The sequence below is a fragment of the Pseudophryne corroboree genome, chromosome 8 (assembly GCF_028390025.1).
Source record: "Pseudophryne corroboree isolate aPseCor3 chromosome 8, aPseCor3.hap2, whole genome shotgun sequence".
NCBI classification, from domain to species: domain Eukaryota; kingdom Metazoa; phylum Chordata; class Amphibia; order Anura; family Myobatrachidae; genus Pseudophryne; species Pseudophryne corroboree.
In genome coordinates this window covers 405911667-406055845 of record NC_086451.1, presented here as the reverse complement: position 1 = coordinate 406055845, position 144179 = coordinate 405911667, and the positions used below count along the sequence as shown (strand labels likewise).

The window sequence follows — 144179 nt, the reverse complement described above, 5'->3', positions numbered from 1 at the left end:
AAGGAGAAAAACACAAATAAATTCAAAGCCTGAAAGATAAGGAATGGGTATATTCTATGGGAGAATGGGATTTGGGCAGAGTAAAAGGAGTAGAACATTAAATAAAATTAACAAATGATACTCCATTCAAAGAGAGATCCCGCCAAATTGCCCCAGCAGATTTTGATGACGTATGAACTCATTTAAAAGGACTAGTAGAAAACCAAGTTATTATTGAGTCTAAGAGCCCCTATGCATCACCAATAGTAATAGCATGAAAGAAAAATGGGAAGCTTCGAATGTGTGTAGATTATCGGACTCTCAATCAACGAACAATACAGGATCAATATGTGGTTCCCAAAATAGGTGAAGCCTTAGACTGCTTACAAGGGAGTTGCTGGTTCTTAGTGCTAGATCTTCGTAATGGATTCTACCAAATACCTATGTGTGCAAAGGATAAACAGCTTTTATTTGTCCTTTAGGATTTTTTGAATTCTTGAGCATGTCCCAGGGGATTAAAGGTGCTCCAGCTACTTTCCAAAGAACAACGGACAAAATCATTGGGGACATGAATTACAGAGAAGTCATTGTATATCTAGATGACATTATAGTGTTTGCTAACAGCTTGGAGGAGCATCAGACAGAGAGGAGGGGGGTGCAAATCCCCACCCCTAAATTCCCTTCCGCACACTGAAAATTACCTGTAACCATCCCTGAACCTATCTGGTAATAAAATTCAGAGAATTAGTCACAAATGTTTGCAAACACATGTTTAGCTGCTGGCCACGTCACGGCTTCTCCGATACAGCAGTCCTAACCTACATAATAGCAGTGCCCACATAGGGCCATGTAATTTGTCACAGTAGGCCTCATGATAAAGGCTATTACTAAAACACTTCCAGACAGAGAGCTAACTTACCCAGGAGCCACCCCCAGGATCTCCCATTGGCACTACAAGGAACAGCATGCCTTCCAAATGCTGCTCCCATTCAATGCCTCTTGCACACAAGCAGACAAACAATTTGGCAGTTGCTCAATCATACCTGGAGATAATTATCTATCAGGTGCTGGAAGGGGGAGGGGTACCAGACAAACAACAGACAGAGAGGAGGGGGGTGCAAATCCCCACCCCTAAATTCCCTTCCGCACACTGAAAATTACCTGTAACCATCCCTGAACCTATCTGGTAATAAAATTCAGAGAATTAGTCACAAATGTTTGCAAACACATGTTTAGCTGCTGGCCACGTCACGGCTTCTCCGATACAGCAGTCCTAACCTACATAATAGCAGTGCCCACATAGGGCCATGTAATTTGTCACAGTAGGCCTCATGATAAAGGCTATTACTAAAACACTTCCAGACAGAGAGCTAACTTACCCAGGAGCCACCCCCAGGATCTCCCATTGGCACTACAAGGAACAGCATGCCTTCCAAATGCTGCTCCCATTCAATGCCTCTTGCACACAAGCAGACAAACAATTTGGCAGTTGCTCAATCATACCTTGAGATAATTATCTATCAGGTGCTGGAAGGGGGAGGGGTCACAGACAAACAACAGACAGAGAGGAGGGGGGTGCAAATCCCCACCCCTAAATTCCCTTCCGCACACTGAAAATTACCTGTAACCATCCCTGAACCTATCTGGTAATAAAATTCAGATAATTAGTCACAAATGTTTGCAAACACATGTTTAGCTGCTGGCCACGTCACGGCTTCTCCGATACAGCAGTCCTAACCTACATAATAGCAGTGCCCACATAGGGCCATGTAATTTGTCACAGTAGGCCTCATGATAAAGGCTATTACTAAAACACTTCCAGACAGAGAGCTAACTTACCCAGGAGCCACCCCCAGGATCTCCCATTGGCACTACAAGGAACAGCATGCCTTCCAAATGCTGCTCCTATTCAATGCCTCTTGCACACAAGCAGACAAACAATTTGGCAGTTGCTCAATCATACCTGGAGATAATTATCTATCAGGTGCTGGAAGGGGGAGGGGTCACAGACAAACAACAGACAGAGAGGAGGGGGGTGCAAATCCCCACCCCTAAATTCCCTTCCGCACACTGGAAATTACCTGTAACCATCCCTGAACCTATCTGGTAATAAAATTCAGAGAATTAGTCACAAATGTTTGCAAACACATGTTTAGCTGCTGGCCACGTCATGGCTTCTCCGATACAGCAGTCCTAACCTACATAATAGCAGTGCCCACATAGGGCCATGTAATTTGTCACAGTAGGCCTCATGATAAAGGCTATTACTAAAACACTTCCAGACAGAGAGCTAACTTACCCAGGAGCCACCCCCAGGATCACCCATTGGCACTACAAGGAACAGCATGCCTTCCAAATGCTGCTACCATTCAATGCCTCTTGCACACAAGCAGACAAACAATTTGGCAGTTGCTCAATCATACCTGGAGATAATTATCTATCAGGTGCTGGAAGGGGGAGGGGTCACAGACAAACAACAGACAGAGAGGAGGGGGGTGCAAATCCCCACCCCTAAATTCCCTTCCACACACTGAAAATTACCTGTAACCATCCCTGAACCTATCTGGTAATAAAATTCAGAGAATTAGTCACAAATGTTTGCAAACACATGTTTAGCTGCTGGCCACGTCACGGCTTCTCCGATACAGCAGTCCTAACCTACATAATAGCAGTGCCCACATAGGGCCATGTAATTTGTCACAGTAGGCCTCATGATAAAGGCTATTACTAAAACACTTCCAGACAGAGAGCTAACTTACCCAGGAGCCACCCCCAGGATCTCCCATTGGCACTACAAGGAACAGCATGCCTTCCAAATGCTGCTCCCATTCAATGCCTCTTGCACACAAGCAGACAAACAATTTGGCAGTTGCTCAATCATACCTGGAGATAATTATCTATCAGGTGCTGGAAGGGGGAGGGGTACCAGACAAACAACAGACAGAGAGGAGGGGGGTGCAAATCCCCACCCCTAAATTCCCTTCCGCACACTGGACAGGAGATTGTTGAAAGAACAGGAGATTGTTGAAAGTGCTAAACAGATTAAAAGAAGGGGGATTGAAATTATCTCTAGACAAATGCAGGATGTGTCAGTCCTCAATTAAATACCTGGGGCATATTGTAAGCAAAGAGGGGGTATCCACAGATCCATCTTAATTTGAGGCAGTGAACAAATGGCCAAGACCCACAAAATTGAGGGAATTAAGGTCATGGTTGGGATTTTGTGTATATTATAGATGGTTCATACCAAATTACTCTAAAATAGCCAAACCTCTTACTGATCTAACTAAGGGATATCCTAGTAAACAAAGTAGGAGGGTGACAGGGGAAGTGGAACGGAAAGTAGAACCTGCTCAGTTTACATTCAAAGTGAATGATTTGTTCGTAGACAGGTGGATGCCTGCATGTGAAGAAACATTTCTGAATTTAAAGCAGTGTTTAAAAAATGCCCCCATATTGGCTTATGCAGATCCCAAATTACTATATGTGGTACATGTGGATGCTTCACTACACGGAATAAGAGGGGTATTGTACCAGAAATGTACTGATGAACTTAAGCCTGTATCATTTGCTAGCAGAGCTTTGTCCAAAAATGAAAGGAGGTATTCAACCCACAAATTGTAGTTTTTGGCCCTTAAGTGGTGTATTGTGGAAAAATTCCACGACTATCTGTATGGAGTAACTTTTGAAGTTCATACAGACAACAATCCCCTTGCTTACATCCACACCACTGCCAGATTAGATGCCACTGGTCACCGGTGGTTAGCGGCTTTGGCAATATATGATTTTAATTTAAAATACCGTCCTGGCATAAACAATGTTGATGTTGATAGTTTATCATGAATCCCAGGCCAAGAAGTAGAAGGTACCCAGGGTGAAGAGTGGGTAGAGGTGCCAGCTGGGGAAATAAAAGGCATTTGTCAAAAACTTGTGTGATACAAAATACAATGCCTAAACATGAAGGATATATATCTATGTTAGGAACTAAACCAAATGTATTGCCTTTATCCTACTGTTGGATAAGTCAAATGGAAATGGAGGGGTTACCCAGGATTAGACAACAGCATATGAGAAGGGAACAATATGAAGACCCCCAAATAGGGTATGTAATTTCTCAATTAACTGGTAAAAGGTGTACAAGACATTTCAATGCGAGTAAGACAGAGATCTGCTATATAGTCAACGTAAAAATGTAATTATGAAAGATGGATTGCTCTATAGACAAAAGCAGAAGTTCGGAAAGCGAGAGGGATACCAGCTGGCACTGCCTAAGAAATTCAGAGAAATGGCGCTGCAAGCTTTACATGACAGACACGGTCACTTGGGTAGCGATAAAACTGCTGGATTAGTGACAGAGATTTTATTGGCCAAGGATTGAGAAAGATGTTGAAAACTATTGCAAAACATGCGGAAACTGTATTGCACGTAAAACTCTTCCAACAAAAGGGGCACCATTAGTTACTGTTCGCAGTAGTGGGCCTATGGACTTAGTCTGTATGGACTACTTGACTTTAGAGGTGAAACCAGAAAAGAAATGTCATATATACAATGGTAACAGACCATTTTACGCATTACGCACAAGCGTATGTAACATCCAATCAGAAAGCTTGGTGGCTAATACCTTGTGGGAGAAATTTTTTATCCACTATGGATAACCCAACAGATTACACTCAGATCAGGGGAGGGAGTTCGAGAGTAAACTCATAGAAGAACTGTGTAACTGTTGTGGAGTTGTAAAGTCTCTAACCACTCCTTAGCACCCACAAGGAAATCCCCAGCCAGAAAGATTTAATAGAACTTTACTTAACATGTTGGGAACATTGAACCCTTTTGACAAATGGCATTGGAAGAGACATATAAATTGGCTAGTCCATGCGTACAATTGTACCAGAAATTAGACAACAGGTCATTCACCTTACTACTTAATGTTCGGAAGAGAAGCAAAACTCCCCATAGCAGCCAGTCAATATTGTTAGCGCCGGTGTCCCAACGTGCCGCATTATAAGGAAAAAGATGCACCCAATAAACTACAGCTCCCAGCAGCCCTAAGGGCCGGAATGCTCCTGCACTAAGGGCTGCTAGAAGCTGTAGTTTATTTAGTGTGTCTACTTCCCTGCAATGAGGTGCATTGGGACACCAGTGTTAACAATAGTGACTGGCTGGCAGAACTGACAATGTAAAAGGTTAGAGTGCTCTGCAGTATCAGTGACACTGTACACCCACTGCACTGCACAGCACTGTCACCTTTTACATTGATTTAGCGTCCAGGCATTACCCCCAGCGATATCACCCACTCTATCCGTTACATTAGCCATCTCAGGGCTTCCAGGCCGGCAGGCCAGGTGCTGTGTTGTGGAGTCAGGGCCTTTGGAGATCTGGACGCAGCTGTGGCGGGGAGGCACTTATGTGACATCACGTGCAGAGGAGGCTGCGGGGCTCAGAGAGTATGCGGCACAGGGACGGCTATGAAAGCCTTCCACTGCACCACTTTCATACACCTGTATGCCGGTGGCCTCAGCAGCTTTTGCTCCACCTGCGCCGCGGCTAGGGAGTGGGGATTGTTGATGCCAGAGGGGGCAGGCGGACTGGCAGTAGGACATAGGATGCTGAAGTAAAAGGATTTCCCCCCCACCCCCTATCTACAATGCAGAGACTTGCTGCAGATGCAGTGGCATACCCTCCAGCTGTACCTTTTTGGCAGGTACAGTACCTTTTTTTTATGGTCTGTACCGATATCTGGCTCTCCAAACTTCCATTGAAAGTATATGAAAGGGAGCGCGGCCACGACACTGTACCCGTGGCCATGCCTCCTTTTCGAATTTGTAGCTATTTTTTATGTGTAAATTGTTGGAGGGTATGTTGCTGCAGATGCAGTGGGCCTATTTTGGGGTGTAGACCTGGAGCTGCAGCTCCATCAGCCCCAATGTTAATCTTGCTCTGGGTACACACAGCAGCCAAAGGTCAGAGCCTTTCATTGGATGTAACCTGTGTGGGATGGCGTTTCTCGCCCAATCAGCTGTGGACTGGGTGTGATAGACTTGCTGCTAACCCAATGAGAGCTCCTAGCCACGCCCAGCGTTATACACACAGGCACAGAGTGACAGATCTGGGCTATTATATAGGAGATTACTTCCAATCATAATTGTGTGAGTAGGTTAAATATTGCATGGATAAAGGGAGTGCGATGGTTAAGGGGTCGTAGCCCCTTGCAACGGCGTGAACAGCGCACGCAGGGCCTGATGAATCACCTAGTAGGTGCTGTGGTTGGGGGGAGTGGCAGGTGCGGGGGAGACGCGGATGGGGGAGTGGGTCCGGGGGTGCCATGGGTGGGGAAGGGGTGGTTGCGGGGGTGGTGCAGTTGGGGTCAGGAGTCACTGCGGGTGTGATAGTGCTGCGGGTGGGGAAGGGGGTGCTGTGGGTCGGGAAGGGGCGAGTGCAGGGGTGCTGAAGGTGGGGGAGGGGGTCTAGAGCCATTGTGGTGGTGGAGGGTGTGTGTGCAGGTGCCGCGGATGGGGCCCGGAGGTACTGTGAGTGGGGGAAGGGCGGGTAATGCTTCTCCTCCTGGAAGCAGCTAGACTGCTGTCCTCCCTTTGGCAGTGGCTCTCCCGGAGACTCGCACAGCAGCCAATCACTATTCTTAGCGCCAGTGTCCCAATGCACCGCATTACAGGGAAGAAGATGCACTCAATAAACTACAGGTCCCAGTAGCCCTTAGTGCCTGAATGCTTAGGTGCGAAGGGCTGCTGGGAGCTGTAGTTTATTTAGTGCATATACTTCCCTGTAATGCGGCGCATTGGGACTCCGGCGCTAACAATAGTGACTGGCTGGCAGAACTGACTGACTCGCTGAATAAATGTAAAAGGTGAGAATGCTGTGCAGTGTCAGTGACACTGCACACCCACTGCACTGCACAGCACTGCCACCTTTTACATTGATTCAGCATCCAGACATTACCCTCCGCGATATCACCCACTCTATCCGTTACATTAGCCATCTCGGGGATTCCAGGCCGGCAGGCCAGGTGCTGTGTTGCGGAGTCAGGGCCTCTGGAGATCTGGGCGCGGCTGTGGCGGGGAGGCAGTTCTGTGACATCACGCGCAGAGGAGGCTCCGGGGCTCAGAGAGTATGCTGCGCAGGGCGGGCTATGAAAGCCTTCCGCTGAGTCGCTTTGATACACATCTATGCCGGTGGCCACAGCAGCTTTTGTTCCATGTGCGCCGTGGCTAGGGAGTGGGGATTGTTGATGCCGGAGGGGGCAGGCGGACTGGCAACAGGACATAAGGGGTCATTCCGACCTGAAATTTAGCACAGCTATGATCACTTACACTAACATGCGGGGGACGCCCAGCACAGGGCTAGTTGGCCCCACATGTCAGGCCAGCCCCCTTCCCCCGCACAAGTACAAAAGCATTGCACAGCGGCGATGCTTTTGTACTTGAAGAGTAACTCCCAGCCAGTGCAGCTCCTGCGGCAGGCCGGGAGTTACTCGTCGCTACCTGAGGTGCCGCCCACCTCATGGTCCTGCCATGCCTGCGTTGGCTGGACTGCGCCCACAAAATGGTGGCCAAACGACAGCGACATTGACTGTCAATCTGGCAGAGGTGATTGCTAGGCAATGACAGCTGTCAGCTGTCAGCCATGTGCCGGCGCACTGAGGCGCCAGCGCATGTTCAGTTCTGACCTGATCCCTGCACTGCGATAAACTGCAGCAAGCGATCAGGTCAGAATGACCCCCATAGGACACCACAGTAAAAGGATTGTTTTTTCCCTATCTACAGCGCAGAGACTTGCTGCAGATGCAGTGGTATACCCTCCAGCTGTACCGTTTTCAGCCTGGTACAGGACCTTTTTTTATGGTCTTTACCGGTTTTTGGCTCACCAAACTTCCATTGAAAGTATATGGATGGGGCGTGGCCACGCCACTGTACCGGTGACCACGCCCCCTTTTCGAATTTGCAACGATTTTTATGTGTAAATTGTTGGAGGGTATGTTGCTGCAGATGCAGTGGGGCCTATTTGGGTTATGTAGCTGGAGCTGCAGCTCCATCAGCCCCATTGTTAATCCTGCTCTGGGAATCACACAGCAGCCAAAGGAAGGAGCCTCCCATTGGATGTAACCTGTGTGGGAGGGCATTTCTCGCCCAATCAGCTGTGGGCTGGGTGTGATAGACCTGCTGCTAACCCAATGAGAGCTCCTAGCCACTCCCAGCGTTATCCACACATTCACAGAGTGACAGATCAGGGCAATTATATAGGAGATTATATAGGAGATTTCAAAGCAACCCACCATCATAGAAAATATACCAATTTTCTGTATTATATATGCAGAAGAGGTTAATGACAGTTGCAGACCCTCCAACATGATCCGCCCCACTAGGTATAAAATGCTCTGTTCCTGGACTTCCCTCTTAATTTATGATTTCCATCACCTGTGTTGAACTAGTTAAATGATAAGAAAGCTGTTTCTTCACAAGTGATGCAATAATAAATTAATAGGGAAGTCCAGAAACAGAGTATTTTGTACCTAGTGGGGCGGGTCATGTTGGAGGGTATGCAGTTTGCTTAATTAATTCCATTGTAGCTCACTGTAAAGAAGCATTGCTCACATACCCAGTATTATATAACACAATTTCCATCCTTAAAGACAGCACCAGGAATATCAATAATACATGATAATGACCCAAAAGACATAGCGTCTGATGGCATACCCTCCAACATGACAGATATATATATCTGTGTGTATGTATATTTCAATTCACAAGTATATTTGCATAATGTACAGGATAACCGACGTTTCGGGGGTTCAAAGCCCTGTTTTCAAGGTAAGGTGTACATGTCATATAAGAACAATACATGCAAAAACAAAACAATAATAACAAAAATAATATGTTCTTATATGACGTGTACACCTTTGAAAACAGGGCTTTGAACCACAAAACGTCAGTTATCCTGTACATGTAATTATGCAAATATACTTGTGATTGAAAAGCTGTGGAGTGCCGCTGATCATTCTTTGGATATACTCACTCAAACAGAGGGCACCCACCCACTGGAAGTGAGTGCCGATCCAATCTGTGTATGTATATATATATATATATATATATATATATATATATATATATATAAGTCCAGCAAAAGAACGGCACTGGAGACAGTAAAATGCAGTGAAAAATGTATTGAACAGGCTACAGCTGTTTCAGGGCTTCTGCCCTTTCCTCAGGCCAAATACATATAGAGACAAAAACTTATAGCTAGTTTGTTATTTATTTAGAATTTATAAGATTAAGTGTGTTTATGACTCAGATGCATATTTCCTGGGAAATAAATAAACCCTAGATAAATAGCCACTTACTGGCTGATAAATATTTAATATTTGTGAATTAACTTAATCTAAATGTGCTGGGGTATCCTTATTATTACTACTAATCAAAACTAAAGTGATACTAATGTGATAGGGAAATGTGACATTTGAGTGATAAATAAATATATTTAACTATTCTTCATACATTATTTAATAAAAATTAATTAATATTTATATTTTTACTGTAAAATAATATTTACTGCCTGAAAAAGTCATTTTCACAAAAATGACACGATGTCTATGCTCTCATTGAGCCCTTTGGGAGAGAGAGTAAAAATCCCAAATAATTCTCTTCTAGATAACATGAGTTCCCTATCTCCCCCCTTTGGTCCCAATTTAACTAATTCAAGAATAGTAAACTTCAAATCTTTGGGATTGGATTTGAGTATCTCTAAAAAATGTCGTAGTAAGCTGTGATTATTGACCTTGTTTTTTATACCTCACAAATGTTCTTGTATTCTAAGTTTGACATTCCTTTTGGTTTTACCAACGTACATTAAATTGCAGCTACATGTAATTCTATAAATTACGAATTCGCTATTACAATTCACTCTTTCTCTTAGAGTATACTTGAAACCATTCTCATGAACCCATGAAAAATAAGTATATATATATTAGTGATGTGCACCGGACATTTTTCGAGTTTTGTGTTTTGGTTTTGGATTTGGTTCCGCGGCCGTGTTTTGGATTCGGACGCGTTTTGGCAAAACCTCACCGAAATTTTTTTGTCAGATTCGGGTGTGTTTTGGATTCGGGTGTTTTTAAAAAAAAAACAACCCTAAAAAACAGCTTAAATCATAGAATTTGGGGGTCATTTTGATCCCATAGTATTATTAACCTCAATAACCATAATTTCCACTCATTTCCAGTCTATTCTGAACACCTCACACCTCACAATATTATTTTTAGTCCTAAAATTTGCACCGAGGTCGCTGGATGGCTAAGCTAAGCGACACAAGTGGCCGACACAAACACCTGGCCCATCTAGGAGTGACACTGCAGTGTCAGGCAGGATGGCACTTCAAAAAAATAGTCCCCAAACAGCACATGATGCAAAGAAAAAAAGAGGCGCACTAAGGTCGCTGTGTGACTAAGCTAAGCGACACAAGGGGCCGACACAAACACCTGGCCCATCTAGGAGTGGCACTGCAGTGGCAGGCAGGATGGCACTTCAAAAAAATTGTCCCCAAACAGCACATGATGCAAAGAACAATGAAAGAAAAAAGAGGTGCAAGATGGAATTGTTCTTGTGCCCTCCCACCCACCCTTATGTTGTATAAACAGGACATGCACACTTTAACAAACCCATCATTTCGGCGACAGGGTCTGCCCCACGACTGTGACTGAAATGACTGGTTGGTTTGGGCCCCCACCAAAAAAAGAAGCAATCAATCTCTCCTTGCACAAACTGGCTCTACAGAGGCAAGATGTCCACCTCATCATCATCCTCCGATTCCTCACCCCTTTCACTGTGTACATCCCCCTCCTCACAGATTATTAATTCATCCCCACTGGAATCCACCATCTCAGGTCCCTGTGTACTTTGTGGAGGCAATTGCTGCTGGTGAATGTCTCCACGGAGGAATTGATTATAATTCATTTTGATGAACATCATCTTCTCCACATTTTCTGGAAGTAACCTCGTACGCCGATTGCTGACAAGGTGAGCGGCTGCACTAAACACTCTTTCGGAGTACACACTGGAGGGAGGGCAACTTAGGTAGAATAAAGCCAGTTTGTGCAAGGGCCTCCAAATTGCCTCTTTTTCCTGCCAGTATACGTACGGACTGTCTGACATGCCTACTTGGATGTGGTCACTCATATAATCCTCCACCATTCTTTCAATGGTGAGAGAATCATATGAAGTGACAGTAGACGACATGTCAGTAATCGTTGGCAGGTCCTTCAGTCCGGACCAGATGTCAGCACTCGCTCCAGACTGCCCTGCATCACCACCAGCGGGTGGGCTCGGAATTCTTAGCCTTTTCCTCGCACCCCCAGTTGCGGGAGAATGTGAAGGAGGAGATGTTGACGGGTCACGTTCCGCTTGACTTGACAATTTTCTCACCAGCAGGTCTTTGAACCTCTGCAGACTTGTGTCTGCCGGAAAGAGAGATCCAACGTAGGTTTTAAATCTAGGATCGAGCACGGTGGCCAAAATGTAGTGCTCTGATTTCAACAGATTGACCACCCGTGAATCCTGGTTAAGCGAATTAAGGGCTCCATCCACAAGTCCCACATGCCTAGCGGAATCGCTCTGTTTTAGCTCCTCCTTCAGTGTCTCCAGCTTCTTCTGCAAAAGCCTGATGAGGGGAATGACCTGACTCAGGCTGGCAGTGTCTGAACTGACTTCACGTGTGGCAAGTTCAAATGGTTGCAGAACCTTGCACAACGTTGAAATCATTCTCCACTGCGCTTGAGTCAGGTGCATTCCCCCTCCTTTGCCTATATCGTGGCCAGATGTATAGGCTTGAATGGCCTTTTGCTGCTCCTCCATCCTCTGAATCATATAGAGGGTTGAATTCCACCTCGTTACCACCTCTTGCTTCAGATGATGGCAGGGCAGGTTCAGGACTGTTTAATGGTGCTCCAGTCTTCTGTACGCGGTGGCTGAATGCCAAAAGTGGCCCGCAATTCTTCGGGCCACCGACAGCATCTCTTGCACGCGTCTGTCGTTTTTTAAATAATTCTGCACCACCAAATTCAATGTATGTGCAAAACATGGGACGTGCTGGAATTTGCCCAGATGTAATGCACGCACAATATTGGTGGCGTTGTCCGATGTCACAAATCCCCAGGAGAGTCCAATTGGGGTAAGCCATTCTGCGATGATCTTCCTCAGTTTCCGTAAGAGGTTGTCAGCGGTGTGCCTCTTCTGGAAAGCGGTGATACAAAGCGTAGCCTGCCTAGGAACGAGTTGGCGTTTGCGAGATGCAGCTACTGGTGCCGCCACTGCTGTTCTTGCTGCGGGAGGCAATACATCTACCCAGTGGGCTGTCACAGTCATATAGTCCTGAGTCTGCCCTGCTCCACTTGTCCACATGTCCGTGGTTAAGTGGACATTGGGTACAACTGCATTTTTTTAGGACCCTGGTGACTCTTTTTCTGAGGTCTGTGTACATTTTCGGTATCGCCTGCCTAGAGAAATGGAACCTAGATGGTATTTGGTACCGGGGACACAGTACCTCAATCAAATCTCTAGTTGCCTCTGAATTAACGGTGGATACCGGAACCACGTTTCTCACCGCCCAGGCTGCCAAGGCCTCAGTTATCTGCTTTGCAGCAGGATGACTGCTGTGATATTTCATCTTCCTCGCAAAGGACTGTTGGACAGTCAATTGCTTACTGGAAGTAGTACAAGTGGTCTTCCGACTTCCCCTCTGGGATGACGATCGACTCCCAGCAGCAACAACAGCAGCGCCAGCAGCAGTAGGCGTTACACTCAAGGATGCATCAGAGGAATCCCAGGCAGGAGAGGACTCGTCAGACTTGTCAGTGACATGGCCTGCAGGACTATTGGCTTTCCTGGGTAAGGAGGAAATTGATACTGAGGGAGTTGGTGGTGATCCTGGTGTACTTCAACAGTGACATCTTCAATTTGACTATCAGGAACTGGACTGCGGGTGCTCCTTCCAGCACTTGCAGGGGGCGTGCAAATGGTGGAAGGCGCAAGCTCTTCCCGTCCAGTGTTGGGAAGGTCAGGCATCGCAACCGACACAATTGGACTCTCCTTGGGGATTTGTGATTACGAAGAACGCACAGTTCTTTGCTGTGCTTTTGCCAGCTTAAGTCTTTTCATTTTTCTAGCGAGAGGATGAGTGCTTCCATCCTCATGTGAATCTGAACCACTAGCCATGAACATAGGCCAGGGCCTCAGCCGTTCCTTGCCACTCCGTGTCGTAAATGGCATCTTGGCAAGTTTACGCTTCTCATCAGATGCTTTCAATTTTGATTTTTGGGTCATTTTACTGAACTTTGGTTTTTTGGATTTTACATGCTCTCTACTATGACATTGGGCATCGGCCTTGGCAGACGACGTTGATGGCATTTCATCGTCTCGTCCATGACTAGTGGCAGCAGCTTCAGCACGAGATGGAAATGGATCTTGATCTTTCCCTATTTTAACCTCCACATTTTTGTTCTCCATTTTTTAATGTGTGGAATTATATGCCAGTATCAGTAGCAATGGCCTACTACTATATATACTGCGCACAACTGAAATGCACCGAAGGTATGGATGGATAGTATACTTGACGACACAGAGGTAGGTAGAGCAGTGGCCTTCCGTACCGTACTTCTATATATACTGGTGGTCACTGTGTCAGCAAACTGCAAAACTAATATGCACCACTGGTATAGAATCTAGATGGATAGTATACTTAATGACAACACAGTGGTAGGTACAGCAGTGGCCTTCCGTACCGTACTGCTATAAATAGTATACTGGTGATCACTGTGTCAGCAAACCTCAAAACTAAAATGCACCACAGGTATAGAATGTAGATGGATAGTATACTTAATGACGACACAGTGGTAGGTACAGCAGTGGCCTTCCGTACCATACTGCTATATATAGTATACTGGTGGTCACTGTGTCATCAAACTGCAAAACTAAAATGCACCACAGGTATAGAATGTAGATGGATAGTATACTTAATGACGACACAGAGGTAGGTACAGGAGTGGCCTTCCGTACCGTACTGCTATATATAGTATACTGGTGGTCACTGTGTCAGCAAACTGCAAAACTAAAATGCACCACAGGTATAGAATGTAGATGGATAGTATACTTAATGACGACACAGAGGTAGGTACAGCAGTGGCCTTCCGTACCGTACTGCTATATATAGTATACTGGTGGTCACTGTGTCAGCAAACTGCAAAACTAAAATGCACCACAGGTATAGAATGTAGATGGATAGTATACTTAATGACGACACAGAGGTAGGTACAGCAGTGGCCTTCCGTACCGTACTGCTATATATAGTATACTGGTGGTCACTGTGTCAGCAAACTGCAAAACTAAATTGCACCACAGGTATAGAATGTAGATGGATAGTATACTTAATGACGGCACAGAGGTAGGTACAGCAGTGGCCTTCCGTACCGTACTGCTATATATAGTATACTGGTGGTCACTGCGTCAGCAAACTGCAAAATTAAAATGCACCACAGGTATAGAATGTAGATGGGTAGTATACTTAATGACGACACAGAGGTAGGTACAGCAGTGGCCTTCCGTACCGTACTGCTATATATAGTATACTGGTGGTCACTGTGTCAGCAAACTGCAAAACTAAAATGCACCACAGGTATAGAATGTAGATAGATAGTATACTTAATGACGACACAGAGGTAGGTACAGCAGTGGTCTTCCGTACTGTACTGCTATATATACTGGTGGTCACTGTGTCAGCAAACTACACAACTGAAATGCACCACAGGTATAGAATGTAGATGGATAGTATACTTAATGACGACACAGAGCTAGGTACAGCAGTGGCCTACTGTACCGTAATGCTATATATTATATACTTTTGGTCACTGGTCAGCAAAACTCTGCACTGTACTCCTCCTATATAATATTATACTGGTGGTCCCCAGTCCCCACAATAAAGCAGCACACTGAGCACAGATATGGAGTGTTTTTCAGGCAGACAACGTATACTGGTGGTCACTGTCACCAAAACTCTGCACTGTACTCCTGCTATATAATACAGCTGCTCCCCAGTCCCCACAATTAAGCAGTGTGAGCACAGATATATGCAGCACACTGAGCACAGATATGGAGCGTTTTTTTCAGGCAGAGAACGGATAACTAGTGGTCACTAATCAGTAAAACTCTGCACTGTACTCCTCCTATATTAATATAAAGCTGCTCCCTAGCCCTCCCCACAATTAAGCAATAATGCACAATCAAGTTCAACAATAACGGACAGGACGCCAGCCACGTCCTCTCCCTAACATTTCCAATGCACGAGTGAAAATGGCGGCGACGCACGGCTGCTTATATAGAATCCGAATCTCGCGAGAATCCGACAGCGGGATGATGACGTTCGGGCACGCTCGGGTTAACCGAGCCATACGGGAGAATTCGAGTATGGCTCGGACCCGTGTAAAAAGGGAGGAGTTCGGGGGGGTTCGGTTTCCGAGAAACCGAACCCGCTCATCACTAATATATATATATATATATATATATATATATGTATATAAACAGTATATATATATATATATATATATATATATATACACACACACACACACACACACACACACACACCGGTATATGCATAGGTACACACAACAGAGGGATGTGCAGGTGGGGGCCGAGGGTGGCAGGGTCAAATTTGGGGGCCCCCAGAGATATGTGCGTACCGGGCCCCAGAATTCCTGTTGGCGGCCCTGTAAACCACTAAATGAAGCAGGCTCAAGCTTGTGCAAAGCTGTTAAACCAGTCCAATGTACATTCATTTCTAAATTACTTTTGATAATCTTATTGTAGGTACAGTATTAATCTGTTTACATGGTATGTAAACATTGCTGCATCTCTGAGGAACGCTCAGAGAGGTAGGAGGACAGCCAGGAAAGGGTAGTATCTAGAGATATGCACCGGAAATTTTTCGGCTTTTGTGTTTTGGTTTTGGATTCGGTTCCGCGGACGTGTTTTGGCAAAACCTCACAGAAAATTTTGTCTGATACGGGTGTGTTTTGGATTCGGGTGTTTTTTTTTTTTTTCAAAACCCCCTCAAAATCAGCTTAAATCATAGAATTTGGGGGTAATTTTGATATTATAGTATTATTAACCTCAATAACCATAATTTCCACTCATTTCAAGTCTATTCTGAACACCTCACACCTCACAATATTATTTTTAGTCCTAAAATTTGCACCGAGGTCGCTGGATGACTAAGCTAAGTGACCCAAGTGGGCGGCACAAACACCTGGCCCATCTAGGAGGGGCACTGCAGTGTCAGACAGGATGGCACTTAAAAAACTGGCCCCAAACATGATGCAAAGATAAATAATAAAAAAAGGTGCAAGATGGAATTGTCCTTGAGCCCTCCCACCCACCCATATGTTGTATAAACAGGACATGCACACTTTAACAAACCCATCATTTCAGCCACAGCACATGACTGTTGCTGAAATGACTGGTTGGTTTCGGCCCCCACCAAAAAAAGAGGCAAACAATCTCTCCTTGCTCAAACTGGCTCTACAGAGGCAAGATGTCCACCTCATCATCATCCTCCGATTCCTCACCCCTTTCACTGTGTACATCCCCCTACTCACAGAGTATTAATTCATCCCCACTGGAATTCACCATCTCAGGTCCCTGTGTACTCTCTGGAGGCAATTGATGGGGAATGTCTCCATGGAGGAATTGATTAATCAGGTTGAGTATCCCATATCCAAATATTCCGAAATACGGAATATTCCGAAATACGAAATTTTTGGAGTGAGACTGAGATAGTGAAATCTTTGTTTTCTGATGGCACAATGTACACAAACTTCGTTTAATAAACAAAGTTATTAAAAATATTGTATTAAATGACCTTCAGGCTGTGTGTATAAGGTGTATATGAAACCTAATTAAATTGTGTGAATGTACACACACTTTGTTTAATGCACAAAGTTATTAAAAATATTGGCTAAAATGACCTTCAGGCTGTGTGTATAAGGTGTATATGAAACATAAATTCATTCTGTGGTTAGACTTGGGTCCCATCGCCATGATATCTCATTATGGTATGCAATTATTCCAAAATACGGAAAAATCCGATATCCAAAATACTTCTGGTCCCAAGCATTTTGAATAAGGGATACTCAACCTGTAATTCATTTTGATGAACATAATCTTCTCCACATTTTGTGGAAGTAACCTCGTACGCCGATCGCTGACAAGGTGACCGGCTGCACTAAACACTCTTTCAGAGTACACACTGGAGGGGGGGGGGAAACTTAGGTAAAATAAAGCCAGTTTGTGCAAGGGCCTCCAAATTGCCTCTTTTTCCTGCCAGTATACGTACGGACTGTCTGACGTGCTTACTTGGATGCGGTCACTCATATAATCCTCCACCATTCTTTCAATGGTGAGAGAATCATATGCAGTGACAGTAGACGACATGTCAGTAATTGTTGGCAGGTCCTTCAGTCCGGACCAGATGTCAGCACTCGCTCCAGACTGCCCTGCATCACCGCCAGCGGGTGGGCTCGAAATTCTTAGCCTTTTCCTCGCAGCCCCAGTTGTGGGAGAATGTGAAGGAGGAGCTGTTGACAGGTCACGTTCCGCTTGAGTTGACAAGTGTCTCACCAGCAGGTCTTTGAACCTCTGCAGACTTGTATCTGCCGGAAAGAGAGATACAACGTAGGCTTTAAAACTAGGATCGAGCACGGTGGCCAAAATGTAGTGCTCTGATTTCAACAGATTGATCACCCGTGAATCCTGGTTAAGCGAATTAAGGGCTCCATCCACAAGTCCCACATGCCTAGCGGAATCGCTCCATCTTAGCTCCTCCTTCAAACTCTCCAGCTGCTTCTGCAAAAGCCTGATGAGGGGAATGACCTGACTCAGGCTGGCAGTGTCTGAACTGACTTCACGTGTGGCAAGTTCAAAGGGTTGCAGAACCTTGCACAACATTGAAATCATTCTTCACTGCGCTTGAGTCAGGTGCATTCTCCCTCCTTTGCCTATATCGTAGGCAGATGTATAGGCTTGAATGGCCTTTTGCTGCTCCTCCATCCTTTGAAGCATATAGAGGGTTGAATTCCACCTCGTTACCACCTCTTGCTTCAGATGATGGCGGGGCAGGTTCAGGAGTGTTTGCTGGTGCTCCAGTCTTTGGCACGCGGTGGCTGAATGCCAAAAGTGGCCCGCAATTCTTCGGGCCACCGACAGCATCTCTTGCACGCCCTTGTCATTTAAAAAAAAATCTGCACCACCAAATTAATTGTATGTGCAAAACATGGGACGTTCTGGAATTTGCCCACATGTAATGCACGCACAATATTGGTGGCGTTGTCCGATGTCACAAATCCCCAGGAGAGTCCGATTGGGGTAAGCCAATCTGTGATGATGTTCCTCAGTTTCCGTAAGAGGTTGTCAGCTGTGTGCCTCTTATGGAAAGCGGTGATACAAAGCGTAGCCTACCTAGGAATGAGTTGGCGTTTGCGAGATGCTGCTACTGGTGCCGCTGCTGCTGCTGTTCTTGCTGCAGGAGGCAATACATCTACCCAGTGGGATGTCACAGTCATATAGTCCTGAGTCTGCCCTGCTCCACTTGTCCACATGTCCGTGGTTAAGTGGACATTGGGTACAACTGCATTTTTTAGGACACTGGTGAGTCTTTTTCTGACGTCTGTGTACATTCTTGGTATCGCTTGCATAGAGAAGTGGAACCTAGATGGGATTTGGTACCGGGGACACACTACCTCAAGAAATTCTCTAAGTCCCTGTGAATTAACGGTGGATACCAGACACACGTCTAACACCAACACAGCTGCCAAGGCCTGAGTTATCCGCTTTGCAGCAGGATGACTGCTGTGATATTTCATCTTCCTCGCAAAGTACTGTTGGACAGTCAATTGCTTACTGGAAGTAGTACAAGTGGTCTTCCGACTTCCCCTCTGGGATGACGATCGACTCCCAGCAGCAACAACAGCAGCGCCAGCAGCAGTAGGTGTTACACTCAAGGATTCATCGGAGGAATCCCAGTTAGGAGAGGACTCGTCAGACTTGCCAGTGACATGGCCTGCAGGGCTATTGGCGTTCCGGTCTAAGGAGGAAATAGACACTGAGGGAGTTGGTGGTGTGGTTTGCAGGAGCTTGGTTACAAGAGGAAGGGATTTAGTTGTCAGTGGACTGCTTCCGCTGTCACCCAAAGTTTTTGAACTTGTCTATGACTTCTGATGAATTCGCTCCAGGTGACGTATAAGGGAGGATGTTCCTGGGTGGTTAACGTCCTTACCCCTACTTATTACAGCTTGACAAAGGCAACACACGGCTTGACACCTGTTGTCTGCATTTCTGTTAAAATAATTCCACACCAAAGAGCTGATTTTATTTGTAATTTGACCAGGCATGTCAATGGCCATATTCATCCCACGGACAACAAGTGTCTCCCCGGGTGCCTGACTTAAACAAACCACCTCACCATCAGAATCCTCCTTGTCAATTTCCTCATCAGCGCCAGCAACACCCATATCCTCATCCTGGTGTACTTCAACAGTGACATCTTCAATTTGACTATCAGGAACTGGACTGTGGGTGCTCCTTCCAGCAATTCCAGGGGGCGTGCAAATGGTGGAAGGAGCCACCTCTTCCCGTCCAGTGTTAGGAAGGTCAGGCATCGCAAACGACACAATTGGACTCTCCTTGGGGATTTTGCCATCTTAACTCTTTTCAGTTTTCTAGCGGGAGTATGAGTGCTTCCATCCTCATGTGAAGCTGAACCACTCACTAGCCATGAACATAGGCCAGTACCTCAGCCATTCCTTGCCACTCCGTGTCGTAAATGGAAAATTGACAAGTTTACGCTTCTCCTCAGACACTTTTAATTTAGACTTTTGGGTCATTTTACTGAACTTTGGTTTTTTGGATTTTACATGCTCTCTACTATGACATTGGGCATCGGCCTTGGCAGATGACGTTGATGGCATTGAATCGTCTCTGCCATGACTAGTGGCAGCAGCTTCAGCACTAGGTGGAAGTGGATCTTGATCTTTCCCTATTTCACCCTCCACATTTTTGTTCTCCATTTTTTAATGTGTGGAATTATATGCCAGTAATATTATTATATCAATAGCAATGGCCTACTGGACTGTACAACTATATACTGTTGGTCACCAAAATGCTGCACTCTACTACTATATATACTGCTCACAAAAATGCAGCACAGATATGGAATGGATACTTGCAGTGACACAGAGCTGCAAGATACAGCAATGGCCTACTGTACTGTACAACTATATACTGTTGGTCAACAAAATGCTGCACTGTACTACTATATATACTGCTCACAAAAATGCAGCACAGATATGGAATGGATACTTGCAGTGACATGGAGCTGCAAGATACAGCAATGGCCTACTTTACTGTACAACTATATACTGTTGGTCACCAAAATGCCGCACTATACTACTATATATACTGCTCACAAAAATGTAGCACAGATATGGAATGGATACTTGCAGTGACACAGATCTGCAAGATACAGCAATGGCCTACTGTACTGTACAACTATATACTCTTGGTCACCAAAATGCTGCACTGTACTACTATATATACTGCTCACAAAAATGCAGCACAGATATGGAATGGATACTTGCAGTGACACAGATCTGCAAGATACAGCAATGGCCTACTGTACTGTACAACTATATACTGTTGGTCACCAAAATGCTGCACTGTACTACTATATATACTGCTCACAAAAATGCAGCACAGATATGGAATGGATACTTGCAGTGACACGGAGCTGCAAGATACAGCAGTGGCCTACTGTACTGTACAACTATATACTGTTGGTCACCAAAATGCTGCACTGTACTACTATATATGCTTCTCACAAAAATGCAGCACAGATATGGAATGGATACTTGCAGTGACACAGAGCTGCAAGATACAGCAATGGCCTACTGTACTGTACAACTATATACTGTTGGTCACCAAAATGCTGCACTGTACTACTATATATAATGCTCACAAAAATGCAGCACAGATATGGAATGGATACTTGCAGTGACACAGATCTGCAAGATACAGCAATGGCCTACTGTACTGTACAACTATATACTCTTGGTCACCAAAATGCTGCACTGTACTACTATATATACTGCTCACAAAAATGCAGCACAGATATGGAATGGATACTTGCAGTGACACAGATCTGCAAGATACAGCAATGGCCTACTGGACTGTACAACGATATACTGTTGGTCACCAAAATGCTGCGCTGTACTATTATATATACTGCTCACAAAAATGCAGCACAGATATGGAATGGATACTTGCAGTGACACGGAGCTGCAAGATACAGCAGTGGCCTACTGTACTGTACAACTATATACTGTTGGTCACCAAAATGCTGCACTGTACTACTATATATACTGCTCACAAAAATGCAGCACAGATATGGAATGGATACTTGCAGTGACACAGAGCTGCAAGATACAGCAATGGCCTACTGTACTGTACTGTACTATATACTGTTGGTCACCAAAATGCAGCACACTGAGCACAGATATTTGCAGCACACTGAGCACATATATGGAGCTATTCAGGCAGAGAACGTAGATATTTGCAGCACACTGAGCACAGATATTTGCAGCACACTGAGCACAGATATGGAGCTTTTCAGGCAGAGAACGTAGCCACGTCCTCTCCATTCAATCTCCAATGCACGAGTAAAAATGGTGGCGACACATGGCTCTTTATATAGAATATGAATCTCGCGAGAATCGTACAGCAGGATGATGACGTTCGCCTCGTTCGGGTTAACCGAGCAAGGTGGGAAGATCCGAGCCTGCCTCAGACCCGTGTAAAATAGGTGAAGTTCGAGGCGGGTCAGATCTCGACGAACCGAACCCACTCATCTCTAGTAGTATCACACAGACCATAGGAGTGAAATATTTGCAGGAGAAGAGGGTGGTCCACAGTGTCAAAAGTAGCAAAGAGGCCAAGGAGAATAAGCTAAGAGTAGGGATGATAACCTCAAGTGACTCCATATTGTACAGACCCGGCAATAAGTTTCCAGTGTGTGTGGGCAGGGGGTCGTGGCTGCAGTGCATCCTCTGCAGCCCAGCAGCTATGGCAATAAGGCGCCGGCAGGGGGTGGGGGTTTGCGCGGCTGCATCTCGACTTCTGCAGCCGAGCAGCCAGTGGGGGAAACTATCACTTACCGGAGAACTGGATTTGTAAAAAGTCCAGTTTTTCGGGAGTGATAATTTTAAGATGGGTCCATAATGAATAATTTTGAAATTAAGGAAAATATTGTGACAGAATGCAATGAGAATTTAAAACTAACAATTCCCATTGCACAATGTTTTCATAATGAATGTCCCCCTACGTGAGATGAGAGATACTGCATCAGCTGAATTACAATTCATTTTATTCTTGAGGAGGCAGAAAACAAAACTAAAGAATGTCTCAATAGTGGTCCCTGCTTTATCGGACTGATAGCTGTAGGTTATTATGTAACTTTGTACATTGAAATTGAGAATTTTGTGTTAGGATGGGTACGCTGACACTAGGGGTCATTCAGGTGTGGTTGCATCTGCACCCATCATTGCAAAGCACCAATTTTTGGCTCTTTGTGCATGTGCAGTACCCATTCTACGTGTGCGCGAATGGGTCCTGCAACATGGGACGCATAGCAACAGTAGGATTTTCCCCTCGTGGGGGGCTCACTGCGAACCCTGGCTACAATTAGGCCACGCACCCAGAAAAGTACCCGGGCATGGCACAGCTTCCTACTGCCCTGCATAGGGACAGAGGTTATCACAACGTATGTCTCTATGGGTTAACTTTTATATATAGCGGGATATTGTTAACAATAATTAGAAATAGTTTTTCATGACATGACACCACATGGTATGTTCCGTAATTGTGCTCTGTATTTTGCAGTCCACTGGATGCACACACCTCAGCAGGCCAAGGTATGAATCATACTATTTATCTTAGTATTTATTATCATTATTAATATTCTCACTATGGGTGGGATGCACTAAAAGGAAAATACGGGCAAATATCCATAAAAGGAATGTGGCCACTTTTCCCATATGTACCAAGCTAGATGAATGCAAAACATTCCGGAGCTTAGTCCCGGTGGGTAATGCCATCTTTATGTGGCATTATCCAGAAGATGCTTATTGGCTTCTCTTTGCATTTTCCCCTGTGAGGGATCCAATTGGATCCCTCTCAGCACCCCCGATGGCCATCACATCACACTGCTTATGCGCAGAAGGGGGAAGAGTTATCATTTGCGCATTTCTAGGCACATACTGGCATTATTAAGAGGCAGGATGTACAGAATTACGTCACGGATGCAATGTTTTGCACATCCCACCCTTTGAAATATATGTATTTATATGTATCACAATTGGATACAATTTTTGCCTTCTTTCAAACACATGATATAAAGGGTTGGGTACGGGTTCCCGGCAGTCAGGATGCCGACAGCAGTATCCCAACTGGCATAATCCCAACACTTTTCTGAAATTAAAGTAACCCTTACTCTAAACCTAATCATCCCAACCACAGCCTAACCCTAACCGTTTCCCCCTGCAGCCTAAGCCTAACCCTTCTACAGCCTAACCCCATCCCTTCCTCCCGCAGCCTTACCCTAACCCTTCCCCTAGTGCCTAACCCTAACCCACTGCACCATAACCACCATACTTACAGTAGCGCACGCAGGGGGGGTTTATGGGTACCCAGAAACCCCCCTCCCCTGATTGTCTGAAATATTTTTTTCTCCTCCAGAGATGGAGACAGCTGTGTATCCATCTCAATTAAAACCGCGATCGCGTTCACAATCGCAGCCGCTGATGCAGGGAGCTCTGTCTGACACTGAGCTCTCTGCACTGGATGTCAGGACGGAGGAGCGTAGGACAGGAGCTGTTGTGCATGCTCAGCTCCCACATCCTCACATTCTGCTGTGCCGTGGATGCCCGTCTCCTCATCCCAGCCCCAGGCATGTGAGCATATGTTTGTATGAATGTAAAGTATGTGTGCGGTACATTATACAGTACACTGTATGTATGTGTGCAATTTATAAGTGTGTGCATGCAATGTGTGTGTTAGTTTATACTACAGTATACAGACATTTTTTACACACCCACCTATTCATATATATATATATATATATATATATATAAACACACTATGTGTTTTTTATGAAATCCAGTACTTATTGTTAACAGTAAAAATCCAGGTACTGTATGGATGCTCCAGTGCCCTCCAGGGAGCCAATACGCCAATATAATGCAGCAAGTTGGTGGTACAGTACTTAGAGTCTTTTATAGTGAAGTTAAGAGAGTGACATTTCCTATCCTATATTTCATGGGTGATGATGGGCTCACCCCCGAAATGTAGGATAATAAAGGCAATATTTCATGCCGCCAACTTGCTGCATTATATATATATATATATATACAAACTTGTGCATGTGTGTGTATAGAAACCCCCCCATGTAAATCCTGCATTTGTCCCTGACTTACGTTCGGGATTCCTTTGTCGGATTTCTGACGGCCGGTATTCAGAATGTTGGGATGCCAAATACATGCTGATAGAAATATGCAAAGTCATCATTTCATAGACGTATGAATATAAAAAGGATGAATCAACATTTACTGCAAGTATGAAAAACTTGTGCAATTTATACCACACCCAGATATTTGTTATTCCTTCCTATAAATACAGAGACTAGCACAAAGGCACTACACCACCTGCATTCCCCTGGCAATCTACAGTAATTAGAGATGAATCTCCCAGAAGATGCCACTCTCATCCTTACTCTGGCTGTCTCTTTTCTCATCTTAGTAATAAGTTTTAAACTACACCTGAGAAGAAGGGACTTACCCCCAGGACCTACCCCTCTGCCCATATTGGGAAATGTTCTACAGCTAAAAGGAAATTTAGTAACATCTCTATTGAAAGTAAGTGTCCATTTGATATATTGTTAGTTAGGAGAAACATATGTAATTATAAAGACCAGAGGCATGTGACTTTAGCATTTCTGGACTTTATTATCATGTGATTTTATTATAAAAATCTTGTTTTATATTACTTAGCATTATGCATTGCTGTATAAAATAAAGAATACATACATTACAAAGTAAGTGCAAAGCTGCAATACCACAAGAGCTTACAATCTAGATGTCGAAAGTGACACCATTAGCTATGTTTTGTTTGTTTTGAACTAGGGAAATTAAATTAAATGCCTCCTATATAATTAAGACAAATTCTGTGACATATATCTTACTTTCTCTAGCATTCATAAGGGATATTGGGGAAAACTAGTACGATGGGTATAGATGGGGTCCAAAGTAGCCGGTGCACTTTACATTTCTTCAATTGGGTGTGCTGGCTTCTCCCCTCTATGCCCCCTCCCACAGGCAGTTTAGAAAAAAGTGCCCTCAGGAGAGGATACACATCTCTGCAGCTCCAGAGAGTTTTCTTCAGTTTCTTTTAATCTTTTATTTTTTTCGGTATGCTGTCTGGGCAACAGCATACCTGCACCGTGGGAGTTGGGGGAAGAGGAGGGATCACCGGCCTTATGAGGTGCAGAGCTGCTTCCCGGCTGCAGGAGGCGTTGTTGTTCATCGGGGCACTGCGCCTTGGCTGTCACAGCCGCAGCACGCCGCACACCCCTAATGCTGCCTGAAGGTGACATCAGTGGTGAGTTAAAATCGGGGCCCCCGCTATGGGGGTCTTCCGTGTTCAAAGTGCGGCTGACCACGGGCGCGGCGTACGGGACCCTCCCAGGGGGGGTCCCGCTAAGGTCGCCCGTGTAGAACTGGCACAACAGGGCTTGAATAGTACTTGTGTGATGTTTTAAGCTTAAAAGGAGACTTTTGCCAGTATAATATATGTATGTAACTCCAGCGCCATTGGAGGGGGTGGAGCTACCTCAGAGCGGGACCTGAGGCGTTTTGGCCCCTTCCTCTGCTTACTGCAGCAGTAGACAGCACACACAACGCTTTCTGATCCTCTGACATGCTGGATATCTGGAACAGGGTGTAGCAAAGGGGGAGAGCCGCTTGTGTACACTATCCTGAGCCTATTTAGGACAATAATTGTTACTGTTTACTGTATTATAGAGAGCCGACAGCTTCACTGGGGCTGTGCAGCTCAGGGTGTGCTGGTGTCCTCTCTACCTCTGTGTCTCCTCTCACATACAGTAGGGCAGGCTTGCATTATAACTGTCTGTGTGTATGTTATTGTGCATACTGTGAAATATGGGTAAACAGAAGCTGTGCAGTATATGTCACACCAGATTCTCTCCCTTATCTAATGACTCTGTTTCCTGTGAACAATGCAGTCAATCTTCACAAATCAGTGAATGGGCTGGGGGAGAGGGACCAGAGCCCCACTGGTTAGAGTCTCTTAAGACTATGATATCAAATATATCATCCCAGCTCACTGATAATGTGCAGAAAACTCAGCTGCTGCAAGAAGCTGTCGCTGATTTAGCTGCTAGGGCAGATGCACAGCCCCCCTTTCTCATGCAGGTCCTTAGAAGTGTGGTTTACCTGCTCTACTATCTGATACAGATGACGATATACAGGATGATGGGGATGTCCTGGATCCCGAGATATACAACAATGATTCTAGTCCAAAAAAGCACTCCATGTCTCTGCAGCTTGTCTCCTAATAATGAGGTTTCACCGTCCTCACAATAACAGAATCCACACACAACAAATGAATCAGGGGACAGCGCTGAGATATGTCCGTATTTCTTAAATCAACTTTCCTTTTATAGCAGCAAATATTCAAAGATGTATTCACAGTTCCTTATGTCATATGACGATTCCAGGTATAAGATAACCCATATGATTTTATACTTACAAAAAACGATGGGAATAGAGAACGTACGTTCAATATTCCAGATACACTTGATGTTATCCAAATCTGTAATCAGATCCTCTCGGCTTGGCATCTGAAGGAATGTGACATCATATGCTTTCACTCCAAGCTGTATTGATACTTCATCCACCAACACTTCCTCATAAGCAAATTGTTTAATGCAAAAAAGAGATATAAAGCACTGCTAGTGCATTACCACAACCAACTTATTAATATCTCATAAAAGCCCACATTAATGCATTTCAGATAAAAATACATGAACATTTAAAACAGAGGACTTTGTATGAGCGTATTGTCTGGTAGGTGAACTTGCAATGGAGAGTCTAAAAAGGCGGTGCCCCTGGCTCCTTTATTATGAAGGATCCTAGGGGTAGGAAGATAGAGACTACACTTAAATCTACACAGCAGCCGGTATAGCACAAAGACTGATCATTGTGGGTTGCTGGGTGACCCATGCTATTCATTCTTGGGCCATTAAAGTTCAGGGGGGTCTCTTGGGGGATATGCCTTTAGATTTCTTTGGTAACCCTCCTGAAGCACATTCAGGACACTACCCGTGTCCTCTGTGATTTACTCAAGGAGATGGGGAACATTAATGATCGTACTTCTGCCATGGCAGTGTCGGCGTGCAAGGTCTTGTGGTTGCGTCAGTGAATTGCGGACGCTGAATTCAAACATAGTGTTGAATCCCTCTCCTTTTCTGGCGAATGGCTTTTTGGGGTCGAATTGGATACCTGGATTTCCAAAGTTACAGCTGGGAAATCCACATTTCTCCCCCCTCTGGGACCCCGCTGGCGAGACGCTCCTATCCAGGGCTGTCTCTCCAGTCCTTTCGGTCTCACAGGTTTCGATCGAAGGCCAGAGGTGCCTCCAATGCGGCTAGAGGCACCAGAGGTAAGTCCAGAAAACCGAAAAGCACCAGTTCTCAGGAATAGTCTGTCGGTTCTGCTTCCACTAAGGCCTCAGTATGACGGTACACACCCACCCCAAGGGAATCTCAAGGTGGGAGCGTGACTGCATCACTTCAGCCGCATCTGGGAGGTTTCCTGCCAGGATGCCTGGGTCAGAGATCTTGTTTCTCAGTGCTACAGGCTGGAGTTCGACAGTACTCCCCATCAACGGTTTTTCAAATCAGGCTTACCAGCTTTGGAGGATATGCAAGTTACATTGCAACAGGCTATCCAAAAGTTGGTCCAGTCCCATGTCATTGTCCCAGTACCACTACCGCAATGCGGCAAGGGGTTTTACACAAACCTGTTTGTGGTGCCGAAGCTGGACGGTTCAGTCAGACCCATTCTGAATCTGAAACCCTTGAATCCTTATTTGAGGGTGTTCAAGTTCAAAATGGAATCCCTGCAAGCAGGAATTACGGGCCTGGAAGAACAGGAATTTATGGTCTCCTTGGATATCAAGGATGCCTATCTCCATATTCCGTTTTGGCTGCCTCATCAGGTGTACCTACGGTTTGCCCTGCTGGACGATCACTTTCAATTCCAAGCACTACCCTTTGGCCTGTCTACAGCCCCGTAGGTATTCATGAAGGTTATGGTGGAGATGATGCTTCAACTCCAGGTCCAGGGGATCAATGTGGTCCATTATCTGGATGACCTTAATAAAAGCACGAGCCAGGGAGCTTTTGTTGCTCCATATCGACCGCACCATCCATCTTCTGTCAGACCATGGGTGTATCCTCAACTTACAGAAGTCCCACCTGGAGCCAACTCAGAGGCTCCTGTTCCTGGGGATTTTGCTGGATACTGTGGCCTAGAAGGTGTTTCTACCAGAGGACAAGGCAAAAACTCTTCAGTAGATGGTCCGCATGGTGCTCCGCTCTACTCGAGTGTCCGTACATCTTTGCATAAGATTGCTAGGCAAGATGGTTGCCTCATACGAGGCAATCCAGTATGGGAGGTTCCATGCCAGAACATTTCAGCTGGATCTCCTGAACAAGTGATCCAGCTCACATCTACAGATTCACCGGATGATTCAGCTGTCACCTCAGGCCAGGATTTCCCTCCTGTGGTGGCTAAAGTCCTCCAATCTCCTGAAAGGCCGGAGTTTCGTGATTCCGTATTGGACCCTCCTCATGACGGATATGAGTCTAAGGGGGTAGGGAGCTGTCACCCAAGGGGCCCAGTTCCAGGGCAGGTGGTAAGCCCACGAAAGCATCCTTCCGATCAACATTCTGGAACTTCGGGCAATCTAAAATGCTCTGCTTCAAGCCTCTCCTCTGCTCAAGGATCATGCAATCCAGGTGCAGTCAGACAACGCCACGGCAGTGGCGTATATCAATCGACAAGGATGGACAAAAAGCAGAGCCTGCATGCAAGAGGTGTCAAAGATACTACTCTGGGCAGAAAGAAATGCAAGAGCCATGTCAGCAATCTTCATTTCGGGTATGGACAACTGGGAGGCGGAATTCCTGAGTCGTCACAATCTCCACCCGGGGAAGTGGGGACTCCACCATCTGGTGTTCCAGCAGATCATCAAGGGGTGGGGTTGCCCACAAATAGACATGATGGCTTCACGTCTCAACTAGTGATGAGCGAGGTTCGGTTTTACTCGGTTTTACTCGGTTTTACTCGGTTCTCAAAACGGCATCTTATTGGCTATCCAAAACACGTGACATCCGAGAGCCAATAAGATGCTGTTTTGAGAACCGAGTAAAACCGAGTAAAACCGAATCCGCTCATCACTAGTCTCAACAAGAAACATCCCTGGTATTGCTCACAGACCAGGGACCCTCAGGCGAGGGTAGTAGATGCACTGACGTCGCCTTGGCCTTACCGGCTGGTCTACCTGTTTCCTCAGATTCCGTTGCTCCCAAGGGTGCTCAAGCGAATCAGATATCAGGGAGTACAGGCAATTCTGATTGCCACGGATTGGCCTTGGAGGGCGTGGTTCGCTGATCTTCTGGACATGTCTGTCGAAGACCCTTGGCCTCTACCACTAAGAAGTGGTCCCTTTCAACAAGGAACGTTCATCTACCCGAACTTACGGCGACTTCGTTTGACGTCATGGAGGTTGAGCGGAACATCCTAGCTCATAAAGGCCTTTCCAAAAAGGTTATTGCTACCATAGTTCAGGCCTGAAAACCTGTAACGTCGAACCACTATCATCATATCTGGAGGAGATATGTCTCTTGGTGTGAGGAATGCACGTATCCACCTGCAGAGTTTCACTTGGGATGTTTCTGATGTTTCCTGCAGGCTGGTGTGGATAAGGGCTTACGTCTGGGTTCCATTAAGGTCCAGATTTCAGCTCTCTCAATTTTCTTTCAGAAGAAATTGGCAGTGTTGCCAGAAGTTCAGACCTTCTTGCAAGGGGTACTCCACATACAGCTTCCTTTTGTGCCGCCTACGGCACCCTGGGATTTGAATGTGGTGTTGAAATTTCTACAGTCCTCCTGGTTTGAACCTCTGATGACGGTAGAGGACAAGTACCTCACGTGGAAGAAGGTGATGTTACTGGCCCTGGCTTCTGCAAGGCGTGTCTCAGAATTGGGGCCTTATCATGTAAAAGTCCATAATTGGTCTTTTACGAGGACAGAGCGGAGCTCCGAACTAGGCAGCAGTTCCTGCCGAAAGTGGTCTCCGTGTTTCACCTGAATGAACCTATTGTAATTCCATCCAGTTCTGACACTTCTGCTTCTCCGGAGGCATTGGATGCTGTGCGTGCTTTGAAGATCTATGTCAAGCTCGGGTCAGGAAGACGGATTTCTTGTTCGTGCTCTATTATACGCAGAAGAAGGGTTGCTCTGCTTCAAAGCAGTCCATTGCTCATTGGATTAGGCTCACTATCCAACAGGCCTATGTGTCGGCAGCCTTACCTGTTCCTAGGTCTCTGAAGGCCCACGCTACAAGATCAGTGGGGTCTTCCTGGGTAGCTGCCCGTGGAACCTCGGCCGTGCAACTATGCCGAGCAGCTACCTGGTCGAGGAAGAACACCTTTGTGAGGTTTTACAAATTTGATACCTTGGCCAAAGAGGATACCCAGTTTGGGCAGGCAGTGCTGCAGCAGTCTCCGCACATTCCCGCATGTTCTGGAAGCTTTGGGACGTCCCCATCATACTAGTTTTCCCCAATATCCCTTATGGATGCTAGAGAAAATAGGATTTAATTAGTGATGTGCACTGGACATTTTTCGGGTTTTGTGTTTTGGTTTTGGATTCGGTTCCACGGCCGTGTTTTGGATTCGGACGCATTTTGGCAAAACCTCCCTGAAAATTCTTTGTCGGATTCGGGTGTGTTTTGGATTCGGGTGTTTTTTTTATAAAAAACCCTCAAAAACAGCTTAAATCATAGAATTTGGGGGTCATTTTGATCCCATAGTATTATTAACCTCAATAACCATAATTTCCACTCATTTTCAGTCTATTCTGAACACCTCACACCTCACAATATTATTTTTAGTCCTAAAATTTGCACCGAGGTCGCTGGATGACTAAGCTAAGCGACCCAAGTGGCCGACACAAACACCTGGCCCATCTAAGAGTGGCACTGCAGTGTCAGGCAGGATGGCACTTCAAAAAAATTGTCCCCAAACAGCGCATGATGCAAAGAAAAAAAGAGGCGCACCAAGGTCGCTGTGTGACTAAGCTAAGCGACCCAAGTGGCCGACACAAACACCTGGCCCATCTAGGAGTGGCACTGCAGTGTCAGGCAGGATGGCACTTCAATAAAATTGTCCCCAAACAGCACATGATGCAAAGAAAAAAAGAGGTGCACCAAGGTCGCTGGATGGCTAAGCTAAGCGACACAAGTGGCCGACACAAACACGTGGCCCATCTAGGAGTGGCACTGCAGTGTCAGGCAGGATGGCACTTCAAAAAAATTGTCCTCAAACAGCACATGATGCAAAAAAAAAAGAGGCGCACCAAGGTCGCTGTGTGACTAAGCTAAGCGACACAAGTTGCCGACACAAACACCTGGCCCATCTAGGAGTGGCACTGCAGTGTCAGGCAGGATGGCACTTCAAAAAAATAGTCCCCAAACAGCACATGATGCAATGAAAAAAAGAGGTGCACCAAGGTCGCTGCATGGCTAAGCTAAGCGACACGAGTGGCCGACACAAACATCTGGCCCATCTAGGAGTGGCACTGCAGTGTCAGGCAGGATGGCACTTCAAAAAAATTGTCCCCAAACAGCACATGATGCAAAGAAAAAAAGAGGTGCACCAAGGTCGCTGGATGGCTAAGCTAAGCGACACAAGTGGCCGACACAAACACCTGGCCCATCTAGGAGTGGCACTGCAGTGTCAGGCAGGATGGCACTTCAAAAAAATTGTCCCCAAACAGCACATGATGCAAAGAAAAAAAGAGGCGCACTAAGGTCGCTGTGTGACTAAGCTAAGCGACACAAGTGGCCGACACAAACACCTGGCCCATCTAGGAGTGGCACTGCAGTGTCAGGCAGGATGGCACTTAAAAAAAATTGTCCCCAAACAGCACATGATGCAAAGAAAAAAAGAGGTGCACCAAGGTCGCACCACAGGTATAGAATGTAGATGGATAGTATACTTGACGACACAGAGGTAGGTACAGCAGTGGCCTTCCGTACCGTACTGCTATATATACTGGTGGTCACTGTGTCAGCAAACTGCAAAACTAAAATGCACCACAGGTATAGAATCTAGATGGATAGTATACTTGACGACACAGAGGTAGGTACAGCAGTGGCCTTCCGTACCGTACTGCTATATATACTGGTGGTCACTGTGTCAGCAAACTGCAAAACTAAAATGCACCACAGGTATAGAATGTAGATGGATAGTATACTTGACGACACAAAGGTAGGTACAGTAGTGGCATTCCGTACCGTACTGCTATATATATACTGGTGGTCACTGTGTCAGCAAACTGCAAAACTAAAATGCACCACAGGTATAGAATCTAGATGGATAGTATACTTGACGACACAGAGGTAGGTACAGCAGTGGCCTTCTGTACCGTACTGCTATATATACTGGTGGTCACTGTGTCAGCAAACTGCAAAACTAAAATGCACCACAGGTATAGAATGTAGATGGATAGTATATTTGACGACACAGAGATAGGTACAGCAGTGGCCTTCCGTACCGTACTGCTATATATACTGGTGGTCACTGTGTCAGCAAACTGCAAAACTAAAATGCACCACAGGTATAGAATCTAGATGGATAGTATACTTGACGACACAGAGGTAGGTACAGCAGTGGCCTACTGAACCGTAATGCTATATATTATATACTGGTGGTCACTGGTCCGCAAAACTCTGCACTGTACTCCTCCTATATATATATTATACTGGTGTTCCCCAGTCCCCACAATAAAGCAGCACACTGAGCACAGATATGGAGTGTTTTTCAGGCAGACAACGTATACTGCTGGTCACTGTCAGCAAAACTCTGCACTGTACTCCTGCTATATAATACAGCTGCTCCCCAGTCCCCACAATTAAGCAGGGTGAGCACAGATATATGCAGCACACTGAGCACAGATAAGGAGCATTTTTTTCAGGCAGAGAACGGATAAAACTGGTGGTCACTGATCAGCAAAACTCTGCACTGTACTCCTCCTATATTAATATAAAGCTGCTCCCCAGTCCCCACAATGATATAAGCAAGCACAAATATTTGCATCAACTCAACAATGAATAAACGGAGAGGACACCAGCCACGTCCTCTCCCTAACATTTCCAATGCACGAGTGAAAATGGCGGCGACGCGCGGCTGCTTATATAGAATCCGAATCTCGCGAGAATCCGACAGCGGGATGATGACGTTCGGGCGCGCTCGGGTTAACCGAGCCATACTGGAGAATCCGAGTATGCCTCGGACCCGTGTAAAAAGGGTGAAGTTCGGGGGGGTTCGGTTTCCGAGAAACCGAACCCGCTCATCACTAATTTTAATACCTACCAGTAAATCCTTTTCTCGTAGTCCACAAAGGATATTGAGCGCCCGCCTCAGTGCGTGGACGTTTCTGCATGTTCTTGTTCTTCAGTTACCTGTTCAGCGGTTGCTGTTTGTTGTTACCAGCCGTTGCTGGTTGTTGTATGTTAGTGGTGTGCTGGTGTCTAAATATCACCACCTTTTCTGTTATCATGCCCCTTCTCTCATATATTTCGTCTCTCCTTCGGGCACGTTTTTACCTGTACAGTGGGGCTTGAAAGTTTGGGCACCCCAGGCAAAAATTAATTTTAATGTGCAAAAAGAAGCCAAGGAAAGATGGAAAAAATCTCCAAAAGGCATCAAATTACAGATTAGACATTCTTATAACATGTCAAAAAAAGTTTGATTTTATTTCCATCATTTACACTTTCAAAAGAACAGAAAACAAAAAATGCCTAGAGTCATAATTACTGACAATGTAGTGTGAAACAAGAAATGTGTGTGTCTAAAAGTACCATTTTAACTACAGATGTAGTGTATCCAAGTACAAATAGTTGCACCTGCAATTGCACAATGCAAAGCCTAAGGAATAGGGTGTGTGGTGCAATGAGTTGTGGGTGCAATGAGAATGGATACATCTAGAGGTGTGATGTCATTAAAAGTATAATTTATTACTGTGACCTGTAGCAGCACAGATTTAGGTGGGGAAACAGAGATGAATATACATTTATTTGAATCACCTCATTAGTCACGAGTGGAGAAAAAACAGAATGCTTTATATGTTTCACTACCTCGCAGGCATTTCATCACAGGCTGACTCACCACTCAGATACATAACAGCCCTCAGGCACTCCATTTAAAGGAGGAGAGAAAATACATAAAATGCACCTACAAATACATTAATGGCAAAGACATGCAAGGAACGTCCTTAAAAATCTAGAGTACATATATTATAATGATTACATGCTGTAATATGGATGTAATTAATGAATATACATAGTATACACCACTTTAATTATAAATACAAATATTTTATATATGAAAACCAGTATATTTAGCTTGCTCTAAAATAATGTAAATACATAGCGGAATTACTATTATCTCAAACTACACACACACACACACACACACACACACACACACACACACACACACACACACACACACACACACACACACACAAGAAAATAAGGTATAAGGTGAAAGGTGTACATTAAAACACCAGAAACACTGACATACTAAAGCTTGTGGAGCTGTGTTCTTTGTCAAAGTCCTTGGAGTGACGGTCATTTGTTCACTCTCTCTTACTCCCTTTCTCTCTCTCTCTCTCTCTCTGTGTGTGTGTGTGTGTGTGTGTGTGTGTGTGTGTGTGTAAAACAGAGAGCACAGCACTCACCATAAGAAACTCACTCACCTTAACACATCATTACATAAATAATGGTGTTTTGGTTCATTGATTGATCAATGCATTTAAGCTTGCAGCCCATCGTCAAGGGTCCCCCATCTCACTGCCAGTCCTACTCTATCTCCCAGAGCTTTGAGAACCTGGCAACTGTTATCACATCAGAGTCAAACTGAATATATGTATGTATGTATGTATGTATGTATGTATGTATATCTATATATATATATATATATATATACATACATACACAGTATACAGTATATAGCTGTGGTGCTTTCTCAGTGTAACCATGTAAAATCCAATGTCCCCTTACATGATGCGTAATAGGAAAGGGCACTCCCCAATATTCCATATGAATAATAAGAAAAGAAAAGGAGAAAAGATTATCTCTTTGTTGGTGCACTAAACTAGAAGTAAAATGTAACTTTTATTATATATCATTAAAATCACCTTGCCAGTGACATTATCTAATAGTGAAATAAAATTAGTAATGGGATTAAATGACACACCTTGTTGCCTGTATTCTATACACTGTTATTGAAATATTGTATCGCTATTTTCAATGTGATTTCATTGAACATATATTTATTCCAATGATTTATGGAGGAGAATATCAAGACTCATGTGTGAATGTGAATATTTAGTGAAGAGAAATATTAATATTAATTTATGTTCCTAAATTGTCACACAATCCAGATTCTTAATGATATAACTTGATATCTTAGTTGAATCCAGTAAATGAAATAATTTCCTGGTTCATCTGCCAGGATATGTATTAGATAAACCCTGTATACTTCTCTATATTATAATGTACCAGCCATCAGGTTATACATTCATCTAGTCTACAATTTAGGAATTAATGGTGCGATCGCTGGTTGCGAATAGTCGCAGTCTAGCATGTCATGCAGCAAGCAGTGTTGCAGCATGCTGCATCGCAGTAAGATGAGCATGGCTACATCTGTATAAACATGCAGCAGACAATAGAGATAACATAGACTAGTCAGATTCATAAGTACAGTGGGGATTGAAAGTTTTGGTACCCCAGGCAAAAATTCATTTTAATGTGCAAAAAGAAGCCAAGGAAAGATGGAAAAATCTCCAAAAGGCATCAAATTACAGATTAGACATTCTTATAACATGTCAAACAAAGTTTGATTTTATTTCCATCATTTACACTTTCAAAAGAACAGAAAACAAAAAATGGCATCTTCAAAAGTTTGGCCACCCTGCAGAGTTAATACCTTGTACTGCCCCCTTTGGCAAGTATCACAGCTTGTAAACACTTTTTGTAGCCAGCCAAGAGTCTTTCAATTCTTGTTTGAGGTATCTTAGCCCATTCTTCCTTACAAAAGTCTTCCAGTTCTTTGAGATTCCTGGGCTGTCTGTGACGCACTGCTCTTTTAAGGTCTATCCATAGATTTTCAATTATGTTGAGGTAGGAGATTGTGAAGGCCATGGCAAAACCTTCAGTTTACGCCTCTTGATGTAATCCACCGTGGATTTTGAGGTGTGTTTAGGATCATTATCCATTTGTAGAAGCCAGCCTCTCTTTAACTTCGGCTTTTTCACAGATGGCATCAAGTTAGCATCCAAAATTTGCTGGAATCTTATTGAATCCATTTTTCCTTCTACTCGTGAAATGTTCCCTGTGCCACTGGCTGCAATACAACCCCAAAGCATGATTGATCCACCCCCATGCTTAACAGTTGGACAGAGGTTCTTTTCATTAAAGACACAAAGGTATACAACAGGGTAGACACACCAGGTGGGGTAAAACAAATGATTGAGGATCTAGGTAGACTAGAGGAATGGTCAAGAGTCTGGCAATTACAGTTTAATGCCAAAAAATGCAAAATCATGCACTTGGGTCTCAAAAATCCTAAAGCTAAATACAGTATTAATGGCACTATACTGGAAACTACTGAGGAGGAAAGGGATCTAGGAGTCACTATTTCAGATGACTTAAAAGCAGGTAAGCAATGTAACAAGGCAATGAGGAAGGCTAGTCAGATGCTTGGCTGCATTGGGAGGGGAATCAGCAGCAGAAAGAAAGAAGTAATAATGCCACTGTATAGGTCATTGGTACGGCCTCATCTAGAATACTGTATTCAGTTCTGGAGGCCATATCTTCAAAAGGATATTAATACATTAGAAACTGTACAAAGGAGGGCAACTAAAATGGTGCATGGCCTACATCACAAAACATACCCAGAAAGACTAAGAAATCTCAATATGTATAGCTTGGAGCAGAGAAGGGAAAGGGGGGACATGATAGAAACTTTCAAATATATGAAGGGTTTTAACAAAGTCCAGGAGGGAAACATTCTCCAAATGAAGAGAAGCAATAGGACACGAGGACATGCACTGAGACTGGAGGGGGGGAGGTTCAGGGGAAATTTGCGGAAAAATTATTTCACAGAAAGGGTAGTGGACAAGTGGAATAGCCTCCCATCAGAGGTGGTAGAGGCTAAGACAGTAGAGCAATTTAAACATGCATGGGATAGACATAAGGATATCCTTACAAAGAAATAAGGATCAAATAAGGTTAGTGTTAAAAAATAATATAAAAAAAAAAAATAAGGGGCAGACTAGATGGGCCAAGTGGTTCTTATCTGCCGACAAATTCTATGTTTCTATGTTTCTAAATTCTGTACCCTTCCTTCTCCAAATGTACCTTTGCTCATTCCGGCCAAAAAGTTTGATTTTAACCTCATCGGTCCACAGAACTTTATTCCAAAATGCATCAGGCTTGTCTATATGTTCATTTGCAAACTTCAAATGCTGATTTTTGTGGTGAGGACGTAGAAGAGGTTTTCTTCTGATGACTCTTCCATGAAGACCATATTTGTACAAGTATCTCTTTATAGTGGAATAGTGTACCACAACTCCAGTGTCTGCCAGATTTTCCTGGAGGGATCGTGCAGTCAAACGTGGATTTTGACTTGCTTTTCTCACAATCCTGCAAGCTGTTCTGTCTGATATTTTTCTTGGTCTTCCAGATCTTGCTTTAACTTCCACTGTTCCTGATGACTGCCATTTCTTAATTACATTCCGAACAGAGGATATGGGCATCTGATAACGCTTTGCTATCTTCTTATAGCCTTCTCCTGCTTTGTGAGCGTCAACTATTCTCAGTTTCAGTGTTCTACACAACTGCTTAGAGGAACCCATGGTGCTGATTGTTGGAGCAAGGTCAGATGAGTCTGGGCTTTTAAAACCTTTGAGATTGACATCACCTGGTCTTTCCAGACGATGATTGAGAACTTTCAAACTTTCAATCCCCACTGTATATTCATTCATTAACTCCTTCATATACATTGAGATTGAAATTCAATTAAATTGATCTGCCAGTGTGTATATACATGACAGCGGGTGTAATGCCGTACATGTGTTTCACAAACTGCTTTTACAAAGGCAAACCCAATTGTACCATTCTGAGAGGCTTTATTTTTACTGTAGCGCCAGTCACATATTTGTTTCTTTATCATGTGATTGTTGCAGCCAATCACATGTGCCCTATGTCCTAAACACGGAAGTTCAGTGTATGCTAAACTCGGTGTAGATGCTACTTCCAAGTGGGCTATAGGACCTCTGATGTCACAATCATGTGACCTGCTATGCAAGGGGGAGGGGCAAGGTCGGTGGGCTAGCACTTTTATTATACATGTGGACATCTATTGGGAATAGCAACTTGTGGCAAGCAGGGCGGAGAAAGCCAACATACCCGAAGCATGACAAGCGAAGCAAGCCCACGAAGGTACAACTTGAGCCAACCTTGCTCCTCCTCCTGCCATCGCGGGTCACATGGTTGTGATGTCAGAGGTTCTTTAGATCACTTGTATTTAGCCACAACCCTGGGGTAAATTTACTAAGCTCCCGATTTTGACCGAGATGACGTTTTTTCTTCAAAGTGTCATCTCGGTCATTTACTAAGCACTAATCACGGCAGTGATGAGGGCATTCGTAATTTTTTGCAAGTTCAGGTAAAAAATTACGAATGAATACACCATCGGTCAAAACGCGGCTGTTTAAGTATGAATCTCGGTCATTTACTAAGAAGTGCAAAGCAAAAAAACACAAAACACTGCCGTGAAAAATTACAACTCGTAAAAAAGTGCTAAAAAAAAACAGACCTGTTTTTATTTTTCGTAATTTGATAGGCATGCACGGATCCATGAGATCCATGCATGTATATCAGTGGGAAGGGGTGGGAAAGTGTTTTTTTTAATCATAAAAAAATTGCGTGGGGTCCCCCCTCCTAAGCATAACCAGCCTCGGGCTCTTTGAGCCGATCCTGGTTGCAAAAATATGGGGGGGAAAATGACAGGGGTTCCCCCATATTTAAGCAACCAGCATCGGGCTCTGCGCCTGGTCCTGGTCCCAAAAATACGGGGGACAAAAAGAGTAGGGGTCCCCCGTATTTTTAAAACCAGCACCGGGCTCCACTAGCTGGACAGATAATGCCACAGCCGGGGGTCACTTTTATATAGTGCCCTGCGGCCGTGGCATCAAAAATCCAACTAGTCACCCCTGGCCGGGGTACCCTGGGGGAGTGGGGACCCCTTCAATCAAGGGGTCCCCCCCCCCAGCCACCCAAGGGCCAGGGGTGAAGCCCGAGGCTGTCCCCCCCCATCCAATGGGCTGCGGATGGGAGGGCTGATAGCCTTTGTTGTAAAAAAAAAGATATTGTTTTTAGTAGCAGTACTACAAGTCCCAGCAAGCCTCCCCCGCATGCTGGTACTTGGAGAACCACAAGTACCAGCATGCGGCGGAAAAACTGTCCCGCTGGTACCTGTAGTACTACTACTAAAAAAATACCCAAAAAAAGACAAGACACACACACCGTGAAAGTATAATTTTATTACTTACATACACACATACATACATACTTACCTATGGCCCCACGCAGGTCGGTCCTCTTGTCCAGTAGAATCCAAGGGTACCTGTTGAATAAATTATACTCACCAGATCCAGGGGTCCAGGCTCCTCGGGGAATCCAGGGGTTAATCCACGTACTTGTTAAAAATAAAAAAACGGTGTCCCGACCACGAACTGAAAGGGGACCCATGTTTGCACATGGGTCACCTTCCCACGAATGCCAGAAACCCACTTTGACTTCTGTCTAAGTGGGTTTCTTCAGCCAATCAGGGAGTGCCACGTTGTAGCACTCTCCTGATCAGCTGTGTGCTCTTGTCCTCACTGACAGGCAGCACACGGCAGTGTTACAATGTAGCGCCTATGCGCTACATTGTAACCAATGCTGGGAACTTTCTGCTCAGCGGTGACGTCACTTTAGGTCAACCGCAGGGCAGAAAGTTCCCATCATTGGTTACAATGTAGCGCATAGGCGCTACATTGTAACACTGCCGTGTGCCGCCTGTCAGTGAGGACAAGAGCACACAGCCGATCAGGAGAGTGCTACAACGTGGCACTCCCTGATTGGCTGAAGAAACCCACTTAGACAGAAGTCAAAGTGGGTTTCTGGCATTCGTGGGAAGGTGACCCATGTGAAAACATGGGTCACCTTTCAGTTCGTGGTCGGGACACCGTTTTTTTTATTTTTAACAAGTACGTGGATTAACCCAGGATTTGCCGAGGAGCCTGGACCCCTGGATCTCGTGAGTATAATTTATTCAACAGGTACCCTTGGATTCTACTGGACAAGAGGACCGACCTGCGTGGGGCCATAGGTAAGTATGTATGTATGTGTGTATGTAAGTAATAAAATTATACTTTCACGGTGTGTGTGTCTTGTCTTTTTTTGGGTATTTTTTTAGTAGTAGTACTACAGGTACCAGCGGGACAGTTTTTCCGCCGCATGCTGGTACTTGTGGTTCTCCAAGTACCAGCATGCGGGGGAGGCTTGCTGGGACTTGTAGTACTGCTACTAAAAACAATATCTTTTTTTTTACAACAAAGGCTATCAGCCCTCCCATCCGCAGCCCATTGGATGGGGGGGGACAGCCTCGAGCTTCACCCCTGGCCCTTGGGTGGCTGGGGGGGGACCCCTTGATTGAAGGGGTCCCCACTCCCCCAGGGTACCCCGGCCAGGGGTGACTAGTTGGATTTTTGATGCCACGGCCGCAGGGCACTATATAAAAGTGACCCCCGGCTGTGGCATTATCTGTCCAGCTAGTGGAGCCCGGTGCTGGTTTTAAAAATACGGGGGACCCCTACTCTTTTTGTCCCCCGTATTTTTGGGACCAGGACCAGGCGCAGAGCCCGATGCTGGTTGCTTAAATATGGGGGAACCCCTGTCATTTTTTTCCCCATATTTTTGCAACCAGGATCGGCTCAAAGAGCCCGAGGCTGGTTATGCTTAGGAGGGGGGACCCCACGCATTTTTTTTTTTTATTTTACATTGTTTAATGAAAAAAAAAAAAAATAAGAACCCCAGCACGGATCACACAGATCCGGCCGAGATTAATTGTAAAAAAAGTCGGCAGTGTTTTGCTAATCACTGCCATTAAAAAAAAAAAAAAAACACACGAATGACATCGACATCGGATGAAAAGAAAAACCCGAATACGGCAGCTTAGTAAATTAGTCGTAATAAATTCAAAAAGTTGCAGTTTTACACTGTCGATGTCATTCGTGATTGAACTTTGACCTGTTTTCGGAAATTACGAATGTTAGTAAATGTACCCCCCTGTCTCCATATCTCTCCATCTGTGTGAAAAAAGCGCTGTTACCTTATCGTTATTGGTGGTCAGTATGACATCACTTAGACAAGTAGTAATACTGTATGTACAAAAGGACATGAAACTCTTATTGAGTGCACTAATTAAATGCATTGATTGAATGATATTTCAATGTAATAAACTTTAGATATGGTGTAATGGCTCTCGTTGTTAATAAGAGTAAGTACAGTATATTGATATTCCAACTTGAAATTCCAACTGTTACATACATATAAATATATTTATATATTATAAAGGTGTCTATAGTAAATAAGATTTTAAACCTGGTAAATCTTTTTCTCGTAGTCCATAGAGGATGCTGGGGACTCCGTAAGGACCATGGGGATAGATGGTCTCCGCAGGAGACATGGGCACTTTAAGAAAGACTTTAGATCCTGGGTGTGCACTGGCTCCTCCCTCTATGCCCCTCCTCCAGACCTCAGTTAGAGAAACTGTGCCCAGAGGAGACTGACAGTACGAGGAAAGGATTTTTGTTAATCCAAGGGCAAGATTCATACCAGCCACACCAATCACACCGTATAACTTGTGATAAACTACCCAGTTAACAGTATGAAAACAACATAGCATCAGTCCAAGACCGATGCAACTATAACATAACCCTTATTCAAGCAATAACTATATACAAGTATTGCAGAAGTAGTCCGCACTTGGGACGGGTGCCCAGCATCCTCTACGGACTACGAGAAAAAGATTTACCGGTAGGTTTAAAATCTTATTTTCTCTTACGTCCTAGAGGATGCTGGGGACTCCGTAAGGACCATGGGAATTATACCAAAGCTCCCAAACGGGCGGGAGAGTGCGGATGACTCTGCAGCACCGATTGAGCAAACAGGAGGTCCTCCTCAGCCAGGGTATCAAACTTATAGAACTTTGCAAAGGTGTTTGAACCCGACCAAGTAGCAGCTCGGCACAGCTGTAGTGCCGAGACACCTCGGGCAGCCGCCCAAGAAGAGCCCACTTTCCTAGTGGAATGGGCCTTGACTGATTTAGGCAATGACAAACCAGCCGTAGAATGCGCTTGCTGAATCGTGTTACAGATCCAGCGAGCAATATACTGCTTTGAAGCAGGGGCACCAATCTTGTTGGTCGCATACAGGATAAACAGTGCATCTGTTTTTCTGACTCTAGCCTTTCTGGCTACGTAAATTTTCAAAGCCCTGACCACATCAAGTGACTCGGAATCCTCCAAGTCACACGTAGCCACAGGCACCACAATAGGTTGGTTCATATGAAAGGGTGAAACCACTTTTGGCAGGAATTGAGGACGGGTCCGCAATTCCGCTCTATCCATATGGAAAATCAGATAGGGGCTTTTATGTAACAAAGTCGCTAATTCCGACACTCGCCTAGCCGAAGCCAAGGCTAATAACATGACCACCTTCTAAGTGAGATATTTCAACTCCACCGTTTTAAGTGGTACAAACCAGTGTGACTTAAGGAACTTAACACCACGTTAAGGTCCCAAGGCTCCACCGGAGGTACAAAAGGAGGCTGAATATGCAGCACTCCCTTCACAAAAGTCTGAACTTCTGGGAGAAAAGCCAATTCTTTTTGAAAGAAAATGGATAGGGCCGAAATCTGAACCTTAATGGAGCCTAATTTTAGGCCCAAATTCACTCCCGTTTGTAGGAAGTGAAGGAAACGGCTCAGATGGAATTCTTCCGTAGGAGCATTCCTGGCCTCATACCAAGAAACATATTTTCGCCATATACGGTGATAATGTTTAAATGTCACGTCCTTCCTAGCCTTTATCAGCGTAGGAATGACCTCATCCGGAATGCCTTTTTTCGCTAGGATCCGGCGTTCAACCGCCATGCCGTCAAACGCAGCCGCGGTAAGTCTTGGAACAGACATGGGCCCTGTTGCTACAGGTCCTGTCTTAGAGGAAGAGGCCACGGATCTTCTGTAAGCATTTCCTGCAGATCCGGATACCAGGTCCTTCGTGGCCAACCTGGAACAATGAGGATTGTTCTCACTCCTCTTTTTCTTATTATTCTCAACCCTTGGGTATGAGAGGAAGAGGAGGAAATACATAGACTGACTGGAACACCCACGGTGTCACTAAGGCGTGTACCGCTACTGCCTGAGGGTCTCTTGACCTGGCGCAATAACTCTGCAGCTTTTTGTTGAAGCGGGACGCCATCATGTCTATCTGTGGCAGTCCCCACCGAATTGCAATCCGTGCGAAGACTTCCTGATGAAGTTCCCACTCTCCAGGACGTAGGTCGTGTCTGCTGAGGAAGCCTGCTTCCCAGTTGTCCACTCCCGGAATGAACACTGCTGACAGTGCGCTTACATGATTCTCCGCCCAGCGAAGAATTCTGGTGGCTTCCGCCATCGCCACTCTGCTCCTTGTGCCTCCTTGGCGGTTTACATGAGCTACTGCGGTGACGTTGTCTGACTGGATCAGAACCGGTTGGTCGCGAAGTAAGGTCTCCGCTTGACGTAGGGCGTTGTATATGGCCCTTAGTTCCAAGATGTTGATGTGAAGACAAGTCTCTTGACTTGACCAAAGACCTTGGAAATTTCTTCCCTGTGTGACTGCTCCCCCACCTCGGAGGCTCGCGTCCGTGGTCACCAGGATCCAGTCCTGAATGCCGAACCTGCGGCCCTTTAGAAGGTGAGCACTCTGCAGCCACCACAGGAGAGATACCCTGGCCCTGGGGGATAGGGTGATCAACTGATGAGTCTGTAGATGTGTCCAGTAGGTCCCATTTGAAAGTCCTCGCATGGAACCTGCCGAAGGGAATGTCTTTCCCAGGACTCGAGTGCAGTGATGCACTGACACCTGTCTTGGTTTCAATAGGTCCCTGACCAGAGTCATTCCTGGGCCTTTTTCTATCTGAAGGTAAACCCATTTCTGGTCTGTATCCAGAATCATACCCAAGAAGGGCAGACGAGTCATAGGAACCAACTGTGACTTCGGGATATTGAGAATCCAGCCGTGTTGCTGTGACAACTTCAGCGAAAGTGACACGCTGTTCAACAACTGCTCTTTTGATCTCGCCCTTATCAGGAGATCGTCCAAGTATGGGATAACTGTGACTCCTTGCTTGCGTAGGAGCACCATCATTTCCGCCAAGTACCCTGAAATTGGTAATGACAATACTGTACCGCAATTCTCAGGTACGCCTGATGGGATGGATAAATGGGAACATGAAGGTATGCAGCCTTTATGTCTAGATACACCATAAAATCCCCCCCTTCCAGGCTGGCGATGATCGCTCTGAGCGATTCCACTTTAAATTTGAACCTTTTCCAGTATAGGTTCAGAGATTTTTATTTTAAAATAGGTCTGACCGAACCGTACGGTTTCGGGACTACAGCCAAGGTTGAGTAATATCCCCTTCCTTGTTGCAGGAGGGGAACCTTGAGCACCACCTGTTGGAGATACAATGTGTGAATTGTATTTAATATTATCTCCCTTTCTGGGGGAGAAGCCGGTAGGTCCGATAAGGAAATCCGGCGAGGAGGCACCTTTCGAATTCCAGCTTGTAACCCTGAGAAACAATTTTTATTGCCCCGGGATCCACCTGTGAGTGAACTCAGATGTGGCTGAAGAGTCGAAGACGTGCTCCCACTGGGACGGACTCCCTTAGCGGAGCTCCAGCGTCATGCGGTGGATGTAGTAGAGGCCGGGGAGGACTTCCGTTCCTGGGAACTAGCTGTGCCCTGTGCCCTTACCTCTGGTAAGAAAGGAGGCTCCTCGTACTTTCTTGTTATTCTGCGACCGAAAGGACTGCATTTGATAATGTCGTGCTTTCTTAGGCTGTGAGGGAATATAAGGCAAAAGATAAGAATTACCAGCTATAGCTGTGGAGACCAGGTCCGAGAGCCCTTCTCCACACAATTCCTCAGCCTTGTAAGGTAAACCCTCCATATGCCTCTTTTAGTCGGCATCACCTGTCCATTGCATGTTCCACAGGACATGTCTAGCAGAAATCGACATAGAGTTGACTCTAGAACCCAGTTGACTAATGTTTGTATGGGCATGTCTTATATATATATATAAGACAGCATCTTTTATATATATATATATATATATATATATATATATACTAGGGTCAATAACATGGTATCCTTATCTAGGGTTTCAATCTCCGCTGATAAGGTATCTGTCCACGCTGCTACAGCGCTATAAACCCATGCCGACACAATCGCCGGTCTGAGTAGTGTACCAGAATGTGTGTAAATGGACTTCAAAGTACTTTTACTGCATGCTATCTGCAGGATTCCTGAGGATTATTATTATTATTACATTTTATTTATAAGGCGCCACATGTGTTTCGCAGCGCCGTACAAAGGACAGTACAGGGGACAAAACATTGCATTACAGTAAATAAATAACAGAAATAGAGTACAGGTAACAGAGCACCACACATTCTCAAGACATAATACAGCTAAGATGTAAGTATCGAGGGAGTGATCATCGTACTACTAGAGGCTGGTGGCCATAGATGGAGATGAGCCTTTACTAGCAGGATAAAGATGGTCGTTGAGTAGGGGAGAGCTGTGAGTGAAATGTGTTGAGACGAGGGCTTAGATAACAAGAGGAAAGAGGGCCCTGCTCTGAAGAGCTAACAATCTAATGGGGAGGGGAACAATCTAATGGGGAGGGATAGCTGTTAAGTCAGCGCTACCTTTTGGGTTAACGTGTCAATGCCTTGTCCACCCTAGGGGAATATTCCCATCGTATCCTGGGCCTAGTAGGGAAAGGATACTCCCTGAGAATTCGTTTTGGGAATCTGCAGTTTCTTGTCTGGAGATTCACGCTCTTTTTCTTCCTGAGAGGATGGAAATTTACCTCAGCTTTCTTCCCCTTAAACATGTGTACCCTCGTGTCAGGGACAGATGAGTCATCAGTGATATGCAAAACATCTTTTATTACAATAATCATATATTGAATACTTTTCTGCCAGTTTTGGGTGTACTTTGCATTATCGTAGTCGACACTGGAGTCAGACTCCGTGTCGATATCAGTGTCTATTATTTTGGATAGTGAACGTTGTGAGACTCTGAAGGTCTCTGCGACATAGGGACAGACATGGGTAGATTCCCTGTATGTTCTCTAATCTTTTGTGCAATAAATTTACCTTAGCACTTAATTTCACATATCCAATCAGATGTCGGCGTTGTCGACGGAGACACCACACACACACACATTTTCTCCATCTCCTCCTTAGTAGAGCCTTTTACCTCAGACATGTCGACACACACGTACCGACACACCACACACTCAGGGAATGCTCTTCTGAAGACAGTTCCCCCACAAGGCCCTTTGGAGAGACAGAGAGAGAGTATGCCAGCACACACCCCAGCGCTATATGACCCAGGAAAAAACACAGCAATTTAATGTTTACCCAGTAGCGATGTTATTATTATTTGCGCCGAATTATGTGCCCCCCCTCTTCTTTAAAACCCTCTCTTCTACCGTGGTATAAGCAGGGGAGAGTCCGGGGAGCTTCCTCTCAGCGGTGCTGTGGAGAAAAACATGGCGCTGGTGAGTGCTGAGGGAGAAGCCCCGCCCCCTCGGCGGCGGGCTTCAGTCCCGCTAAAAGTGTAAAATTGGCGGGGGCTCATGCATATATACAGTGTCCAGCTGTATATATGCTCTCTTTTGTCAAATAAGAGGTTTATATTGCTGCCCAGGGCGCCCCCCCCCCCTGCGCCCTGCACCCTTACAGTGACTGCCGTTTGTGAGGTGTATGGGAGCAATGGCGCACAGCTGCAGTGCTGTGCGTTACCTCAGTGAAGATCATGAAGTCTTCTGCCACCTCTGAAGTCTTCTTTTCTTCTCATACTCACCCGGCTTCTATCTTGCTCTGTGAGGAGGACGGCGGCGCGGCTCCGGGACGAACTCCAGGGTGAGACCTGTGTTCTGACTCCCTCTGGAGCTAATGGTGTCCAGTAGCCTAAGAAGCAGAGCCTTGAAACTCACAGAAGTAGGTCTGCTTCTCTCCCCTCAGTCCCTCGATGCAGGGAGTCTGTTGCCAGCAGGCTCCCTGAAAATAAAAAACCTAACAAATATACTTTCTGTCAGAAAGCTCAGGAGAGCTCTCTGAAAAGCACCCAGTCTCCACTGGGCTCAGTATCAAACTGAGGTCTGGAGGAGGGGCATAGAGGGAGGAGCCAGTGCACACCCAGGATCTAAAGTCTTTCTTAAAGTGCCCATGTCTCCTGCGGAGCCCGTCTATCCCCATGGTCCTTACGGAGTCCCCAGCATCCTCTAGGGCGTAAGAGAAATCCTTATAGATAGAATTAATTTCACATCGGCTGTAATAAAGAGAATCGTTAGGGTCCTTAAGTGTGGTTATAGCCGAGATAGCATTGCAAGCTTTCAAATGGGTGGCAAGCAGGGTTTTGGCTTTGTTACTTTTCTCATAGAAACACTGATTCAACCACTGCAGTAATTTTTCAACTTTTTCAAAGAGAATTGCATTATGGGCAGATTTCACTGAGATGAGCTGCTTGCAGATGGTATCAGTGGGAGTACATTTATGGAGAGACTCCAGATGGTGGATCTGGTCCATGAGAGAGTGCAAGCGCTGTTTCTGTTCCTTGTTCCCATGTGAGGCATAGCTCATAGTATGGAGTGATTGTGTAAACTATGAACGCTCATACCTGTAAAAATGTTTAAACATTAGTATTAAATGTTGACAGCTCTTTTGTGAACACTTATAAGAGGTGAAGTTCAGTTTTTCCGATATTCCATCCGGTTGGTAATGATTCTTAGTGGGAGCGTATCCAGATATACTCTGTCCCTGCTTTCCCTACCTTAATCAGTCGTTAATCGCAGCTTCCCACTATTTGTCGGCTCTTGGTTCCCTTGTGTACTCCGTATGTTAGCAGCGTCTGGTCGCGCTCTGCGATGACGTCACACTTGCGGCTCCATCCTCTATAAAGCGTGCTCTCTCCAACTGTTTCGAGGATTAATGCCCTTAATCATGGATAGAGATCTTTACTGATAGAATCCTTTTATTGATAAAAAACTTGTTCTTCATAAAAACAGGAAGTGTGTCACAGGAAGCTCACTTAAACAAGCTGCAACCATGCGTTTTCCCTTTCCATATTATCTGTGTTAAAAGCTATTGGTATGGCGTTCACTGATATTCAATATATTATTTATGATAAAATGTTTAATATAAGTATTTATATGTAATATGTAAATTGCACGCTTTACAGAGGACGGAGCCGCAAGTGTGATGTCATCGCCGAGCGCAACCAGATGCCACTAACATACGATTAACAACTGATTAAGGTAGGGAAAGCAGAGACAGAGTATATCTGTAAACGCTCCCACTAAGAATCATTACCAACCAGACGGAATATTGGAACCCTTAGTACATATAAAAAAACTGAACTTCACCTCTTATAAATGTTCACAAAAGAGCTGTCAACATTTAATACTAATGTTTTACATTTTTTACAGGTATGAGCATTCATAGTTTACACAAGTGATCCATTCTTACCGATAGTATATGTTTTATTTAACGTAGCTGCTATTATTTACTGATTGAATTAGCGCGGTGGAATTTTGTAATTAATAGCTGATAATATGGCCACAGAGGACAGATTTATGAGCCTCCCACACAAGGGGAAAGCACTCTGATTCTGGAACATTAAGGGATAAGTATCTTCAAGAGAGTTTTGTTAAGACGTCAAGAGAGCTGGGGGTTCAGGGTATCCAAGAAGTCAAAATTACAGGTGGCAGTAGAGTGGTAAAATCAGGGATAAGAGGTAATCACTGAATTGATGAGATGGTGAGAGGCTGAAAGACCACAGAAAAAGAGGTCAATCTTGGAGTATGAATGGTGAGAGGCTAGTAGAAGGTAAACTCCCAGGAGGAGGGATTGAGAATGCACCACATGTCGAAAAAGCTAGCTTCTTTGATATGTCTGTTAAGGGATCTGGAATGAGGGCAGGCACTGGATTGGGTCTGGGAGGGAATTTTGTCCAAAGCCGGATACAAAATACAGTTGAAATCCCCACCAAGGAACACATGCCATAGATGTAGTATGGCAAAAAAGTATGTAAAAAAATGTTGGCCTACATTAAGGGTGTAGACATTAGCAATAGTAACATCCAGGCATCCCGGACTGCCAGTCAAGATAATAAAATGACCATCCAAGTCAATGTGAGTAAAGGGTAATCTCTTGCTAAACAGGACGGTGACTCCATTGTGTTTTGTTTTGCTGAAGGAGTACAGCACAATGGAGAAGTGGTTGGATTACAGAGTGTGATGGCCAGGATCACAAAAATGAGTTTCTTGCAGCTCAACAATATCTGGCATCAAGCTATGAATTAAATAAAATAGGTGCAGCTGCTTTTGTGAGTGGGAGGGGGGGGGGGGGGGTTGAGGGAATGAACATTAATTGCTGGAGGCAATAATTAGATGCACTGTGTTGAGTAGCCCGAATAGGGCAGGGAGCATTGGGAAAGATGGTAAGAGATCCTAGCTCACCAAAAGGGGAAGCAAAAGGAAATTGGGAGGAAAAGTCAATAGGAAGAGGAACTCAGGGAAAGAGGTAAAGAGAACTGGGTACATAACCTCTAACATTAGCAAGAAAAAGAAAAAACAAACAAACAAACAAACAAACAAGAAAAAATTATATAACAAGTATATAATGGACAGGCGCAGAAATGAGTGGTTCCTCCTAGCTGCTGTAGGTTGGAGATAGTCAATCTCCTAAACAGTGTATACAGAAAAGGAATGGATTACAGCGCTAACACAACTGGTACTGATATATACAAATTTATTAATTTAAAACAGACTGATATAATGTGTATCAATAAAATTCATATAAAAGATGAAAAAACGCTCATAGACCAATTCATGGATGTAAACTAAATACGTCAGTAATGACCTTATTGAAACAGTCTACGGTCCATATAATAATAATTGGACGTGATAACTGATTTGTGCCAGGACCAATAGTCAATTACCCATCAAGTGTTCCAATGCGTGGATCCTGATCCGGGTCTTCACTTGTGGAAACGGATTCTGGTTCACAGTCCTTTTAAGTTGACACTTTCATGTCCAACGCGCTGTGTTCCATTGAAAGATGAATCCTGAAGAAATTGTTTGAAAGACCAAGGCTGGGATCGGGATCCTGGTTCACCAATTGCATACAGATGGGTATGTCCTGGATCTAAGGTCCAATAGAGCTGAGTTTGATTACATCCAATGGTCAAGAGCAGTGTTCCCTGACGCGTTTCGCCGCTCCTGGCAGCTTTCTCAGAGGGTAATGAGTGTTCAGATTTTACCCCTTTTTTATAGGGGAAATGATGTCATCAGTCAATTAGCATAAATCATCAATTATGATCAAACATTAAAATTTCAAGTTTTCAGAAAGCAGAAACAGCAGAGATTACTAAATAAGAACCTTCATAAATAGACATTCCTAAAATTAATCATGAATCCCTTGAAAAGGACTAAATTGTAAAATAAATTAGTTCCCTATTCCTGGTCATGTGATCGTTTTGCCGATCACGTGACGCTGCTCACGACAACTTCCTGTATGTCTGTCTGTTTATATGAGCAGCCATCTGTCACTCCGCTACTCCCGCCTCACTAATGATTCATACGGGTCTAAAACCCCGGAAGTGAATCATTCTCGTAGTTACGGGGCCTTCACTTCCTGTGCGGCCGGTTGCTAGGTGACAGAGCAGGAAACAGGAACATCGATCGAGAAACTCTTGGCTACGTATACAGCTTCCGGAAATGACCTGTTGCTATAGCAACAGGCCGGTGCATCTTAGTATATTTTGTTAATCACAATCGCACATTTATTTCACATATCGGAAGTGTCCCGTTTTCTTTATTTACAAGGTCGTTAATTCACGGGCTTCACTAATTGGTGGTATTCATCATTATGTAAGAGAATTCTATAAATACTTTAGGTGGAGAATTCTTAAACAATATAGTCACCGGAAGTGACGGTTTCTATAGCAACAGGATCAATTAGACATAATGTGTGTCCTAACCAGATCAAAGAGGCAATCTTTGTCAAAAATAAAAATAAAATTAAAAATAAAAATAAAAACATTAGCTGCTCATTCAAACTTATAGCCAGGTCCAAAAAGACTCAAAGAGGTAATCTTTGTCAAAAATAGAAATAAAAACATTAGCTGCTCATTCAAACTTATAACCAGGTCCAGAAAGACTCATATATCACCCCTAAATCCAGTCCCCGATTTCACTATCAAATTTAAAGAGGCGCTAGTTTAAACATAGGTGGATGTATATTCATTCTAGATATTGGTTCCACCATATCGTCAGAGGTATAGCAGAGACTAGTGAATTCAATCAAGAATTGCATTGAGTTCTAAGGCCTCATTCAGACCCTGTGGATGCAGTGTGTTTAATTGGAAAGTCCAATAAATCTCTTGCTTACAGAGCCTGGCAAATCTATCCCCACCTCTTTTCGTTATTGGAATATGTTCCAGTCCAATAATTTTTAGTGAAGCTGGGTTGCCCTCATGATGTTTATTAAAATGCCTGGGTACTCTATGGTTGGTCGCTTTATTGATTACATTCCTCCTATGCTCCATAAATCTTATTTTTAATGGCCGGGTGGTTCTCCCCTCATATTTCAAGTTACAACCACATATCAATAGATAAATAACCCAACTGGAGTCACAATTAATGAAACTTGCAATAGTGTGGTCTTTTTGTACCCATTCTTGTGGTAACTTTAAAGTTTTATTTATTGTATGTTGACAAGTGGTACACCTCATTTTGCCACATTTGAAAAATCCTTTTTGTTTAATTGGTAACCAAGATTGACCTTCAGTTCCCTCTTCGTGTTTTCTTACGGTTTTCAAGAAACTGGGGGCAAGTAAAGTTTTAAGGGATTTATTTTTCTTAAACGTGAATTTCGGGTCAATGGGGATACAGTCTTTCAAAACCATATCATATCTCAAAACGTTATAGTTTCTCTTAATAATACGTTTAATCTCCCCCGATTGATTATTAAAAGTGGAGATGAACGATAAGTCCCTCTCATTACTGATGGATTCTTGTTTTAATTTAGGTCTTTACATCTCGCTTCGGTCCATTAACAGAACCTCATCGTATGCTTTCTTCAGTAATGATTCAGGGTAGCCCCGAGCCCTAAAGGTTTCCCACATAACTGTTGCTTGTGACTCAAAAAGACTTATTGACGAACAGTTGCGTCTAATACGCATGAACTGTCCTTTTGGGATATTCAATTTCCAAGGCATATAGTGGGAACTATTAAAGTGCAAATAAGTCCCACTTCCTACCTCCTTAGTATAATTGGAGGTCTGAATACAATCTCCATTTATTTCTAGGGTCACATCAAGGAAGGTGATCTCAGATGGGTGATAAATGTGAGTGAACTGCAAATTAAACGTGTTAGTGTTGAGATAAGAAACAAAGCTCTGAGCAGTGATAAGGTCCCCATCCCAAATAAAAAACAGATCGTCAATGTAGCGGCCATAGAGGACCAGGTTCCCCGAGAACTCTCCCCCCCACACCAGCCGGTCTTCGACCATGCCCATGTAGAGGTTCGCGTAACTCGGCGCGAACCTGGTCCCCATGGCCGTCCCCATGACTTGTAAGAAAAATGTGTCCGAAAAAAGAAAAAAATTGTGCTGAAGAATGAATGAGATAGAGTCCAACAGAAATTCCCTATGTCTCTCCGTGAGATCATCATCTACATTTAGTCTTTCTCTTATTGCCTGCAGACCCAAAATATGCGGGATATTAGTATACAGGCTTTGCACATCTAATGTCAAGAAGGCATAAGTTGATTTCCACTTGACATTTTGAATAAGTTGTAGAAAATGTGTTGTGTCGCGAATATGAGACCTCAACGAAGAGACACGGGGCTGAAGGAAACTATCTACATAGGCCGAAAGGTTAGAAGACAAAGAATTGATACCAGAAATTATAGGACGTCCCGGGGGTGATGTGATGGACTTGTGAATCTTGGGTAAGTGATAGTATATGGGAATGACTGGAAATAAAGGAAACAAAAATCGAAATTCCTCTCTTGATATGACCCCATCGTGACACGCCCCCGACAGCAAATGTTCCAACTCAATGGCAAATTCGGCGGAGGGGTTCTTTGTCAATTTCCGATAAAACAGCTGATTCTCCAGTTGTCTATTAGCTTCTCTTATATAGTCACATCTATTTTGGACAACTAGCCCCCCACCCTTGTCGGCCTGTTTGATTATTACTGATGTATCACTTGTTAATCTTTTCAGGGCAATTCTCTCTCTTTTACTAAGATTCCCGCAGGGATGAGGTTTTTTGTTTGATCTCTCACATAAGGATCTAAAGTTCTCAAGTGTTGTTCGATAAAAACACTCAATGCTACTGCTCTTTGAAGTAATGGGAAAGAAATCAGATTTTAATTTAAATGTTTTCCTATTAATGTCGAAAATCTTATTTTGGGTGGACATTATTTCATTAGTTGCACCTTCCTGTTGTAACTCCTCTAGCAATGATATTATAGGTTTATCTGTATCATCCAACAAGACTGGTGAGAGTTCATCATCAATCTTACTGATTTTCTTTTGTGCAAAATATCTTTTTCTACATAACGTTCTTATGAACCTGTTAAGGTCCACAAATAAGTCAAAAAGATTAGGTTCTGTTGTGGGAGAATACTTCAATCCTTTAGCTAGCAGGGAAATTTCACTTTCACTTAAAGTTTTACTAGAAAGATTGAATATACCTGTGGGCCCTGAATTGGGTTCTAGACGTCTTAAAGATTTCTTATGTTTCTCCTTTTTCCCTCCTCTACACCCTCTAAACTTGGGCTTCTGTTTCTCTTGGGGGTCTGAGGTTGGTAAGACTTGTTCTGATGATTTGAGCGACGGCTTTCTCCTAAAAAAGCTTCGCTAGAATGGTCTGTCCCCCGTCTAATGTCTATCTTTGGGCGTGCTCCCAGTTGTCTATCTTCATTGATGTATCGGGGAGATCGTTGGGCATTCTTTTTATTATCCCTACTGGATTCCCTATTTCTCTGTTTCTTATTGTCTGAAAAAATTCTCTGTCTCATTTGAGGGCGTTTAGATGGATATGAATGATCCTCTCTATTTGTCCACCCCGATTGTCTAGTAGCTGGATTAGATGAATTAGGTCTCTCTATTTGACCTGTCTGTGATTTTCTCTTATACGTTCTAACTTCCCCTTTCATATAATCATCTAAGTCCCTTTTGAATTTTTTGCACTTTAAATCAGTTATGGATTGTTCAAATTTAATAATTTTGTCAGTGATTACTTGGTCACGTTCTTTAAATTCCTTAGATAGACTGTATGGTTCAATTCTTTCTTTAATCTTATCAATCTCACCTACTAATGTTTTAACCTTCTCACTTCTAAATTTAATTACCAATTCCATAAGTGTGAAGGAACATTTATCTAAAATCACCTCCCAATTTCTCTGATACTCTTCATTTTCTCCAAAAATACTTGGTTTGAAGATGCGTAAACCCCTTGGTATCATCTTTTTGTCCAAATACTTTTGGAGATTGACACTGTCAAGCCAATTCTTAGTTTCTTGTTTAAGCAAATCCTCTAATTTAAAAAAATCCTCTCTTAAGGAAGTCTCTTCACAAAGGGGATCAATAGATTCATTAGTCTCCCATTTAGACAAGTAATTCTGTCTTCTGCTGTTTCTGCTCTCAAAATTGGAGAAGCAACTCATCTCTGCCGCCCGACTTGGACTATGTGTAGAAAGAAAAAATTATATAACAAGTATATAATGGACAGGCGCAGAAATGAGTGGTTCCTCCTAGCTGCTGTAGGTTGGAGATAGTCAATCTCCTAAACAGTGTATACAGAAAAGGAATGGATTACAGCGCTAACACAACTGGTACTGATATATACAAATTTATTAATTTAAAACAGACTGATATAATGTGTATCAATAAAATTCATATAAAAGATGAAAAAACGCTCATAGACCAATTCATGGATGTAAACTAAATACGTCAGTAATGACCTTATTGAAACAGTCTACGGTCCATATAATAATAATTGGACGTGATAACTGATTTGTGCCAGGACCAATAGTCAATTACCCATCAAGTGTTCCAATGCGTGGATCCTGATCCGGGTCTTCACTTGTGGAAACGGATTCTGGTTCACAGTCCTTTTAAGTTGACACTTTCATGTCCAACGCGCTGTGTTCCATTGAAAGATGAATCCTGAAGAAATTGTTTGAAAGACCAAGGCTGGGATCGGGATCCTGGTTCACCAATTGCATACAGATGGGTATGTCCTGGATCTAAGGTCCAATAGAGCTGAGTTTGATTACATCCAATGGTCAAGAGCAGTGTTCCCTGACGCGTTTCGCCGCTCCTGGCAGCTTTCTCAGAGGGTAATGAGTGTTCAGATTTTACCCCTTTTTTATAGGGGAAATGATGTCATCAGTCAATTAGCATAAATCATCAATTATGATCAAACATTAAAATTTCAAGTTTTCAGAAAGCAGAAACAGCAGAGATTACTAAATAAGAACCTTCATAAATAGACATTCCTAAAATTAATCATGAATCCCTTGAAAAGGACTAAATTGTAAAATAAATTAGTTCCCTATTCCTGGTCATGTGATCGTTTTGCCGATCACGTGACGCTGCTCACGACAACTTCCTGTATGTCTGTCTGTTTATATGAGCAGCCATCTATCACTCCGCTACTCCCGCCTCACTAATGATTCATACGGGTCTAAAACCCCGGAAGTGAATCATTCTCGTAGTTACGGGGCCTTCACTTCCTGTGCGGCCGGTTGCTAGGTGACAGAGCAGGAAACAGGAACATCGATCGAGAAACTCTTGGCTACGTATACAGCTTCCGGAAATGACCTGTTGCTATAGCAACAGGCCGGTGCATCTTAGTATATTTTGTTAATCACAATCGCACATTTATTTCACATATCGGAAGTGTCCCGTTTTCTTTATTTACAAGGTCGTTAATTCACGGGCTTCACTAATTGGTGGTATTCATCATTATGTAAGAGAATTCTATAAATACTTTAGGTGGAGAATTCTTAAACAATATAGTCACCGGAAGTGACGGTTTCTATAGCAACAGGATCAATTAGACATAATGTGTGTCCTAACCAGATCAAAGAGGCAATCTTTGTCAAAAATAAAAATAAAATTAAAAATAAAAATAAAAACATTAGCTGCTCATTCAAACTTATAGCCAGGTCCAAAAAGACTCAAAGAGGTAATCTTTGTCAAAAATAAAAATAAAAACATTAGCTGCTCATTCAAACTTATAACCAGGTCCAGAAAGACTCATATATCACCCCTAAATCCAGTCCCCGATTTCACTATCAAATTTAAAGAGGCGCTAGTTTAAACATAGGTGGATGTATATTCATTCTAGATATTGGTTCCACCATATCGTCAGAGGTATAGCAGAGACTAGTGAATTCAATCAAGAATTGCATTGAGTTCTAAGGCCTCATTCAGACCCTGTGGATGCAGTGTGTTTAATTGGAAAGTCCAATAAATCTCTTGCTTACAGAGCCTGGCAAATCTATCCCCACCTCTTTTCGTTATTGGAATATGTTCCAGTCCAATAATTTTTAGTGAAGCTGGGTTGCCCTCATGATGTTTATTAAAATGCCTGGGTACACTATGGTTGGTCGCTTTATTGATTACATTCCTCCTATGCTCCATAAATCTTATTTTTAATGGCCGGGTGGTTCTCCCCTCATATTTCAAGTTACAACCACATATCAATAGATAAATAACCCAACTGGAGTCACAATTAATGAAACTTGCAATAGTGTGGTCTTTTTGTACCCATTCTTGTGGTAACTTTAAAGTTTTATTTATTGTATGTTGACAAGTGGTACACCTCATTTTGCCACATTTGAAAAATCCTTTTTGTTTAATTGGTAACCAAGATTGACCTTCAGTTCCCTCTTCGTGTTTTCTTACGGTTTTCAAGAAACTGGGGGCAAGTAAAGTTTTAAGGGATTTATTTTTCTTAAACGTGAATTTCGGGTCAATGGGGATACAGTCTTTCAAAACCATATCATATCTCAAAACGTTATAGTTTCTCTTAATAATACGTTTAATCTCCCCCGATTGATTATTAAAAGTGGAGATGAACGATAAGTCCCTCTCATTACTGATGGATTCTTGTTTTAATTTAGGTCTTAACATCTCGCTTCGGTCCATTAACAGAACCTCATCGTATGCTTTCTTCAGTAATGATTCAGGGTAGCCCCGAGCCCTAAAGGTTTCCCACATAACTGTTGCTTGTGACTCAAAAAGACTTATTGACGAACAGTTGCGTCTAATACGCATGAACTGTCCTTTTGGGATATTCAATTTCCAAGGCATATAGTGGGAACTATTAAAGTGCAAATAAGTCCCACTTCCTACCTCCTTAGTATAATTGGAGGTCTGAATACAATCTCCATTTATTTCTAGGGTCACATCAAGGAAGGTGATCTCAGATGGGTGATAAATGTGAGTGAACTGCAAATTAAACGTGTTAGTGTTGAGATAAGAAACAAAGCTCTGAGCAGTGATAAGGTCCCCATCCCAAATAAAAAACAGATCGTCAATGTAGCGGCCATAGAGGACCAGGTTCCCCGAGAACTCTCCCCCCCACACCAGCCGGTCTTCGACCATGCCCATGTAGAGGTTCGCGTAACTCGGCGCGAACCTGGTCCCCATGGCCGTCCCCATGACTTGTAAGAAAAATGTGTCCGAAAAAAGAAAAAAATTGTGCTGAAGAATGAATGAGATAGAGTCCAACAGAAATTCCCTATGTCTCTCCGTGAGATCATCATCTACATTTAGTCTTTCTCTTATTGCCTGCAGACCCAAAATATGCGGGATATTAGTATACAGGCTTTGCACATCTAATGTCAAGAAGGCATAAGTTGATTTCCACTTGACATTTTGAATAAGTTGTAGAAAATGTGTTGTGTCGCGAATATGAGACCTCAACGAAGAGACACGGGGCTGAAGGAAACTATCTACATAGGCCGAAAGGTTAGAAGACAAAGAATTGATACTAGAAATTATAGGACGTCCCGGGGGTGATGTGATGGACTTGTGAATCTTGGGTAAGTGATAGTATATGGGAATGACTGGAAATAAAGGAAACAAAAATCGAAATTCCTCTCTTGATATGACCCCATCGTGACACGCCCCCGACAGCAAATGTTCCAACTCAATGGCAAATTCGGCGGAGGGGTTCTTTGTCAATTTCCGATAAAACAGCTGATTCTCCAGTTGTCTATTAGCTTCTCTTATATAGTCACATCTATTTTGGACAACTAGCCCCCCACCCTTGTCGGCCTGTTTGATTATTACTGATGTATCACTTGTTAATCTTTTCAGGGCAATTCTCTCTCTTTTACTAAGATTCCCGCAGGGATGAGGTTTTTTGTTTGATCTCTCACATAAGGATCTAAAGTTCTCAAGTGTTGTTCGATAAAAACACTCAATGCTACTGCTCTTTGAAGTAATGGGAAAGAAATCAGATTTTAATTTAAATGTTTTCCTATTAATGTCGAAAATCTTATTTTGGGTGGACATTATTTCATTAGTTGCACCTTCCTGTTGTAACTCCTCTAGCAATGATATTATAGGTTTATCTGTATCATCCAACAAGACTGGTGAGAGTTCATCATCAATCTTACTGATTTTCTTTTGTGCAAAATATCTTTTTCTACATAACGTTCTTATGAACCTGTTAAGGTCCACAAATAAGTCAAAAAGATTAGGTTCTGTTGTGGGAGAATACTTCAATCCTTTAGCTAGCAGGGAAATTTCACTTTCACTTAAAGTTTTACTAGAAAGATTGAATATACCTGTGGGCCCTGAATTGGGTTCTAGACGTCTTAAAGATTTCTTATGTTTCTCCTTTTTCCCTCCTCTACACCCTCTAAACTTGGGCTTCTGTTTCTCTTGGGGGTCTGAGGTTGGTAAGACTTGTTCTGATGATTTGAGCGACGGCTTTCTCCTAAAAAAGCTTCGCTAGAATGGTCTGTCCCCCGTCTAATGTCTATCTTTGGGCGTGCTCCCAGTTGTCTATCTTCATTGATGTATCGGGGAGATCGTTGGGCATTCTTTTTATTATCCCTACTGGATTCCCTATTTCTCTGTTTCTTATTGTCTGAAAAAATTCTCTGTCTCATTTGAGGGCGTTTAGATGGATATGAATGATCCTCTCTATTTGTCCACCCCGATTGTCTAGTAGCTGGATTAGATGAATTAGGTCTCTCTATTTGACCTGTCTGTGATTTTCTCTTATACGTTCTAACTTCCCCTTTCATATAATCATCTAAGTCCCTTTTGAATTTTTTGCACTTTAAATCAGTTATGGATTGTTCAAATTTAATAATTTTGTCAGTGATTACTTGGTCACGTTCTTTAAATTCCTTAGATAGACTGTATGGTTCAATTCTTTCTTTAATCTTATCAATCTCACCTACTAATGTTTTAACCTTCTCACTTCTAAATTTAATTACCAATTCCATAAGTGTGAAGGAACATTTATCTAAAATCACCTCCCAATTTCTCTGATACTCTTCATTTTCTCCAAAAATACTTGGTTTGAAGATGCGTAAACCCCTTGGTATCATCTTTTTGTCCAAATACTTTTGGAGATTGACACTGTCAAGCCAATTCTTAGTTTCTTGTTTAAGCAAATCCTCTAATTTAAAAAAATCCTCTCTTAAGGAAGTCTCTTCACAAAGGGGATCAATAGATTCATTAGTCTCCCATTTAGACAAGTAATTCTGTCTTCTGCTGTTTCTGCTCTCAAAATTGGAGAAGCAACTCATCTCTGCCGCCCGACTTGGACTATGTGTAGAAAGAAAAAATTATATAACAAGTATATAATGGACAGGCGCAGAAATGAGTGGTTCCTCCTAGCTGCTGTAGGTTGGAGATAGTCAATCTCCTAAACAGTGTATACAGAAAAGGAATGGATTACAGCGCTAACACAACTGGTACTGATATATACAAATTTATTAATTTAAAACAGACTGATATAATGTGTATCAATAAAATTCATATAAAAGATGAAAAAACGCTCATAGACCAATTCATGGATGTAAACTAAATACGTCAGTAATGACCTTATTGAAACAGTCTACGGTCCATATAATAATAATTGGACGTGATAACTGATTTGTGCCAGGACCAATAGTCAATTACCCATCAAGTGTTCCAATGCGTGGATCCTGATCCGGGTCTTCACTTGTGGAAACGGATTCTGGTTCACAGTCCTTTTAAGTTGACACTTTCATGTCCAACGCGCTGTGTTCCATTGAAAGATGAATCCTGAAGAAATTGTTTGAAAGACCAAGGCTGGGATCGGGATCCTGGTTCACCAATTGCATACAGATGGGTATGTCCTGGATCTAAGGTCCAATAGAGCTGAGTTTGATTACATCCAATGGTCAAGAGCAGTGTTCCCTGACGCGTTTCGCCGCTCCTGGCAGCTTTCTCAGAGGGTAATGAGTGTTCAGATTTTACCCCTTTTTTATAGGGGAAATGATGTCATCAGTCAATTAGCATAAATCATCAATTATGATCAAACATTAAAATTTCAAGTTTTCAGAAAGCAGAAACAGCAGAGATTACTAAATAAGAACCTTCATAAATAGACATTCCTAAAATTAATCATGAATCCCTTGAAAAGGACTAAATTGTAAAATAAATTAGTTCCCTATTCCTGGTCTTGTGATCGTTTTGCCGATCACGTGACGCTGCTCACGACAACTTCCTGTATGTCTGTCTGTTTATATGAGCAGCCATCTATCACTCCGCTACTCCCGCCTCACTAATGATTCATACGGGTCTAAAACCCCGGAAGTGAATCATTCTCGTAGTTACGGGGCCTTCACTTCCTGTGCGGCCGGTTGCTAGGTGACAGAGCAGGAAACAGGAACATCGATCGAGAAACTCTTGGCTACGTATACAGCTTCCGGAAATGACCTGTTGCTATAGCAACAGGCCGGTGCATCTTAGTATATTTTGTTAATCACAATCGCACATTTATTTCACATATCGGAAGTGTCCCGTTTTCTTTATTTACAAGGTCGTTAATTCACGGGCTTCACTAATTGGTGGTATTCATCATTATGTAAGAGAATTCTATAAATACTTTAGGTGGAGAATTCTTAAACAATATAGTCACCGGAAGTGACGGTTTCTATAGCAACAGGATCAATTAGACATAATGTGTGTCCTAACCAGATCAAAGAGGCAATCTTTGTCAAAAATAAAAATAAAATTAAAAATAAAAATAAAAACATTAGCTGCTCATTCAAACTTATAGCCAGGTCCAAAAAGACTCAAAGAGGTAATCTTTGTCAAAAATAGAAATAAAAACATTAGCTGCTCATTCAAACTTATAACCAGGTCCAGAAAGACTCATATATCACCCCTAAATCCAGTCCCCGATTTCACTATCAAATTTAAAGAGGCGCTAGTTTAAACATAGGTGGATGTATATTCATTCTAGATATTGGTTCCACCATATCGTCAGAGGTATAGCAGAGACTAGTGAATTCAATCAAGAATTGCATTGAGTTCTAAGGCCTCATTCAGACCCTGTGGATGCAGTGTGTTTAATTGGAAAGTCCAATAAATCTCTTGCTTACAGAGCCTGGCAAATCTATCCCCACCTCTTTTCGTTATTGGAATATGTTCCAGTCCAATAATTTTTAGTGAAGCTGGGTTGCCCTCATGATGTTTATTAAAATGCCTGGGTACACTATGGTTGGTCGCTTTATTGATTACATTCCTCCTATGCTCCATAAATCTTATTTTTAATGGCCGGGTGGTTCTCCCCTCATATTTCAAGTTACAACCACATATCAATAGATAAATAACCCAACTGGAGTCACAATTAATGAAACTTGCAATAGTGTGGTCTTTTTGTACCCATTCTTGTGGTAACTTTAAAGTTTTATTTATTGTATGTTGACAAGTGGTACACCTCATTTTGCCACATTTGAAAAATCCTTTTTGTTTAATTGGTAACCAAGATTGACCTTCAGTTCCCTCTTCGTGTTTTCTTACGGTTTTCAAGAAACTGGGGGCAAGTAAAGTTTTAAGGGATTTATTTTTCTTAAACGTGAATTTCGGGTCAATGGGGATACAGTCTTTCAAAACCATATCATATCTCAAAACGTTATAGTTTCTCTTAATAATACGTTTAATCTCCCCCGATTGATTATTAAAAGTGGAGATGAACGATAAGTCCCTCTCATTACTGATGGATTCTTGTTTTAATTTAGGTCTTTACATCTCGCTTCGGTCCATTAACAGAACCTCATCGTATGCTTTCTTCAGTAATGATTCAGGGTAGCCCCGAGCCCTAAAGGTTTCCCACATAACTGTTGCTTGTGACTCAAAAAGACTTATTGACGAACAGTTGCGTCTAATACGCATGAACTGTCCTTTTGGGATATTCAATTTCCAAGGCATATAGTGGGAACTATTAAAGTGCAAATAAGTCCCACTTCCTACCTCCTTAGTATAATTGGAGGTCTGAATACAATCTCCATTTATTTCTAGGGTCACATCAAGGAAGGTGATCTCAGATGGGTGATAAATGTGAGTGAACTGCAAATTAAACGTGTTAGTGTTGAGATAAGAAACAAAGCTCTGAGCAGTGATAAGGTCCCCATCCCAAATAAAAAACAGATCGTCAATGTAGCGGCCATAGAGGACCAGGTTCCCCGAGAACTCTCCCCCCCACACCAGCCGGTCTTCGACCATGCCCATGTAGAGGTTCGCGTAACTCGGCGCGAACCTGGTCCCCATGGCCGTCCCCATGACTTGTAAGAAAAATGTGTCCGAAAAAAGAAAAAAATTGTGCTGAAGAATGAATGAGATAGAGTCCAACAGAAATTCCCTATGTCTCTCCGTGAGATCATCATCTACATTTAGTCTTTCTCTTATTGCCTGCAGACCCAAAATATGCGGGATATTAGTATACAGGCTTTGCACATCTAATGTCAAGAAGGCATAAGTTGATTTCCACTTGACATTTTGAATAAGTTGTAGAAAATGTGTTGTGTCGCGAATATGAGACCTCAACGAAGAGACACGGGGCTGAAGGAAACTATCTACATAGGCCGAAAGGTTAGAAGACAAAGAATTGATACCAGAAATTATAGGACGTCCCGGGGGTGATGTGATGGACTTGTGAATCTTGGGTAAGTGATAGTATATGGGAATGACTGGAAATAAAGGAAACAAAAATCGAAATTCCTCTCTTGATATGACCCCATCGTGACACGCCCCCGACAGCAAATGTTCCAACTCAATGGCAAATTCGGCGGAGGGGTTCTTTGTCAATTTCCGATAAAACAGCTGATTCTCCAGTTGTCTATTAGCTTCTCTTATATAGTCACATCTATTTTGGACAACTAGCCCCCCACCCTTGTCGGCCTGTTTGATTATTACTGATGTATCACTTGTTAATCTTTTCAGGGCAATTCTCTCTCTTTTACTAAGATTCCCGCAGGGATGAGGTTTTTTGTTTGATCTCTCACATAAGGATCTAAAGTTCTCAAGTGTTGTTCGATAAAAACACTCAATGCTACTGCTCTTTGAAGTAATGGGAAAGAAATCAGATTTTAATTTAAATGTTTTCCTATTAATGTCGAAAATCTTATTTTGGGTGGACATTATTTCATTAGTTGCACCTTCCTGTTGTAACTCCTCTAGCAATGATATTATAGGTTTATCTGTATCATCCAACAAGACTGGTGAGAGTTCATCATCAATCTTACTGATTTTCTTTTGTGCAAAATATCTTTTTCTACATAACGTTCTTATGAACCTGTTAAGGTCCACAAATAAGTCAAAAAGATTAGGTTCTGTTGTGGGAGAATACTTCAATCCTTTAGCTAGCAGGGAAATTTCACTTTCACTTAAAGTTTTACTAGAAAGATTGAATATACCTGTGGGCCCTGAATTGGGTTCTAGACGTCTTAAAGATTTCTTATGTTTCTCCTTTTTCCCTCCTCTACACCCTCTAAACTTGGGCTTCTGTTTCTCTTGGGGGTCTGAGGTTGGTAAGACTTGTTCTGATGATTTGAGCGACGGCTTTCTCCTAAAAAAGCTTCGCTAGAATGGTCTGTCCCCCGTCTAATGTCTATCTTTGGGCGTGCTCCCAGTTGTCTATCTTCATTGATGTATCGGGGAGATCGTTGGGCATTCTTTTTATTATCCCTACTGGATTCCCTATTTCTCTGTTTCTTATTGTCTGAAAAAATTCTCTGTCTCATTTGAGGGCGTTTAGATGGATATGAATGATCCTCTCTATTTGTCCACCCCGATTGTCTAGTAGCTGGATTAGATGAATTAGGTCTCTCTATTTGACCTGTCTGTGATTTTCTCTTATACGTTCTAACTTCCCCTTTCATATAATCATCTAAGTCCCTTTTGAATTTTTTGCACTTTAAATCAGTTATGGATTGTTCAAATTTAATAATTTTGTCAGTGATTACTTGGTCACGTTCTTTAAATTCCTTAGATAGACTGTATGGTTCAATTCTTTCTTTAATCTTATCAATCTCACCTACTAATGTTTTAACCTTCTCACTTCTAAATTTAATTACCAATTCCATAAGTGTGAAGGAACATTTATCTAAAATCACCTCCCAATTTCTCTGATACTCTTCATTTTCTCCAAAAATACTTGGTTTGAAGATGCGTAAACCCCTTGGTATCATCTTTTTGTCCAAATACTTTTGGAGATTGACACTGTCAAGCCAATTCTTAGTTTCTTGTTTAAGCAAATCCTCTAATTTAAAAAAATCCTCTCTTAAGGAAGTCTCTTCACAAAGGGGATCAATAGATTCATTAGTCTCCCATTTAGACAAGTAATTCTGTCTTCTGCTGTTTCTGCTCTCAAAATTGGAGAAGCAACTCATCTCTGCCGCCCGACTTGGACTATGTGTAGAAAGAAAAAATTATATAACAAGTATATAATGGACAGGCGCAGAAATGAGTGGTTCCTCCTAGCTGCTGTAGGTTGGAGATAGTCAATCTCCTAAACAGTGTATACAGAAAAGGAATGGATTACAGCGCTAACACAACTGGTACTGATATATACAAATTTATTAATTTAAAACAGACTGATATAATGTGTATCAATAAAATTCATATAAAAGATGAAAAAACGCTCATAGACCAATTCATGGATGTAAACTAAATACGTCAGTAATGACCTTATTGAAACAGTCTACGGTCCATATAATAATAATTGGACGTGATAACTGATTTGTGCCAGGACCAATAGTCAATTACCCATCAAGTGTTCCAATGCGTGGATCCTGATCCGGGTCTTCACTTGTGGAAACGGATTCTGGTTCACAGTCCTTTTAAGTTGACACTTTCATGTCCAACGCGCTGTGTTCCATTGAAAGATGAATCCTGAAGAAATTGTTTGAAAGACCAAGGCTGGGATCGGGATCCTGGTTCACCAATTGCATACAGATGGGTATGTCCTGGATCTAAGGTCCAATAGAGCTGAGTTTGATTACATCCAATGGTCAAGAGCAGTGTTCCCTGACGCGTTTCGCCGCTCCTGGCAGCTTTCTCAGAGGGTAATGAGTGTTCAGATTTTACCCCTTTTTTATAGGGGAAATGATGTCATCAGTCAATTAGCATAAATCATCAATTATGATCAAACATTAAAATTTCAAGTTTTCAGAAAGCAGAAACAGCAGAGATTACTAAATAAGAACCTTCATAAATAGACATTCCTAAAATTAATCATGAATCCCTTGAAAAGGACTAAATTGTAAAATAAATTAGTTCCCTATTCCTGGTCATGTGATCGTTTTGCCGATCACGTGACGCTGCTCACGACAACTTCCTGTATGTCTGTCTGTTTATATGAGCAGCCATCTGTCACTCCGCTACTCCCGCCTCACTAATGATTCATACGGGTCTAAAACCCCGGAAGTGAATAATTCTCGTAGTTACGGGGCCTTCACTTCCTGTGCGGCCGGTTGCTAGGTGACAGAGCAGGAAACAGGAACATCGATCGAGAAACTCTTGGCTACGTATACAGCTTCCGGAAATGACCTGTTGCTATAGCAACAGGCCGGTGCATCTTAGTATATTTTGTTAATCACAATCGCACATTTATTTCACATATCGGAAGTGTCCCGTTTTCTTTATTTACAAGGTCGTTAATTCACGGGCTTCACTAATTGGTGGTATTCATCATTATGTAAGAGAATTCTATAAATACTTTAGGTGGAGAATTCTTAAACAATATAGTCACCGGAAGTGACGGTTTCTATAGCAACAGGATCAATTAGACATAATGTGTGTCCTAACCAGATCAAAGAGGCAATCTTTGTCAAAAATAAAAATAAAATTAAAAATAAAAATAAAAACATTAGCTGCTCATTCAAACTTATAGCCAGGTCCAAAAAGACTCAAAGAGGTAATCTTTGTCAAAAATAGAAATAAAAACATTAGCTGCTCATTCAAACTTATAACCAGGTCCAGAAAGACTCATATATCACCCCTAAATCCAGTCCCCGATTTCACTATCAAATTTAAAGAGGCGCTAGTTTAAACATAGGTGGATGTATATTCATTCTAGATATTGGTTCCACCATATCGTCAGAGGTATAGCAGAGACTAGTGAATTCAATCAAGAATTGCATTGAGTTCTAAGGCCTCATTCAGACCCTGTGGATGCAGTGTGTTTAATTGGAAAGTCCAATAAATCTCTTGCTTACAGAGCCTGGCAAATCTATCCCCACCTCTTTTCGTTATTGGAATATGTTCCAGTCCAATAATTTTTAGTGAAGCTGGGTTGCCCTCATGATGTTTATTAAAATGCCTGGGTACACTATGGTTGGTCGCTTTATTGATTACATTCCTCCTATGCTCCATAAATCTTATTTTTAATGGCCGGGTGGTTCTCCCCTCATATTTCAAGTTACAACCACATATCAATAGATAAATAACCCAACTGGAGTCACAATTAATGAAACTTGCAATAGTGTGGTCTTTTTGTACCCATTCTTGTGGTAACTTTAAAGTTTTATTTATTGTATGTTGACAAGTGGTACACCTCATTTTGCCACATTTGAAAAATCCTTTTTGTTTAATTGGTAACCAAGATTGACCTTCAGTTCCCTCTTCGTGTTTTCTTACGGTTTTCAAGAAACTGGGGGCAAGTAAAGTTTTAAGGGATTTATTTTTCTTAAACGTGAATTTCGGGTCAATGGGGATACAGTCTTTCAAAACCATATCATATCTCAAAACGTTATAGTTTCTCTTAATAATACGTTTAATCTCCCCCGATTGATTATTAAAAGTGGAGATGAACGATAAGTCCCTCTCATTACTGATGGATTCTTGTTTTAATTTAGGTCTTAACATCTCGCTTCGGTCCATTAACAGAACCTCATCGTATGCTTTCTTCAGTAATGATTCAGGGTAGCCCCGAGCCCTAAAGGTTTCCCACATAACTGTTGCTTGTGACTCAAAAAGACTTATTGACGAACAGTTGCGTCTAATACGCATGAACTGTCCTTTTGGGATATTCAATTTCCAAGGCATATAGTGGGAACTATTAAAGTGCAAATAAGTCCCACTTCCTACCTCCTTAGTATAATTGGAGGTCTGAATACAATCTCCATTTATTTCTAGGGTCACATCAAGGAAGGTGATCTCAGATGGGTGATAAATGTGAGTGAACTGCAAATTAAACGTGTTAGTGTTGAGATAAGAAACAAAGCTCTGAGCAGTGATAAGGTCCCCATCCCAAATAAAAAACAGATCGTCAATGTAGCGGCCATAGAGGACCAGGTTCCCCGAGAACTCTCCCCCCCACACCAGCCGGTCTTCGACCATGCCCATGTAGAGGTTCGCGTAACTCGGCGCGAACCTGGTCCCCATGGCCGTCCCCATGACTTGTAAGAAAAATGTGTCCGAAAAAAGAAAAAAATTGTGCTGAAGAATGAATGAGATAGAGTCCAACAGAAATTCCCTATGTCTCTCCGTGAGATCATCATCTACATTTAGTCTTTCTCTTATTGCCTGCAGACCCAAAATATGCGGGATATTAGTATACAGGCTTTGCACATCTAATGTCAAGAAGGCATAAGTTGATTTCCACTTGACATTTTGAATAAGTTGTAGAAAATGTGTTGTGTCGCGAATATGAGACCTCAACGAAGAGACACGGGGCTGAAGGAAACTATCTACATAGGCCGAAAGGTTAGAAGACAAAGAATTGATACCAGAAATTATAGGACGTCCCGGGGGTGATGTGATGGACTTGTGAATCTTGGGTAAGTGATAGTATATGGGAATGACTGGAAATAAAGGAAACAAAAATCGAAATTCCTCTCTTGATATGACCCCATCGTGACACGCCCCCGACAGCAAATGTTCCAACTCAATGGCAAATTCGGCGGAGGGGTTCTTTGTCAATTTCCGATAAAACAGCTGATTCTCCAGTTGTCTATTAGCTTCTCTTATATAGTCACATCTATTTTGGACAACTAGCCCCCCACCCTTGTCGGCCTGTTTGATTATTACTGATGTATCACTTGTTAATCTTTTCAGGGCAATTCTCTCTCTTTTACTAAGATTCCCGCAGGGATGAGGTTTTTTGTTTGATCTCTCACATAAGGATCTAAAGTTCTCAAGTGTTGTTCGATAAAAACACTCAATGCTACTGCTCTTTGAAGTAATGGGAAAGAAATCAGATTTTAATTTAAATGTTTTCCTATTAATGTCGAAAATCTTATTTTGGGTGGACATTATTTCATTAGTTGCACCTTCCTGTTGTAACTCCTCTAGCAATGATATTATAGGTTTATCTGTATCGTCCAACAAGACTGGTGAGAGTTCATCATCAATCTTACTGATTTTCTTTTGTGCAAAATATCTTTTTCTACATAACGTTCTTATGAACCTGTTAAGGTCCACAAATAAGTCAAAAAGATTAGGTTCTGTTGTGGGAGAATACTTCAATCCTTTAGCTAGCAGGGAAATTTCACTTTCACTTAAAGTTTTACTAGAAAGATTGAATATACCTGTGGGCCCTGAATTGGGTTCTAGACGTCTTAAAGATTTCTTATGTTTCTCCTTTTTCCCTCCTCTACACCCTCTAAACTTGGGCTTCTGTTTCTCTTGGGGGTCTGAGGTTGGTAAGACTTGTTCTGATGATTTGAGCGACGGCTTTCTCCTAAAAAAGCTTCGCTAGAATGGTCTGTCCCCCGTCTAATGTCTATCTTTGGGCGTGCTCCCAGTTGTCTATCTTCATTGATGTATCGGGGAGATCGTTGGGCATTCTTTTTATTATCCCTACTGGATTCCCTATTTCTCTGTTTCTTATTGTCTGAAAAAATTCTCTGTCTCATTTGAGGGCGTTTAGATGGATATGAATGATCCTCTCTATTTGTCCACCCCGATTGTCTAGTAGCTGGATTAGATGAATTAGGTCTCTCTATTTGACCTGTCTGTGATTTTCTCTTATACGTTCTAACTTCCCCTTTCATATAATCATCTAAGTCCCTTTTGAATTTTTTGCACTTTAAATCAGTTATGGATTGTTCAAATTTAATAATTTTGTCAGTGATTACTTGGTCACGTTCTTTAAATTCCTTAGATAGACTGTATGGTTCAATTCTTTCTTTAATCTTATCAATCTCACCTACTAATGTTTTAACCTTCTCACTTCTAAATTTAATTACCAATTCCATAAGTGTGAAGGAACATTTATCTAAAATCACCTCCCAATTTCTCTGATACTCTTCATTTTCTCCAAAAATACTTGGTTTGAAGATGCGTAAACCCCTTGGTATCATCTTTTTGTCCAAATACTTTTGGAGATTGACACTGTCAAGCCAATTCTTAGTTTCTTGTTTAAGCAAATCCTCTAATTTAAAAAAATCCTCTCTTAAGGAAGTCTCTTCACAAAGGGGATCAATAGATTCATTAGTCTCCCATTTAGACAAGTAATTCTGTCTTCTGCTGTTTCTGCTCTCAAAATTGGAGAAGCAACTCATCTCTGCCGCCCGACTTGGACTATGTGTAGAAAGAAAAAATTATATAACAAGTATATAATGGACAGGCGCAGAAATGAGTGGTTCCTCCTAGCTGCTGTAGGTTGGAGATAGTCAATCTCCTAAACAGTGTATACAGAAAAGGAATGGATTACAGCGCTAACACAACTGGTACTGATATATACAAATTTATTAATTTAAAACAGACTGATATAATGTGTATCAATAAAATTCATATAAAAGATGAAAAAACGCTCATAGACCAATTCATGGATGTAAACTAAATACGTCAGTAATGACCTTATTGAAACAGTCTACGGTCCATATAATAATAATTGGACGTGATAACTGATTTGTGCCAGGACCAATAGTCAATTACCCATCAAGTGTTCCAATGCGTGGATCCTGATCCGGGTCTTCACTTGTGGAAACGGATTCTGGTTCACAGTCCTTTTAAGTTGACACTTTCATGTCCAACGCGCTGTGTTCCATTGAAAGATGAATCCTGAAGAAATTGTTTGAAAGACCAAGGCTGGGATCGGGATCCTGGTTCACCAATTGCATACAGATGGGTATGTCCTGGATCTAAGGTCCAATAGAGCTGAGTTTGATTACATCCAATGGTCAAGAGCAGTGTTCCCTGACGCGTTTCGCCGCTCCTGGCAGCTTTCTCAGAGGGTAATGAGTGTTCAGATTTTACCCCTTTTTTATAGGGGAAATGATGTCATCAGTCAATTAGCATAAATCATCAATTATGATCAAACATTAAAATTTCAAGTTTTCAGAAAGCAGAAACAGCAGAGATTACTAAATAAGAACCTTCATAAATAGACATTCCTAAAATTAATCATGAATCCCTTGAAAAGGACTAAATTGTAAAATAAATTAGTTCCCTATTCCTGGTCATGTGATCGTTTTGCCGATCACGTGACGCTGCTCACGACAACTTCCTGTATGTCTGTCTGTTTATATGAGCAGCCATCTGTCACTCCGCTACTCCCGCCTCACTAATGATTCATACGGGTCTAAAACCCCGGAAGTGAATCATTCTCGTAGTTACGGGGCCTTCACTTCCTGTGCGGCCGGTTGCTAGGTGACAGAGCAGGAAACAGGAACATCGATCGAGAAACTCTTGGCTACGTATACAGCTTCCGGAAATGACCTGTTGCTATAGCAACAGGCCGGTGCATCTTAGTATATTTTGTTAATCACAATCGCACATTTATTTCACATATCGGAAGTGTCCCGTTTTCTTTATTTACAAGGTCGTTAATTCACGGGCTTCACTAATTGGTGGTATTCATCATTATGTAAGAGAATTCTATAAATACTTTAGGTGGAGAATTCTTAAACAATATAGTCACCGGAAGTGACGGTTTCTATAGCAACAGGATCAATTAGACATAATGTGTGTCCTAACCAGATCAAAGAGGCAATCTTTGTCAAAAATAAAAATAAAATTAAAAATAAAAATAAAAACATTAGCTGCTCATTCAAACTTATAGTGCAACTAATGAAATAATGTCCACCCAAAATAAGATTTTCGACATTAATAGGAAAACATTTAAATTAAAATCTGATTTCTTTCCCATTACTTCAAAGAGCAGTAGCATTGAGTGTTTTTATCGAACAACACTTGAGAACTTTAGATCCTTATGTGAGAGATCAAACAAAAAACCTCATCCCTGCGGGAATCTTAGTAAAAGAGAGAGAATTGCCCTGAAAAGATTAACAAGTGATACATCAGTAATAATCAAACAGGCCGACAAGGGTGGGGGGCTAGTTGTCCAAAATAGATGTGACTATATAAGAGAAGCTAATAGACAACTGGAGAATCAGCTGTTTTATCGGAAATTGACAAAGAACCCCTCCGCCGAATTTGCCATTGAGTTGGAACATTTGCTGTCGGGGGCATGTCACGATGGGGTCATATCAAGAGAGGAATTTCGATTTTTGTTTCCTTTATTTCCAGTCATTCCCATATACTATCACTTACCCAAGATTCACAAGTCCATCACATCACCCCCGGGACGTCCTATAATTTCTGGTATCAATTCTTTGTCTTCTAACCTTTCGGCCTATGTAGATAGTTTCCTTCAGCCCCGTGTCTCTTCGTTGAGGTCTCATATTCGCGACACAACACATTTTCTACAACTTATTCAAAATGTCAAGTGGAAATCAACTTATGCCTTCTTGACATTAGATGTGCAAAGCCTGTATACTAATATCCCGCATATTTTGGGTCTGCAGGCAATAAGAGAAAGACTAAATGTAGATGATGATCTCACGGAGAGACATAGGGAATTTCTGTTGGACTCTATCTCATTCATTCTTCAGCACAATTTTTTTCTTTTTTCGGACACATTTTTCTTACAAGTCATGGGGACGGCCATGGGGACCAGGTTCGCGCCGAGTTACGCGAACCTCTACATGGGCATGGTCGAAGACCGGCTGGTGTGGGGGGGAGAGTTCTCGGGGAACCTGGTCCTCTATGGCCGCTACATTGACGATCTATTTTTTATTTGGGATGGGGACCTTATCACTGCTCAGAGCTTTGTTTCTTATCTCAACACTAACACGTTTAATTTGCAGTTCACTCACATTTATCACCCATCTGAGATCACCTTCCTTGATGTGACCCTAGAAATAAATGGAGATTGTATTCAGACCTCCAATTATACTAAGGAGGTAGGAAGTGGGACTTATTTGCACTTAAATAGTTCCCACTATATGCCTTGGAAATTGAATATCCCAAAAGGACAGTTCATGCGTATTAGACGCAACTGTTCGTCAATAAGTCTTTTTGAGTCACAAGCAACAGTTATGTGGGAAACCTTTAGGGCTCGGGGCTACCCTGAATCATTACTGAAGAAAGCATACGATGAGGTTCTGTTAATGGACCGAAGCGAGATGTTAAGACCTAAATTAAAACAAGAATCCATCAGTAATGAGAGGGACTTATCGTTCATCTCCACTTTTAATAATCAATCGGGGGAGATTAAACGTATTATTAAGAGAAACTATAACGTTTTGAGATATGATATGGTTTTGAAAGACTGTATCCCCATTGACCCGAAATTCACGTTTAAGAAAAATAAATCCCTTAAAACTTTACTTGCCCCCAGTTTCTTGAAAACCGTAAGAAAACACGAAGAGGGAACTGAAGGTCAATCTTGGTTACCAATTAAACAAAAAGGATTTTTCAAATGTGGCAAAATGAGGTGTACCACTTGTCAACATACAATAAATAAAACTTTAAAGTTACCACAAGAATGGGTACAAAAAGACCACACTATTGCAAGTTTCATTAATTGTGACTCCAGTTGGGTTATTTATCTATTGATATGTGGTTGTAACTTGAAATATGTGGGGAGAACCACCCGGCCATTAAAAATAAGATTTATGGAGCATAGGAGGAATGTAATCAATAAAGCGACCAACCATAGTGTACCCAGGCATTTTAATAAACATCATGAGGGCAACCCAGCTTCACTAAAAATTATTGGACTGGAACATATTCCAATAACGAAAAGAGGTGGGGATAGATTTGCCAGGCTCTGTAAGCAAGAGATTTATTGGACTTTCCAATTAAACACACTGCATCCACAGGGTCTGAATGAGGCCTTAGAACTCAATGCAATTCTTGATTGAATTCACTAGTCTCTGCTATACCTCTGACGATATGGTGGAACCAATATCTAGAATGAATATACATCCACCTATGTTTAAACTAGCGCCTCTTTAAATTTGATAGTGAAATCGGGGACTGGATTTAGGGGTGATATATGAGTCTTTCTGGACCTGGTTATAAGTTTGAATGAGCAGCTAATGTTTTTATTTTTATTTTTGACAAAGATTACCTCTTTGAGTCTTTTTGGACCTGGCTATAAGTTTGAATGAGCAGCTAATGTTTTTATTTTTATTTTTAATTTTATTTTTATTTTTGACAAAGATTGCCTCTTTGATCTGGTTAGGACACACATTATGTCTAATTGATCCTGTTGCTATAGAAACCGTCACTTCCGGTGACTATATTGTTTAAGAATTCTCCACCTAAAGTATTTATAGAATTCTCTTACATAATGATGAATACCACCAATTAGTGAAGCCCGTGAATTAACGACCTTGTAAATAAAGAAAACGGGACACTTCCGATATGTGAAATAAATGTGCGATTGTGATTAACAAAATATACTAAGATGCACCGGCCTGTTGCTATAGCAACAGGTCATTTCCGGAAGCTGTATACGTAGCCAAGAGTTTCTCGATCGATGTTCCTGTTTCCTGCTCTGTCACCTAGCAACCGGCCGCACAGGAAGTGAAGGCCCCGTAACTACGAGAATGATTCACTTCCGGGGTTTTAGACCCGTATGAATCATTAGTGAGGCGGGAGTAGCGGAGTGACAGATGGCTGCTCATATAAACAGACAGACATACAGGAAGTTGTCGTGAGCAGCGTCACGTGATCGGCAAAACGATCACATGACCAGGAATAGGGAACTAATTTATTTTACAATTTAGTCCTTTTCAAGGGATTCATGATTAATTTTAGGAATGTCTATTTATGAAGGTTCTTATTTAGTAATCTCTGCTGTTTCTGCTTTCTGAAAACTTGAAATTTTAATGTTTGATCATAATTGATGATTTATGCTAATTGACTGATGACATCATTTCCCCTATAAAAAAGGGGTAAAATCTGAACACTCATTACCCTCTGAGAAAGCTGCCAGGAGCGGCGAAACGCGTCAGGGAACACTGCTCTTGACCATTGGATGTAATCAAACTCAGCTCTATTGGACCTTAGATCCAGGACATACCCATCTGTATGCAATTGGTGAACCAGGATCCCGATCCCAGCCTTGGTCTTTCAAACAATTTCTTCAGGATTCATCTTTCAATGGAACACAGCGCGTTGGACATGAAAGTGTCAACTTAAAAGGACTGTGAACCAGAATCCGTTTCCACAAGTGAAGACCCGGATCAGGATCCACGCATTGGAACACTTGATGGGTAATTGACTATTGGTCCTGGCACAAATCAGTTATCACGTCCAATTATTATTATATGGACCGTAGACTGTTTCAATAAGGTCATTACTGACGTATTTAGTTTACATCCATGAATTGGTCTATGAGCGTTTTTTCATCTTTTATATGAATTTTATTGATACACATTATATCAGTCTGTTTTAAATTAATAAATTTGTATATATCAGTACCAGTTGTGTTAGCGCTGTAATCCATTCCTTTTCTGTAAACAAACAAACAAACAGATGAACAGGCTGTGGGCCAAGAACACCTCAGGAAAAAATAGTAGGTTAAGAAAAGAACTACATTTACCGTCAACACTCAATAGCAAGAAGAGGACTATTTTTAGTAAACATATTGAAAAAAAAGGAGTCAGGAGAGAGCAGGTACATCCCCTGAGTGAGAGAGGAAAAAAGGGAGTACAACAGTGGTTCCCAAACTTTTTCAGTCCAAGGCATCCTTTGGGTCTCCCTGACTTTTTCAAGGCACCCTTAAGCCAAATTAATAACCGAACTGTCCCTTTTTTAAAGTAGTTGGGTCAAAACAATGCTATCAGTATTTAGCTGAGGAAAAAATTACTTATTAACTTGTTTGAAAAATAATAAACATAAATCCAAGAAAAAATATATTTCTTTAACTCAATTTCTTTTACAGAACAATTGACAGCACTCATTAACAGGAATAACATCAAATAAAATAAAACAACAATATGTAGGCAGTTATTAAAGAGTGTTCAAAAATGACAACATTTATTAATGGGATATGTGAGCCTGTTGTGCACTACACAACTTTTCAAACCTTGGGATCAGCTTAGACACTGCCACCCTTATTTCATGTTCCACATTGATTTTTGAATGGTACTTCCTTTTTTTTACAGCAACTACTGAAAACCCAGCTTCACACAAATATGTTGTTGCAAAAGGAATGAGGATTTGCTGTTCTTTAGCACTTATCATTGGATATTCATCTTTAATGGATATCCAAAACTCTTCAAGTCCCATGCTGCTGAATTTTACGTTCGAGGACTTGTCACAGGAGAGCTCGATGAGTTTTTAATCTTCTACAGAAGTAAATTCTGTTGGGGCCCTAGTACTGAATGGATCCTGGATCCATACAAACTTTTCCATATTTTCAGGAAAATATTTTTCAAACCAGTCACTGAGGTTTGTTAGGTGCTGCTCAAAAACTGATTTAAGTTTATGTGTCACACAAACATCATTGTATGTAACAAACTGATGCAAAATGGAGAAACAATCATTGTAACAATCTACATTTAATTTTCTTCTCCATAGAAACAATTTTTTTCTTAAATGCTGATACCTTCTCTGAGAGTTTAAGAATGTGGGTGTTGTTTCCCTGCAGTGAGAGATTCAATGCATTCAGTTTATCAAAGATACTATATCACACAGGTAGGCTAACTTGGACAAAAAAAACAGTATCCAAGTAGTTATTGGCACACTCGTGTTCTTCTATAAGATATGAGTAGAGTTCCTGGTGTAAATTAAAAACACGAGAAAGTACATTGCCATAGGAGAGCCATCGTGAACTGTAGTAGTACAACAGAGATGTGTGCTCAGAGCTTTACACATTTTCCTAAAAAACCTTACCTTCTGTGGGCGAGTTTTTATAAAGTTCCCAACTTTGAACCCACGACTGCATTCAGTGGAGGCCTCAGATGCTTTGATGCAAAGCTCTTCACTGTGGATAATGCAGTGGGTGCACAGTGCATCAGCAGCTTTGCTTTGTATGAGTGCCTGCAATCCTCCATAACAGCCAGACATAGGGGGTCATTCCGACCCGTTTGCATGCTGCTGGTTGTCGCAGCGGTGTGAATGGGTCGGTTCTGCGCCTGCGCGGCAGCCACGATGCGCATGCGCGTTGTTGCCCAGCGATGGCCGTTGCCGGGCAACGACCAGAAGAACGAAGAAAGGGATCACTGGCGCGATCGTAAGAAGATTGACAGCAGGAAGGCGTTCCGGGGCGTCAACTCACCATTTTCTGGGAGTGGTGAGTCCAATGCAGGTGTGTCCAGGCATTTGTAGGGTGGATGTCTGACGTCATTTCCGGGACCTGCATCACTGGATCGATCGCACAGGGTAAGTAACTCTTACTCTGGTCTAGTTCCACACAAAACTTTTTTTGCATAGCAGGGCTGCACAAGCATTCGCAGCCTTGCAATGCAAAAAGCCCTCCCCCATAGGCGGCATTGAGTTGATCGCAAGGGCAGCAAAAAGTTGCTATGTGCGATCAACTCAGAATGACCACCATCAGTACAGATACCAAAGCACTTCATCCAGTCTAACTGGTTTTCACTCATAAAAGTGTCAATGATCTTGTGTCTTGTGCCTTTATACCGGTGGTGATACTTTTACAAAAGAGAAGGTCTTCCACAATATTGTGACAATCTACAAAGCGTGTGTAGCAAATCAAATGAGCATCCTTGTTACTGTCTGTTGCCTCATCTAGTTGTAGCGCAAAATCCTTCCCTTTCATTTTTTCAATTAACTGCTCATTTAGATCTTCAGCCATATGTTGGATTCTGCGACTGATGGTAATGTTTGATAAGGTACCTTTGAAAGCAGTTTTCCAGCTGATTCCCCAACCATAATGTTAACCACATTCACTGCAGTTGGTAAAATCAGTTCTTCTGCGATGGTTTGAGGCTTTTTATACATCGCAATTCTATGTGCCACCTTGTAGGATGCAAGCAAAGCATTGCTTGGTATGGATGCGTGTTTAAAAATTTGCCTTTTTGTTGTATTCATTCTTTTCGCTTTCTGATGAAGAAATCACGCGGTTACTTAGCCATGTTAGGGTGTTTGGTCTCCAAATGACATCTTAGTTTGCTTGGAATCATGCATTCTGTTGACAATATTTTCAGGCAAAGTACACACTGTAGACGCTCTTCATGGTTGACATCTACAGATGTAAAACCGATGTCTAGGTAAGTATCGTCGTATCTTCGATGTTTCCTTTTCTTCCTGACTGTGCCACTGATCTGTGGTTCTTCATCCTTTTCTTCACTACCAGACTTCTTTCCACTGTTCAAAAACCTTTCCATTTTTGTGCAACAAAATAATTCTTTTCTGGAGCAATTACAATAAATTTATTCAAGTTGAAGGCAAATCCTGTGTAGCTTCTATATGAGAAGTAAAATTGTGCTTCTAAAAAGAGGCAACATAAAAAGCATAACCAAAACTTTCTGGGCCACATAGCAACATATTTATGGGCTCTCTGTCCCAAAGGCTCTTGAGAGACACCACTCCACAAGAGTTATTAATATTATGACCCTTAATAGTGCCCTGGTTAATTTTTTCCGAAACATAGTACTGCCTTAGTTAATATTATGCCCGTAGTTTATTTTATGAACCATTGTAGTTCCATAGTTTACAATGATACCACACTGTAGGGGTGCCAGTACATATTATGTCACACAGTATTCCCAATTCACATTATCACAGTGTCCCCAATTCATATTATGCCCCATTACAGTGCCCTCCAGTTCATACCGTGTCACTTTACAGTGCCCTCCAGTTCATACTGTGTCACTTTACAGTGCCCTCCAGTTCATACTGTGTCACTTTACAGTGCCCTCCAGTTCATACTGTGTCACTTTACAGTGCCCTCCAGTTCAAATGATGCCACGTTACAGTGCCCCATTTTGGAACATTTTGGTGCTATATTACAATGAGTAGATTAGATTATGACACATTACAGTGCCCCGTTACCATTATAATACCCAATACACATACACTTCTCACTGAAAATGTAATATCGCACAATTAAGGCTAGGCAATGGTATGAAAATTTTGCGGAAATTAGGGCTTTTCTGTGCTTTGGGCTATTCACAGAGCAGTTTACTGTGGAGAAGTTCTTGACTTCTCCAGTGGCATCCCAGCTCTGTGGCAGAATCGCATCACCATTCATTAGTATGGTGAGTGTGATTCATCATTCATGAAGGAATGTAAAGCTCTGGTTTCCACATCTCCATCGTGTTTAGATTTGCCATCACAGGATGGCGGAATTTGAACATCTGTGCAATAATTGCAAGCAAGCTAAAGGTGCCCACACACGGTACATTTTATGCTAGGTGCGTTTTGTACTAGATCGCATTGCATCTAGTCAAAATCGCATTACCATTAAGATCAACAATGAGTTTAAATGGGAAGCACCAGCGATACCGGATTCTTCTATCACGTAGGGCCTTGGTCACATCCCAAAAGTCCCTCCATTTAGCAATTGTCTGGGGAGCGAGGTCTTGATAGAATTGAAGCTTGATGGAGTCTAAGAGAATGTGGAGTTTTCTCCCTATGTGGGGGCAAAGACAAGTACTTTGTCCTAGTTTTGGGTCGAAGGGCTTGGTGAACTTGTTCCAACAGAAGCGCCTAGTAACCTAAGTCAGGAAGTAGAAGAGGGAGTGAAAATAAGGGTCCAAGGCCTCTGAGGTGACAGATTTCAGAATGATACCGGCCCTAATTCAGACCTGATTGCTGTTGTGCGAAATCACACAGCGGCCGATTATCGAATGACTATGCATGCGTACAGCTTGTAATGCGCAGGCACGAGGCCAAACTGTGTAAAAATCCTGCATCTTTTTTGATCGCTAGGCGAACACAGGCTGATTTTAAAAGGAAGCAGACATTTGGGGGTGGTAACTGTCCATTTTCTGGGAGTTTCAGAAAAAACGCAGGCAGTCCCAAGTGTTTCCAGGGAGGTTTTGTGATGTCAGCTCCGGCCTGATCAGCCTGTTTGTATCGCACTGCAGGAGTAAGTCCTAGGCTACGCACAGACTGCATAGATTTGAAAAAACATTAGATGGTGAGTGAGTTGGGAAAGGATTTGCAGCTGACCGGCGTATGCAAAGTTTTTTGCACGGTGTACGCAGGCTTGTATGGGGCGGGTATTCACTCTGTCTGGGTGACGACTATCCGATAGCAAACCTCTGCAAATTTGCAGAGGAGCAATCAGGTCTGAATTAGGCCCCCAATACGGATGTTGTTTCTGTGATCCCGATTTTCATATCTTTGTTTTTCATGTGAATGTCAGAAAGTTGAGAAATTATATGATCCAAGTCTCTGCCATCATTAAAAGCTTTCTGGAGACAGTCTTGGCGAGACTCTAGTTTGGTGGTTCTTGCGGCTAGAGTTAAGATATTAGATTTAACGGAGGCAATTTGTTTATCTAGTTCTAGTATTTATTTCAAGAGAGTCCTTGAATGCCATCATAATGGAATAGAGAGTCATAATATCCTCATTGATAGAAGAAGCAGGGAATGGGGAGCCATCTTTATTCAAGGTGGCCTGGGAAGGGAAGGGAGGACCCCTGAGACAAGTGGACTTTACATCACTGGTAAAATGTTGTAAACGATCACCACTCCCTTCTTTAGGAGTTTTAGCAGTGGACTCCTGCGTGGAGAGAAGACCAGAACAAGATCCATGGGTTAGAACATTACCTGTAGGGGTGTGATGTGGTCAAAATGGCATCTGGCAGTGGATCTGCCAAGGCAATTGGCATAGATCTGCCAATGGCCATAGCATCCAGGAGCTGGCCGAGACATGCTGACCTAGAAGGAGATGGTTCGTGCACATTGGCGTTTCTATAATGGGTGCAATGTGTGCAGTGCACACGGGCCCCTGGGTCCAGGGGGGCCCACACCGCACACACTGCACCCATTTAAATACTTACCTTACCGGAGTCCAGTGGCAGCTGCAGTGATCGCGGTGGAAATGAACGCCAAAATGGTCACCGTGCATGTGCGGTAGCCAATTTGGTCTCTGGATCATGGCTGGTGCCATATTTCCGGAGACCTGCGCATGCGCAGTAGACTCCAGCACAATGCCACAGCATATAGCGCCGTTCAGAGGAGGAGGCCCACCCGGAGGTGCACACGGGCCCCCGCCTCTATAGAAACGCCCCTGTTCGTGAAGCTTGCTGAAATAGGTAAGGTAAGCTGGAGGGTATCCTGATATGGCCACGAAGTTCTGTGAGAGAGCTGGAAGGAGGTGCAGGAGCTGTGGCACTCAGAGCATCTGAGTGCAGGGTGGTTGGGTCAATGGTAGGCAGCACAGACGGCCAGCAAGCAGATGGCAGCAGGTAGGGTAAGAGTGCATAGCCACAGTCACAGGCTAGAGACAACGTGAACTGAACTGGCAGGCCACATCCAAAATAAAGCCCTTGTCTTCTGTAGAGCAGGAAGGCCACAACCTGCAGGGACACAGGAGGTGACCCCCTGGCTCTGAGTAAAGGTTTGCTGGGTAGCTTCAGGTGTCAGCAAGTAAGCTAATGGTGGTCAAGAGTCTAGGTGAACCCCAGAGATTAAGATAGTTTGGATTTAAGCAGACATGAGCCAGGAGCACAAGAAACCCATGTCTTTCTCGGACACCCCCTAAGCTGCACCTCCCTATGGAGGAACTTTTTGAACTCACTGTAGTTCTACTTTATACAGTACAGTTTATGTAAGATTTAGAAATTTCTGTTATATAGTTATACTGTAGATTACATTTTATGTTTATATACAGGGTGATTCAAAAGTCGCAGTAGACTCTTGTTTCAAAAACTGTGCAGGAAATAAGAAAACTGAATACTCCAGTAAGGTGAGGTGGGCTATCTTTTAGGGTATGTACCGAACAGGGGCACCATCTTGAATCTAAGTCAGTTTTCCCATTTTTTGCACAGTTTTTGAAACAAAAGGGTGTACTGCGATATTTGAATCACCCTATGGTAATATAATGCTATGAATAATTCCACTGTATATGTTTCTAATAGCTATACTGTGCATACAGTATGTTAAATATAAAATTGTTTTGACAGTTTTCAATTACTGTAAACCCAGATACAAAACATATGTTTTTTTTTGGCAAAACCCAACCCAACTAAATTACAGATGTCCATGCAAATGTCTACTCTAACTCAAAGAAGTATTTTGGTTGGGATAATCAATGCAAAATTGACCTAACAAAATTCACAACTTCATTTCAGTTGAGAGAGAAATACGGTGAGGTGTTTACCATTTACCTGGGGACCCGTCCGGTCATTGTGGTCAATGGATACCGATCTGTTAAAGAAATCTTTGTAGACAGAGGTGATGATTTTTTAGGTCGAGGAGACATGCCTTGCTTCAATTATTACAACAAGGAGTATGGTGAGTAATCTGTCTAAATAATTCTAATTAATACATTGAATACTCTGTATCCAGGAGGTTCCCAAAACCATAGCGAAAAAAAAAAGTAAAAAACTAACTAGTTTTCCTTTTATAAGCTGGAGAAAACACAATAACAGTACATATCTAGTAAAATAAATATTTTGCATAGGTTTGTGTAGTTTAATTTTCATAAATATCCCGTAGAAGACTAGTGGGTACTGATGGGTTGTGGCCAAATCTTGGAAAGCATGGCCGGATCAAATAAAATGATCAAGAAACTTATTCAAAACCAAGATGGTTTTACATTTAAATAATTTCTATTTTAATACATCGGTCAGACTCACCGGGAAATCACCAGTGAAAGAGAATATAGTGCCGATGCACACTTTATCCAATCCAATTTAATTGTCATCAACATCTCACTTACATGAATAGTCAATGAAAAAAATTACATGTGCAATCAACAGAGTCATAGAAAACTTTAAAAAAAATGTCACCTTAGGTTTATTTAAGAACAAACATACAATTTAACATATTTACCGCTTTTGGGAAAAAACTACATTTAAATTTGCTAGTACAACATAAAAAAGATCTGTATACTTTACAGTATGTGATGGCAACATAACAAAGATTTCATGATTTTGATGAGCCACATATCCTAGTATGGTATGTGCCTTGTAAAGAATATTTTTTAATATACCTCTTGAATACTCGGTAAGCATAAGCCAATCATTTTACTTGTCATTTTAAACACCCTTTCCAGAGATTTGCGCTCCCTAACTGTGCAGTTACTAAACCATACAAAAATTCTGTATGTTAAAATACTTTCAATAATACAAAAATAAAAGTTAAGTAAAATTTCCCTACACATCCCCGTGGTACGCATATTTCTTACATAAAACAAATGCTTCAGGGCTTCGTTGACCACGCGTTAAGTGTGACCAACCCAGGACAAATCCTTTGTGATGTTTATGCATAAGAATTTTAAATAATCTACTACCTCCACGTTCTGTCCATTCAGGACAAGTGGTCAATATTCCTCTATACTCGATTTTTTTAAATACACTATAATTTCCTTGTTTTTTTCACAGTCAAAATCAAGTGACTTTCATGGCTCCATTTTTCCAATTTAGTGACCTTAGATCTATATTCAGTTTCATTGTTATTTTTAATATTGTGAATACTAGCATTGTCATCTTCAAATATAACTATGCAGACTAAATCAACGCTAGATACACAATTATGAGTAAACAGAGGGTACAACAATGGGCTCAACACACACCCTTGTGGTACTCTAATATCAAGATTTCGCTCGATAAAGATGGGTCTATTCTAACAGTTTGTGGCCTATTTGTTAAAAAATCTGATATCCATTGATAAAGCTAATTATTTATCTTATAACATTCACTTTATATTGGTAAGAGACTCAGTACGCAATGGGCGTACGGGGTACCGTAATGGTACGCACTTAGCGTAGCAGACGCTAGGTCGTGGTCGAGACGCACGAGCGGCACGTTCGCTCACGGCTTACGCTGGGTATCGAGCACGCTATAGGCGGCCCGAGCACCGCAATGCTACGGTACTAGCGTAGCAGACGCTGTGTCCACGAGAGGAACACGAGCGGCGCAGACACTCACAGGATGACACACAGTAAACCTTGTATGCAACACACTGAAAGGCTAAGCCTATACTGTAAACCTTGGTCTTGTAATGTTAACACAATGTAACGCTGATTAACCTCTATTTTATAAAAGCTGATTGAGCGATTGAGACGCTCAGAAACCCTCTATACTAGCTAGAGAAACACAGACACCTTGCTGAGGTTCCAACACCTTTACTAACGAGATTTAGCTATGTAAAAAGGGGAAAACAGTTAACAGCTTATACACTACAGCACTAACATAAAACACCTAAACAGAATAACTGGACATAAATATACAATAGCGTCTTAATCCTAAACAATAACAGTGAGAGAGAGAGAGAGTATGGCAAATACAGACAGAGAATAAGTTGGTCACAGAGAACTTACACATGTGGGGAATGATCGCTAGCGCAGTCCTGGAACCAGCTCTCTAGTTAGTCAATGATGAAAACCTTTGTGGAGAGAAGACTGAGCTGGCCCAGACTGGCTGTTCTTATATACACAAAGTACAGTACACTACAAAGGGCCCTACAATCTCATTGTTCATTGGACACAGGAATCTGTCTTCACATTATAACGAAAGGTCATAGGTTGATTCAAACAGGTGGGCTGTGACTATTTCAAACTGCTCAGGTGGGAGGGAATCTCAGGTTTTCCGCCGCATGGATAATGAACTGCAAATACAGGGGGTCATTCCGAGTTGTTCGCTCGGTAAATTTCTTCGCATCGCAGCGATTTTCCGCTTAGTGCGCATGCGCAATGTCCGCACTGCGACTGTGCCAAGTAAATTTGATATGCAGTTAGGAATTTTACTCACGTTTTTTTCTTCGTTCTGGTGATCGTAATGTGATTGACAGGAAGTGGGTGTTTCTGGGCGGAAACTGGCCGTTTATGGGTGTGTGGGAAAAAACGCTACCGTTTCTGGGAAAAATGCGGGAGTGGCTGGAGAAATGGAGGAGTGTCTGGGCGAACGCTGGGTGTGTTTGTGACGTCAAACCAGGAACGACAAGCACTGAACTGATCGCAGATGCCGAGTAAGTCTCGAGTTACTCAGAAACTGCACAGAGATGTCTTATCGCAACATTGCGAATCTTTCGTTCGCAATTTTAAGAAGCTAAGATTCACTCCCAGTAGGCGGCGGCTTAGCGTGTGCAAAGCTGCTAAAAGCAGCTTGCGAGCGAACAACTCGGAATGACCCCCACAGTAAATGTCCATAAACTTCTTATAAACATAACTATACGCAGGAGCGATTAATCTTTTTTTCAAACCAACACCGAAATGTTACTAATAATATACTCTTCCGTTGCATACTAAACACCACTGCTCAAAACCTGTCTGACCCTTCGTATCATGTAAAGAGGGATCTCTCTGTCCATGAACCAGTTACACTAAACAAACTTACTGATATTATTAAGGGGACCATAACCTATAAAATACACTATTTAGATTAACTATGTAACGATCGAGTCGCCCGCCAGACGCACACAAACTCTACCGTAAAGGCGCATACCATGCGCCTGAGCGCACGACCGTGGAGGCGCCATCACGCAACTGCGAATATGTGCACGCACGGGAGATAAATTGCACGTGCAGCGGGCAAGCGTATGGGGTTAGTACAAGGCATCATAGGTCGCTATATTTTTTGACTTTGACAGTCCACCCTTTGGCAGTCACCAATAACTGCCACTTCCTAAACAATTCAAACAGAAAAATATATGTCATCCTGTAAATACCTTTTAATGATTGGGTAAGGGAGGAGAGGAGAAGGTGGGAAAAGTATGACCTAGTGAGACAGTAAAAGCATGTGTGTATGAAATCCATGTTTGAGGGTCATGTATCATCGTGCCGTACGTGTTTTAAATCAAGCTTCGAGGTATTGCGAAGTATACATTTGAATCCTTCTTATCCCGTATTACGGGTCTGTGGATGGGCTGTCAAACTCTACCGAGCTCTTTTCGGCTTCTGGTTGCAACAAATGGGGGAGCACATTTAGTTGTTGATACATGAAGGGGGGGAACATGTGAATGCTAATATGTGAGAATCACCTGTTGACTATGTGAGATACTACCTGGAGGTTGTAGAGATGAAGATAAAAAACAATCGTTATAAATGCAGTAGTAAACTATGTGAGTTTAAATAAACAGTCGCCGATTGAGGTCTTGTCTGATGTCTTGTCTGATGTACATGTTGTCTGATGTCTCTCGGTGCTTTTGTTGTAAATGGCGAACAAAAGCTGTTCCAGTGTCCATAAAATTACAGTCTCTAAAGTTTTGGGTTTTCCGTAGATAGTTAAAGTCACTAAAAGTATTGGGTGTCTGTGACTGTGACACAGTTCATCAATGGTCTGTATAAAAGAGGTTGTCAAATTCTTCTTCCAAGTGGATGTCTTTGTGCCTTGGAGGAAAACAAAGGAGAAACGGGTGAAAGAAACGGACCGTGGAATCACATTTTTATCACAACATTGGGGTATATTTACTAAGGTCCCGATTTTGACCGAGATGCCGTTTTTTCTTCAAAGTGTCATCTCGGTAATTTACTAAGCAAAAATCACGGCAGTGATGAGGGCATTCGTAATATTTTGGAAGTCCTAGGAAAAAATCACGAATCAATACACCATCGGTCAAATACGCCTGCAATTTGCTAGAAATCGGGAATTTACTAAAAAGTGCAAAACACAAACACTGCCGACAATAGCCAAACACTGCTGTGATAAAATACAAATCGTGAAAAAGTGCTAAAAAAAACCAGACCTGCTTTTTTATCCCGTGTTTGTATAGGCATGCAGGGATCCATGAGATCCGTGCATGTTTTTCAGTGGGAAGGGGGGGAAATGTTCTAAATTTTCTGTAAAAATTTTTTACCTGAAAGTTCCCACCATTGGTTACAAGGGAGCGCATAGGCGCTACATTGTAACACTGCCGTGTGCTGCCTGACTGACACTACAGGAGCACACAGCCGATCAGGAGGGTGCCACAACGTGGCGCTCCCTGATTGGCTGAAGTAACCCACTTAGACATCAGTCAGAGTGGGTTTCTGGCATTCGGGGAAAGGGGTCCCATGTGAAAACATGGGTCCCCTTTCAGTTCGTGGTCGGGTATCCGTTTTTTTATTTTTTCAAGTACATGGATTACAAAAGGATTTACCGAGGAGCCGAAAACACTGGATTATGTGAGTATAATTTTTTCTACAGGTACACCATGGATTCTACTGGAGAAGAGGACCGACCTGCGTGGGAACATAAGGTAAGTATGTGTATATGGAGGTGTGGATGGATGTATTAAAGTTATACTTTCAAGGTGTGTGTGTGTTGTCTTTATTGGGGTATTTTTTTAGTAGTAGTACTACAGGTACCAGCGGGCCCGTTTTTCCGCTGCATGCTGGTACTTGTGGTTCTCCAAGTACCAGCTTGCGGGGGAGGCTTGCTGGGCCTTGTAGTACTGCTACTAAAAACAATATCAATCACTTTTCACAAAGGCTATCAGCCCCCCATCCGCAGCCTATTGGATGGGGGGGACAGCCTCGGGCTTCACCCCTGGCCCTTGGGTGGCTGGGGGGGGGACCCCTTGATTGAAGGGGTCCCCACTCCCCCAGGGTACCCCGGCCAGGGGTGACTAGTTGGATATTTGATGCCACGGCCGCAAGGCACTGTATAAAAGTGACCCCCGGCTGTGGCATTATCTGTCCAGCTAGTGGAGCCCGGTGCTGGTTTCAAAAATACGGGGGACCCCTACTCTTTTTGTCCCCCGTATTTTTGGAACCAGGACCAGGCGCAGAGCCCGATGCTGGTTGCTTAAATATGGGGGAACCCCTGTCCATTTTTTTCCCATATTTCTGCATCCAGGATCGGCTCAAAGAGCCCGAGGCTGGTTTGCCTTAGGAGGGGGGACCCCACGCAATTTTTTTTTAACATTTAAACTTTTTTTTTTTTTTTAACAAAGTGCACAATGAAGCCCAGCACGGATCTCTCAGATCCGGCCGAGATTCATTGTATTAAAGTCGGCAGTGTTTTACAAGTCACTCACGTAAAACACTGCCTAAAAAAATGAATGACATCGACATCGGAAAACCCGAAAATGCAGAATACGGCAGCTTAGTAAATTAGTCGTAATCAATTCAAAAAGTTGCATATTTACACTTTCGATGTCATTCGTGATTGAACTTTGACCTCAAACGGGAAAACACGAATCTTAGTAAATTTACCCCATTGTCTCTATCGTTGGGTCATAAATCAAATTAGTTGTTGTTATTACAGTGTCCTCGCTCCTCAGATTCATCACTTTGGTACTACCTTTACACTTCGTTAAAGTCCGAACGCATCTAAATATCAGACCAACCAATATGACGACTCCCAGAATACACAAGAGAAATTTCCCTACATCCATTATAATACCTTGGGCCCATTCTCCTAAACCAGAGAACCAATTTCGTGGGTTCAACCATGACACCCAACTGGTCAGCTCATTACCCACAGCAGCGAGTGTGAGATTGTGTTTCCTTCGAAACTCCCACTTTAATTGCAAAATGTCATCCATCTTTTGGTCTATGACCTCGGCCGGGTCCTCAGTGTTGTTTGTAATATACGTGCAGCACTTTATACCATATTGAGTTGCCAGGGTAACACAATACCCGCCTGTCACTGCTGTGAGATAATTGAGAATCATCCTATGCTGAACCAGCTCTGTTTTGTAGGCTTGTAACTCTCTCCCAGTGTACCTGAACGTGTCGTCATACATTTCGGTGATATTGTCTAACAAGTTTGCTAGCGCAGATATGTATCTATAATTTATCACTCCTCTGGCGGTACGAGTGATATCTAACGCGAGTAGGAATTGAATCCCGGTGGATTCATGGATCAGATCAGAGGCCGGATGCTCTGTCCTCTCTATCAGGTGCCGTTTAACGACGTGCTCGTAATGAGTGTGAGTATAAGGAGCTTGAGCACCACGGTGAATATCTTTCATTTTGATATGGGATACAGTCATTACTTCAGGCAGTACTTTTCCAATGTAACACAATCCCTCTGAGTTTGGGGCAAGCCACTTATACGCCTTCCTCCCGCATATGAAATATGCATCATCGGGGAGAATATATGGGACGGAGTATGACATAACCATGTTACAAACTTTCCATGTGAAATCTCCTAACCCTAATTCTCCCATCTGTCTAGTACACGTATCTGGTTGTACGATATGTGCACAGTATCCTGGTGATACTTCTACAACTCGCATGGTCCTACTTCCTAGAGTATATCTAAACCGGAAAATTTTTCCACTGTCGGCTATCTGGCGTATAAGCTTTGAATCTATGGGCATTCTATCGGCTCTATGTGAAAATGTCATGGTTTGATTACTCCATGACACTTCCCAATTTCCCGGCTTTCGGGGATTGGAAATGTTAAAACATACTAAGGACCTATCCACATGATATTGGTGGAGCTTCAAACTAGGAGGACTAGAGATATTAAACCTCTTGTCCACCGGCCTCCCACCACTTAACTCAAGTACCTCTCCTACAGTTAAAGGGAATGGTACTAGTCCTGATTTGCTATGACCTTGAGGTACTTGAGAGCACACCCAACAGTCTGTCTGGTTTAACACTTTACCCACTAAGGAGTGATAGTCCCCCAATGAGGATGGATGCATCAAGAAATGTCAGTCCAGTTTTAATATCCACATGGACCGGCATGGTCCATGTGGATATTAAAACTGGACTGACATTTCTTGATGCACCCATCCTCAACTATATTGTCACAATGCCTACAGATGCAGTTCTCTTGAGCTAACAATCCTTCACAATTCCTTCTATTGTCAATGCTACCAGATCGTTTTCTGATACTCGCCTTTACTCGGTGATTATGTTGCTCTTGGAAATTTACGCCTCCATCCTGGTCATCAGAACCCATTCCAGATCCTTTCTCGACCTCCATGGTACTCTCACCGAAACAGACTGCTCTGGTCAACAACTGGGTCAACAGGAAAATCCGGATCACAGTCTCTTGGGGTAAGTCCATCTTATAGGAGAAAAAGGAGAAGAATGAGAAGGGGGGAGGAAAATAGGAGGGAGATGGGAACTGGAGAAAATAACAAAAGGGAAAAATAAATCTGGCTCGACAAACGCCTCCGGTCTTATTATTCTCAGCGCTCAGGTGTCGTCTCAACCTTCCCGGAACAGACACTCTAGTGATACAACTTCTACCGTCTGTTCTTTGTCACTGGACTTCTCTGGTTCAGCAACCTTTTTACAATGAGACGAATGGACCCAAGTCTCCCTCTCGGCAACCTTCAATGCTGTTGTGCTGGTTAATAAGACTTGGTATGGTCCTTCCCATCTGTCAATAAGGCAACCTGAGCGTAGAAAATTCCGTATCATTACATAATCCCCAGGTTCAATGTCATGACAATTACTGTCTGTCAGATTAGGAATTACCAACTTTAGATTATCATTCTGATTCCTCAATTGCTTACTCATCTTAACCAAATACTTTACGGTTACTTCATTGTTACATTTCAAATCATCCTGGGGGTTAATCATAACATGGGGTTGTCGACCAAACAGAATTTCAAAAGGAGACAGATTAAGAGGGGACCTGGGAGTGGTTCTGATGCTGTATAATACGATTGGCAAAGCTTCGGGCCACAACAATCCTGTTTCAGCCATTACCTTGCTTAATTTGTTTTTAATAGTGCTGTTTACTCTTTCCACTTTCGCACTCGCCTGGGGGCGGTACGGAGTATGCAGCTTACTATTAATTCCCATCAACATACACATTGCTTGAAAAACTTCACCTGTAAAATGGGTACCCCTATCACTTTCAATGATTCTAGGGATACCATACCTGCATACAAATTCCTGCACAATTTTCTTTGCAGTAAACACAGCGGTATTTGTGGCCGCGGGAAATGCTTCAACCCAATTTGAGAACACGTCAATACAAACCAATACATACTTTAAATTTCTACAAGGTGGTAATTGTATGAAATCAATTTGTATTACCTGGAAAGGACCATCTGTAGGAGAGATGTGGGATGGCTCTGTTGGTATTGCCTTTCCGATATTCTTCCTCAAGCAGGTGAGACGTGTCATCGCTCTTTTACCCGCATGAGAAGAAAATCCTGGGGCACACCAATAAGCTCTTACCAACTTACACATTCCTTCTTTGCCTAGATGAGTCAGCCCATGTGCCGCTTCCGCTAGACTTGGAAGGTATGCTCTGGGTGCCACAGGCTTACCCTGTCCATCTGTCCAGAGTCCTGAGGACTCCTGGCCATATCCTTTTGACCTCCAAACTGCCTTTTCTTGTGGTGAACACAAATTTTGCATTTCATATAATTTCTGTGTGTTTACAGTATTAAATACCATCAGTTGTGTGCTGTCTGTCTGTATGGGGGTACTGTCTGCTGATTTAGCAGCTTCGTCTGCTCGGCTGTTACCAAGTGAAACCGGGTCTTGGCTATACGTGTGAGCTTTACACTTGATAACTGCCACTCTGTCAGGTTCCTGTATCGCTGTTAGAAGTCTTTTGATGTGGGCTGCATGCGCTACGGGTGTGCCAGCTGCCGTCATGAAATTTCTGAGGCGCCATAGGGCCCCGAAATCATGGACTACTCCGAAGGCGTACCTAGAATCCCTGTAGATATTGGCTGACTTGCCTTTAGCCAATTCGCATGCTCTGGTTAGGGCAACCAGCTCAGCAACTTGTGCTGAGTTTGGTGGGCCTAAGGGTTCCGCTTCTATGGTACCTTGGTCATCTACGACTGCGTATCCAGTACACAAGTCTCCCGAGTCCGTCTGTCTGTGACAACTGCCGTCAGTGTAGAAAGTAAAATCTACATCTTCCAGTGGGTTGTCACTGATGTCAGGCCTTGCCGTGAAATTTTGGATCAAATATTCCATACAATCATGTGTGTCATTGTCTTTACTAAATCCTCCTTCACCATCACTCTCATCCTCCACCCTTTGTGGCTGTCCAGGCACACCTGGGAGATATGTTGCAGGATTTAGTGCGCTGCATCTCTTTATGGTGATGTTTACCGGGGCCATTAATGCCAATTCCCATCTTGTAAACCGTGCTGATGAGACGTGTCTGGTTTGGGCAGAATTCAGTAAAGCTGACACTGCATGTGGTGTATGAATTGTGAGGTTGTGTCCTAGCACTACATCTTCGCTTTTACTTACTAGCAATGCTATTGCTGCAACACTTCGCAAGCATGTGGGGAGGGATCGCGCTACTGTGTCTAGCTGAGCGCTATAGTAGGCTACCGGCCTGCTGGCATCACCATGCTTCTGGGTTAAGACACCTGCCGCGCACCCAGCACTCTCTGTTCCGTACAGCTCAAAGGGTTTTCCATAATCTGGCATGCCTAATGCTGGTGCCTGCGTTAGGCACTGCTTGAGTTTCTGAAATGCCAATTCAGACTCATCTGTGTGTGTAATCCTATCAGGTTTGTTTGAGGAGACCATCTCCTGTAAAGGCAAGGCCAGTATGGAAAAACCTGGGATCCAGTTACGGCAATACCCACACATTCCTAAAAACGTTCTAATCTGTTGCTGGGTTTGTGGCAGAGTCATGTCATGAATTGCTTGAATTCTATCAGCGGTGAGGTGTCTCAGTCCTTGTGTCAGACAGTGTCCCAAATACTTCACCCTGGTCTGGCATAATTGTAACTTGTCTTTGGAAACCTTGTGTCCGGTGTCTGAAAGATGAAACAGGAGTTGTTTCGTATCTCTCAGGGACGATTCAAGCGAATCTGAACACAGCAGTAGGTCATCTACGTACTGTATTAATATTGATCCGCTCTCAGGTTGAAAAGACTGTAAACAATCATGCAAGGCCTGTGAGAAAATATTTGGACTGTCAATGAAACCTTGTGGTAAACGAGTCCAGGTGTACTGAACTCCTCTGTATGTAAATGCGAATAAGTATTGACTGTCAGGGTGCAGAGGTACAGAGAAGAAGGCGGAGCAGAGGTCAATCACAGTGAAAAATTTGGCAGTGGGAGGAATTTGCATAAGGATGACAGCTGGATTTGGCACTACGGGGAATTGACTCTCAACTATTTTGTTGATCCCTCTTAGATCCTGCACTAATCTGTAACCCCTCCCCCCACTCTTTTTAACAGGGAAGATGGGACTATTGGCAGTGCTGGACGTCCTTACCAGAATGCCCTGTTGTAGCAAGCGCTCTATTACAGGGTAAACTCCTAACTCCACCTCTGGCTTCAGAGGGTATTGTGGGATTTTTGGAGCTATCCTACCATCTTTTACTTGAACAACTACTGGGGCTACATTTGCCATTAATCCAGTGTCTTGTCCATCCTTGGTCAAAAGTGATTCCGGTATCTGGGAAATAATTTCCTCTACCTTGGACGGACACCTATTTACAACAACAGTGTGTGACATTAATCTTGTTGGGGAATCTAGCATATCCTGCACTTCCTGAGCGTGGTTCCTGGGTATGTCCAAGAACACACCCTCAGGAGTACAATATATGACACATCCCATTTTGCACAGTAAATCTCTCCCTAGGAAATTAGTCGGAGCCGATGCAGCCAGCAGAAAAGAATGCTTGGTATGCAAAGGCCCTATCGTAATCTCTGCAGGTTTGCTTAGCGGATAGTGTTGTACTACTCCTGTTACTCCCATGGCTGGAATTGTTTTACCAGTGGTTCTCATGCCCACGGTCGAATTTATCACTGATTTGGCCGCCCCCGTATCTACAAGGAAAGGTAGAGATCTACCAGCTACATCAATTGTGACCTCGGGTTCACATCCAAGGCTCGAAATTAATTTCACTGGCTGCAGACTACAGGTGTGGCCCCACCCCTATTGTATGTGGTGACCTCCCTGTATCGCACTGGCAGCTATTACCTGTGAAGGGGTAAATGGGAACTATCAGAGACTTGCCAGTCTCTTCTTGTTTCCCCTGCGTGTGGCTCATAACTCCGTCTCTGCGGTCCTTGATCCCAATTTCGTGTGTCATGTCGTTGTCTAGGGGGTTGATATGATTTTTGTGCATTTTTCAATCTACAGTCTCGTGCAAAATGTCCCTCTTTATGACAGTAATAACAAGTTACCACATTTGACTTACCCACAGGGGTCTGAGACTTATGCTGAATTGGCCTTGTGGTAAGTGCCTGTATACTTACGGCCATCAGCTTATCACTCTGCGACTTCCTGTGTCTGGCGATATTCCGATCATGCCCCATAGCGGCCTCTCCCAAAGCAGCCACCGACATACCTCTCCAATCTGGTCTAGTGGTCTGTACTCTAGTCCTTAAAGTTTCTTTTAAACCATCCATTAACACAGAAACTGCTACTTCCCTATGATGTACATTTGTTTTGATGTCTTCTATACCAGTGTACTTAGCCATTTCCTGTAGTGCCCGATGGATATACTCAGAAGCAGTTTCCCCTTCTTTTTGTTTTATGGAAAAAATTTTGCTCCACTTTACAACAGCAGGGAAATATACTCCTAGCTGCAAATTAATTATTTTCACATTATCTTGATTGTACTCCTCAGTAAGGGGTACCTCTTCATCTAGTCTACAGTCAGCTATAAATTTCGCTGAGTCGACATTGGAGGGTAAACATGCCCTCAGCAATGTCCGCCAATCTTTGTTATTGGGCTCTACAAAATTTCCTAGCTCTCTAATGTACTTCTGGCTTGCAACTAGATCTTTCCTAGGATCAGGGAATTCAGACACCATTGATCTTAATTCTGTTCGGGAAAAGGGGCAGTGCATGGCGATGTTTCTGACAGGAGTTACTCCTGAAGTGTCAGTTTTCCCATTTGGGACTGCAATTACCCTAACGGGATTAAGTTCAATAATATTACTCTTGGTTGATTCTACAACATGTGGTGTAATGGTCTCTGCATAATGTACAGTTCCGTACTTACCTGCCGACACGACCTCACCTGTCCCTCCACTAGGGGCCTTTGATACTGCTCTTACTGGTTGGGACGTGCCCACTGTAGTCTCTTGTATGGTGGCTGCTAGAGAGAGTGCCGATATTGTGGTGGGCTCATCCTCTTGGTCACAATCCTGGGGAAAGTTTAAAACAGGGTACAGCTTGCACGGATTAGTATTAGCATCAACAATCTTAGTTACATTATTCTTAACATCTATACAGTTACTAAGTGCATGTTTATCATACACCAGTGTGCCATTCTCTGTGACCACTTTCTCTCCTGTTATGTATGGTGGTGGTGGTGCGGTGGCTATCAGTTTCCTGATAGGGTTAGATCCAGCCGCTTGAGCTAATCCTCTTTGTATTTCACCCTCCTGTTGCCATAATTGTAAATAATCATAATGTCTGATCCGCTGCTTGCTGGATTTAATTAGACATATCCTTCTCCTTAGATTTTGTAACACCTCGGGACTAAAACTGCCTACCCGTGGGAACTTTTCCCCGTCATGCACAGTCATTCTTTCCCATTCATTGCACAAAACCTCTGTGTGTGATCCGTATTTTTCACACATGATATACCTTGCCGACCCTATTGGCCGGTTTACTAAATCAACCTGAACCAGGGTTGATCGTCCCTTACCTGAACAACTGGCCCCCATCTTTGCAGGTGTTGCTTTCACTACCTCTGACCTTCAAATCAGGGTCTTCAGCGAACCCTTACAAAAACCAAGTTGCCCGGGTTAAGCCGACGGTGAAAGTTCGACCAAGTGCGTTCACCGACTCTTCGCCCACGTTGGCCAGTACTTCAATCACTGACTCAGAGCTGCTGTACCCAACCTAGGGCCCCTATAAACCTTTATTTACTGGGACGTTGTGGGAGTAGGTTACCCGTCCCCAGCAAGTATCGGTTGTTAGAGAATTCCTGAGTGACCAGCGAACCTCCCTTAAAATATTTTTTTTTTCACAAATCACGTTAGAATGTACAAATAGCGTTTATGACCCCTCTCATACGCAAACGGTACTGGGTCAAGTTACAAACTAATGCACACAATTACATGCGGTACAATCGTACTGCACATAAGCAACTAATCTTATGTGCGGAACGACCAATGGAATCGATAATTGTGGCTGCGAATTCCTTCAGCCAGAGCTTAACCGCACCAACCCTCCTGGGGTTGTGCTTCTTGACTCTATCTATAGCGGACTTCCTAGTCTGCTGTACCTAGACCTCCTGGTCTGTCTCTCTGGACCTCCTGGTCTGTGTCTACAGTAGACCTCCTAATCTGCTATACTCTAATGCTCTAATTTCAATATTTTAAAAGGGATGCCTCCCAAGCCACCACGCGCTGTCACTTTCACGGATGTACCTCACGAGAACTCGACTTCCGGGGGTTCCAACAAAAATGAGAAACTTATATATATATGCACACACTCTTTCACCTCATATACTCTTTACTTTCTTTTCTGTACAGAAATTCCTTTCATTCAGTATCGCAGGCTAATCCCAGAGGAGTTGCAACTAGAGAAGGATCTTTTACGCTAAAATTTAGGACACTGAGATTAACTTGCGCTATTATCACGTTGCTTCCGTATCGCCTACTAAAACAATACTATCGTGTGATTTGTATTATGTGGGCGTACCCATACGCTCCGTTGCATAATATACGCTACGTGTGTAAGCCCTTGCGTCGCGTACGCTTGTCCCGCCCTTTGTTAGGGACACGTGTACACAGGCCAGACACGTCCACAGTAACACAAGTAACACGTTTTTATTAATGCAAATTATTTTTAACTGTAATCATTTACCGAGCACCACACAGAACTTCCTTGTATCTTAGGCAAAGCCGTGTGCGTGTTTTACAAATTACTTCCTTACGTATTAATTTTTTTTACTTTTAACTACCAATAGCAACAAATCTTTCTCAGCCCGTTATCAATGATAAATGGCAAACAGGAAGGCGAGATGTGAAAATACCAATGAAAATATAGGTGTGTGCTTGTGTTGCGTATGCAATGTGTACTAAACAAAAATGAAACAGTTTTAAAAGACAATAGCGTACTGTTCTTACCTTCCGGTTCCGGATTCCACCAGCACTCCTACAACGTAGCGATGCAGACGCTTATCTAGTCAGCACTACCGTATCCCCCACCACCAACACGGATACGAAGGGATACTACCTTCCCGCCCTTTGCTGACAGATAAAGTCTGCTTGTGTTCGCTAGAGCGGATATGTGGAGGACGGACGAGCTGCCAATTGATAAAGCTAATTATTTATCTTATAACATTCACTATATATTGGTAAGAGACTCAGTACGCAATGGGCGTACGGGGTACCGTAATGGTACGCACTTAGCGTAGCAGACGCTAGGCCGTGGTCGAGATGCACGAGCGGCACGTTTGCTCACGGCTTACGCTGGGTATCGAGCACGCTATAGGCGGCCCGAGCACCGCAATGCTACGCTACTAGCATAGCAGACGCTGTGTCCACGAGAGGAACACGAGCGGCGCAGACGCTCACAGGATGACACATAGTAAACCTTGTATGCAACACACTGAAAGGCTAAGCCTATACTGTAAACCTTGGTCTTGTAATGTTAACACAATGTAACGCTGATTAACCTCTATTTTATAAAAGCTGATTGAGCGATTGAGACGTTTAGAAACCCTCTATACTAGCTAGAGAAACACAGACACCTTGCTGAGGTTCCAACACCTTTACTAACGAGATTTAGCTATGTAAAAAGGGGAAAACAGTTAACAGCTTATACACTACAGCACTAACATAAAACACCTAAACAGAATAACTGGACATAAATATACAATAGCGTCTTAATCCTAAACAATAACAGTGAGAGAGAGAGAGAGTATGGCAAATACAGACAGAGAATAAGTTGGTCACAGAGAACTTACACATGTGGGGAATGATCGCTAGCGCAGTCCTGGAACCAGCTCTCTAGTTAGTCAATGATGAAAACCTTTGTGGAGAGAAGACTGAGCTGGCCCAGACTGGCTGTTCTTATATACACAAAGTACAGTACACTACAAAGGGCCCTACAATCTCATTGTTCATTGGACACAGGAATCTGTCTTCACATTATAACGAAAGGTCATAGGTTGATTCAAACAGGTGGGCTGTGACTATTTCAAACTGCTCAGGTGGGAGGGAATCTCAGGTTTCCCACCGCATGGATAATGAACTGCAAATACAGTAAATGTCCATAAACTTCTTATAAACATAACTATACGCAGGAGCGATTAATCTCTTTCAAACCAACACCGAAATGTTACTAATAATATACTCTTCCGTTGCATACTAAACACCACTGCTCAAAACCTGTCTGACCCTTCGTATCATGTAAAGAGGGATCTCTCTGTCCATGAACCAGTTACACTAAACAAACTTACTGATATTATTAAGGGGACCATAACCTATAAAATACACTATTTAGATTAACTATGTAACGATCGAGTCGCCCGCCAGACACACACAAACTCTACCGTAAATGCGCATACCACGCGCCTAAGCGCACGACCGTGGAGGCGCCGTCACGCAACTGCGAATATGCGCACGCACGGGAGAGAACGTGCACGTGCAGCGGGCAAGCGCATGGGGTAAGTACAAGGCATCATAGGTCGCTATATTTTTCGACTTTGACACCATCTACATACAAAATTGTCAAGGACTAATTCTGACAATGTAATCACTAAGGATATCGGTATGACAGTGCTAATTGCCGAGGTGTAATCCACAAATAGGATTCTTGCGAAGTAATCCTTTGTTTCCAAGTGGCTTAGTACATGATGTAACAAAGTAAGGGAAGCATCGTACATTGATCCGTTAGGCCTATATGCAAACAGAAATGATTCCAGATCATCAGGAATACTCGCCCATACTTTACATAACCCATCACTAATCACTCAAAACTTCCATAATGAGTGATTTAAGTGCAATTGGTCTTTAATCATTCAGCTCACAAGCTTTTTAGTTTTTTTTTGGAATCGGTACAATTACTGTTGACTTGAAGTACTTGGGCACAACGCATTGAGCTAATGAGTAATTAAAAATGACAGTAAAAATCCCAGATAATTGTTTAGCGCATTCTTTGAGAACCTTCTCCTGGATCCCGTCAGGCCAGGGGCCTTACCTGGGTTTGTTCTGGCAAGACATCATCTAACAGATAATTCATCCAGCTCCAGAGGTCCTTTTGTCTCACAGTTTCTAGACTAGGTTAATTCAGAGTCATTATTTCTGTCAAAACTAGTGATGAGCGGATTCGGTTTTACTCGGTTTTACTCGGTTCTCAAAACCGAATCTTATTGGCTCACTGATGTCACGTGTTTTGGATAGCCAATAAGATTCGATTTTGAGAACCGAGTAAAACCGAGTAAAACCGAATCCGCTCATCACTAGTCAAAACAGGAGTAAAATCTATTTAATGTTTCACCAACAGAGCTATCTATACGGACTGAGCAACTTTTAATAACTTTCTAAACAGTGATGTCGTGAATACCTCTACACATATTCTGTGCATCATTATCATTCCTAAACCTACAGTTTAGCCTAGCAGAATATGCTCTTTTCGCCGCTCTTATCCCCTTTTTTAAAATTCAATCTAGCAACTTTAACAGCGACATGGGCCCTCATTACGTGTTGTTCGCTCGTTGCCGATTTTCTCTATATTGCGATTAGTCGCTTACTGCGCATGCTCAATGTTCGCAGAGCGCATGCGCTTAGTTATTTTACTCAACAGTTAGGTATTTTACTCACGGCATTACGAGGATTTTTCTTCGTTCTGGTGATCGGAGTGTGATTGACAGGAAGTGGGTGTTTCTGGGCGGAAACTGCCCGTTTTATGGGTGTGTGTGAAAAAACGCTGCCGTTTCTGGGAAAAAGTGGGAGTGGCTGGAGAAACGGAGGAGTGTCTGGGCGAACGCTGGGTGTGTTTGTGACGTCAAACCAGGAACGAAACTGACTGAACTGATCGCAGTGGCAGAGTAAGTGTCGAGCTACTCAGAAACTGCTAAGAAATTTCTGTTCGCTATTTTGCTAATCTTTCGTTTGCAATTCTGCTAAGCTAAGATACACTCCCAGAAGAGGGCGGCGGCTTAGCGTGTGCAATACTGCTAAAAGCAGCTAGCGAGTGAACAACTCGGAATGAGGGCCATGGTCATTGAATTTAAATGCCCTGTCCCTCAAGATGCAAACTGTTCCATCTACCCATGGTTTATTATTGGCTGAGACCCGGACCAGTTGCTTAGAAGTAACACTCTCTATCCAACAATTTATGTAGCCTAACACCATAGATGCGAGTATGTCAATATTCACATTATCATTTTTCTCCTCAACTCTGGATTCTTTAATAAATAAGCTCCAGTCAGTAAAAGCTAAAGTATCTTGTAGATTCAGCATAGCACCTTCGGGCCAGGTAGTAATACATTTACTAGGCTTAAAATGCTTAGCCAGAGATTTGTATGCTAGGACCGAGAACAGAGAAATGTTATCAGAATGCTCAATATTAGAGCAGCTGAAGGTCACATAAGCATCTTTGATGATTGCATGGTCCAATAAATTCTCTAGCCTAGTGGGAGTATTCACATATTGATAGAAATTGGGTAAAACCACCTTTAATCTAGCACAATTGAAATCTCCAGCAACTAAAAAGAATCCATCCACATATTAAGTTTGCAGCTTTAGTATACTATAATGCAAGACATCCAAGGCAGTTTCTACATGTGCTTGTGGTGGAATATACAGTGACCACCACCACAACTGAGTCTTCTCTTGGTAAATAAAATGGTCTACATTTGGCAACCACATATTCAAAATCACAGAACAGAAAGTCTCAATAAGATCAGCATCCAAGCACCAATTATCATTACCATATACTGTATGCACTGCCCCCACCTCTAGATTTTCCAGAATCCTGAGTTCTGTCCACTCTAAATAGGCTCCTATTCACCAATTGAACTGCAGAATCCAAAATATAATTACTCAGCCAGGACTTCATTAATATCTTAAGAGAGCATGTGCTAATACATGTTTGGCTAGCCATTCTAGCATGTATATCATCTATTTTATTCGGGAGTGATCTCACATTGGCAACAAATAAACTAGGAAGCGAGGGTCTATAGGGGCAGGAGGAAAGTCTAGCTTTACTGCCTGCCCTTTCGCCCCTCTTCTGCTTCCTCTCCTTCTGAGGTTTGCGCTTCCAATCTCCAAATTCTCCGTATCCTTTCATCTCATCCATGAGCTTGCTGCTCTTTACACACAGGCTCAGGCCTCTTAGAATGCACAAACATCCTGGGCACTGCTGCACTGCTGGCTCTCCATGCTATGGGACCCTCCAGCAGCATTCCAGCTGCGAGATCACCAACAATCTTCCAGGCCACAAGACTTTCCAGCGTTCCCTCCACCACAGGCTGTCTGACCATGTGATCTCCCAGCATCGCCCACTCCCCACAGCCTTCTGGCCGCATCCATGGCTTCAGCAGCATTAGGAAGGGGCCCAGCGCTTGCCTGGCCCCTGCACTGTTATAAGACACTGCTGCCTCTGTGCTCTCACCTCTTCAGACACCTGCAGCACCCAGGAGACCCGCAGCACTAGGACCTTCAAATACCTGTGCTCCAGCCATGACATCACAGGCAGCTGCACACTGGACATCGAGCCCCGGACCATAAGCAACTCCTCTTGGGAGAATACTGTCCCGCTGCAGCCTCTACTGAGCAAAACTCCCAATAGCATCCACAGCCATATGGTACACTTTTCCCTTGCTCCCCAGAGCTCTGTTGTGCCCACCATTAATAAACGTCTATATGCTTGCAAAGAGTGGCAGGATACATTGCATTCAAAATTAATGTGTCATGTTTCCTGGTTCCAATATAAATGTAACTATAACAAAATAGCAGAGAATATTATAGATCTTCATGATAACAACTGCAGTCATACAGTAGCTTAATTACACCACCCGGCAGCTTTAGTTTGGAAATTGCATAGAAATCTGCCCATAAACTAATAATAAATCATTCAAATGTATAAATTTGAAACAGACATGTAGCTTTACTGTGTCAGTCAATATGAGTTCATGGTGGTTTTGTATTTTACAAATCAGGACTTGGTTTCGAGAGTAAGATGGAGAAGTGGAGGGAACTTCGTAATTTTTCAGTGTCTGCAATGCGGGACTTTGGCATGGGAAAGAAGACCATGGAGGAACATGTTCAGGAGGAGGCTCAGTGTCTGGTGACAGAATTTAGGAATACAAAAGGTTAGTGCAGAATATAATGTATGATAAAACAAACATACCAAATCCACATCATAAAATTATTTTTACCTCAATAAGAAAAATTTCTGAATTAAGTTATATTACAAAATTGTACAAAACAAAAAGGAAGATTTAACAACTCTATGTTTAAATTTATTGTCTTTTCTGTATGCTGCAGATTAACAGTCTGTGATATTATATAGCAACAGTGGAAACCAGTATCCATATCAGGGTTACTTAAGTTCCACTGTGAACCCTGTATAAGATACACGGCGGGATGCAGCAGAGCTAAAACTGCAGGCCTAACCTCCAAAAATGCAATCTTCAGGGGTTTGACCATTTTCCTCATATGCACCAAGATCTGGAATGCGATACATTCCAGAGCGTGGATGCGGTGGACAACACGAGCTTTAGGTGGTGTTACCCTAATGAGCCAATGGGCTTCTATACGAATTTCCCAGGGAGTGATTCAATCAGATCCCTCCCAGAACTCCCATGACACACAAAGGACCCGGGGCATAAACCCAGAAGTCCTTCTATCACAAAGGACAGCTCTAACCAGGAGAGCTATCCATTGGGATTTTCTTAAAGCATACTGGGGGTAATTCAGAGTTGATCGCAGGAGAAAATTTGTTAGCAGTTGGGCAAAACCATGTGCGCAGCAGGGGTGGCGGATATAATATTTGCAGAGAGAGTTAGATTTGGGTGGGTTATATTGTTTCTGTACTGGCTGCTTTATTTTTACATTGCAATTTAGATTTCAGTTTTAACACACCCCACCCAAATCTAACTCTCTGTGCACGTTATATCTGTCCCCCCTGCAGTGCACATGGTTTTGCCCAACGCTAACAAATTTGCTGCTGCGACCAACTCTGAATTAGGCCCACTGGCCATCATTCCGAGTTGATCACTCGCTAGCTGTTTTTAGCAGCTGTGCAAACGCATAGTCGCCACCCACGGGGGAGTGTGTTTTTGCTTTGCAAGTGTGTGTACGCCTGTGTAGCCGAGCTCTACAAAAAATTTTTGTGCAGTTTCAGAGTTGGTCTGAACTTACTCAGCCCTTGCGATCACTTCAGTCTTTTCGGTGCCGGAAATTGACGTCACACACCCGCCCTCCAAATGCCCGGGCATGCCTGCATTTTCCCTACCACTCCCAGAAAACGGTCAGTTGACACCCATAAACACCCTCTTCCTGTCAATCTTCTTGCGATCGGCTGTGCGTATGGATTCTTCATTAAATCTATCGCTCAGATACAATCCACATTGTACCCGTATGACGCACGAGCGCATTGCAGTGTATATGCATGCGCAGTAGAGACCTGACCGCAGCGCAGCAAAAATCGGCAGCGGGCGATCGACTCAGAATGACCCCCACTGTACGATGTTAAAAATATACTCTTATGCTTGCGATGACTGGCAGGATGCACCGCATGTAAAATGGTGAAAGGTTGATTAGGTCTTTCCTTGTTTGTCCAATTGCGGAACCATCAGTGCTGACTGTTTAGCATTCTTTAGATGATTTCTAAATTAATGATAATTTCTTGCAGTAGAGAGACATGGAAAAAAAATCAAATCAAAGCAACTTTTTACATTATACAGTACATCATCAATGAGAACGTTTGGGAAAAATTTGCTATGCTCTGTAATATTATTGTTACTGTTAATCTATTGTTTTGATTTCACAATGTGCATAAATCAAAATGCTGATCCAGAACCAATTGCAGGTGCACAAAAGGTTTATTTAATACAAGCACAAGTGAATGCAGGTTTAAGATAACCCTTTGCAGGCTGCAGAGTACACAAATCAATGTAAAACACAGTTACTAGGAAAATGCAGGTGTGCAGAAGACTGTAAATAAACCCCCGAACACTTGGTAGTTACCCTTGAAATATGTAGGTATGTTGAATGCTGGAAACAATGGGGGTAATTCAGACCTGATCGCTGCTGTGCATTTTCTCACAGCCTGCGATCAGATCCGAACTGCACCGTAATGCGCCGGCGCGTTGGACGACTGCATCGGACATCAATGCATAGCGATGGGATGGTGTGAAAAAAGCGATCGCATGGACGATCGCAAGGTGACTGACAGGAAGAGCCCGTTTGTGGGTGGCAGCTGACCATTTTGTAGGAGTGTCTGGGAAAACGCAGGAGGGACCAGGCGTTTGGAGAGAGGGTGTCTGACGTCAGCTCCGGCCCCGATCACCAGGAAACCATCGCAGCGTGTGAGGAAGTCCTGGGCTGAGCAGAAACTGCAGAAACTGATGTTTGTGCAGTTCTGCTATAAATGCGATCGCACACCTGCACACAGCTAATATCCTCCCCATGTAGACAGCGACTACATGATCGCAGGGATGCAAAAAAAAAGCCCCCTAGCGATCAGGTCTGAATTGCCTCTAATGTTGGAGCAAGAGTTCAGGATTGCACTGGTAGCAAACATAAATCATCTGACACAGAGATACAACAAGGAGTCCACACACAGAGAGCCCAACCCAGGCAGAAACCTCCAATATTACATGGCAAGCATGATACAATAATGACCAGCCACAAACTGCCTCAGTGGGTTAGTTATAACAGCTGAAGACTCGGTCCAACCGATGATGCTGGCTAACTCCTTACAGGACATTAGTCCAGAGGAAGAGGAGCTGCATCCTGGTAGTAGCCGCCATTGGTGGACCCCAGTACTACACAGGCTGATATAACTAGAGCAGATTCCTAACACTTATGAAGTAGTTTCATTAAATGTTCACATTGTTGTTGGGTGCGTACTGCGGTGTCTGAAGTTAATTAGGAGTTTAAGTGCTCTGTGTACAGTGCATGTTATATGGTCTCCTATTGATGTCAGTAGCATCTGAGAGGATGGGGATCTAGAACCTCCCCACTTCTGGTGGGCTTACATCATATACCTTGACATTCTGTACTGCTAAATCAGTGCTGTTTGGAATCCAGGAATGCCCATGTTCTTTAGTCCTGCTGGATCACAATACCAATCTGCAGAATGGGCTTCTTGTTTTGCATAAACCTCACCCACTCATAGTCTGGCACCACCATATGCTGTGGAGGCAGTTGTCTCCACAGTGCATGGCATTAAAAAAAAAATTAGATTGAAAAAAGAAAAGAAAAATACCACTGGAATTAGCAATGTGGCCACGTATCTGAGAAAGATCAAACTGAACATAGGGCCTAATTCAGATCTGATTGCAGCAGCAAATTTGTTAGCTTATGGGCAAGACCATGTGCACTGCAGGGGGGGGGGGGGGGGGGCAGATATAACATGTGCAGAGAGAGTTAGATTTGGGTGGGGTATGTTCAAACTGAAATCTAAATTGCAGTGTAAAAATAAAGCAGCCAGTATTTACCCTGCGCAGAAACTATATAACCCACCCAAATCTAACTCTCTCTGCAAATGTTATATCTGCCCCACCTGCAGTGCACATGGTTTTGCCCATTAGCTAACAAATTTGCTGCTGCGATCAGATCTAAATTAGGCCCATAGAGTCAAAATGGTGAAGTTTATCATCTAGCTAGTGGTGGGAGCTTAGGTTAAATAAAAGCATCTGCTCCAAAATACCACATCTTCTGTACTTTCAGAAATTGTGCCTACAATACTGTAGGAGGTTGTTTTGAAGCTCCCAGCCAGTGTAACTGAAAAGGTAATTGATGATGATGATGTCTGTGTTTATGACATATCTACTATATAATTAAATTTTATTCTTTCCGGATTTTTTAACTTTTGTCATAGTGTACACCAGAAGCTTCAAAGGAGGTAACACAACAAAGTTTTGTGGTTTCATAATAGGTCATGTGATGCATCTCATTTATATCTTCTAAAAGAAAGCAAAACAACCTGAAATGATTAGAACGGAAATGTGTCAGTTGAGAAGATAAAAATGAATGTGGATGCTTTGAAAGAATGACATTCTTTAACTAAAGAAAAAAAAATTTTAATTCAGTTTTATGATATTAGAACTCAATTAAAGTTAAGAGCAAATCCAGCTAAAGGGTGCAATTACAATATACCCGTGGACAAGTCATGTAAAACAAAGGGTTGTGCATACAATTTGTTCATATCATTCAGGGTAAATACAGGCACTTTTTGCATGTAGCATACAATTATTCTATTTTACACTATTTTTTGGTGCTGCTTTAATATGCAAGAAATTCTAATTCCCTATCAAATTGCACATTTTTAATCCATGCCCCTGCAACTTTCAGTGCAACATTGTTTTGCTAAGGTTACATGGGAGTACATGCCTAGCACTGCAAAAGTGCAAAGCTACCTCCAAAACCCTTTAACTGTGGGGGTGTGGTACAAAATTCACTGTGTCGTCATTGACAAAAAAAATTTTGGCAACTGATATGTCACCATGCACAATGTTGATGTGGTCGTAATGTTGCAATTGTGCATGTCAAAAGTTGGTATGTCGACATAAAGTTTTTCTACATTTGTTTCTACTGTTATAGCCCTAGCCTTATCCTAAACCTAACCCTAACCACAGCCTAACTCTGACCCTAACCACATCCTAACCCTGACCCTAACCACATCCTAATCCTGACCCTAACCCCAACCACAGCCTAACCCTGACCCTAACCACATCCTAACCATGACCCTAAACCTAACCCTAACTAAAGCCTAACCCTAACTTTACATCTGTAATATTTATATTTTGATTACCCACATTCACAATATCAACACAATAACCATGTTATGATGTGTATTTCGATAATATGAATTTCATCATGTTCACTGTAGACATAACATTCATGTAGACATTTTGAATCTTAACATAATGGGGGTGAGTCAATTGTTTTGTGTGCTCCCAATTGGGCTATTCAATTGTCGTCGTCCCCCACCCCTTATTGGGCATGCATGCCCCGTGTGCATGCCATTTAGTACCAGGTTTAGCCATGCAAAGCGGCTAAACCTTTCTAAAGTCCAGGTTAGGGTACTCAAACTCCTATATGAGCGCCCAAACCACAATGTTTTTGTACATTTCAGTTCTAACCTCAGGAGGCTTTGAGCTGAAATAGGTTCCGCCGGCTGCATGTGTGCCCGAACGGAGCAACGATTGAATTGCTCTGTTGAGCGCCATCTAGTGGCAGCCGGGGCAACCAACAACTGATTTGGCCCCAATGACTGCATATCGCCACTGGTTCATAAGGCAACCATTTACCATGGTGAATGGTGATGTACTACCCGAGTTGGGACAACCGATGGGTTGGTGCAATAGAGTAACCCCTCATAATGGCATTGTCTTCTCAAAACCAGAGCAATTGTAAGGTATGTGAGTATAAAAGAGGCCTCTGTGTTTTAGGGGCATATTTATTCAACTGATCCATCTCCATTGACCACCAGTGGTGCATGTGCAGTACCAATGACAAACAGAGTGATAGCCCAAGTCTCATGAATTTTTAATGAAAAATTTTACTTTCACACTGCAAATTTAGGCAATAAATATTTATTGCATCCGCATTTTTAATGTGGATTGTGATAAATGAGGACCTTAAAATTAAAACCATGTGAATTTTCTCTTTTAATTTGCACATTCTAGAGTCATCTTTTGACCCTCGCCAGTGCCTCAATAAAGCCCAGTGCAACATTATTTTCACAATCATGTTTGGAAACCGCCATGATTATGAAGATGAAGAGCTCCATGATGTGTTGTTCTGGATTTATGAAACCTTTGTAATTGCCAGCTCTTTCTGGGGGCAGGTAAGCATCAAAGTAGAATACATCAAGATTCAGTTTTTAATTGACAGTTTTATCAGTTACAAATGTACAAACTTTCTGTGTTTCGTTTGGGAAACTAGAGACACTTGGCAAAGATTCCTTTTTATTATTTGAAGGTTGTTGACTTTGGTATGATGGATTTAAACAATAAATATAGTGTATATAAAAATGCAGTCTTGCACTGCTTGTGTGCACCTGTACCTAATTCTGGGCTTTACTTATGAAGTTCTGGGTTGTAAACAGAAATGTGTGACTCAGTTCTTTAGATATTCCAACCCACCCAAATTTTGAGGAACCAAACTGAAATTCCGCTTCTGTCGCTTCTGCAACTCACTGAGCAGTTTCCCGATAATCTGGAAATGGTGCAGGATCCGTACTGTACATGTGCAGAGCGGGTCCTGTGGTCGCATCGCTAAAATGCAAACATTTCTGCCTGATTGACAGGCAGAGGTATTCGGGGGTGGGACAAGGGCGAGCCAGCGTTGGGGAAAACGGGGGCATGTCGCTCCCATTTTCTGGGAGTTGCGAGGCCAAGGACAGATGCAGTTTCCTTGGCCTCGCAAGCTGCCCTTACTCTGGCTGCAGTCGCAGATAGACATAGTGAATGATGGTTTGGATGTTCATCCAGGACTGTGATCGCACCATCCAGAACTGCGATCGCACCTAAGCACCTCCTCCTGCATTTGCATTGCTAAAGATTGCAGTTGCAAAGCTGCTGTGAGCTGCTTTGCAAATGCAATCCTTACTGAACTAGGTCCTGAAACCATGACCAGATTAACAATAGGGCAAATGGAGCTACAGCTCCAGGCCTCCACATAAAAATAGGCTCATCATCATTACAGCATGATGATTACCAACCACCAGCTGGCCATATGGTTGTCCATAAATCATAAACATTAAATTGTATTTCTATTTTCCACCCTGCTTTTCATAGGCCCCATAATCCAGCCCTGCCTGAAACAAGTCCCCTTTCAGATCTTCCCACGGTTCGGAATTTGGAGTTTGGATTGCAAAAATGACACGGTTTTAGCTTTGTTTTAATCTATTTTCAAGAAATCTGAAGCACAAGATTTGGATTTTAAATCAAACCAAAACATGACGATGAAATGAGAACCAAAACACAAAACTCACATACAGTATCTCTATTCATTAACCACTTAACTGATGATTTTTTCCCCCAAAAACCGCCCCGAAATTGTAATTTTTTTTATAATTAGTGAATTAGCTGAAGAACATGAATTTAACTTTTTCCAAAATGATTTTAGTTAAAAAAAGGGAATTTTTTAAAAATAAATCTTCTCAAACATCGGAACATCTGTCAGGAAGATCGGTAACATCGGAACATCGGTAACATCGCAACCATTGCGACGTTACTTTTTACCCCCAAGACAGCTGCCAGGTAAACAGAGGGTGCGGGATGGGGGGTTTGGAGGGGTTGTTTTACACTTTCCCAGCGGCTGCCATTGTCTGCAGCCGCTGGGTAGGGTGTCCTGCCATGCTGACCAATCAGCAATGATCGGCTGCACTGCAACACTGTGGGGAGGGTGCAGGGAGGCAGAGGGACCATCTGACAGCAGCAGTGGAGGGAAGTTTCCCTTCCCTGCCGCTGTTAACACTGTGTATCTGACTGGTCGCATCCTGTGCGACCACGTCAGTTAAAACACTTGCTGGTGTGGTCGCATCTGATGCGGCCATGCCAAGCAAGGGGTTAAAACACAGTGCTTCTGATTGCGTTTATGTCCAATATTAAAAGGGCAAAACCATGCCTTGTAAATTATTGCCACTTTAAAAAAGTCCAAGATCGGCCAGCAACCCGCACTTCCGGCAGACTCGGACCCTATTACATATGGCCCAGTCTGTTCTTAATTGTGTGAAGTGAGAGATGTAAACCACATCAGCAAGATACCTGTTAGCAAATTTTCTTTTCATTGTAAGGTAATTTTTTTTTTATTGCAAGGGCAATGTTTCAAGTGATTTGATATTACTTAGTATTTTGACTATTCTAACAAGTGTTTTCTCAGTTTTATGGTGGTCTTGGCCTTAATAAATCAGTGGGTTGCTACACTGATGGAAAAATCAAAACCAATGCTTTGTAGATTTAGACCATAATCTATTTATTGTTCCTTAACCACTTGCTTTGCATGATCGCATCAAATGCGACCACACCAGGCAGTGTTAAATCTGACCTGGTCGCACAGGATGCGACCTATCAGATACAGTGTGTTAGCAGCTGCAGGGAAGGGAAAATTCCCTCTGCTGCTGCTCTTAGAGGGACCGGATGATCCCTCTGCCTCCCTGTGCCCCCTCCCTCAGTGTTGCTGTGCTGCCGATCACTGCTAATTGGTCAGCACGCCAGGACCCCCCCACCCAGCGGCTGCAGACAACAGCAGCTGCTGGGAAAGTGTAAAACAAGCCCCACCCCCACCCCCACCCCCGTGCTATAGTCGCGATGTAACCGATGTTCCAATGTTTCCGATCCTCCCAACCGATGGTCCGATGTTTGAGAAAAATTATCTTTTTTTCTTAACTAAAATCATTTTGGATAGGGTTAAATTCATGTTCTTCACCTAATTCACTCATTAAAAAATGACAATTTCTGAGCGGTTTTTGGAGAAAAAAATTGTCAGTTAAGTGGTTAAATAGCTATTGTTACAGTATCTTGTGTTTGGACTATTATTATTATTATTATTATTATTATTATTATTATTAAACTTTATTTATGGGGCGCCACAAGTGGTCTGCAGAGCCTACTACCTATTTAATGTCTAATTCTTTTACTTTAGCTGTTTGACATGTTCCCCCAAATCATGCGTTTCATTCCCGGGCGACACCAGAAGATTTTCATTTACTTGAGAAAGCTTTTGCGCTATGTGATAAAGAGGGTTAAGATGAACAAGAAGACGTTGGACCCCAATAATCCGAGGGATTTTGTTGATGCTTTCCTCATTAAAATGGAGAAGGTAAACTCTGACCATTTACTGCATATATATTTTGGTACAAGGACAAAAAGGGAGGATTCCGCAGGGGATAGTTTACTCAAAAATACATAGGAAGTAAATTATACAAAATATATTTAACCAACAATTATGCTTATTAGAAAACAGATTAAGCCACTTATATTTCATGTTGATGGTGCTCCCCCGAGTTTTGTATGCTATGGGGGTTATTCAGGTTTGTTAGCAAACCAAAGAGCAAGCAATGGGACAAAACCATGTGCACTGCAGGTGAGGCAGATATAACATGTGCAGAGAGATTTATATTTAGGTGGGTTATATTGTTTCTGTGCAGGGTAAATACTGGCTCCTTTATTTTTACACTGCAATTCAGATTTGAGATTGAACTCACCCCACCCAAATCTAACTCTCTCAGCACATGTTATATCTGCCCCCCCCTCCCCCTGCAGTTCAGCATGGTTTTGCCCATTAGTGTGCTTTTTTGGTTTGTTAACAAACATGAATAAGGCCATATATATACACAACAAAAAGGGGTTTTCTTGCAAGGGGCAAAGAAAGAGAAAATCTGTTATTAGGGCACACTTGAAATTGTAATTATGAATTGTACTGTCTACTTTGATTGTTTAAAATTAACTATTTTCCAAAAATTATTAAAATATTGATGGCAGAATTCCCTGGTGTGAGTTAACAGGAAGTGTTACCAAATAGACACAGTTTAGACAGAATAAATAAATTATAAAAGTTATATAGATACTGTATATGAATATCAGCTTTAGCGAATTCCACACTACAATATATTAACAAGTTAAATGACCTAATATTGTAATGTTGCGAATTCTATTCAAAATAAAGCTATTTAAATGTAGCTCTGTTCATTAGAAACCAAACAATGCTATTTTTTTTAATAATATATATACACAGTATATATACATACATACATACAGTACATACATACATACATACATACATACATACATACATAAATACACACACACATACATACATACATACATACATACATACATAAATACACACACATACATACATACATACATACATACATACATAAATACACACACATACATACATACATACATACATACATACATAAATACACATACATACATACATACATACATACATAAATACACACACATACATACATACATACATACATACATACATACATACATACATACACACACATACATAGGGGCAGATGTATTAACCTGGAGAAGGTATAAGGAAGTGATAAACCAGTGATATGTGGAAGGTGATAAACGAACCAGCCAATCAGCTCCAATATGTAAATTAACAGGAGCTGATTGGCTGGTGTGTTTATCACCTTGCACTTATCACTGGTTTATCACTTCCTTATGCCTTCTCCAGGTTAATACATTTGCCCCATAATATGGTTAGTTAATAGTTATTCTACTCTTTAACACCTAATCCTATATAATAAAAGGTTAACGCTGCTTCTCACATCTCTGGGAGAAATTGAAGTGTATTGCGCGCCGGCAACCACTAGATGGTGCCTGACGGAGCAATTCCAGTTTTACTCCGTTCAAGCACACACAGCCGCCATCGCTGACATTACTGGTATGTTGTTCTGTCATTTTGACAGGCTGATAACTGGGGGAATATAAATTGTAGTTGTGGATATCTTGCTTAAAATAAGCAACATATGTGTCAAAGAACAACATTCCCATATACAGTATATCATACATGATTTTGCTTTCAAACGGCAGTAAGTTAAAGGAAATTATTCAGTACAGCATAAATACAAATTGACAAACGCCTCTGCCGTCTCTCTATACTAGAAGGAGGATTGTGCAGCTTTATCATACTTTTTGAGTATTTCAGCAATAAAAATTGTCACAGAATTACACTCATGTTCATTACAGAGAGACTCCCACATGAATAGGCAAGTACTTGTTATTTAGCAGGATGACTCTCTCTCTCTCTCTCTCTCTCTCTCTCTCTCTCTCTCTCTCTCTTTCTCTCTCTCTCTTCCCAGACTGCACTTCTCTAAAAAGATAAGCATCTTCCTTTTTTTTTTTTAAACAAACTGTTCCTCTTTTTTTTATTTAAACAAAGGTGTTTTTTCTCTCCGTTCCGCCTTTTTTGTAATTACAATTTAATTTAATTTTAATTAACTTTAAAAGTGTCACCTTTTATTGATTGTTTGTCTAGGATTATCCATTCTTAGTCATTTATTATGTGCAATTTTAGCAATTTCATGCAATATACTTTTATTTGCTGTATCTGTATAAATTCATGTTATACTTTTTAACTATATGTCATACATTTATAAAAATTGAGACACTTAAGGTCGCCTTTCTACCCTATCCTTTGTTTTTTATATATATATATATATATATATATGCAAGAATAAATAAGAAGCTGCGCATTCAAACATACTTTTCTTAAATATATTCGTCCATTATTAGTGTTCTGCGTCCCGTTATTTCTGATGTACGCTGCCGCTTCCTCCGTTGTGAATCAGAGCCACTGATTCCAAAAGGCATGTAACGAAAGAAAGGTGGAGGGCGCAGGTATAAATAAAACGGTTTACAATTCCATTTATTAAGAAACAATGCTCACATACATCTCAGCTTTAATTGGTGAACTCAATCATCCATACAACGGCCAAGTCTCGGAACCGCTTACTCCCGTACTCGCTCGTACGTTAGGATTGTTTCTTAATAAATGGAATTGTAAACCGTTTTATTTATACCTGCGCCCTCCACCTTTCTTTCGATATATGGATCCCGACAGCCGGCAAACTGAAGACCACCCTACATATATACATATAAAACTGAATTGGGCATCCAGTTCCCGATTCCATTAAAAGAAGAAATAGTTTTAAGAAAGAAAAAGAAAAAAGGAAACAGTGTAAAAAAAAAAAATAGAAACATAAATTTAAGAAAATGTTAATAATAAAGCATCTATTCCTATAGGTAACCCTCCATAATGCTATCATCAGATGGCATTTGCTTTTGGAAAGTAGATGCACTTGCTTCCAGTCCAAACTTTCAGTTCCAGTATGCAATAGATATGAAGCTGGCTCACACATCTGATTATAGACTATGGACTTAACTGGCTAGTGGTAGGATTACTCTTACCAATGTCAGTAATTGTCACTAGGGAGCATCACTAACTGCCCCAGTGTCTTGTTTGCATGATAAATCAGTCCAAAACCAAAATTAGTTGATTGGACATTTGCAGGTCAATTTGACCAATAGGCTCCTTTTCTCAATGCTGTAGTACTGTGCAGCCTGTTTAGTATAGAGCCTTTTGCAGTGACATGAAGAATTATATAATTATATGTATCTGCCTGCAAAATTATAATTTGTTATTAGTGTATAAGTGGGATTTGATAGATCGAAGGTGACATACAGTCACATGTAGATAGGTAAGCAATAACTGAAATATATGTATATGTTTGCAAAGTTAGGATGCCGAAATATGAAGAAATTTAAAGTGCACTTAAATACTCATTTAGAGCATTGCAGATTCTACATCAATAAATCTTAATTCTTGTCTCCTGTGTCTCCAGGAAAAGATAAATCCCAAAAGTGAATACACCCTCTCCAATTTAGTGAACAGCACTTTACAGATCTTCTTTGGCGGGGTGGAGACTATGAGCACAACTCTGACTTACTCTCTCCTTATTCTTTTGAAATACCCTGATATCCTTGGTATGTAATAAGCCTCTCCGTAGATGTATGCTGTATGTGGATTGCATCATTGCTATCCATTTGTCTTACAGGGAGTACTATACTTGTAAGACAAAGATATTGTAGCGCATATAGATTTGGGCAAAAATTTATTGCTTCATTTCAAAAAATAACAATAAAATTTAATAAACATAACCACCGGCCGGTAATTTAAACACATCAATATATTATTTTAAAAAACATAAAATATGCTCTTTTCTGTCTGGACAATATTGATAAATTAGACAAAAACTCATTCAACAATATCCTCTACAATGTATATTTTGATGAAGCCGCTGAGCCCGGAGGGAGGCGGGGAAACGTGTTAAGGACTCATATATTTCTGCTCCATACCACTGCCAACTGTACTGCCCACCGCCAGCAATATTTTAGATCTATACGGATGATCCCCTCCAGAGATGACTGCCCTAAAAGGTTAAAAGCACCAGCAGCCGGGAGGAAGCCACTGAGATCTTAATGCTGGAAGAGAGCGGTGAGCATACATATTTTGTCTGGCCAGACACTTTTAAGAATTAAATCTTTCAGCTTCAATGGATCTTAATTGCTGAATGGACTTTGTTACGTTGCTGTCATTGAAACACACTATTGCAGCTACCAGTGATTATTGCTGGTTGGATTATCAGCGTGCAGGGTGTCACGCTGCCACATCATTTCTACAGTGACACAGTGTTTTTAAATATCTTAATGGACTGCTACATTGTTAAAGTGGACTGATCTAGTATAGCAGTCAAAATATACATTGTAGAGGATATTGTTGAATGAGTTTTTGTCTAATTTATCAATATTGTCCAGACAGAAAAGAGCATATTTTATGTTTTTTAAAATAATATATTGATGTGTTTAAATTACCGGCCGGTGGTTATGTTTATTAAATTTTATTGTTATTTTTTGAAATGAAGCAATAAATTTTTGCCCAAATCTATATGCGCTACAATATCTTTGTCTTACAATTTTTTCTTCTGATAAGGTTGAGTAGCCTTATTTTGTTGGCTGCATTTAGATTGGTGTGTATCGAGCGCTTGGTTATATTTGATTGCTTTTTTAACCGAGTACTATACTTGTCATACAGGAAATTTTGGTCATGCAGGAAGTGATGCTGCAGTCATTGTTCTGTGTGACTTTCTGGTAGTAAAGACACACTTCTGCAGCTCTACAGAGTCCTGTGGTGATTTGCACACAGACCACTTTACACTGTCATCTATTCTTTCCTTCACTACCAATTTGTCTTTCACTACCTCATAATAGTAATGTGTGATATGTTAATGAATATGATCAGCATTCCTAAATGACTTGCTATGGTAAATCAGCAGAAAATTATAATTTCTATTTACTAGCCAAAGTCCATGAGGAGATTGACCAGGTCATTGGTCAAGACCGGAGCCCAAAGATTGAAGACAGAAACCATATGCCCTTCACAGAAGCTGTGATCCATGAAATACAGCGATTTATAGACCTGCTCCCAATGTCTGTGCCAAGGAAAGCCACAAGAGACATCAAGTATAGAGGGTACTCTATACCCAAGGTAGATGTTTTACTCTAAAATGATGGTGCAATTTCTTAGTCTTAGTCGAACTCTACAATATATAAATATGTAGGTAGATGCAAAATGATTGATGTTACCTTGAACTTTTATTTTAAATTTTTTTTTCAGTACTGACACTACATACAGTAATCGTCCTCTCTCTCTAAAGCTATAAAGCTAAATTATTTGATTGTTTCTCATTAGAGGTGTTACTAGGATTTTCTGTACTCTGGGAACAGTGAAGTTGAAATTGATCCCTTTTCCTTTTACTTCTGCATGTCACTTTACCTTACTATACAAGGCCCCTCTCCTACTTTAATATACCACCTGAGTACAGGACACTTTAAAGTCTGTAAAGATATCACAACAGTAGAAAATACCATGCAGTATGTGTGTCTGTACCTACAAATTCTTTGTTATAAATATTTTTTGCAATTCTTTTCTTGTCCACTACCAGATATTTTTCCCAATTATATAGTATATTACCTCTCCAAGTTGTCTCGTCTACGCCTTGTGCTCTTTCCCATGTCCCATCTCAGTTACACTTCTGTTTCACATTAGCCTACCTGAAATTGAAATATTACTTTCGCTATTTAAAAAGTTTTTTTTATTGAATCATGACATACGGTTACATCAAATGTGTATCTTCATGTGTATAAAATATCTTAAATCACAAGTAATTGTTTTTTTGTAACTCAATCTTAGCAGCAGATGATAGATATCTACATCCTAAACAGTTGTTCTGTTAAAAATGTTAGAAGTACAATACATCCTCATAGTATAAATAGTCATCTGTGGCTGTTTCTTCTTGCATCTGTCACTTCCCCTGAAGAGTTTGTTAGGATTAACAAAGACACAGACATACCATTGAAATACTGGACTTAGGGGGTAATTCAGACCTGATTGTAGCAGCAAATTTGTTAGCAGTTGGGCAAAACCATGTGCACTGCAGGTGGGGAAGCTATAACATGTGCAGAGAGAGTTAGATTTGGGTGGGTTATTTTGTTTCTGTGCAGGGTAAATACTGGCTGCTTTATTTTTACACTGCAATTTAAATTTCAGTATTAACACGAGTAAGGGGGCGTGGCCTGACCGGGATGAAGGACAGCAGCACTTCTGCAGAGCTCTCACTCTTATTCATATAAAAGTGTCCCTTTTGCCTACTATAGCCCTGTTTTTGCGCCCCTCTCTCTGATCCCCTTACCTCCTGCCACCAGCGATCACCTCTGAGACAAGCTGCGGATCCGGGAGACGCTATTATAGGTCTCTGCGGGTTGCGGCCTTCCTCTCCAACCAAGCCGGGGACTCGATTTCCGCTTCTACCCGGCGTCTGAGCTCCACGCCGGAGATCGCGGGTAAACGGAGCCGCGGACGCCGCTGCCACACCTTCCTGAGGCCTCACAGTGTCTGTCTCCCCTCCTGTGACCTGGCGGACTTCACTGGCACACAGGGCAGATAGCCCTGCATCACAACAAAAGAGGTGAGAGTCGCTCTGAGCTGCGGTTCACCCACACTGGCCTCTACAGCAACGGCAGCCATTTTCCCTCTTGCATTCAAAGTCTACCCAGCACTTAATCACCTTACCTGCCTTGCTCTATCCCATATCCCCTACCCCCCTTACTCCCTGTTCTGTTTTATTTGGCATAGTTTTAAGGTACTAAAATCTTCATCCCAGCACTAAATGGGCATATTAATATCACTGGCTGTACTCACAACCCAGTTTAATATATTATAATATATTTTAACATTACCTCTGCTGCACCCCTGTGCTCCCGGTCTGTCGCTACCTGTGGATTCTATCATCATCCACTCCAACCCCACATTTCCTGTGATCTCCATATGTACAAGGCTGAATACCTCACTTTCAATCCCTGTGACTCTCAATACATTGTGGAGGAACCTGCGGTTCTGCTGGTCAGACTACAGTCCTTAGTTGCAATACTGTTTGAGATTTCTACTTACGCTTTCAGGGACGCATTCACAGGAAAATGTATCCACAAGATTTGATATGTAACTGCGCTTATACAATGCGCTGATAGCCTTCCTCGCAGGCCTCATCTTGGTCAATTTGGCGGTGACACTATAACTCCAACACTAGCCCCTTTTGTCCTTGTTGCTGCTTATATGGAAAAATACCTCACGTCCTCTGCATCTACGCAGCCTCTTCAGCAACGCCAAGAGAAACGTAGAGCGGATACAAATATAACTTCTGACGCGGATACCATGGCTTTGTCTCCGGCTGCCAAAAAGTCAGTTGCTCCTCCAGACTCCTATGTTACTTACAATGATGTGGTGGAGGTGATCAAAGCGACCATGGGGCCACTATTATCACAAGCAGTATCTGATATCACCTCGCAATTAAACCGACTCACTCATCGTGTTGAAGAAATGGAACATAGAGTTGGCACATTGTTTCAAGACGTTTCTCATCTTACTCATGTGGTTCCCAAACTGGAGAAGGATAACTATCATCTATGGAATAAGGTAGACGACCTGGAGAATCAGTCAAGAAGAAATAACATCCGTCTCGTGGGACTCCCAGAATCAGTCAAGGGCCCAGCTTTAGCCCACTTTGTGCATTCTACTCTCCCGACCCTTTTGGGGGTTGAATCTGAATGCCGTGACCTTGTCATTGAGAGGGTACACATAGTGGGTCACCAGTCTCCTCCTGCTACTAACCGCCCTCGGGTTGTCCTTTTTCGTTGCCTCAACTACTTACATAAACAGACACTGTGGTCGGCCTCCCGCAACAAGAAACCCATTCTATGGGAATCATCTAAACTATACCTATTCCAAGATTTTTCAGTCGAATTATCCCGAGCACGAAAGGCCTTCTCTCCCATATGCTCCCGTTTAGTGGCAGAACAACGGATATTCGCTCTGATATACCCAGCCAGACTCCGACTGATTGATGGATCATCTTACAAAGATTTCAATACCCCTGCTGATGCAGAAGCTTTCTTGGCTGAGGACGGTTGTTCTACCTTCCAAGCTGACATTATTGACCCTCCTCCTACTACTCACTAATCTACACGGTTTTCAGGTCAGCCTATACCACTTCTCCTCCTCACTGTTCCAGATCGCCGGACATGATTAGAATTATATTAACATCTTATCACATTTTCGGCTGTTTAGGTTTAACTGTTATCTGTATTATTTCCTGACTATGATTGGGGCCTGTCTAATTTGTCTTTACTATACCATACTTATCAAGGCTTATCAAGCCCATTGTATTTTGTTGATATACTCATATACTACTTATCATTCTCCTAATGATATTGAATTTACTTGTTCTGTTTTGCATTTGTTATCCATTATTTGTCCCCTGTCTGTCTGTTTGTCTTTTTCCTCTTGTTCCTTCCCCCTCCCTCACTCCCTTAAATCTCTGTTTTACCCCCCATTACGTAAATGTCAGTACGAATAGGTACGTGGAATGTGGGAGGAATCATTTCCCCAGCTAAAAGATGTAAGATACTTACTTATATCTTAGTTGAAATTAGACATTATTTGCCTTCAGGAAACGCATTTAACTCACCCGGAATCATTGTAGCTGCAGATATTGGGTTGGAAATTATTAGCAGCTGCTCCATTTAGTTCCAAATCACGTGGAGTAGTCATATTAGTCAGAAAATCTTTGCCCGTCTCTATCTCTGCTTCAGTGATTGACCCTGACGGTCGTTTTTTGATTGCAGAAATTTTAATCAATAATTCCCCGTATGTCCTATGTACGATTTATGCTCCGAATGTTTATAGGAAATCCTTTTTTACCAGCTTACTTGCCAAACTGTTACCATATAGCTCTAGCCCTCTAATTTTATTAGGGGATTTTAATCTTATCTCCTCTCCTATACTTGACAAATCCACATCACAAAAATCGCCCTCCTTCCTCCCAAAATTAGGTGTCCCTGCCCTTTCTGAACAACTCTGCTTAGTTGATGTTTGACAAGCAATGTATCTGACCGAAAAGGATTATACGTGCCTGTCGGCGGCACACCAAGCTCTTTCTCGCATTGACTATATATTATTAGCTACCTCCTTATTTCACAAAATACATGAATCCTCCATTGAACCTATAGGTTTGTCGGACCATGCTCTAGTATGGATTACACTTCAGACTACAATAGATAAAGGCCCTTTTAGACTCTGGAAATTTCCTAATTATCTGTCTCAATCCATAACATTTCATCAGAAAATCGAGTCCGCATGGATGGACTTTAAGCATGCTAATTTGGATTGTGAGTCCTCGAATCCTTCTTTATTCTGGCAAACGGGTAAGGCAGTCCTTCGGGGTGTAATTATCTCATATGTAGCTGCTGAGAATATACGTTTAGCTACGACCTATTTAGACTTACAATGCAAGTTAACTAAATCTTACCAAACATATAAATCTGCCCCTACGCCATCTAATAAATGAACATATACCACAGCGAAAGTTCACTTTGATTAATATTTTAAACTTAAAAGTGATCGCTCACTTTTCACCACTAACTACAAATTTCACAGATTTGGAAACAAGACAGGACGTCTCTTTCCAATTTACTAAGAGGCTCACAGCCACCAATGCTAGTCCACCCTCTCTGTTGTAAGGATGGCTCCATAGCAAACTCGAGAGACCAGATCACTGATATTATGAAAAAATGTTTATGAAAAAATATATTCTGACCCCCTTCATGAAAATTCTCCCTTAACTAATAATGACTCCTCCCATATTGGACTTTTCCCTCCCTTCCACAGTTCCCTGAGGAATTCTCACATTTATTGGAGGCCCCTATCTCCATCGACGAAGTCACGAGAGTTATTCGGCAATCCAAACCCCAGAAAGCCCCTGGTCCGGATGGCCTAACCGCAGAATTCTATAAGTTTTTACTGCCTAGGTTTGGGGAAAATTTAGTGGCATTTTCTAATAATATAATCAGTACTCAATCTGTTCCTCTTTACTTTAATTCGGCAATCATTAAATTACTCCCTAAACCGGGTAAGGATCTATCCTTACCGGGATCTTACAGACCAATCTCCTTACTAAATTTTGATTACAAATTGTTTACTAAAATTCTTGCTGACAGATTGAAATTATATTTACCCCAGATTATACATCCGGATCAGACTGGCTTCATTTTAGGTAGACATTCAGTTGTCAACATCCGTAAAATCTTGGCAGTGATTCATCACTCGATCTCTCTTAATTCTGCTCCGCCTAAGATGATTGTTTCTTTTGACGCTGAAAAGGCATTCAATTTAGTAAAATGGAATTACCTTTTCTCCACTCTGTGTTTATTTGGTTTCCCCCCCATTTTCATATCCATTCTACAAACTTTATACCATTCCCCCCAGTCACAAATTTCCTGCAATGGCTCTCTTTCTTCATCCTTTTCTATTTCCCGTGGAACAAGACAGGGTTGCCCTCTATCCCCCCTTTTATTTGCTATAGCCATAGAGCCTTTGGCGATTGCAATACGTAACTCAACTCTAGTTGAAGGGATTACTATTCTTTCTAAACTACTCAAGGTATCATTATACGCAGATGACATGGCTCTTTTCCTTTCTAATCCAACATCCTCTCTTCCAGCTGTCCTAAACCTCATTTCCTCTTTTGACTCCTTTTCTGGCTATAAAGTCAACCTAGACAAATCAGTAATTCTCCCTATCCGTGGCCCACCCTCGTATTTTCAATCACTACCTATTCTTCAGTCCCTTCATATTTCTCACTCCCCTGTTAAATATCTGGGTATACATGTATCAGCAGATTTAACGGATCTTTATAAACTAAACTTTACCCCAATCATTGCCAAGATTAAAAACTATTTAGACAACTCTAACCCATCTCCCTCCTAGGCAGATTAGCAGCCATAAAGAGTGTTTTATTTCCAAAAATCTTCTATGTAATGCAGATGCTGCCGATTAGACTTCTCACAAAAGATGTTAAAATTTTAAACTCCCTCTTTTCCCGCTTTCTGTGGCAAGGGAAACGTCCTTGAATAGCCTATACCAAATTACGACTGCCCCGTAAACATGGAGGCCTAGGCTTCCCTGACCTAACCTTATATTCTAATGCTATATTTTTTCGATATATCAGTGATTGGTTACTCGACACTAGTTCTTACACTGATAGTCAATTGGATTCTGCATTATTCACTCCCTATTCTCCAAATGCCCTGTTGCATTCTAAATTGTCTGATATTCCGATTTTTATTAAAGATAATCCCCTATTTATGGACACATATCGGTCCTGGACTATTATAAATAAGAAATTTCATGCTAATCCTAGCTACTCCCCATACACGTCACTGTGGGGGAACCCTGCTTTCCCCCCTTCTTTATCTAATATCTCTTTTCTTCAGTGGAAGGAGAAGGGCCTGGCCTCGATAGCAAAAGTATTTGACCCTGGTGGCAACTTACTCTCATTTGCCGACCTCCAATCCCGAATTTCTATTCCATCTCATCCTTTCTATATGTACCTCCAAACACGTCATTACATTCAATCCCTACCCACCGCTTCGACCACAGACAATACGATGTCAACATTTGCTTCTCTTCTTAAACTTCTCCCCTCTGTACTGTACAAAATTAGTTTATTGTATGAACCTCTGGCTTCCATATCGGCCTCATCTCATTGGGAATCCTCTCTTCAGAAATGGTCCGTAGACGTCCCTGGTATCAGCCTATTACTAGACCTAATCTCTCATATTAGAATGATACATAGAGCGTATATCTCCCCTGCTCAAAGGAGATATATGACAACCCTAGAAACCGGGGCCTGTATTAAATGCTCAATGTCTCATGCTACATTTATTCATTGCGTTTGGGAATGTGGTAAAATAAGAAAATTCTGGAACAAATTGATCCAACTAATCAATTCCATGTTCGCTTCTACTGTACTCCCTGACCCTTTAGCATGTCTTTGTGGAAATTTTAAAAACTGGGATTTAGGCCCCAATAAGAAATCAAAACTCCGATTGCTAATTACGATTGTTACTGTTGCCAAAAAAATAATTCTCATTCATTGGACCCACCATACTGCTCCCTCCATATCGGAAGTTAAACACAAATTGTTACAAATACTATATTATGATAGACGCACAACTATGCCTGATATTGAACATGGAGTTGAATTTTTTTTTATCAGAAATGGGAATATTTTATTAATATTTTAGACGAGCATTCGCAGAACCATATTCTTCAATTATTTGAAAACACTTCATGGAACTTACTTAGGAGACTTTCTACTGATACATGACTTTTGTCCTTGGTTGAAAATGTATTTATTTAAATTTCTTCTGACTACACTAGCCTGATCAAGATAGAACACCTGATTCCTGGTGAATTTTTTTCCCTTTCCCCCTCTTTCCCATCTCCTCTTCCCTTTTATGTGTTTGATAACCCATGATTTTTGTTTTGTTCTCATATGTGTCCAAAGTGGTTGCGACAATTCGCCATTTGTCTGATTGTTTTCTTTTACTTTGTCCTAACATTTACATTATGTTCTGACAGAATTGTATAAGGGGACAGTATTATCTCCTTGGCTAATGATCAATATGATATTAAGATATTTTCTACTCTTCTGTCTTATTATTATATTTTCTGTATGTTTTTTGTGGCTCATTTATTGCAATAATTTGAAATGTCCACAATTCTTTTGAAAATTCAATAAAATGTATTAAAAAAAAATTCAGTTTTAACACACCCCACCCAAATCTCACTCTCTCTGCACATATTATATCTGCACCCCCCTCCCCCCGCAGTGCACATGGTTTTGCCCATCTGCTAACACATTTGCTGCTACGATCAGGTCTGAATTACCCCTTTAGTTTTAAATTAAAAAAGCAAGGTGAGAGAAAAGAAGTGAGGAAACATTTGGAAGATAAGATACAAACAATCTCAGCAAGATCTACAGCGATCAGTTTAAATGGGAGAACACTCATAGCACCTGGACTGGACTTTGTGCCTTTGTTTTCAGGGAACTCACTACTCATTATACCATCACCATGTGCAGAAAAATGTTGCTAAAGTGCATGACATCAGTGGAAGAGGATGGAGTCTCCAGGTGAATCCTTGCACAGACTCCCAGCTCAATGGGCATGAAGTTGAGAGGACTTCTGGCCTTACCACTCCCTTAGAAGTGTCCTCTGGAACCTTATGGTCTTTAGTGAGTCTGGTTGAATTGGTGGCTCCTTCGTACAAGTCCAGAAGCATATATTTTTTTCAATGTTTCTTAGGAATTTTCTTCTGGACCTAAACCTTTACACTCCCTGAGATTCTAAATGCATTCTCTTCCACCCATATTCAGGATATTTTCAACATCAACTTTCTTAGCAACATGTGCAAGAATAGAATCTGCTAAAGGAAGATGGTGTCCCATGCATGGGATGGAGCTGTAAGTCTTAAGAACACTGGATCAGAAGGAGGACAACTTCAATGGGAAAGAGTAAAAATTAAACTTGCACTTTTTAGATTAAATTTGAAAGTCATATGGGGCAGTACATTAAGTGTATTGATTTCTTATACGGGGTTTATGGGGGTCATTATGACCCGTTCGCACGCAGCGGTTTTTTGCTGCGGTGTGAACAGGTGCAGAATGCCCATGTGTGGTGGGCGCAGTGCGCATGCGTGACGTTGCCCGGCGACAGGGGTCGCCGGGTTACATCACAGCTACTGACGGAAGTGGTCGCAGTGGCGACCGTTAAGAAGATTGACAGGAAGGATGCGTGGATGGGTGGATCCGGACCATTGGAGACGGAGTGGTGAGTAAAACGCAGGCGTGTCCAGGACAACGGAGGGCGGAGAAGTGATGTCAAAGCCGGGCCCATCATCGCTGGATCCATCGCACAGGGTAAGTATGTCCAGGGCTGGTCTATTTCTGCTTGAAATTATTTTAGCTTAGCAGGACTGCACAAGCGATCGCAACCCTGCTAAGCTAAAATACACTCCCGCATAGGCTTGGACTATTGATCGCAGCAGCAGCTAAAAGTTGCTGGCTGCGATCAACTCGGAATGGCCACCTATATACAATGAAGAAGTTAGAAAAGGAGAAGAAAATGGAAAGGATCCTTAGGGAATTAAGCGATACATAAAGATAAAAAAAATACACATTGGGTGAGTATTTCAACTAATGTATTTTAATTATATTTGGTGAGTGTTCTTATTTCTTATTACTTGACACTGGAAGCTAGGGCATATGGGTGTTTATAAGAGCAAGTACAAATGTGTCCTCATACACTGGTTTAAGTTATGAAAATAGCCCCTATAGGCACTTGAGGTCCAAGTGTCTTTTTTCTCAAAATGTGCATCTTATTCACATAAATAAAACAATTGGATATTACAAAACTACATTGCAGGCTTGCAATTGATCAATTTACCATGCTATATTTGTGTGAAATTAAATCTGAATACAACGTGCTACGATGCAGCAGCTGCGGCTTTTTCTCACACCGAGTTCCACTGTGCTTCATCTGTGACTTAGTACATGTTTAAAATTAATTTCTGTGTAGTTAATGTCACAGCCCAGGATCTCTAGTACACTTTGAGTGGTGTTTCGATGCATCTGCTATGCAAATAAGATGCAAAAATTTAAAGGAAGGATGGTATGCTACACCTATAGGAGTGGCTCAGTTGTGGAGGGCATCTTGTGCCACATGTTGTATGAGAACACATCTTTATGTATTTGCATCCGTAAGTTGCTGGCAGTTGTTGTTCAACAAAGGTGAGCATTTACAATCAACAAATCACAGCCAAGTTGTGTGCTAGGGCTAAGTGCCACATGGTAAAAAAAATACCCAAAAGTAAAATCAGTGCTATTGAACAGGGTGTTCAAAGTAACGATTTCCCTAGGAAACCCATGCTGAACAACTTGTTGCTAGGTCCCACATTTACAGGGTTCACCATGCTGATAATTTCCCTGTCATAGTATTAGTGTGTTGGGTTTGGAATGCCGGCGATCAGAATCCCGATGATCAGCATACCGATGCCGGGATATCAGCCGACAGAATGCTGGCAGGAGGGCGAGCGCAACGAAGCCCCTTGTGGGCTTGGTGGCTTGCTGTGCTCGCCACAGGCTCTATTCCGACTCTATGAGTGTCATGGACATCCACGTGTGGGAATAGCCATTGCACCACCGCCAGCATTCTGGTGATCAGAATCCTAGCATCGGAATTCTTTCCGCCGGGATCACGACCATAGGGACAGTTTTATAGAAAAGCATTTCACCCAGAGGCGTGGTTGTCTATAAAAACTGAACAGAATAGAAAGGACTTAGAAAGTTGTTGATATTAGTGAGGGGAAGAAGAAGGGATGGGCAGTAAGGGGTGGAGCCTGGAATCACACAAAACTTATTTGGATAGAGTCAATGAGACCTAGCAAAGTGATATGTCCAGGGAGACCAAACACTTGAAAATATATGTAGATGTCATGGGTTATGCTAGTAATTGATTCCAGACTGTAAATTTATACCTCCTTGTCAAGAAAGATATACTGCAGATGGAGTTTGTGGACCTCTTGCCAAATACTAAGAATATTGGTATAGTTCCACCACACATGGGACATTGTGCCTGATTTATCCTTTCCAACATCACTCAGAAATACTTGGAAAGATCTTATTGAGATTCTCCGGAATAAGATACCATTGATAGTATAGTGTGTAAGCTCCCTCTTTGAACCCAGTGCAAATTGAGGATTTGGACAAGAGTTTGTGCATATGTTCCCATTCCTCGAGGTCGAGAGTCTCCTCAATGTCCTCTTCCCACTTTAGTCCATGTGAGTCCTAGGGCGGTTGGTCGGGAAGCAGAAAGACATGGCAAAGTGACAAGATGAGATCTCTCAAGCCGATTTTGTAAAAGCACAGGGATTTAAGTATCATGAGGTGGGACACTAAATCAATGGAGTGTCTAATTTGTGGGTATTGAGAGAAACAGGAGGAATGGAAGCTGAATCACTCCAGGAGTCTGTTGAAATCTCAAACTGCAAATTGGACCAACATCAGAGAGGAATTTTATGTTGGATAAAGTCCAAAACTCAAATGCTTTATGATGCTTTATGATCAAGTCCTGGAGATAGTGTTCTCAACAAGGTAAATTGCCCATTTGCAGTAATCCCAGATTGCAAAGGAAAATTTCAGGGTGGTGGAAGAATGGTAAGTGATGGCCTATAGGTGGGTTTGAGTCACAATAAATTATATGGAGAGATAACCAATCATATGAGCTTTGAGATCTGCCCATAACCATACTAATAACATTCTCTACTATGATTGACATCCAGATTGTCTTATAGGAGGAGCAGCTATAAAATAATTCATTTCTTAGGTGCTTCACCTAATAATCCATTTCTTAGGTGCTTCATAATAATAGTTTAATATACTTTTTCTGTTTTTGCGCCCCATTTATCCAGTTAAATTATCTTTCCAGAGATAAAAGATATAAAATTGCATAACCATGTGTGATTAGCATGACCGCTTGGGCCAAGTGGGCAGCTGAGTATTACTCTTGTGTGTTCGGCAATCCAAGGCTGCCCTCTCTCTCTGGTGTTTACATAGTATTTGAAGGCAAACTCGTGTACTTCTTTTATGACCAAATAAAATGCAAAATGCTGTGCTGCAAGTCTCTCAGAACATGGGATAGTAATCTGAGCAGAGCATTTGAAAGAGATAGAGAAGCTTAGGTAAAGGTTCATCTTTACTACAGCTATTCTGCCAACCCATGATTTGTAGAGCCTGTCCCAGGATCAAATATCTTTCTTAATGCTCTCAATGAGTTTCAAAAAATTTGCACTAAATAGGTGGTCATAGAAGGAAGTCCCAAGGTATTTCAGACAGCCCACCTGCCACTTGCACCTGTAGGACTCTATCAAATGGGGAAATAGAGTTTCATAGGCATGTTTTTAAAAAAAATTTGTTTATTTTTACAAATACTATAATATAGATGCCATAATAACTTATTCCACCATCCCATTGCAGAAGTTGATAATAATGACGGCCACATCTTTGCTTGGTAACCATTTGTGTTCAGGTTATATTAATAATAATAACTGGTGTATCTTCTCTAGACAGCCTATGGGCTCTTGTATCTTTATCATGGGTAATTCATAATGCACATGGAAAAATGCATGGGTGAGTTAAGGCATGTTGATGAGCAAGAGGGGGGCAACAACATTGTTCAGCAATTGCTCCATATGTTTAGATCAAAAGTTTAAAGAATATCACTTGGAATAGTGCAGCTGGAGATAGAATCTTCCTACTCAATCAGAAAAATAAAATTCCGGAAAGATTAGATTGTTTTTTTATTGAAATGAACTACAGGAAAGCTCCTTTGGATATTTCAAACAATACTTTTATGTATCCATTACAGTTGTTTGTGCTCACTTGCACACAATGATAAAAAAAAATCCTTTTACCTGCTATTGGATAAACCTTGTAATATTATCTGCAGCTCCATTGTATGTACTGTAAGAATCAAACATGGACAAATCATTAGCAACTGGTAGAACTATGGGCCTAATTCAGACCTGATCATAGCCGTGCCAGATTTTGCCCCCCCCCCCCCCCCACACACACGGTTCAGGCACATCTGTATTGCCTGGACTGCGCCCCCAAAGCGGCGGCCTAATGCTGCCGGTCCGCCACCTCCTGCCCAGCGATCGCCTCTGCCTGATAATCAGGCAGAGGCGATTGCTGGGCTGAGATGCTGATAGCATCTCTGGCATGCGCCGGCGCACAGCAGCGATGAGGTCTGAATTAGCCCCTATATTTTGAACTGTGTTTTAGCACATTAGTCATATTATATTTGTATACTAAAAAACAAGTGGTGGAACCAGTTCTTGGATTAAAATAGGAACAATCAGAATCTGTTTTTTTTGCTCTTCTGAAATAGACTTCATATATTTTACATACGGACCACAGGATCCCATTCTAAGGACAAACTGAGTGTTACACCTCCACCATTACCCATGCTTAGATACCTTGTTAGGGCAGATCACTATCTACATCAGTATATACAGATCACGTTTAGTATTATTGCTTTACTGTTAAACACCTGATATTGGACACTTCTGAGCTATACAGATGTAGCCACCTTTATCTTGACTGTTTCTCCGCCGAGACGGGCGTCTAGCCACGCTAATGCGATAGCTGAGTTTCATCACAGGCAGGCGCGTTGAGACGATCTAGATACTCATCATGCATTACACATCTCCACCACTGTGTCGCTAATGCTCCACTAATCCAGTACTTTCGATCGTACAGTATAGCGGCGGATTGATCTACAGCTCTGGCAATACTGTAGGCGTAACGGGAGGCGGTGGAAAAAAGTATGGAGTACTGTACAGTATGTGTATGGAGACGCAACTACAGTAATTGTGTAAAAGGAAGAATGTACAGTACAATGTATAAACACCGTGCTTTTAAAATATATGAGCGTCTGAGTTCGCTAATGCATAATGGGAATGGAGGACTAGCAAATGCGAGCGTCCGAGTCCTCTAAGGCATAAACCAACAGCAATGGGGCGGGGGCCGGGCGCTGTTTGCAGTACTTTCACACATGAAATTGGAAATCTCTCATGAGGCGTCGTGGGCTAGGGGTGAAGGCTCCCACCTCCCTCGCTGGGAGTCCAGGGTTCGAGACCTGATGTGCTTTCTTTCTTTTTTTTTTTTTTTTCTGTAATAATGCACTGTATTATTTTATTTACATTGTAAGACAGTCAATGGAAGGATGCACACAGGTTTCACATAAATCAAAGTACATCTGCAGGAGCGATTCTTTACGCTAAATGCACCTAAACAGCGGGAATGAAATGAGTGTATTCTGACGCTACCAACTGAGCAAAACAGTACTGTACAGTAGATCTTCAGCGTTTGTGTATTGCACAGGACCTGAATTTCCTCCCTGTGCAGGCCCCCAGGGGGGAAGGGCGATGGGGGTAGGGGGGAGACGATGGAAAATACTGTGCCTTTGAAATGCAATTACTGTACATGAGCGTCCGAGTACACTACGGCATACTGTAAACCAACACCAATGGGAAGGAAGTGCCAACCTTATTTTTAATGTGTTCCCGTGACATTCACTTTAAAAAAAAAAAAAATTATCTCCAATACAGTACATCCAATGGAAGGATGCACACAGGTTTCACATAAATCAAAGTACATCTGCAGGAGCGATTCTTTACGCTAAATGCAACCTACAGTACAGTACGGTACTGTAAGTGAGCAAAATAGTACTACAGTGGGCGTTTGTGTATTGCACATGACCTGCATTCCCTCCCTGTCTACTGCATGATCTGTGCAGGCTCCCATGGGGGAAGGGCAACAGGCTAGCAGGAGGCGGAGGAAAACACCGTGCTTTACAAATGCGAGCGTCCGAGTCCTCTAAGGCATAAACCAACAGCAATGGGGCGGGGGCCGGGCGCTGTTTGCAGTACTTTCACACATGAAATTGGAAATCTCTCATGAGGCGTCGTGGGCTAGGGGTGAAGGCTCCCACCTCCCTCGCTGGGAGTCCAGGGTTCGAGACCTGATGTGCTTTCTTTCTTTTTTTTTTTTTTTTCTGTAATAATGCACTGTATTATTTTATTTACATTGTAAGACAGTCAATGGAAGGATGCACACAGGTTTCACATAAATCAAAGTACATCTGCAGGAGCGATTCTTTACGCTAAATGCACCTAAACAGCGGGAATGAAATGAGTGTATTCTGACGCTACCAACTGAGCAAAACAGTACTGTACAGTAGATCTTCAGCGTTTGTGTATTGCACAGGACCTGAATTTCCTCCCTGTGCAGGCCCCCAGGGGGGAAGGGCGATGGGGGTAGGGGGGAGACGATGGAAAATACTGTGCCTTTGAAATGCAATTACATGAGCGTCCGAGTACACTACGGCATACTGTAAACCAACACCAATGGGAAGGAAGTGCCAACCTTATTTTTAATGTGTTCCCGTGACATTCACTTTAAAAAAAAAAAAATTATCTCCAATACAGTACATCCAATGGAAGGATGCACACAGGTTTCACATAAATCAAAGTACATCTGCAGGAGCGATTCTTTACGCTAAATGCAACCTACAGTACAGTACGGTACTGTAAGTGAGCAAAATAGTACTACAGTGGGCGTTTGTGTATTGCACATGACCTGCATTCCCTCCCTGTCTACTGCATGATCTGTGCAGGCTCCCATGGGGGAAGGGCAACAGGCTAGCAGGAGGCGGAGGAAAACACCGTGCTTTACAAATGCGAGCGTCCGAGTCCTCTAAGGCATAAACCAACAGCAATGGGGCGGGGGCCGGGCGCTGTTTGCAGTACTTTCACACATGAAATTGGAAATCTCTCATGAGGCGTCGTGGGCTAGGGGTGAAGGCTCCCACCTCCCTCGCTGGGAGTCCAGGGTTCGAGACCTGATGTGCTTTCTTTCTTTTTTTTTTTTTTTTCTGTAATAATGCACTGTATTATTTTATTTACATTGTAAGACAGTCAATGGAAGGATGCACACAGGTTTCACATAAATCAAAGTACATCTGCAGGAGCGATTCTTTACGCTAAATGCACCTAAACAGCGGGAATGAAATGAGTGTATTCTGACGCTACCAACTGAGCAAAACAGTACTGTACAGTAGATCTTCAGCGTTTGTGTATTGCACAGGACCTGAATTTCCTCCCTGTGCAGGCCCCCAGGGGGGAAGGGCGATGGGGGTAGGGGGGAGACGATGGAAAATACTGTGCCTTTGAAATGCAATTACATGAGCGTCCGAGTACACTACGGCATACTGTAAACCAACACCAATGGGAAGGAAGTGCCAACCTTATTTTTAATGTGTTCCCGTGACATTCACTTTAAAAAAAAAAAAATTATCTCCAATACAGTACATCCAATGGAAGGATGCACACAGGTTTCACATAAATCAAAGTACATCTGCAGGAGCGATTCTTTACGCTAAATGCAACCTACAGTACAGTACGGTACTGTAAGTGAGCAAAATAGTACTACAGTGGGCGTTTGTGTATTGCACATGACCTGCATTCCCTCCCTGTCTACTGCATGATCTGTGCAGGCTCCCATGGGGGAAGGGCAACAGGCTAGCAGGAGGCGGAGGAAAACACCGTGCTTTACAAATGCGAGCGTCCGAGTCCTCTAAGGCATAAACCAACAGCAATGGGGCGGGGGCCGGGCGCTGTTTGCAGTACTTTCACACATGAAATTGGAAATCTCTCATGAGGCGTCGTGGGCTAGGGGTGAAGGCTCCCACCTCCCTCGCTGGGAGTCCAGGGTTCGAGACCTGATGTGCTTTCTTTCTTTTTTTTTTTTTTTTCTGTAATAATGCACTGTATTATTTTATTTACATTGTAAGACAGTCAATGGAAGGATGCACACAGGTTTCACATAAATCAAAGTACATCTGCAGGAGCGATTCTTTACGCTAAATGCACCTAAACAGCGGGAATGAAATGAGTGTATTCTGACGCTACCAACTGAGCAAAACAGTACTGTACAGTAGATCTTCAGCGTTTGTGTATTGCACAGGACCTGAATTTCCTCCCTGTGCAGGCCCCCAGGGGGGAAGGGCGATGGGGGTAGGGGGGATCCAGCTCGGTATACCGTAATGTGCATAGACCTCGCTTATCCCAATGTAATTGAGCTAGGGGATTGTGACGCTCCTTCAGCATTGCCCCCTGAACTGTGAAATGTATGCCATATTGTATCTCACTACATATCCGAGCGCTGCCACGTGCTGGGAGTTCACGGTCGGCGGCCATGTTGTCAGGTTGCTAAGCGATCCAGCTCGGTATACCGTAATGTGCATAGACCTCGCTTATCCCAATGTAATTGAGCTAGGGGATTGTGACGCTCCTTCAGCATTGCCCCCTGAACTGTGAAATGTATGCATATTGTATCTCACTACATATCCGAGCGCTGCCACGTGCTGGGAGTTCACGGTCGGCGGCCATTTTGTCAGGTTGCTAAGCGATCCAGCTCAGTATACCGTAATGTGCATAGACCTCGCTTATCCCAATGTAATTGAGCTAGGGGATTGTGACGCTCCTTCAGCATTGCCCCCTGAACTGTGAAATGTATGCCATATTGTATCTCACTACATATCCGAGCGCTGCCACGTGCTGGGGGTTCACGGTCGGTGGCCATTTTTAGTGTGCATAGAACTCGCTTATCCACATAGGCCCCTGTGTTTTTAACTACTATATTGAGATGCACATTTCTAGGCCTACAGTATTTAATATACAGTAAGCAGCATTGTTGTTAGGCAATAATTGAAGAATTTACATACAGTACTGACATGTACTGTATGTAATGCTTGTACATCATGTCAGTCGACCCTTATTCTGTACACTACTGTAAGTCTCACAGGGCCCATGCACTTCCAAGGAGGGTTATTTACTGTACTGTATCTGTTTCATACAGGAAACTAATTGCAGTCCATAACACTGAAGTTGTATTTTCAGTACTGTACAGTATACAATACTTAAATTTGAACATCAGGTACTGGATAGTAAACATGTACAGTATTAACTTCTATCATAAAACTCTTATGCATTTTCAGATGTGTAAATTTTAGACTACAGTATTCACAAATGTTTTCTCTCCATACAGGAATTATAGTTGGACAACATGCCAGTAACTATCAACAAAACGATGAGCAAGATAATCGCCAACATGAAAAAAGAAAATAAAACCATCAAAGAGATCCATGCATGGCTCAAGGAAAGTGGCATTATAGTCACTTTAGAAACGGTGCGCTATCATGCATTCGAGAGAACAACGCCCAGATTTGTATTTCCTACAAAATGCACATGGTACGTACTGTACACTACTGTAATGTTTAAATGACTTGCTTTATACCATAAACAATTTTTTTGAAATAAAATAAAAACTTCATCAATTGTAACTGTGATTGTGCTGTTCATGAATTCATATTTTTCATACTGTATTGTACTGTAGGAGAGTGCAACAAATTGTGGAGGAACTAACTCGTGAGGATGATGAGCGTACTGCTCTGCAAATAAAACGAATTCTCCATTCCAAGTATGACCTGGACATATCGGCCACCAGCATCAGAAGGATGCGACGGAAAATGGGATGGACCTTTGGCGCAACAAGGTAAAATACTGAAAGCAGTATAAACCATACAGTAAATGCACTGTTAATAATCCCTTGATACGTGATATAATAATGCCATAAATCATTATACAGAGTGTGTACTTTATACTATATACAGTATGTGTGTGTGTATATACTGTATATACAGTATTCTATCCCAAAAGAGATACCTACTGTATAGGCACTCAGAGACAGCAATGAAGCATTGCCGGCTTATTGTGATGATTACATACTGTATACTGTATACTGTGTTTGTGTGTATGTACAGTATGTACAGTATATATATATTACTCTGTATGTAACTTAATGTACTGTATGTACAGTTTAATGTATACAGTAGGTATATAATACAGTATACTGCACATACAGTCTACTGTATATACAGTAATCTGTAAATCTGTAATTTCATAACTGTATCTGATTTCATTATTTTTGGCTCTTCACAGGATATCTCCAATGATAAGAGATGTGAATAAAGAAAAGAGAGTGGAACAGGCACGGCGATGGATTGAGAGTGGTGAAACATTTGATGATGTCATTTTCACAGATGAATCGTCTGTTGCCCTTGAGCGGTTCTCCAGAATGTCATTCAGGAAACGTAACCATATCTCTTTAAAACCACGCCCAAAGCATCCATTGAAAATCCATGTATGGGGAGGCATATCACGATTAGGAGCTGGTCCCCTATTATTTTTCGAAGGTACAGTACAGTACTATACTTTATTCTGTGCCTGTGTTCTGTAAAAATACATGTTGTACTGTAGAGTACGTGTAACTGCACAATAAAAGGAGTTGCTTATTAATGAACAACATTTTTTGATTTCTGTAGGAATCATGGATAAGAAATATTTCCAAGAAACAATAGTAGAGAAATGTATGGTGCCATTTGTGAATAAATATTACCCAACTCACCATAGGATATTCCAAGACAATGATCCTAAACACTCCGCCTCAGCCAAATTTATGGAAGAGAAAGGTATGAATTGGGAACGCACACCACCAGAGTGAGTATTATTTCAACAGTGTACAAGTAAAATTTTGGATAGCACTCTAGTACTGTAAAAAAAAATTTTGTTTAATAAACAGTACAATATTGTATGTTTAATTTTCTCTATTTACTGTAATGTAATTAATTTTTTCTATACGCTTTTTTTTTTTTTAATTAGATCACCAGACATGAACCCAATCGAATTAGTGTGGGCTCAATTGAAGAGGTACGTTAGGAGTGTTGCAAAGCCAACAACAAAACAGCAACTGGTGGATGGGATAAAGAAATTTTGGCTAGAAGTACTCACACCTGAACATTGTAATAATTATATAAATCACCTGTATAAAGTATTACCTGTTGTAGTTGAAAGAAATGGTCAAGCCACAAATATGTAGTTCTGTATTTTCTGTTTAAAATTTTAAATTGGTGCATTATTAAAAAAAATGATAAAATTGCCTTTGTCTGATTATTGCATAAACTAATGTAGAATATTACACAGTAGTAATGTTATTGATGTGTACTGTATGAACAGTTATTTTCAGTTTTATAAGTCCTGAATAAGAGTACTGTACATTTTGATCAGTGCAGTACATGGAATCGGATGTTGTAATACTTTATTTTTACATTAATATTGATGTTTTTCCAATAAATATTCAATTTTACAGTATGGTACGGTACAGTACATGAGGGTACCTGTACAGTATGATACGTCATTATGGGGGAGAAATACTGTATCCACTAAATGTACAGTAAAATGTTTTTTTCTTATTACAAACACACAAATGCATCTCAGATGGAAATATGCTATACACAGCAGACAGCTTATGGTGACAGAACTTCCCTACTGTATCCCCACCCATACTCGTGGTATATTTTAGATTGCCTAATGAGACACTCCTGCAGCATTGCCAATGATTCATGTAAAACCTGTGTGCAAACAGTATCTGTATTGAATGCAAAGTACAGTAAGAGTACAGTATACAGTATTATCAGAGCCAAACCTGACCAACATGATGCCCTAGGCTAGATTTTGGCTGATGCCCTCTTGCACAGATGCTACGTAGTTCCGCCTCTAACCCTGCACCCCTTTCCCAGCACCATCACCCATTTTGGCGCTCCTACCCCCTATAATCTAAATAAGAACAATGTGCACATTTAGTGCCAGCCCAAAACAGTGTACAGTATGTTCTTGCTGGGAAGGGGCATGGTAACACAATAATACCCGAAGATGAAATGACACAACACAGTACTGCAACTTTATTCACATTATATCATGCAGTGGTGTCTCTTATTCTCATGACATCATATCATAGTACCACATTACTCCTAACAGTAATGCCCCTTATTCACATTACACCCCACCACATTCATCTTTATTTACATTAGACCACAGGTTCTCAAACTCAGTCCTCAGGACCCCACACAGTGCAGGTTTTGCAGGTCTCACAGAATCACAAGTGAAAAAATTACAGTAGCTCCACCTACTGTATGGACCTTCTAAAATGTGTCAGTTAGTAATGAATACATCTGTGCACTTGCTGGTTTACCTGCAAAACATGCACTGTGTGGGGTCCTGAGGACCAAGTTTGAGAACCACTGCATTAGACCATGCAGTAGTGCCCTTTCCTTATGTTACACCAGAAAATATTGTAGTACACCTTATACAGTACACATACAGTACAGTAATGCCACACATTAGTAATACATTTCATATTTAAATTTTCTGATTTAATTTCATAGAGCCGCAGTCACTCACAGAATATAGGCATGTACTGTAGCATCTCATTTTATTCTGCAGAAGCTGATTATTCCCATTTCGCTAGTTTGCCGCCTCTGTACAGTATATCACAATAGAAAAAAGTTATAGTGTCAGTGAAAAAAGCACCTCATGACAGATACTGTACACAAGCTCATGTCTAAATACTGTATACTGTAAGCAGTGACATTAAGGGGTACAGTACTGTATATGCAATTGCAGTCGAATTCCGGCAGGAATACGGAAAAAATGGACACGGGATCCCCCATCTTTTTAGAACCAGCACCGGGCTCTGCGCCTGGTCCTGGTGCAAAAAATAAGGGGGACAAAAAAAGCGTAGGGGTTCCCCATATTTTTTGAATCAGCACTGGGCTCCACTAGCTGGACAGATAATGCACAGCCGGGGGAGACTTTTATACCGGTCCCTGCGGCCATGGAATTAAATACCCAACTAGTCACACCTGGCCGGAGTACCCTGGAGGAGTGGGGGCCCCTTAAATCAAGGGGACCCCCCTCCAGCCACTCGATTATCTCTATCACCCCTGTGTATTGTAGCTAGGGGATTGTGACGCTCCTTCAGCATTGCCCCGTACCCTGCACAAAGTGGTCGTTTTGACAGTGTGCTATGCGATTGAGTCCGGTGTACCGTAATACTGTATGCAATCCTACAGTAGCTTATCCCTCCCCTGTGTATTTTGGCTAGGGGATTGTGACGCTCCTTCAGCATTGCCCCATAACCTGCACAAGGGTTCAGGGGCGGCGGCCATTTTGCCAGTGTGCTACAGTATGTCATCGAGTCCGGTGTACCATAATATGCATACTGTGTATTTTAGCTAGGGGATTGTGACGCTCCTTCAGCATTGCCCCATAGTCTGTACAATCTGGACTATTACTTGCTCCGTAGCCTAGGGCCTCTGTGGTCGTCCATGCCGCTGACTTCGTCCAGTCCGCTGCGGTCCTCCAGGCCTCCTCTGCGGTCCTCCAGGCCTCCTCTGCGGTCCTCCAGGCCTCGGTCGTCCAGGCCGCTGACTTGAACCGCTTGGTGGTGTGTTGCAATGATGGTGCGGCAAACTCCAACTTGCCATTCTTCCCTCGTTTGTTCAATGACTTTCTTCATGGCTTCTACCATCTGTTCCTTTATGCCTTCTTTAAGGCCAGCCACATCGGTCTGCAGCTGATTGACCTGTCCACCAACTTCTGACTCCATATTGGTCACCTTACTGAGTAGCTCCTTTAGTAAAACAGGACAGGTACACTGGCAGTCCTGCACTTTGGTGTTCACATCTGTGAAATGCAACCTTCTTCGTGGTGAATGTGTCATGTCTTCTTGTCCAGGGGTGGCTACATGGTCCAAAAAAGAAGCTTCCTGATGCAGCGTGTTTGTCACGTCCTCTAGCACCGGTATTTCCAGATTCATTGGCTGAACACTGTGATCTGCAGGAGATGGAACAATTACATCATTTGCCACACCACATATCAGCTCCAACGTATTATTCTTTGCCTTGGCATTTTTTCGTGGTTTCACCACATTTTCTTTCTGAGCCGCCTTGGCAGTTTTCTTCTTCTTTTGTGGGACTACTGCAGCAAGTTTCTGTGCCACTGATGGGTGGGTTTTGGCACTCCCGTAAAATCTGGTAGTCTGCATTCTTTGTCTTTTGTCTAAAAATATAAAAACCACAATAAGAAAACATGTAAAGCACAGCATGCTAAAAATAGCAAACAACTGTACATTTTCAAATAAAGTGCACAACAGTAAAGTGCAAATACAGTACTGTACAGTATTTGCCTTTTTTCCCTGTGCCTCCCAACAAGAACCTCTGCAGGAGGGACAGAATGCTCTGTTACGGACTTCAGTTTAAATATACAGTATGATTACCATCACCTGTGCGAACAACTATACTGTACAGTAGTTACTGTATTTGATAAGATAGGTGTTTCACCACAAGTGATAGCAATCATTCAGTACTACTGCACATAGTACACCGGGATAAGCGAGGTCTATGCACATTACGTTATACCGAGCTGGATCGCTTAGCAACCTGACAAAATGGCCACCGACCGTGAACTCCCAGCACATGGCAGCGCTTGGATATGGAGTGAGATACAGTATGGTACAGTCCAGGGGCAATGCTGAAGGAGCGTCACAATCCCCTAGCTCAATTACTAGAGCCATCTTAACAGCAGTGTGGGCCCCTGGACACAGCAATGCACTGGGGACCCTACCCACTCACCAGCGGAAGGGGTGGGGGGAGCTATCAGCGGCAGCTTTGATGCTCCGCGGGGGATAGGGGGGTTCTATCTTTCGCTCAGTATGTACAGTAGGACCTGGAGAAATAATTTCTGCTAATTATTCCTTTACTGCACAGATGGGGCAGGAAGGAGAACACTAAACTGTAGAAGGGGGCATTGTGCTGAATGAAGGGGCCCTGGTACATGACTTCCAGGGTGGTAGGGGGTGTTTAATACACAGGGGAGGAGTGGATAATGGAGTGGGCTTAATATTAGTGTTATGGACTGCAATTAGTTTCCTGTATGAAACAGATACAGTACAGTAAATAACCCTCCTTGGAAGTGCATGGGCCCTGTGAGACTTACAGTAGTGTACAGCATAAGGGTCGACTGACATGATGTACAAGCATTACATACAGTACATGTCAGTACTGTATGTAAATTCTTCAATTATTGCCTAACAACAATGCTGCTTACTGTATATTAAATACTGTAGGCCTAGAAATGTGCATCTCAATATAGTAGTTAAAAACACAGGGGCCTATGTGGATAAGCGAGTTCTATGCACACTAAAAATGGCCACCGACCGTGAACCCCCAGCACGTGGCAGCGCTCGGATATGTAGTGAGATACAATATGGCATACATTTCACAGTTCAGGGGGCAATGCTGAAGGAGCGTCACAATCCCCTAGCTCAATTACATTGGGATAAGCGAGGTCTATGCACATTACGGTATACCGAGCTGGATCGCTTAGCAACCTGACAAAATGGCCGCCGACCGTGAACTCCCAGCACGTGGCAGCGCTCGGATATGTAGTGAGATACAATATGGCATACATTTCACAGTTCAGGGGGCAATGCTGAAGGAGCGTCACAATCCCCTAGCCAAAATACACAGGGGAGGGATAAGCTACTGTAGGATTGCATACAGTATTACGGTACACCGGACTCAATCGCATAGCACACTGTCAAAACGACCACTACCCATGAACCCCCACCTCCTGAACCCCCACCTCGTGGCAGGCAGCAGTTGGGTATGGAATGAGAAATGGCATAAGCTGTGCAGGCTACGGGGCGATGCTGAAGGAGCGTCACAATCCCCTAGCTCAATTACATTGGGATAAGCGAGGTCTATGCACATTACGGTATACCGAGCTGGATCGCTTAGCAACCTGACAACATGGCCGCCGACCGTGAACTCCCAGCACGTGGCAGCGCTCGGATATGTAGTGAGATACAATATGGCATACTGTACATTTCACAGTTCAGGGGGCAATGCTGAAGGAGCGTCACAATCCCCTAGCTCAATACAGTATCTCACGCTTACAGTATCTTACAGTATACGCTTACAGTATCTGTGTATTTTGGCTAGGGGATTGTGACGCTCCTTCAGCACCGCCCCGTAGCCTGCACAGCTTATGCCATTTCTCATTCCATACCCAACTGCTGCCTGCCACGAGGTGGGGGTGAATAAAAAAAATAATAAAGTGTGAAAAAAACTACAGTAACATGCATTAGTACTTAAGGAATCGAACCCTGGACTCTGAGTATAGGAAGCGAAACACTTCACCACTTCGCCGCAGACAAATGTATAAATCCGTTGGTTTTGATTATGCTGTAATGGCTACGGGATTAAGACGATAACATACTGTAGAAAATTCCTAATCTTGAGAGGCAATAGTGAACTTGTAACACACATCCATTTGCGACAGTGTACACTACTGGTTTTACAGTACTGTGTTTTGTCTGCGGGACTCGGACGCTCACATACAGTATTCATAAAGTATTGTAGATGGATCATATACTGTATGCTGTACTACTGTATTTGCGTCGGTGTCGTACTGTATATACTGTACAGTACTGTATTAAATAATGCAGCGTAATGAGTACAGTATTTGCTGTATGCAGCGTAATGAGACGCCTTAGTAAAGTAGTCCTTATTATGTATGTCAGTATTGTATTTTACGGGAGACCACACGCATGCGCAGTGGTGATTGTAAAAAGCGACATCTGGTGGCTGATCGCAGGTATTACACGTAAAGGTAACGCCAAACGTCAAATGTCTGTCTCCGTGCGATTAGATAGCCTCTCTGTGGCTATGCGCGCCTCGCTACGCCACAGTGCGCTGCGTATGGTCGAACGGGCCAACCGCCGCGGCCACTCAAGATAAAGGTGGCTACATCTGTAGCTGCTCCCAAGATCAGTTGAAACCTCAACTCACCAATAATCTTACATCAGTCACATTATGGTGCATTTGGTAAAATAGGAGAATAGATGTAGGTTACTGAGATGTAAAAATCTAACCTTCAGTCTTGTATGCTTTTCAGCACACCAATGTGTTTCCGATGTTGACCTCGGTACTGAAAGACCCCACCTGTTTCCCATACCCAAATGAGTTCAATCCAAAGAATTTCCTTGATGAAAATGGTGAATTTAAAAAGAATGATGCCTTTATTCCTCTGGCATTAGGTACAGACTTGTAAATAGAAATAATTATTTCTTATAGTACTTTAAGTAATTCCTAGTTATTGTGTGTGTCAAATACTATTATGTGTATGTGTGTGTTTTTGTGCATGTGTGTGTGCATGCAGAAAACCATGGTAAGATGTCCCAACCACATGTGATAAAGTAATAAAGTAGTTAAAATGGATTTCTGGGTTTTTGTGCATGGAAAAACCACCTACTGTAGAATATGAAAAATGGAAGAAGTTTTAATTACAGAAGACCATAAGGTCATAATCATAGATCAAACTAGCTATTTACAGTAAAAAAAAAGCAGTATACAAACTGAAAGGATATCTTAGCACTACTTTTTCATGAAATATATGCCCTTATTTATCAATGAGTCATAAATTTCACTGTGAGTTATAAATTGCACCATCCAATCACCTCCTAACTGTAATTTTTCAAACACAGCCTGTGACATGAAAGTTAGGAGCTGATTGGCTGGTGCAATTTATCACTCACAGTGAAATGTATCACTTATTGATATATAAGGGCAATAGAGAGCTGATTATATACTCTGGGGGGTAGATTTACGGAAGTTTCTAAAAATGATGTGAAGGTGATGCCCATAGAAATAAATCAGATTCTAGATTGTATTTCTCTATTGCATTCTACAAAATACTATACTGTATATCTTATCATTATTGCATGTCTTAAACACAGCTCATGATCTGGTGAGGACAACATATAATTTCATATCTTAATACTATAAGTAAGGATGGGGATTGAGGAAATTGAGGAAATACCTAACAGAGCTTAAATTCAGAATTAAGTAGAGTATATGGATACATTTTAACAATTCTAATTATTTCATAGGTAATACTGAACTCAAGCTTTTCAAATAGTTTTTCCCATAATACAGTTAGATAGCAATATAACATTGGACATTTGATATATGAAACATGAAGGTTCCATAAACAATTTCATGCTATCAATTCTGTACCATTGAACAATACTTCCCTTTTAAACAGCTGATGAGATACTGTAGTCTTTAGATGTCCTTAAAGATGTGACAGATGTCTTTTTGTAATGTTGTATATTTTTATTTTGCTCCAGGGAAAAGGATGTGCTTGGGAAAGGCTCTGGTTCATGTGGAGCTTTTTATTTTCTTAATCACTATTCTGCAAAATTTTAACCTGAAGTCTCCCATTGCACTGGAGGAATTGGACATCATACCTAGTATATCTGGATTGGGGAAATTTCCAAAACCTTACAGGATCTCTTTCATCCCTCGTTAACTGTTATTATACTGTATATTCAAATGTTCTTTACATTGAAATGTACCATGTTGACTTTCAATTCCAAACTCTATTCAGGATACAATATTTTAAACTTGATCTAAGTTACATGGTAAAAATTATATTTTATTGTTATAATGCTCCAACAATTGTTCTAAAAGTGGGTTTGTTTTAAGTTTAGTAATTAGGGAAGGAGAGAGGATTTTAGCATGGTGAAGTAAAGCTAAAATCCCAAAATGGAAAATTGTTAAATAACGCAACTTTGGAATCCACCAAAAATATTAGTAGGCACTGTCTATAATAAATATACAATAAGTGAATACAGTACCATTAACCATAGCTGTTTAAGGGCAGGAAAGAGAATACAGTTTGCTGTCCAATGTAAACTACTGTATCAAAATATTTTCACATTTCAAGCTAAGTTCCAATTTGAATTTATTTAAACAAGCACATACATATTTAAAATAATAATTAATATATCCTTTAATAAGTGAAATTTAAATAAAAAAAACCGGACATTATACGTTTTCATCCAAGT

General features: G+C 42.3%; 1 protein-coding gene across 1 annotated transcript; it reads left to right on the top strand.

The window, feature by feature from the left end:
• The first annotated feature begins 81421 nt into the window (after positions 1-81421).
• Positions 81422-143641, top strand: LOC134949890 (cytochrome P450 2C31-like). Its single transcript, XM_063938586.1, has 9 exons — positions 81422-81521; positions 82829-83086; positions 102748-102900; positions 108448-108608; positions 111410-111586; positions 115140-115281; positions 116655-116842; positions 142226-142367; positions 143460-143641. Exons 1-9 carry the CDS (start codon positions 81422-81424, stop codon positions 143639-143641), a joined length of 1503 nt encoding a protein of 500 aa, XP_063794656.1.
• The last annotated feature ends 538 nt before the right edge of the window (positions 143642-144179 follow it).

Excerpts from the sequence above, each read along its gene's own strand:
- LOC134949890 (XM_063938586.1), top strand. The coding sequence starts at position 81,422 with ATGGCATCTGGCAGTGGATCTGCCAAGGCAATTGGCATAGATCTGCCA. Across the intron at positions 83,087-102,747 it reads TTATTACAACAAGGAGTATG|GACTTGGTTTCGAGAGTAAG; the intron begins GTGAGTAATCTG and ends TTTACAAATCAG. Across the intron at positions 116,843-142,225 it reads GAGGGTACTCTATACCCAAG|CACACCAATGTGTTTCCGAT; the intron begins GTAGATGTTTTA and ends TATGCTTTTCAG.